General features: G+C 41.2%; 2 protein-coding genes and 1 pseudogene across 11 annotated transcripts; 1 reads left to right on the forward strand and 2 right to left on the reverse strand.

The window, feature by feature from the left end:
• The first annotated feature begins 9,569 nt into the window (after positions 1 to 9,569).
• On the forward strand, positions 9,570 to 71,272 carry ELMOD1 (ELMO domain containing 1). Of its 7 annotated transcripts, none has more exons than XM_082682766.1 (13): positions 9,662 to 9,706; positions 31,901 to 32,002; positions 38,010 to 38,143; positions 42,671 to 42,854; positions 42,999 to 43,027; positions 43,865 to 43,962; positions 47,575 to 47,704; positions 53,509 to 53,642; positions 57,144 to 57,212; positions 57,710 to 57,733; positions 60,589 to 60,639; positions 61,881 to 62,014; positions 69,865 to 71,272. In XM_082682766.1, exons 4-13 carry the CDS (start codon positions 42,710 to 42,712, stop codon positions 70,035 to 70,037), a joined length of 987 nt encoding a protein of 328 aa, XP_082538892.1. In that variant the 5' UTR covers positions 9,662 to 9,706; positions 31,901 to 32,002; positions 38,010 to 38,143; positions 42,671 to 42,709; the 3' UTR covers positions 70,038 to 71,272. The 7 variants fall into 7 exon arrangements, with proteins under 7 accessions (XP_082538891.1, XP_082538897.1, XP_082538896.1 ...); XM_082682767.1 differs by lacking the exon at positions 9,662 to 9,706 and adding an exon at positions 10,273 to 10,290 and having other exon boundaries at positions 42,709 to 42,854; XM_082682765.1 differs by lacking the exon at positions 38,010 to 38,143 and having other exon boundaries at positions 9,570 to 9,706; positions 42,709 to 42,854.
• Positions 71,273 to 90,065: 18,793 nt separating this feature from the next.
• Positions 90,066 to 95,458, reverse strand: LOC309841225 (phosphatidylinositol 3,4,5-trisphosphate 3-phosphatase and dual-specificity protein phosphatase PTEN pseudogene; annotated as a pseudogene). The gene is made up of 2 exons: positions 95,453 to 95,458; positions 90,066 to 91,065 (listed from the first exon to the last, which is right to left on the reverse strand). The product of its transcript is annotated as a phosphatidylinositol 3,4,5-trisphosphate 3-phosphatase and dual-specificity protein phosphatase PTEN pseudogene (transcript).
• An 820-nt stretch (positions 95,459 to 96,278) lies between these two features.
• SLN (sarcolipin) lies at positions 96,279 to 110,037 on the reverse strand. 3 transcript variants are annotated; one of them, XR_014298668.1, is made up of 2 exons: positions 109,952 to 110,009; positions 96,279 to 96,410 (listed from the first exon to the last, which is right to left on the reverse strand). XR_014298668.1 is itself a non-coding variant. In XM_082682785.1 (2 exons), exon 2 carries the CDS (start codon positions 106,266 to 106,268, stop codon positions 106,173 to 106,175), a length of 96 nt encoding a protein of 31 aa, XP_082538911.1. In that variant the 5' UTR covers positions 106,269 to 106,341; positions 109,952 to 110,037; the 3' UTR covers positions 105,738 to 106,172. The 3 variants fall into 3 exon arrangements, 2 of the variants coding, with proteins under 2 accessions (XP_082538911.1, XP_082538912.1); XM_082682785.1 differs by lacking the exon at positions 96,279 to 96,410 and adding an exon at positions 105,738 to 106,341 and having other exon boundaries at positions 109,952 to 110,037; XM_082682786.1 differs by lacking the exon at positions 96,279 to 96,410 and adding an exon at positions 105,738 to 106,341 and having other exon boundaries at positions 109,930 to 110,011.
• Between the last annotated feature and the right edge of the window lie 34,142 nt (positions 110,038 to 144,179).

Consider the following 144,179-nt stretch of genomic DNA (forward strand, 5'->3'; position numbering starts at 1 on the left):
TCTGGCATGTTTATTGGGGAAATATTTACGTAACCGACTCTGATGCAAAACTCATGTTCCAAGTATTCCTGGCCCCTTTCCTCCCATTCTCCAAAAGCCAATTTCAACGAGAATGAAAACATCACCCACAGTTTTGATGGCACTCTCCATACAACTAGGGGTTCTGGGATTTTCTTAGCAAATTCTCTGATTACAGAAGGAAATGTCTATAGTTCAATTTCATCACAGAAGCATGGAATCATGTTCCATGAGGACTGAGCTACTAGGAACTCTGCTAGCGTGTTCTTCTGCCAATTTAATGAGAACAACAACAAAACAGAGCCTTTGTTGATGATTTTGTGGCTCTCTTCCTTCACTGAAAGCTGATGTTTTGAGCATGATGGCTTTGCTATCGCCACTTTGATTTTTCCCCTGGGAGCTTCTCCCCCTACTTTCTTATTTTAGGATGCTTGTTCACATTGATATCTGAGGCACCCAGTCATGCAGAACTTTGACCCAGAAACAACAGTGGAACAGGGAACAGGATTAAAATATAATGAATTTTATTCTATTTAACTTTGATCTAGACATGAGAGTGGAACAGGGAACAGGAAAAATGTAATGAATTCTCCTCTACTTAACTAATGCATGTGTTTTACTTTCCTAAAAGGATAGATGTTATAAATAAAAAAGACATATTGGTTCACCTACTTGTAACTCCTCAGCATTGAAAGTTCTCCATTTACCATTGGCTGCTTCTGTGCCTTTAAAAAGTGTTGATAATCTGGCCATCTGTAGCGGCTCCTTCCATACTAGCTCTAAGGAAACACTGGCTAGAGTGATCTAGCAAACAAAACAGGGATTTTAAAAGAGGGCTGTATTTCTTTGTGTATTCAAACACAAGTATCTCATCTCCTTTATTCCCAAATGCACAGAAATCAATTAAATCGGAGACGTGAGAGCTCCCATTGTCATGTTAGTTGAGAGGTACTTGCAAATTTATTAGTAATGTTTTGGTATCTCAGAGAAGCTTCACAGAGGACATGCCCTTTCTACAATAACAAAAGAATAGGTACTCTAAGCCTGGCTGTCATCTGGAATTTCAAGAGCTGAAAAGTCAAACTTACAGAGGCACATCACTGTACAGTGCTCTATGTTGTGACTAATATACTTAAATACGAAATGTCGAGCTACAGCCTTTTCCGTGAGCTGCGTACCCACACTGCATGAGTCACAGGGCACTGTCGTGACATGCCACTGAGCTACGAGGAGACATGCTCTTGGATGGAAAAGTTTCCTTATGTGTAGGAAACTGCTGGACATAACTAAAGAGGGATATACTCAGACACTCCTTCCGGTGGGCTCCCTTCCGGAATCTGTCCATCTCTCCAATCCACCACTTACTCTTTTGCACTAAAAGTATCTGTCTCCATGACTCTTTTTGATACTAGACTGCTACTATTTGGGGGACTGGTCTCCACAGTATTTATCTTCACGTTCCCATCGCCCACCAGAACCTAACACATAGCAGTCAATAAATCCAGCATAAAGACAAGATGTCATGGTAATATTAGTTTTCAGTTTGTGTATTAAGTAAGTAGGAGAAATATCTCCACATATATAGTAACACAGCTTCTGAACCAAGAATTGAGATTCATCATCTGAAACACAATCTAACAGAAAATACTAGAAATCTGGAGAGTCTCAACATTCTGGACAGATGAATGCCTTGTCCACGGTATACATTTATCATCCTTCCCTCCTCTCCATCTATCCACCATCCAACCACTTACCTATCCACTCACCCATCCGTCCATCCCTTAGTTACTCAAAGTACATTAAACCAACTCATATTTCCAAAATGAGGTGGAGAGTGATATATGTTGCTTTTAAATAAATATATAGTCAGGAAGATTACTTTTTAGCTTCTTAGTACAGAATTTTTTGCTAATGGGTCACCTAACATAGGATTTAAATTAATGAACACATTTTATTTTTTTAAAGATTTTATGTAGAGAGAGAGAGAGGAAGAAGCAGACTCCTTGCTGAGCAGGGAGCCCGAAGCAGAACTCAATCCCAGGACCCCGAGATCATGACCAGAGCAGAAGGCAGAGGCTTACCCTACTGAGCCACCCAGGCGCCTCTCATGAACATATTTCAAAACCCTCACCAAAACTTTAAAAATTTAAATTTAAACTTCTTCTCCACCATATAGATAAATATCATGGGGAAAGCCACACTTTATTAGATTATTCCTTCTTAAAACAACAAGCTGGTAGATTCTGAAGAAAAAATATATTTAAAATAGCAACGTCTATAAAAAACTTGATCTTCAGTGTTGCCTCACTTGAAGATGAATGAATTATATCGATTTTCAGAAGAATCAGAATTATTCAGTTATGAAATAATAATGAAGATTTCTGTTCCACAGACACACACAAAAAAAGCCTTTAGGTTTGATGCTAATTATGAGGTAAACAATATATTCACGGTTAAGGCAAATGTTACAATACATATGTGGGGTAATCATGTGGGTATTTTATTGGAAAATAGTTTGGAATAAAACAACCCCATAAATTCCCAATATGTGTTGGAATGGAAAACTGGCAATAATGTTATATTGTGTAATAGCTAATTGGTACAATTTTTAGTTGTACCCTTTCAATAGTTTAACATGATCAAGCCATCTGTTTTAAATATAATTTTGCATATATGTTTATAAAAAATAAAAAATTTAAATAAATAAATAAATAAATAAATATAATTTTGCCAGAGATTTTTAAATCCTTATTATTTAATTATAAATGTAATAATACATAATAAAATAAATAATTTAATATTTAATTATTTAATTAATCTTTAATTATTATTCTAAGCTATGCATCCGGCAGATTCTTTTTTTTTTTTTTAAGAGAGAGAGAAAGAGAGAGTGCAGAGCACGGAGGGGAAGAGGGAGAGAAACCCAAGCAGACTCCTCACTGAGCACAGAGCCGCACACCAGACTCAATCTCGTGACCTTGAGATCACAACTCAAGCCAAAACCAAGAGTCTGCTCACTTAACCCAGTGAGCCACTCAGGTGTCGCCAGAATTCTTTTAAATAAACTAGGTCCTAATTCAAAAATGTTCACTGTATCCACAAAGAGTGTTCCCAAAAGTTAGCAAAATGCTCTCCACTGGTAGCTTTACCATGTAAAGAACATAACATGAGAAAATTATTTTAATGAAAACTATATGTGAAATTAATTGTTGAGAGAAGTGCAAATCTAAGAATTTCCATATGCCTCCTGGCCCTCACTCACTTCTTTTTTTCCCCCAATGAATGAGAAAAAAGGAGCCACTCTTCCACCATGCTGGCCACAGCCTTCTTACATGTGCCCTCCTAGCCAAGGCCAAGAGCAGCAGGGAGGTGGACACAGCTGCATTATTTGCTGAGACCACTGCACACTGATTCCTTTAAGTCTGACCACCAGAGCCATGAGTTCTAGCCCTCAGCAGTCTTTGAAGCTGCCATAAGCAGTATAGGCAATTTCACTATTCCATTAAAACCATGTTGAGCGTGGTTCCAACCCTGGGATCAGCAACGAGCAATTTAAAAATTTAATAGGTCTAAGCCTCCCTTACACCACTACTGAGATCTAGAAGTTGGCTGGATTTTGAACAATAAGGGAAATAATGTCGTCCAGAGCAATGTCTAGCCCACCACCATCCACAAAGTGACTGGAATTCTCATTTACTTCCTTCTACGTATTCTGGGTTGTGTCATTTTCAATAGGTGCATTTTTTTATTTGCTGTCCATGGAAAATATTTGTTTTTTTAGGTGTCTTGAATTGCCCTGGAAGTTTACCGTGGCATCCAAACAGATGACTTGTCTTTCCAGAGTTTCACCAAATGGTTTCCGTGCAACCTAAGTAGTATAAGTTCTCAAGAAGAAATTACATAGGTTCTTAATTTGTATTAGAGCCTAGTTATCATAGATCCATAGAAGCCTAAATTTTCTCCTACCCACTATATGTGACCATCCTCAAAAAGAAAAACAAACAAACAAAAAAACCTTCAAAAATGTTAATTTGCACCTTAAATATATTCTAGTGTAGAAGTTGCTACCTACTGAACATTAAGGCCCCAACTCAAGGCTGACCATTATTAAAGGTCACTGCAGGCTGGGCTCATTAAAATTTCCAAGTAGGAGCATCAACCACAACGTCAGCCACAAAACAGTCCAACTTCTACCCTGCTGTTTTCTCTTGGATTCCCGCAGGACGGCCATCTTTCAGAGATTAACTAAGCTCCCTTGGACTTGGCTGACAAGATTGGGGGCCTGAGCACCAGAACTCACAGATGTTTTTGGCCTACATTGTCAGGGGGCAACAACACCTGAAACAAAAACCAGCCCCGGAGGAGTCTGACAGGGTGACTGAAAGGGAAGGAGGAGGTTTAGCAGAGAGTTAATCCTATATTAGCAAAAACCTGGAGAAAAGCCCCAAACTAGTGTGTGTGTGTGTGTGTGTGTGCACGCATGGGTGTGTACAAATATCCTCTATTTGGATATGAGTTCCTCAAGATCACAGTGTTTTATCCATCTTTGTCTCCCCAGTATCTAGCGTAACACATTGTCTACACTAGGTGTTCAATTAACGATTATTAAGTAGACTGCATTTTTTTCCAGGGTTGAGGCCCGGAAAGCCTTCTCTGTGCCATATCCTGGGAACTCCTGCGAGGCAGGGTGTCTCAGAGCCTCAGTGTATTTGGTTTCAAGCATTCTCTAGCATGATGACTAACCCTCCTACAATCCCAGGTACAGTTTTATCAGTATAGATCTTAGAAAGCATATTGGGTCCAACTGCCATGTCAGTGCTGTACCCAGAACTCCATTCTATTGGAAAACAGAATGACCTTATATTAATTTCTAAACTTTACACAACAATTAAGCAAAATGAGACAAGGCCCAATACTTTTTAAGCCCAGAGGTTGCCTTTCCGGTCTCATGATGAAGCCAATATACACAATACATGCATCTCCTACTACCAATTCTTCAAGTCACAGCATGAGGACCAGAGCCAGATTCAAAAGAAATAAATGGGCCATGACTTCCACCCCACCCCACCAAATGACCCAGGCAGGAAATTCGTACTTGCCCATTGCTCCATCAAACCTAGCTGAAGATAGAACCTCTGGGTGGGGAGGTTTTTATTCAAATAAAGAGTGATGTTCCACGAGAAATCTCCTGGCAAGGCAGCCTACCCACCTGCCTGCAAAAGACCCAGACTCTGTGCCATGAGCTAAAGTGGAATCACAGAGACGCAAGAGTCCTCTCCCTCCTCAGCTCTACTGCTGTCACTGGGACAGGCTTTAGTGGCACAAGTTCCTCCTCTGTGGACCCTCCCTAAACGCTCCATCAGATGATCTCAGTTCCTTCAGCTGCCACCTCTACGGATCCCGTAGTAATCTGTTAAATACAATTTTTATCCAGAGATAAGGGAGCTAGAGTCATGACTAACGTCTATTGAGCACTATGGGCTAGCCGCGATGCTAAGCACTTTACAAATCACCCGTGTAATTCCTCCAGCAACACTATGAGGTAGGCATGCTCACTGTCATCCTCACTTTAGACAGAAGACTGAAAAACAGTGAAGCCTAGATCCTTGAGTCTCTAGTCTGGTCCTTTATCATTATGTGACATCGCTGTAACAAGTGTTACCAAACACTTTACTTCCTTCATTGTAACAATTAATTGCTGCCAAACTACCTGGGCAAGGATCCTTGTGGTTTGGAAACCCGTAAGGACTTCCTGGATCCATCCAAACAAGGTGGTTAACCTGAAATTCTATATGCCTCTCTGTATGCCATCCTACTGCACTTTTAGTCAGAGAGCTCCAGTGTTGATTAACTGATGAGAAATGCCTTATTTGCCTGTGACAATGGTGTGTATCAGAGCAGTTTCCCTTGAGCAGTGCCTAGTTGGTACTCTACTAACAGATAACAGATGTCCGATGATGGAGATATTTAGAAAAGCTTTTTCAGTTAGCAGAGCATGAGGTCACACATCTTGGTGTACTTACAAGCTTGGCAGTTGTAACCGTAACCATGATGAAGCACAAAGGAAATGCCTGGAGATGGGAAAGAGCTGATGAGGCTTCTTTAAAGAACTCCTGAGAGCATCACACTAGACAGTCATTTCTAGACATCTTAAAGGGGCATGGGTGTCAAATCAGGCTTCCCAAAAAACTCCGGGTAGGTTTATTAGAAGATGGAAGGTGATTGAGAGAGAGAAGAGAAAGAGAGAAAAGCTGGTGATAGCCAGGAGAGAGTGAATAAAGATGGAAGAAAATAGTCTACTGATAGAGACTGGGGTGGGTGGGGGAGGACATATTCACTATTATAATGAGCTAATTCCTAGGGTGATGGCCGTTGGTGGTCACTTCTCCAGAGCAGTGGCAAGAGCCAGAGGTACATTGTTCAAAAATGGCAGGTGGGGGAGATGGAAAAGAGAAAGAAGTTTTAAAGATAGTTGCTGTGGACCAGCAAGAATGCTGAAGCAAGAATGATACGGATTTACAGATAATAGGTTGTGGCTTTCATTATAACACACAAATTATTTAATGAATTAAGGTTTTCTCTACTCTGAGGTGTAGACATCTGTGGCTTTGTGGCAGGAGGGAAATTAGGAGAATAGAAAAGGGTGATATTGAGCCAAATCATAGGGTCAATAGATGGAGTAATTAGAAAAGAACTATAATTTGAGGAAGCAAGAAGAGTTGAGAACCTGCATACATTCCTTCATTCATTTCACAACCTTTTACTGGGGATCTATTGAATAATGGTCATCTGCTAAGTGTTGTCTACATCAGAATGAATGAGATCCTGCCCTGGAATTAAACATAAACTGCAGCAAGGCTGTCACTAATTGCTATGGAATACACGTACACACGCATGCTTTGGAAAAGTTGGTTCTAAGAGGTGACAAGTCTGTCTCATGCTCAGACAATAAGAGAATCAGAGAAAAAAGCTTGAGTTATTCAGATAGCAGATAGATCCAGTCAAATGACATACAACAGAAAATAACTATTGACATAAATAGAGGCCAAAGATCATGAAAGGGGAGGGATCAGGAGTGGTGCGTGATCCTGGAAGAGAGGCCTGGGATTCAGAAGAGCTGGGAATCCAGGTTGCATCCAACCAATGGAAACACTGTTCCTTGACTTTAGAGAAAGGATATAATTTGGTGAAAGGACTAAACTCTCTGGCTTTCCCCCACCCCCTCCCATTCTTCATATGGGATTGTCCAACCTAGAATGGTCTGGGATTAGGACTGTTGTAGCTGAGGGAGTCAAATGAAAGGAGTAAAAATCATTGCTTCAGCAACAACCAGGCAAGGATCCATGTCCATGTAGTCTGGTTGGCTTCAGGCCAATATTAATATCTTTATTGTTTTTGGAAGGATGAATCTGGACTATGTACATTAATCTGATGAATAACACAAAGATAAAAATATACACGACCTGTGTCATCGCTCAGGTGTTTATTGCCTATCTTCTTCAAACTAGACTATAAGTTACATGAGGGTAGGGACCCCTTCTGTCTTGTGCATTGCTATTTTCCTGGTGTCTGGAATGGTGCCTGGACATACCAATCGCTGGGGGGGGGGGGCAATGTTTTAGATGGCTTCGACACTGCCAGCAGACAGCGACACGTGCAGACAGCAGGAGGGCAGCGGAGTATTAACTCTGCCATGGGGTTTTGGGCAGTCTTCGGAAAAAAGGTGGCATTTGAGCTTGAAGAGTGGGCAGGACTTTGTGAAATGGAATGGAAAAGGAAGAGTATTCCAGAAAGGGTGGAATAACATAAATAAAGGCAAAGTGTCATGAAGAAAATGGTACGTTTAGGAGTTAATGAGGTTTACTCTTTTTTTCAGAGAGAGGGAATGAGCAGGGGAGGGGTGCAGGGAGAGAAGGAGAGGGAGAGAGAATCTTAAGCAGACTCCACGCCCAGCACAGAGCCCAACTTGGGGCTCGATCCCATCACCCTGAGATCATGACCTGAGCTGAAATTAGGAGTCAGATGCTTAACTGACTGAGCCACCCAGGCGCCTCTGAGAAGTTTACTTTTTGAATGTTGATATTTTTTTAAAGTGGGATAGTATTAGTGCAGAGAAAACTTCCTTCCATACCATACTTTGTTCAATAGTTGTGAAACAAGGACCATTGGGGAATGCAAGTCAATTAAACTACTTTTAGAAGACTATGGAGTGAAATCCTTCCCGTGGTGATAATCCTGCCCATAGCAAATTGCCCGGATATATGGCCTTGATGTAGCTCCTTCCTAGAGGTTTATTCAAAGAAGCAGGAAGAAACTGGAGTGCTGAAAGACAAGGTAACCGTGGCTAATGTTTTCTAACCATAAAGTTAGAAAAATCCAAGTTCAAGGTTATTTAATGTGAAGAGGCAACAGCACAAATGGTCACCATTTCAAGATCAGCACTAACCCAACCTGTCATGAAAACAGACCACAGACGTGGAACTTTCAGAGGCTTTCTTGGTGAACGTCAGCTGCACAGCAAGAGCTCGGGCTCTGGCCTCACAACAATCAGAGAGGTCGGAATCCCCACGGTCCAGGCTACAGAGGCAGAGCATGGCTAGGGAACGCGAGTGGTAGATAAAACTGAGATCAGGCCAACCTCGAGGCTCACCCTCTTTCCCTGACCCCGTGCTGCCTCAACGTAAGCAGCGTTTTGCTTGAATATAGAGAAAACGTTCTCCATTCGGCATGAAGTACCACACCACTGAAAGGCACAGGTTTCGGAGGGTGTTAAGTGAGTCATTCCGGGCCACTCCTGTTGCACGTGGAAGCAGGGCGCCCTAAAATAGCCCCCGAGCACGGTGTGGTCCATCCATTACAATTAACCCCGGGGTGAAGATACTGTTTCGAAGTCCTGGTTGAAATGCAGACATGTGACCTGGGAGGACTGACAGCATCTCTCAATTACACCTAATTAAAGAGCTGGCTCCTGGAGAACTTGACCCGACAGGTCCAGGAGTCGGGAAAGGCGGGCGCTGCCCACGCACCCAGGAGGCTGGTACCCGACTCAGGAAAGCAGGTGGGGCGTCGTACCTGGATTGCGGGAATCAGGCTGTGAGGCCGCAAGGGCCGAAACTGAGCTAAAGCAAACTTTGCCTTCTGGACAATTCTCTGGGAAGCAAGCGAGAAGCACACCTTGCCCCTCACTGCAAGGCTCTCTGCAGGACACACTGACAGGTGTCCGGGTCCCCGGGCCTCCCGCGGATCCGCCGGGCGCGACCCAACCGGGCCAACCCGGGCCGCGGCCCCGTTCTGGGCCCCAGCAGCGGTCCCTCCCCCGGCCCCGCGCCCGCGCCCCCCGGCTGGGGACTGGGCATGCTCAGTCGCCGCCCGCGTCGCGCTCCCAGGGAAGCCTTCGCACGCCCTCCGCGGGCTGCTCTCGGTCGCCTCCCCGCCGCCGGCCGCCCGGGTGCCTCCCGGCTCGCTCCGCTCCCCGCGACCCAGATTCCTGGCCCGCCCCCGCCCCGCCCGCGCCCGCAGCCAGTGCGACAGTCGCGGCCACCCTGTGCAGCCGCGGTGCGGGGGACGGAGGGACCGTGTCCAGCGCCGCCGCCGAACGCGCAGCCCGAGCGCCTGCGGAGGGCGGGCATGGAGACCCGGCCGCCGCGCGCCGGGACCTGCTGAGCTTCCCGCCGCCGCCAGGGTCCGGGTGAGTCGCCGCGCCTGGGGGCGACCCCGGAGGGGCAGAGGCGCGAGGGGCGAATGCCCTTGGAGAGCGGGGAGGTGGTGACGAGGACGCGGCACCGTGCGAGCTGCGTTGCGTCTGGGGCGCAGCGGAGAGGTCAGGGTTGTGGCCAGAGAGGGGCTGGAATGAGAGTGCGCCCTGCCTCGGTGCAGGGGCTTCGGGGGCAACCAGGACCGTCATCCTTTCCTCCTGCGCCCACGCCCCCGCAACTAACACCCACGGGGCTACGGGGCCGCGCGGGAGGCCGTTTGCGTCTCGGCCCGGACGCAGGTCACCTAGCGACCGAACCGAACGGGGGCTCTGGAGGAGGCATCCTCGTCGGAGGCCAACATGGGAGGTGGGGACACCACGGGCGGCCTGGCTCTGGCGAGTGGCCCTCCCGGGTCCTGGACCCCCGCCACCCCCCGCGCCGTGGCCTTGGGCCCCAGGGACGCTGCAGGGCTGCGGGGCAAGGGGTCCTCCGCGCTGCGGTCCCCGAGGGGCCGTCTGAGGAGCTCCTGCAACTGCTGGGAAACTCCTCACTCCGAAACCATCTCTTTCCCGGGCAGGTAGACTCGAACAGGCGTGTGGGGAGCGACGGGCGGCCGAGTGTGGTGGTGGGGTGTGTTGTTGTGAGTGCCTTTTTCCCCGGGTGTGGGTGCGTGCTCCTGCTCTGCCTCTCAGTGGGAGTCTGGTAACACGCCTTATGAATATTTCAGAAACGACCTCACTGGCTTGCTTGCTTCAGATCAAGTTTAATGAGTGTGTTTGTCAGCCCTGCTGCTCTGCACAGCCAGGTAGCAGCCCCGCGCCTTCAGCTTTCCAAATTTCCTCCCTTTCTCGCACCAACTAGGAAAATGCCGCTACTAACCCTCAGTGAGTTTTGGCATGGTCCCATACGTTGAGTGTGTCCTTTGGAGAGACCAGTTTTGGGCAGGCTTCCAGGCATTGTTCTGCATCTCTGCAGTGTGTGCCTGTTGTGCCGGTAGCTTGACAACCGTCCTTAACTGGAGCTGCCAATATGGTGGAAAGCAGGTACCCTGCTTGTGTTGGGCTAAACGTCTTAATTCATTATCCTCTTGTGACACCCAGTAGTTAGGGCGGACTTCGTCCTTCTCTGCTTAGAAGTTGAAACTGAGATTAGTCCAGCTGAAATTCTGAGGAAGGTACATTCCAGTATTCCTCTCCTTAGGGAGGTATTTCTCTCTCCTTAATGATTTCATGGGAATAAGTAATGAGAAATCACTGTCAAGAACACGGAAAGAAGAATGCATTAATGTGAGAAACTTTCAGGATCGGAACAAACTGTCCCTTTCACTCCCACTGCACCATCACCTTCGGTACACCAGCCCGCAGCGCACACAGCAGTTGCACTCTCCCGCACGTAGTCATTTGCAGAAACCTGCTTTTCCTTTCCTTACTGAGACAGGTGTCTTTTAAGGATCTGTGAGGAATTTTGTTGACCACGGTTTCAAGCCTCCACGATTTATTGGAAACTCTAAGAGGCAGCTCTTTTCTGCTTTCCAGCCCATTCACACTGAAGCTGAAGCACTTGGGTTTACAGACGTTTCCCCTTTAGGGATGGCTTCACCAACAAAGACCGGCTGCGGTTACATCACAGGCCCCACCTCCGCCTGCCAGGCTGCCTCCCCCTAGCCTGTGAGTGAGGATAGCACGTCTCATGGTGCCTGATTAATGAAGAAAAGAAATCCCCAAATGAAAGACTTACTTATTTTCAATATTGTGTTTTGTGTTTTGCTGGTTTAATTGAAAATATGAAATTTTCAAAAATTATTATTAACACTTGTAGATAGGACTTGACTCAGGCATAGTAATAACGATGAATATCAGCTTTGTAAGAGATTTTGAGCAATGCTACAGTGTTCTTTCTGCTAAAATTATTAACAGATATTAGAAAGGAGTTCTATAAATTAGCAAAATAAATGGAAATTATGTACAGTAAACAGCATTTCCTAAAGCATGCTACTGAGATGTTCAGAAAGAAATGGAGCAGCAGTAAAAGACATAAAACCTGCCCAAGTGAGAAGTTTGTAGAACTGGGACACAAACCTCCAAGGGCTCTAAAGAAACATCTTTAGAATTTTTAAGGAGTCACTTGTAGAACTGTCAGACTTAGCAAGTAAAAATACAGGCTGTCCAGTTAAATTTGAATTTCATATAAACAATGAATAATTGTTTTTAGTATAAGTATGCCCCATGTACTACTTGTGACATATTTATACTTAAAAAAATATTTGTTTATTTGAAAATCAGTTTTGATGGAGCAGCTTGTATTTTATCTAGCAACTCTAGTCATTGGAACTTTCTCACTCCTCGTTTTTGGGTCACTTACAGGTTGAAAATAAAGTGGAGCAGGAGTCAGATGTTGTTCTGCAGACAATCTGGGACAAGCTCATTTCTGGTTCAAGCTATTGAAAATAACTCATGCTTAAAAGTTAGTAGTTTCAGTTCAACACGTAATTGTTGAGTACCTCTGCTTGCTAGGCGAGAGGTGCCAAAGCTGCGAAGATGAGTAGGGATGGCGTGGGTGTATGAGGGGGAATCCACATCTTGAGACCTGAAACCTGCTATGCCAAGTGTGTAGGGGGAGCCTGGTATCGACACTGAATTCTGCTGGGCAGCTCCAGTCGAGGAGTAAGACGACCAGCACTTTTGACAGATCTGGCCTTGAATAAGAGTGAGATCCTATCCTTATTCTGGGAGGAAAACCACCCCAGGTTTATACCTAGTGAATGGGAGCGGGACGTTGAAGGGTTTTACTTGATGGCCTCAGAGGACAGAGAGGCCTGCCGGGCAAGGAAGTGAGGCGGAGATGCAAAAAGAGACTTTACATAGCTACTGATGGGAGCGAGCCGAGATGAGACAAGTGCAGGGCTTGCTAAATGGTACCTGGGTGAACGCATCTTCCTGCATTTAAAAAAGCATTGGCCTGCCCTCTGACTAATACCTCAAGTCCTGTTTCACTATTCCACTTCCATCCTGCTTTCCTCAGATAAAGTCATCAAGTAACACTGGAGAATAGCATTTTACAGTATTTTGTCCAAAAGTAGATATTTAAATGTAATATTGGAGCTGCTGATCAATATTCAGTTGCTTCTTGCACAAACTTCTGACATAGGATTAGCAGATGTTTCGGTTTTAGCAAATCTACTGCCTCAAGCAGGAAAAGATACTAACTTGCCATCATTTTCTGATGTTGTCCAGCTATCTTTAAGGAAACAGATTCTGATGGTGTTAAGAATGGAGATTTTACATCGGGCTCCTTGCTCAGCAGGGAGCCTGCTTCTCCCTCTGCCTCTGCCTGCCATTCTGTCTGCCTGTGCTCGCTCTCCCCCCCCCTCTGATAAATAAATAAAATCTTAAAAAAAAAAAAAGAATGGAGATTTTACAGAAATAGCACTATGTGAAAATGACCATATGCTTGTAGTACCAGAGAGTACCTACTCAGAATATTCCAAATGCAATTAATTCCAAAAAATAGCACACCACTTATATTTGCGTCTTTGAAAACCCAGTGGGTGCCTTCACTATTAATCAGCACAGGACGTTTCCAGAGAAGCTGAAGATCAAACCAGTACAGTCCATGCAGAGAACTCGAAGATTCCAATCTGTCGGTCTCAAGCAAAGGACACAGAGTACCATTCTAGATAGCACTTATGTCAACAAATCTAGTTACCTGAGGGACCATCTTCAGAAAAGGCTCATATGTTTGAGTATCCAGATGGCTAAATTTCCATTTCATATTTTATAATAAGTCTTAAAAATCATAAAAAATTACTCTGTGCTAAAATGCATCATGAAGTAGTTAATTCGGGTCTTTCTGATCAAAGGATTATCCTTTAAAAATAGAGCAAAAAATAAAAAGTTCTATTTCAGGTATTTGTACTGTTCCTCTTTGTAGTGTCTGCCAAACATGTCTTGCCTTATAATTCTGATAGTAGATGAGGAAAAAAGAGTGATCGAGGACATACTGAACTTACTAAAATTCCTAGGTAATTAGACCATGGGTTTTATTTTGAGCAAGATTCCCCATGGATATGGCTTATTAAAGGAAGGCTTACTGCAGTGGTCTCCAAAGACGGCTTACATGCACTACCACCCAAGAGAGATTTAACGGAAATCGTGTGCTCTGCTGGCATTCTAAGTCCTCAGTAAATACTGTGAATTGAAAGAATCTGAAGACAGTGTGTTCTTACACAGAAGCAAGCGCAATCACGCTGACCACAAGCAAGTCTTATTTTACATCAGTTTCTATGGTGTAAAAATGAAAGATAGGCACATTTAAAAAGAAAACGATGCCAGCTCCAACCCTCTATGTCTATAAAATAAATGTTAGCTGTTACAACTGTTTTAAGGGACAAATAACTTCATTTTCAGGATAATTAGACAATTTGTATATTGTCTGTGTACCCTCTGGTGTTTTAGACACCACTGAAATAATTCACAATTTGCTCTGTTTCATTTTTTCCTTTTTTGGTACAAAGCGAGATGATTGTGGTAAATGCTTAAGAAGAGCTCATTAAACCCCTTTAAAAAATCAGTCTCAAACAAGCTAATAACTACAGAATTCAAAGGTCTTTACATAGTTTTTAAATGTAGTTTCCATTTTAATTATTGGTATTAGGACTTGGTTAATTAGAATGCTTAGTAGAAGAGCTTATTTCAGCTGCTGTAGCTCTCCCTCTATTTCTCTTGTACAACTAGATGGCAAAAAGCTGCCATGTGTTTAGAAGGTCTCATTCATGGTGAAACTAATAATTTATTTATCCCACAGCTGCTTTTTGGCTTAGCAAATATCAATGACATCATAAACTCGGCTTCCCACCTCCCCTTTTTTTTTACATCACCAGTAGGCATTATAAATATTTTAAGTGTAAATCGATCCCTGCAATGTATTTACTATATTTTTCTTCCTTTTTAGAAGAAGAATAAGAATGTTCCAGGCTTCAGAATTTAGAAGCCAAATTTTCTGAAGATTCTACATTCCAGTAGAACACTTTAATTTTAATTAGATTTTCTTTAGTTTCTTTGGTTTCTTAAGTTAGCAAAAAACTTAAAACAATTGTTTTTATTCAAGAATAAATGAATATATGATTATATATGAATATATTATTTATATTATGATTATCATATATATGATTCTATATGAATATATGATTCAAAATCATATATTCTCTTAAAATGGTAATAAGCATTTATCAAAGTTATAATTAAAATGCACATTATGGACATCATTATTTTTAAGGCCTATATTAAAATGCCTTATGTAGAATTTTGACTTTCATATTGACTCATGTACAATGCGTACGTAGCCGAACAGTAAACCCAGCATACGAAAATCAAGACTTACAAAAAGGATTGGGTGTCATAATTTTGCTTCACTGAAGAGTTCTGTGTTGTGTCAGGAATGTCTCCTACTGCTCCTTTGAATTGTAGATAACCTAGAGTATTTAAAATAGAGCCAGACCATCAGATTTTTACATCCTCACAATCATTCTGGAGCACATCTGTAAACGAGGCTCTTGAGTAATGTTTGTGGGTGAGACACAGAAATGAGGTCTAGGATGTGGTCTAATAGCTGGGTTGATCAGCTGTACCCACAGAATGTTCACAGGTGTGGAAGCCAACATAGAAGGTGGCTTGTGTTGGCCTGCCTTGACCCTGACATTTCACAGTTTTATCAACAACTCAGGCATACTTAGACTATAAGTATGTTAGGTTTGCTAATGATACAAAGCTCAAAGCACTAATGAATTTGAACGACAATCACTATTAAACTTAATATCCCTGAGCCCAGAGCAAGGGCTGAAACTAAGACTATGTTTCAAAAGAATAGATGTTGGTTTCATTTAGGTTCTAAAATCAGCTGCTCAAGGACATGGAATGGAACTCCTAGTTTAACAGTTTGGGTTGTAAAAAAGTTTTAGGTCACTTGAGTATTAAGCAACAAGACAAAAGAAATTAATGGTATCTTTGGTGAGATTCCTAGACGAATAGAGTCCATATCAGAAACAAACACCACAATACACTATACTCAAAACGATGCACTGCGGACCACCTGTCAGGGATATAACAAGGGGGACTGCCTTTGTTGGGTTGGACGCTGGCTCACATGACCTTAAAAGCACCTCCTAAATCTGATTATGCAGTTTAAATTGAGCTTCCACACACCTATATGTCGTGAGTCTGCCAATGTCTCATTTAGCCTAATTCGGTAATATTTATGTAATGTGTAACCATTACATATCCTTTTGTGGACTTATAGTGAGTATCTATCCTTATCCTTTTTTCTTAATGATTATTCCCTAGATAATTAATCAGTCATCACTTTAAGGAAGTGCATGTATTCTGTGACCACACTGGGTTAAATTTAAAAGGCCATTTCCAAGTATTCTTTCATTATCTAAGATCATAAGTAAAATTCCTAATGCAAAATGATATGTATTTTGAATAGCCATAAAATAGGCATGGGTCCAGGTTTTAATATAAAATTGCACAGTGCACCTAATCAACTTAGACAAAGATGGAAGGCAAACATGCTCACTCCGTGTACTTGGTGTGTACTCCTCTGCATTGTGTTTTGGCTTTTGAAAGTATTTCTTTAGAGTTTAGTGGACACTTGTTTCTTTTGAACACTGTCATCTGAACCCCTTTCCCATGTTGCAGGCTCTCCCATATTCTGAGGCAGAGCCCACTCCCCACCATAGGAGCTACAATGCTAGCTACATAATGTTTGCATCCAGGGCCCATGACCCAGACTCTGCCCCAGTGGCAGGTGCTCCAGACAACAACATCCCTTGCCCCATGCTAGGAGATCAGCAGGGCCTGCTCTGGAGTCTGGACCTGGTGGCAGCAGAAGAGGTGTCTTTACTGGACCAGCTCCATGCCATCATTTTAAGGGTTATTTTTGGCTACATAACCTCTAAACCTAGTTCTCTGGCCCTCGCAGAGAGTCTGTGGATTACCTTCAGAACAAATTCCTTTTTGGCTAAAATAGGCAGAGCTAGTTTCTGGTCCTTGTGATAAGAAATCCTTACTGTTAGAGGGTACACGTCTGTGCTCATGCTGGCATATTAGTCACTAGGGCCTACTGAACATGATGCACTCTGAAAAGCACAAAAGGAAATGTTTATTCATTTTCTGGGTATTTCTGGAATAAGGCACCTTGAAGAGGCACACGAAGCTGGTGTTTTCAAATTAGTGCTATGGGGACAAGTAGGAGGAGGTTGTCAAACAAGATGGAGACAGATATCATTTTGTGGGTTTACTGATTCTGAAGATTGATTTAGCATGGGGATAAAGAGTCGGAATAAGAAAGAATGCTCTTTGGGAAAATACTATATTTCATCAATTCCAAGACACCTTTTTTTTTTCCATTGTAACGTTCATAAAATTAGGAAACATTGCTAGAGTGTGTCATATTTTAATTGCCACTTTTTTTCTCCTAAACCCATCTACCATATTTCACCAAATATAAGACATCACTGATATAAACCATTAAATATTTTAACCACTAAGAAACAAACTCCATAAATATTTTAAATTTTTTTTTTTTGAGAGAGAGAGAGAGAATGTGGAGGGAGAAGGGGCAGAGCGAGAGGGAGAGAATCTCAAGCAGGCACCATGCTTAGGGCAGAGCCCAATGTGGGGCTCCATCTCATGACCCCGAGATCATGACCTGAGCCGAAATCAAGAGTCAGATGCTTAAGCAACTGAGCCACCCAGTATCAGTAAATATTTTAATGGCAACACCTAACACCATATGGAGGCTCTAGAAGATTTAAAGTTCCTAAGAGAACCAAGTCAGTCATGGAAGTAGTGTGGGTTAGATACCAAATTCCTGTTCATTTTTGCTGTAGTCTCCCAAAGCTGTTAAAGAGCAATAAATTTACCTCTAACTTCTGTTCTGAACAAAGTCAGGTGCTAAACATCATTGCTTGGCTATAAAACATGCCTCTATGGTTACAGTGATTCTCAATTTTGTTAAAGTCTTCTTTTTTTTGTAAGTTTTTTTTTAATTTAAAGGATTTTATTTTATTTTATTTTATTTATTTGACAGAGAGAGAGAGAGATCACAAGTAGGCAGAGAGGCAGGCAGAGAGATCGGGGAAAGCAGGCTCCCCACCGAGCAGAGAGCCTGATGTGGGGCTCAATCCCAGGACCCCTGAGATCCTGACCTGAGCCGAAGGCAGAGGCTTCACCCACTGAGCCACCCAGGTGCCCTATCTTTGGAGTTTTTTAAAAAGAAAACCAAATTAGGTTCACTTCCATGTCCACGGATTTCTTTTGAAGAAATTAATATGATGCTGGTAGTATATTACAGCTTTGGAGTAGTACTGATCTTTATTTTCCATTCTATAGGTTTCTCATGAATGTGTTTTCCAGATGAGAATTATTACAAATATACTGCTATTCTTGCCATTTCCAAAGCAGTCTTCAGAAAATTCATATCTATCCTCTTACTATTTTCATTCCCAAAAGGAGGATTCATAGTTACTATATCAAATGACTTGGGCATTCTATTAGATAATGGGCACAGCCCCACTGAACCATGTCAGCATGTGTTGACCCAAACTCTATGACCGTCCTGTTGATGATTTCCAGTGGCTCTTCATCTATGTCCCCTCTAGCCCTCAACCTGCAGCTTATGGCCTAGTCGGATACTGTTCTAGAAGTAAGGTGAGCTTCTTGAATCCACCCACTTGTTGCAGGCAGTGCTCTGGTTCCTTAAGCCTTAGTTTATCTTTCACTTTTTCTCTCTTTTCTGTCTTTCTGTAAGGGTTCACAGAGTTTAGGACACTGGACCTCCAGAGGCTGGAAGCACCATCCTCTGTGTGTCATCTTTAAAGTGTTTGTTGTTATCAGAGTAATACCTGTCACTTAAAATGGTACATAATTATCTGTCAAGTAAAGTATCAGTTCATTTTTTTCATGAAGATATCCTTTGTTAAGCTCCTGCTCACTAACATCCTGATAATTTAACCTTTCTCAAATATGGGATCTTCTGATTCCTGGGTCCAAGGTCTTCTCATTCTCTACCTTCATTTTGGTGGAATGCTTCTTTGGGAAACTCCTAAAAAGACATGCTTGGAAGGTACATGAAAGGCTTGTCTGTCCAAAATGGTCTTCATGCTCACCTCATACTTAATATTAATATTTTGGCTGGGTATAAAACTCTAAATGGGAAAGAATTCTTTTTTTAGGATTTTATTTATTTATTTGACAGACAGAGATCACAAGTAGGCAGAGAGGCAGGCAGAGAGACAGGAAGAAGCAGGCTCCCCGCTGAGCAGAGAGCCCAACGCAGGGCTCCATCCCAGGACCCCGGGATCATGACCTGAGTTGAAGGCAGAGGCCCTAACCCACTGAGCCATCCAGGCGCACCTAAATGGGAAAGAATTTTTTCTCATAATTTTTATTCTTCTGTGTTCCTACTGAAAAACTGGGTGCTCTGATTCTTAGTCCTTTGTATATGAACTGTTTTTATTCCCCCACCAGAAACATTTATGTTGTGAAATTTCATCAGGATGTGCTTTGGTGAGGGTTTTTGTTGTTTAAGGAGCTGGGTATCCTGTGGGCCCTTTTGATCTTGGAGGCTTGGGTTCCTCAGTTCTTGGAATTTCTTGTTTTATTTCTTCAATAATTTTTTCACATACTTTTTCACTTTTCTTTTTCTCGGGAATATCTGTTGTTTGAATGCTGAATCTTTTCCTCCCATTTCTCATCTTTTTCTCAATTTCTTCTTAGCAGGTTTCCTCAAATCTGGGTCATTTTTTCCACTTCCATTTCTATCATTAAAAAAATTTTTCTAAGAATATTTTCTTATACTGTGGATTTTTATTGTTTCTTACAAATCTCTTTCATGAGCATAATATTTTTTATAATATCTATGAAAACTAATTATGATGTATTATTTTCTTCTCTTTGCATTGCTTCTGATTCTTCCACATTCCCCCTTTCCTCAACTTTGAGTGTCTGTAATTCAGTCAAGTTAGAAACTTTTCTCAATTCTCTGATAATCCCTGCTGTCTATTCATATTTAAGACTGAGGCACTAAAACTCTGACTGGAAGCTTTGTGTGCATCAGTGGAGCTCATGACCGGTAAGGGGCTGGTGCTTCACTGGGGGAAATCCACATTCATGTCAGGTAATTTCCTAAGGGATAAATCCCCCACTGGCCTGAGGAGCACATTATGGCTGCCTCTGTTCTGGGAGCTGAGTAGAAGCAGCAGCCTGGACAAATCTCACATTTACCATGTAGACTTCCACTTAAGCTTCTTATATGCAGTATAAACAAAAGTTTGCAAAAGTTCAGAGCCTCTCTAGATTAACTTCTGCAAGAGTAATCTCACCTCTTCTGAAAGGACAGAGAGCGGTTATATTTGCTTCCAAAGAATGGGGAAAGAGATCTAACTATTCCTTATGGGAAATGTCAACCAAACCTCCTGTGTTGACTTTATCCTACACTACCCTTTTGGAGGAATGGGGCATTGCTAAGTCCTGAATATAACCAAGATTCTGTATTCTAAATTGTATTGCCTTTGGGTCACTTCCCTCACTGCAGGCTTCATCAGTTAGGCTAAGTAAATTACCACATGTCTATCCTTTTTAAACTCTAGAAATCTGCTGATATCTCATGTATTCCCCTGCTGCCCTCAGCCTTATGGATTTATGCCTTTTTTTATTTCTTTACACTGTCAGTGGGATTTCATGCATTTTATTTGCCATGTTTAAATGGAAGTGACATGACACAAGTTTTAAAGGCACATTCAAAAGGAATTAAAAGTGTAAAATACTATTAAATACACCAGCAATAACTATAGTGAGAGAATCACTACATAGTAAGGATCTCATATTGCTTATGTAGACCCACACAATTGCCATGCTTGTTTTGCTTACTTATCTCCTAACCCACAGTAACAATTAATACTCTTAACCTACTTATACAATCTTCTTAGCAAAATAGTCTACATAATACATACTATTGTAAGTAATATGTACTCCCCCCTAAAAAGAGAGAGAGAGAATTTCACATAATCACTGATCAGAATCTTGTCACACATCCTTGAAGAGTCCCTAATACTGACAGACTAGTTAGGAAGCCTTGCCTAAGAGGATAGTCTGGTTTAGTCTGACATGGCTGAAATATATTTTCATTTGAAGCAGCTCAGAACTTCTGTACTGACTTCAGAAAGGCCCTAGACTCCATGTGTGAGATCTACTAGATTTCCCACTCCTGGAGGGCAAAGTCTGTATCCTGTTTGTTTTGTGTCTCTACTGCCTTGAAAGAACTGAGCATAATAAGTGAGCATGTTTACTGACTAGAAATAAGAGCTGAGGTCTTTTCCTACCAGCTGGTTGTCTGGCCTTGGACAAGTCATTTGTTGGATCTGATTAAGACCCCAAAAGAGAAGGTCACTTAGAAGAGGTGAAGGGGAAGAAAAGGGTCAAGAGTGGAACATTTGGGAATACTTAGGTTTAAAAGGAAGGAAGAAGAAGAATGTGAAAGAGATGGAACCAGGAGAACAGGGATCACAGACTCCAAAAACAGGCCCTTCAAGAAGCAGCACCACATAAAATCATATCAGCTACAGTAAGGAAAGGAAAATGGAGCTTGGACTAGAAAATGCTCTATCTTCAAACCAAGCATTTCCATACTCATTCATTCTTTGTGTAGAGAAGGCATGTTCATCACTCCTGAGATGTTTATGATGAGAGCATAAGATGATAGCATAAGAAAGTTGTGCTGAACCTGATGTATGTGTGAGAACATTTATGTGTGATTTGTGTATGCTGTGCGTATACTGGAGGGACTATGTTCGGGAAGGGAACCAGAACCCAGAGACTATGCAGTAAGGGGTTGGGAGGATCGCCAGTGAGTTAAGGACATGTGTTGCTCATATGTAATCAACCTATAACATATCATGGAAGTACTCAGCCTGGTGTAACCTGAATAGAAATGTAAGAATCCCCTAGTATGATTTTCTGCAGGCCCTTAGTCCACTTTATCATTAACCAATGGATTCTTCTGCACAAACACCATAGCCTGGAATTTGGAAATAAGTGGTAGGCTTCAATGTCTTACTCTATTTTACTGATAATAAGATTTGTTCCCCCACCACTGAAATTAGGTTGTATCACAGTTTAAGTAGCAGCATTTTATTCTCCCTTAAAGACACATGACACATGATGCATTCTACCCTTGATGGCCTTAAGGAAATACCACTGGAGAGAATAAAATAATATTCACTCAGCAAACACTTATCAAGTCATGTGTATCAAGTCATAGCTCTAAAGTGAGTTTAAAACTTTTTTAAATTTGTTTCACAGTATGAATTTTTGCAGAAGCCTAACCTAAAAGATCTACTTGTCCTCTCATCTGTGTGATGCAGGTCAGCAACTGACATATAGAGGCAGGGTACCATTTGCCACCAGGCCCCTGGAAATGCTCCAATTCACTTCCCTGTCCAACGTTTATAGCAGATGCCTTCACTATATTTTCATTATATGCAAGAGAAAATTTTACAAAAAGCATCAATTTGGATTGGCAAAATCATATCCATTTAATTTTTATGTAGACATAAGTGTATCATTCTTTTATTATGGTTTTATTTAGGAATTTAACTTTTAAAACTCAAATATATAATTGAGAATGAATAAAATCTACATTGAGTATTTTTGTGTTAAAATGGATTAATACCTCGATTTTTGAAATTTCCTTACTCTTTTAAAGATGAAAGACAAATCTGATCAATTCTGCTTTTCTCACCTTTTACTCCCTCCACGAGAACAGTACAGACATGTAGGCAACTACAGTGAAAGCCAGAAAATCACTGTACCTTTAAAGCAGATCATAAATACATTTGCAGGCAGCCCTGAATTTTGTGGCTGGCATGGGCCTCTCTTGCTATAAATCACAAAAATAAACCCTGGAAGAGTGTTTGATTCCCGAAGAAAGAGGGAAAAAAAACCTTCCTAGTTGTCATTTTAGTGAGTGTCAGCAGAGCATTTTTCAAGCTAATCGCCAGAGGAGGAAAGTTCTGGAATGTGGCCTCAGGGAGAATGTTATACATGAACATTGTATCTCCAACGCTGCGTGCTGGCCAGCATGTGTGAAATGTAAATGCATAATCTGAAAGAGTTTTCATTTCTCCAGGATGGTGAATTTTCACGTTGCCTGCTCTCTCCCTCATCTGCATACCTGTAATAAAGTCAAAAGTGGCATCGTATACAGATTTCAAATGCTCAAAAATAGCCTTAGAAATGTTTCTTTCCCTTCTCTTTCCTTCCCTAGCCTGCCCTCCCCTCCTTTCTTATCTCACATGGTGAGTGACTGTGCTACATCCTTTGAAGACTGAGTCCCTCATCCATCTGGGGTTCCCTGACACAGTGCTTCTCAGGACATGAGAAACTAGGAAGCATGATGCAAGCTTAGCCATTCCCTAAACTTGCTAATTGGGACCTATTTGTTCACCTGTTTTGAGTCTGATTTAAAAAGAGTCGGATTTAAAAAGAATGACCTCTGCCTTCTTGTGTTGTTTGTGGGTGGGCTCAGCCAGAGCCCAGCCCCTCACATGGCAGGTGGCTTACCGGCCACTCCTCAGCCACCGCCATCTGTCCTCTTGCTGGTGTTCCCACAGACACATGCTCATTTAGGAGCAATTCTCAAGTAATGACGTCCTAAAATGACCTTAGTGTCAAACATCTGTAAGGTTTGGCCTTTATCAGAATAGCTACCTTCTCTCTGTTTTACCTACCCCCTTCCCCCAGACATACAGCTGTCACTGAAGAAAGGGTAGAAAAACACGAGCAAGAATCCCAAGTCTCAGGGCCCCTGGGTGGCTCAATGGTTTAAGCCTCTGCCTCCAGCTCAGGTCATGATCTCAGTCCTGGGATCGAGGCCCACATCGGGCTCTCTGCTCAGCGGGGAGCCTGCTTCCCCCCCCGCCCCTCTCTGCCTGCCTCTGTGCCTACTTGTGATCTCTAGCAAAAAAATTTTAAAAATCTAAAAAAAAAAAAAAAAAAAGAATCCCAAATCTCTCCTTGACTGATCGAGGGAGGGATGTCATCACTGTGACTTCACTGGATGCTCACGTCCTCACTAGGAACACAGACAGACTCTTCCAGAGGGAAAATGCCTCATTTGCCCCATAGGTGAAGGTAATTTACTTGGGTTTATTATTGTCTCAAATACTTTTAGGAAATGTTTAAAGTGACATTGTAAATAAAGACAGAGTATAAATGCAATTGAACCAAATCAGCCATAGGCTTTCTTTTGATACCAAAACCAGCTTTTGACTGAATGTGTTTTTAAGGGAGAAAGCTATATAAGTTATTATTTCTGGACCTTATGGTTCAACTTGTCATTGTTTTCTTCTTTCTTTTTTTTTTTTTTTTTTCAAGATTTTATTTACTTTATTTACTGGGGCACCTGGGTGGCTCAGTGGGTTAAAGATTTTATTTATTTATTTGACAGAGAGAGAGAGAGAGATCACAAGTGGGCAGAGAGGCAGCCAGAGAGAGTGGGGGAAAGAGCCTGCTTCCCCCCCGGGCTCGATCCCAGGACCCTGAGATCATGACCTGAGCCAAAGGCAGAAGCTTAACCCACTGAGCCACCCAGGCACCTGTTTTTTTCTTTCAAGTGAAATGAGAAGGAAGGCTCAAACTGAGGAAATTAAGTCAGGGGCAAATAATTTCACTACTGCTGACCTCAACTTTATTGTATGCAGAGTGAAGTTGTTGGTGTGCACTCCCCAACTGCTAAGTGGACTTTTTCTCACTACTGCTAATAACTGTTGTCCAAACTTTGTCTTTTGAATTCAGGAGGGGGAATGGAATGTGTTTTTATCTCCAGACTATAATTACACATTTTGACAGTAACCTGTTTGATTTTTTTCTCCTTACTTGTGCTATAGCGTGAAAAGAAAACAACAGAAGCAGTTAGGGAAATCTAAAGGAGAATGGAACTTATTTTGCTTTTCAGTGTTTTCAAGAAAACTCATTCAAGTTAATATATATCTTCTAGGTAGATGTGGAATATCTTACCAGCCATTAGGTATATTTTATGTATAGTAAAAAAAAAAAAAAAAAAAGTAAGTATTTTCATTTGCAAAAAAAAGAAGGTGTAAATTATTATGAAAACTAGAACACACAGAGGTGGACTAAAGAGAAGACCCTACTACACTGATCAATGACTCAAAAAATAATTTGGGGAGAATGAAATCACCACACAAACAGCACTGTGTACCTGGAGCTTGGATTTCATTGGATTTTCCCCCAAGGGAAAATTTACACTGAGGGGAAGGGAACTTTTACTATTAGTTATTTCAGAATTATACTACCAAGGACTCATATGTCCTTGGAACTGTGGCCTCAAGAGAGGATATAAAACCTACCCGCTGGGGCTCTGTTGTGTAACTTCCCATAAAACGTTCTCTTTGGGAAACTCAGATCTGCAGTGTGTTTGCTTCGGGAAAGGAAAAAGGTTAATTTTTAGTGGAATGGTAACCCTTATTATGTAAGAGTCCCCTAGTTAGCTCCCAGAGGAACCCTTAGTTTTCAAGTGCAGATGTACATCCAGGCTTTGATTATCCCCAGCTCTGCAGTTTGGGTTTGATCGGAGTACACTATTCATTTCTTTTACTCTTACGTCACTCCAGAATTTTACTTCAGTGGCTTCCAGAGGCAGCACAGGGAAGTAATTAATAGCAATGCCTCAGGAGCCAGGCTGCAAGGCTTTGAATCCCAGCTCTGCCAGTAGCAGCTGTGTGACTGTGGAAGGTTGCTTAACCTCTCTGTGTCTCAATTTCCCCAACTGTAAAATGGAGATAATAATTATAATTCACTTCATAGGATGACTGTTAAGTTACTATAAACAAAGCTCATAGAATATTGCCTGGCATATGAGAAAGCACTTCAGAAATATTAGGTATTATTCACAAAACTTTAGGCTGAGGCTAAATATGTAAATTAAATTTTACTTTTTAAAATGTGTTCCATAGAACTTAAAAAAAAAAAAACTAGGATAATCCCAAATTAGGCAAGCTATGAGAGCAGAACACTGTTTGCTTTGTAGATTGTCTTTTAATTGCATATAAACATTTTGCGTCCACAAGCATTTTGGTTGTTATAGAGGATTTAGTCAGAATTTGAAAAGCTACATACAACATCGATTTTTTAGTCTCACTGGGGATTATGATTTTATGGAAAGGACTTTCTTTCCCTCTAGTTGAGTGTCTAATTCATTCCCTGGGATGCTCAATAGATAGATTGGTTTCTAAGAGGTAGGGTTACCCTGGGAGACTCTACAAAGAGCCTTAGGGGGCTTCTCACTCAAAGGAGGCAGGGCAGGTTCCCTGATACCAGGTGAGAGGATGAGTTCTCAAACGAAGACACACGCCTGCTTCCCCTTTCCTCCCAGCTGGAAAAAAAAAGTACAAAGGGGACATAACCCCACACACAGCACTGAAGTGTCAACTGATCTCAGAGGTGTCTGATGCATCAAACACAGTCATTTGATCCTTCCCTTTGGAACAGGTCTGGGTAGCAGACTCATACACGTGGAGAGGAATCACTGCAGATAAACTAGCAGGATCAGGAAACCCACGTTATGATCATATTTTTTATTTTAGTTTAAAAAAATCTGCAGGGTTTTCTTTTTCTTCCAGTGGGGAGATTTTTCATTTGTTTTATTGGTGCTACTATGGAAGAGTGCTATTAAAGAATGGCATTGCTCTAAAAGAGTGCAGAGTTCGTTCCAACAAATCCCTTCTGAGCCCCCAATGTGCCTGGCATTGTATCGGGCCCTGGGACTTCCCCAGTGCCCTAAAGGAGCATGGAGTCCAGAGGGGAAAGAAACAGGAAGCACATCACTTCAGAACAAAAGGAGAGATTTAAAATGGGGAATTTGATGTCCACCTGGTTAAAAGCCCCTCTAGAGAGGAAGTTTGAGGGAAGAGAAGACCCAAGAGCAGTTCCCACATTGTCCCTGCATGCAGCGAAGCAGGTGGCATTAGAGTTCATGTCTGACCAGAAAAGGGTGAACTTTATATAAATAATACCTGAATAAATCTGAATTAAACAAATAGTTAATAATTAAACAAATCTGAATTAAACAAATAGTTGAACTCTCACTTCAAGTAGTGAGACAGATACAAACAAGGCCAAGTGACTTAGCTGAGTTAAGGTCAACAGGCTGGTGTGTAAAATACTTGAAAATCTATCCGGCCTACCATTTTGTTAAAATGCTGTGCAGACCAGAAGCAGCTGCAAATTCTCCCTGAACTCTGGCCCTGCCCAGCACTTGAAAAAATGTTGCTTTGGCCACAAAGGGATAGATTAACTCAGCGCCACTTAGGGGGAAGGCGACTTTTTTTTTTTTTTTTTTTTTAAATCACAGTTGCTCGGAGTGTCATATTTTGCACACTATTTGTTCATGTTCCTACCTTAACTAGATTGTCTAGTTAACAGCAACTAGGACATTGACAAATTTGTGCCTCCTTTAAAACAAAGCCAGATTTTAAAAACTTAGTAAGCAGTAATTTTTTTTTAAGGAAACATTTAAAGAAGCTACTGAATGAATATCCACTAAGCACTGAGTTAAACAGCATTCATACAGGCTTTCCACCCAAAGCCATTTTTGGTGTCTCCTCTTTGGGGGACAGATAATTAGAACTAATTGCTGTCTTTGTTTCCTGTTTGGGGGACAGATAATTGGAACTAATTGTTATTTTCCATTCCTTCACTTTTCCCATCCAACCAGTAAGTCCAGGTGATGCTACCTTCTGAACATGTTCCACTTCTGTTCACTTCTCTCCACCACCACTGTCAGTGTCCCGGTTTAGGTCACAACATATCAGCATTTATCTAAATAGTCTCTTCAGTGATTCTTCCCTTGACAAAATGACCTTTTATTTTAGAAGAGTCTTTAGTAAGAAGGATAAAATACTGATACTAACAACTAGTACCAACTCATTTAGTCCATATTGTACACCTGTCACTATGCTAAGCACCTTATAAGCTTTGGTTCATTCAATCCTTAGTACAACCCTACAAGGTAGTTATAATTTCTCTCTCCATCCACCAGGGAGAAAACTAAATCCTAGAGAGGTTAAACAACTTGTCTAAAGCCAGTTGGCAAGTGGTAGATCCCAGATATGAACTCTTTGTCTCTAACACTTATGCTCTTAACTACCATGCACACTCTGCCATATTTGCTGAAATTCCCCTTAAATAGTAAAACTCCCTTGCAGTATTAAACTATGTTATACCACCCAGCACAATGCTAGCATATAAGAATTCAAAAAGGTTCTGTTATGTTTTGTTTTGTTTGAATGGATAGATTCAGGAATACTCATGTAGATAGCAGGAAGCTGAAGTATTCCTTCACTTATCCCACATCATTATGAAATTTATTTTTTAGATAAACCAGTTTTCTAGATAACAAATTAAACCATTTAAGAATATAATTATTTTTATCTTGATAAAACATTTCTGAAATGTATTTCATTCTTTATTGCCTTAGTAGTAAAGTTCTACTTTATTAACCTAATGACAAAGAAAAATTGTTTTGAGCAAGAAATATTGTATACACTATTTATTTAGAATTTCCTTCTGGATTGCGGTTTTAATTACCATCTATATGCTGAGGAAGTCCAGATCTTCCAGAATTTCTCTCCTGACTTTCAGATCCATGGATATCCACACCACCACTTGACCCTGCAAGTTCAGAATACCTCGAACACCTCCAAATACACCTAGACGCTTAGATCTGCATCTCCAGAATTCCATATCTTTTTTTTTTAATTTATAATTTTTTATTTTTTATAAACATATATTTTTATCCCCAGGGGTACAGGTCTGTGAATCACCAGGTTTACACACTTCACAGCACTCACTAAAGCACATACCCTCCCCAATGTCCATAATCCCACCCCCTTCTCCCAAACCCCCTCCCCCCAGAATTCCATATCTTAATGGAAGATTCTGCTATCTAGCCATAGGGACAGGCATAATGTCTGATGACTCCTTTTCCTTCAATGTTCCCTAACCAGCAAATTAACAAAAATTTTACATTCTAAATGTCTCTCAAATACACCACACTTCTGTGTGCGTTGCCTTCTTTGGCCACTAAGTATCTCCACCTGGATTGTTGTAACAACACTCTAAATGGTGCCCTTACCTACAATTCTAACACAATCGCACTCATTCTCCACACTACAATCAGAATAGATTTTTTAAAACTAGAAGTCTGGTCATGTCACATCTCAGTCTGAAAACTTTCAGTAGTTTCCCAGGCTCATGGGATCGAGGTTCAAAAGTTTTTAATATTGCTTACGAAGCCTTCTGAGGCTTTCTTGCCTTTCCATATGTTGCCATCCCTTTTTACCGGTCCCGCTCACCGAACACAGCTACGTCATAGAGAACATTTCCCCTCTGCTTCTAGGTCCTTGCATGTGCTGTCTGCCCCGACCCTACATGGGAGGCATGCAGCTCCCATGCTCGTGAGCACAGCAGCTCTTCCCACTTGTAATACTGTGGTTAAGCACCAATTTGTTTCTCTCATCTTCTCTTTTCTCTCCCTCAAGGAGATGGATGGAACCCATGCCCACTGTATCCTGTTCACCCTGTATCCCTAGTACCTAACTCTTGTGTCTAGAGCAGAGTAGGTACTAACATTTCTTTTAAATTTTAGTATAGTTTTAGATTTAGAGAAAAGTTGCAACACAAAGAGTTCCCTTGCACTGGCACCCAGTTTTCCCTACTGTCAACATCTTAATTAATGTGATACATTTGTCACAATAGAGCAACGTTAATACCTAATTATTAACTAAAGCCATGCTATTCAGATTTCCATAGTTTTTTTTTTTTTTTTTACATTTACTTATTTTTTTAGTAATCTCTACACCCAGTGTGGGCTTTGAACTCATCATCTCCAAGATCAAGTGTCACATGCTTCTCCAAATTAGCCAGCCAGGTGCTCCCAGATTTCCTTAGTTTTTAACCAAAATGTCCTTTTTCTGTTTCAGTATCCCATCCAGGAACCACATTCCATTTAGTACCCATTCCTCCCTAGGTACCTCTTGGCCTTGAACAGTTTCTGAGACTTCCCTTCTTTTCGGTGATCTCGAGAATTATGAGGGATACTGACTGGGTATTTTGTGGAATATCCCTCAGTAAGAACTTATCTGATGTTTTCCTCATGATTAGACCAGATTATGAGTTTGGAGGAGGAAGACCACAGAGGTAAAGTGCCATTTCTATCACCTCATATCAAGGGTACAGAGCGTCAGTATGACTTACCGCTGTGATGTTAACCTTGATCTCCTCCTAGCTGAGGTAGTATCTGCCAGGTTTCTTTAGTACAGGGTTACTCATTTCCCCCCTTTCCATTTTGTAGTCAGGAGGTCACTATGTCCAGCCTACATTCAAGGGGTTAGGAGTTAGGCTCCACCTCCTTGAAGCCAGAGTGTCCACATAAATTATTTGGAATTCATTTGTATTAGAGACATATATATTCCTTATTTATTTCAGTATGCAATCATAGATATTTATTTTCTACTTTGGGCAATAATCCAATACTACTTTATTTTTTTGTACTTAAATAGTTACAGCTTTGTCCATCAAGAACTTTTTCAGTTGGCTCCTGGGTTTATTTGACACATCGCTGATTGTCTTTCAAGCACTCCCTCTTTCTGGCACAAGACACTTCAGGCCCACCTTGTGTATTCCCAGGCCGAGACCTAGAATCAGCCATTTCTTCAAGGGGTCCGATTCCCTTCATTGTAAACTATTTCAAAACCACAGTCTGGGCTCTGGGTAGGTACCAACACTTTTTTAATACAAAACATGATTCATTTTTAAAAGCCACAAAAGCACAAAGACTAATATATCTTCCCACCACCCAAAATAAGCAGATGTTTTTTTTCCCTTTGTTTTGCTTCAGATATATGTAAAAAGTAAAACATGAAGTCGAAGGCCAATTTTCCCCAAAGGCCTTTTCCCCAGTCCTGACCCCTTCCTTGCCTCCCAGAAGCAACCACAATCTTGAGGTATAGATACTCTTTTTCAAGCTTTGGTGGAACAGTTACAGAAGCATATTTATTAAAGGAAAAACCTGGCCTTTATGTGGGCTGAGCTGCCCCCCTCGTGGGCTGTGCTGGTTGGTAGTGGTGTCTGTACCCCGAGCCATGTGTCTGCACCCTCAGCTCCTCACATCACTCCTACATACTGGGGTTCCATCTCTCAGTCACCTCCAGTCACTCTCTTTTCTCTAGTTTGTAGCTTTCCATCTTGTCCCAACCTGCTGCTTTGTAGGCAGCTTCTGGCAACCTCCGTGTCAGGAGGAAGAAGACCAATAGCCCATAGACTTTGCAAAAGCCAACTATAAACTGGAAAGTGCTAGGCAAATAGAAAATGTTACTGTTTTGTTCAAAGTGACAAAAGGGGAGGGGGGTGGGGACATAACATTCATACATTTGGAGTACTTGGCTCTTTCACATCTAATTTTTTTTTTAAGATTTTATTTATTTATTTGTCAGAGAGAGAGAGAGAGCAAGCGAGCACAGGCAGACAGAATGGCAGAGGGAGAAACAGGGTCCCTACAGAACAAGGAGCCCGATGTGGGACTCCATCCCAGGACGCTGGGATCATGACCTGAGCCGAAGGCAGCCGCTCAATGAACTGAGCCACCCAGGCGTCCCTCACATCTAATTTTTAGCTTAAAGACATTACCAGTTGCTTTTAGTTATTTTTGAGTTGTACTTCTGGAAAGTTGAGGCTGCCAGATTTAAGACCACCAGATATCTAGAAATTAGGATAGTTAATTTCATGATTCTTCATTACTATTTTTCTTAAAAATACTATTCTTCAAAATATAGGAATAATAAGCAAAACAGAGAAAACCCTTACTACTAAAGAGATTGCTTATGAAATGAATTCTTTCTCCAGCAAGGGACTGACAATGAGAGACTAATTATGCAATGATAAAGTGAAAGCCTTTGGCTGTAATCTCCATCCACTGGACTGCAGTGCTATGTGAGCAGTCCAGCTGATCATGTTCTGGGTGCAGAGCATGTTATCTGCTTACTAAGGTAAGCAGTTATCTTAGGTTTGGGATGCCTAGTATTAATAGTAAATATATTAAATTTCTTTCCACAGCTTACACTTACTCTGACAAAGGCAAATTTGGAAGCAATTACTTGAGGATAGTTTGGACAACACCTAGATAATCAAAACAGGCACAATGAAGCACTTCCTGAGGTAAGTACTTATGGTTCCCTGGTTGAGCCCTCTAAAATGGAGAAACTTCCTTCTGAGTTAGAAAAACAGTTCTGTTCACTATTTGTAATCCTATAACCAGATCTCTTAGAATTGCATAAAATAGCACTGTATTTTGGCTAGGAATAATTTGGTCACAAGTTTCCTCTGCTGCCCTATCTGAATACTGATGTTAAGAGAGCACTTACAGTAGGAGATTACCAGAGATCATAAAGAGCACAGGCACGAAAGCATGGGGTAGGTGTACTTTGGACAACCTGGATGCCATGTGTCTTCTAAAGCCTTAAGGTCAAGGTTTAAGGAATCAGCGAAGTAGTCAAGGAATCAGTGTAATTTGTGTGGAATCATTTTCCTGGAAAAAGTAATTTTAAATATTCTTTAATTTAGATTTTGGTTGGTTGGCCATTCATATGGGCATTTTCAAACATTCCTTTTTGGTAAAAAAAAATGTATATATTTTATGCATTTATGGTAAAAATGTATATATTTCACACACACACACACACACACACACACACACATTCATATTCTAAGCTTTTGCTCTTCCTGCCTCCTTGATGCCTCTGAAGTCTGCATAAATTGTTGGTTCCCTCAAGATTGTGCTGTGTAGGGCGCCTGGGTGGCTCAGTGGGTTAAAGCCTCTGCCTTCGGCTCAGGTCATGATTCCAGGGTCCTGGGATAGAGGCACGCATTGGGCTCTCTGCTCAGCAGGGAGCCTGCTTCCTCCTCTTTCTCTGCCTGCCTCTCTGCCTACTTGTGATCTCTGTCTGTCAAATAAATAAATAAATAAATAAATAAATAAATAATTGTGCTGTGTAGAGTAACATATATGCTGGTGTATTCTATGGTGATATTGTATTGTTCTGAAAGCCATCTGACTGGAATTATAATTATAATTATTTTTAAGGGTATTTGATGGCCATTCACAATCTATTAATGAAATTCCCAGAGAAATTTTACATATTAAAATATTATAAAAGAGAGTTATTCTGGTCCCCAAAGTTAGAAAACAATAACATACTTTCCAGAATATTGAGTTTCTTTTTCTCAGGATAGCCTACCTTTATTACATATTCTTGCCCCTTGCTGTGGCTGTTTTCTCTAAGCAAATAATTAGTCAGCTCACTTCTTTTAGGAAGTGATTTCATTCTTTTAGTGGCGGCCATTTAAGATTTTCTTTTTCTCACTGATGTTGGTTGCATCACTGTGTGTGGAACACCTAGATCAGTTTGTGGGGGAATCACTGTGTTTTGGTGGGGCTACTGGTTTTAGAATTACAGAAAGTTCTCAGGAGGTCACTGTTAAACCATTTACAGGAATTAGCTTTTTTTATTGTACAGAATATTTCTTAGCCTGTTTGTCTTAGCTGTGTAAAAGGACAATATTTGAAAAATCACTAGGACATCTGCCAGCAAAATACTGATCTGACACGATTGTGGTTGCCATGGTAATTAACCCATCAATTTACTCACACGTTCATGAAAAATTGGTATTTTTTAATCCCTCCGGAATGTAAACATGGTGTCTTTTAGTTGCAGAAGGTTTTAGTGTTAGGTGAAACTTAGAGGTCAGGGTCTCCTTTCGAAAAGGGGGAGATGCTAGTGGTAAAGTCTGGGGCAAGATTCTTATTACTGGGTTTCCTCTTCAAAGACTTCATTTAGAAAAACTTGAGCAGCCTCACAACCAGCCATTTTAGGAGAAATAGTAGCATTTGTTTCTGTTAGTCTTCTACTAAGCCGAATAGCTACAACACTATATCTAGTAGGGATGAGAAGATTTTTGTAATTAATTTGTACTTGAGATTAAGAGCCAATCTGGTAAAAACCTGCTGTGACTTCCCAAATGCCAGCACCAAGAACAGAACTAGCACATCCCAGTCAGTTCCATGTTCTGATACAAATCCTTCTCTTCCAACTCAAGACATATATTTTATAAATATTATTTGACATCAATCATTTAAATATGAAACAGAAGATAGGGTAACAGATTACATATCAAGAAAGAAAATGAGGATTTTCATTGACCACTGGTTTTGAAATAATAAAAGGAAACTCAATCACTGTCCCAAGTTGACTATTGCTTTGGCCCTAGTTTGTGTTTTTAATGCTTTTTTATTAAATTATAATGTATGTATAGTCATTATATGTTGGTGTTTTTAATGCTTTTTATTATATATACATTATGTGCTTTTTATATATACATTATGAGTATATACTCAGTATACGTTGGTGTTTATGGAATCGGAAGGATAAGAGGGCAAGGAGAATTACCCTGAATTACAAGCTCTATCGGGTCATTTAAATTGCCTTTTTCCCCCCTGTAGTCCCTTTGAACAGATGTGGGACAATTTCAGCAATCTTTTCATTTGAACCAAAGAGGAGGTTATGTAAACACAGCCTGAAAAAATTAGGTGTTTATTCCTGAGCTCAGCAAATACATTATGCAGAATAAGGAGTTGATTCTGAGAAGAATTCAGTATTATTTAAAAGCCCACAGAGTCATTAATCTGTCAGCCTCTGAGTTGCTCTAGAATGAAATGCTTCATTTACAGCTCCAGAAGAAATGAGGTTAATCTTAAACCAGGTTGGGGGAAAGAATGGATTTTAATCCCTAGTTAAGTGACAGGACTACACACTCTGCTCTTTCTAGCTCACTTCTGCCATCAGTGTAACTGACATGAGTGTATTAATGGCATAGCTGTTCAGAGCATAGCAGAGTGGAGAAAATATTTGATTAAAAAATTACATGAAATATTAGAAATAAATGTCACAGGATTAATACACCAAGCTGAAGGGTATATTTGCAATTAAGAGTAGATACAGGATACTGTATAAGTAGCCTGTAGTCATCTAGTGACTTTAGCCATGGTCTGCATGAAGGGAATACAAAGATAAAATGCAGAAGAAATTGTATTTATATACATGACCAGAAAAGGAGAGAGCACGTCTTGAGCCCCACATAGAACTAAAGCTTAGGGTTTAGTTTATATATCTCATTAGTTTTAATTAAGTTGATGTATATAATAGGGATGGCTTAAAACTTGTACCAAGATCTTTTCCCATGCTAGGATTTTTTTTATTGAAATTATATTTTTTACAGTTATCAGAACATTATGAAATTTTCTAACAAAAGGAATCTTCTAAGTCACTTCCATGTAAACAATTGCTTCCAACTATGCCAGCCTCAGGATCTCACTTTCTTGGCCATAGACTTCACTGCGTACCTTCCTCCTCTGGCAGAAGAAAGTGAAGGAAAGCATCTGTCACACTCACACCTCCATGGGAGAAATTTTGAGAAATAGAACAAAGTTATAACCAGTTCCTGGCTATAAGGCAATGAAAGGGGGGAGAGTATTTTACTGTTATCATTAGGTAAATAAAGGCTTCCAATTAGCAAAAATATCTGTAAAGTGTTTTTTTAAGTCATTCAACTCAATATCTCAGTCCACCGTTTTCATTTAGTAGGCACTTATCGCTACTAATTCCAGAAGTATCCACATTTTAAATTTTTATTTTCTCTTTATAACAATTGTAACAAAGTAGGGGTTACTATCCCTTTGTGCAGAGCAAGGCAAGAGGACTTAGCAAAGTTACATAACTCATCAGGGGCGCAGATATTTGAAGGCAGGCCTGTCTGACCTCCAGAGCTTTCTCTCATCGTTTTTGCACCAGGTTACATCCTCACTCTGTGCCTGCTGTGAGGTGCTGGGTGACACAAAAGCGAATATGAGGGGACCTCTGCTGCAAACCTACTACTTGCTCCAGAGGTGAGGCCCACACATAGAAAACTCTGGCGTAAGCGGCAATGTGCTCACGACATGCCATTGGTATTTTGTGGCAGGAGTTTTCAGGGAAGGCTTCGCTGAGGTGGGACTGAGGCGAGGGAGGACTCACGTCAGAGGCTGGGGGAGTGGAGAAGCCGCTGGGAAGGAACACAGCCTGGGAAAGCATGACCAGCTGCCATAAGCAGCAGCTGGTCCAGGTTTATTGGCTGTAGACCTTTGTTAGGGTGAGGGAAAGAGAAGTGGCAAAGATAAACTCGGGGCAGTTCTCAGAGATCTTTGCAGGACCAGCGTAACACAGCCCAGGAGCATGGCGACCTTTTCAGCCAGACCTACAGTGGGACCTGAAGAGAAGGGAGAGTCTGATGAAAACTCATTTTGCCTTCCTTGTGTCTAGTTTTCTCTTAGAGCCAGAAAGCTAGTCCATTCCCTTCACCTGACGGATGAGAGGGCAAAGACCCAGAGAAGCAAAGTAGCTTGTCCAAAGTCACACAGCTCATGGTGGCAAATGGCCAGAATGGAAGTCAGGCTTCCAGACACTTCCCTATTTAATCAGGCAGTATTTCTACTCAGCACCAACCAACGTCCTCAGCTTTTCAAGGCCGACTTTCCAGCCACTTCACTGTTCAGGAAGCTCTTCCTCCAGAGCATCAGCAGGATAAATGAAAGCCAGGGACCCTCAATAAGTATTGGTTTGAATTTCATTCACTGAACTATTGTATGAAGGGAGGAAGGCATGCTGATTTTCCATGTTGTTTCTGTCTCCTTGTTAAGAGAATCAGGTGGCAGAGGCTGGCTTCCCTGTCCAATCTCAGAGGAAGGTACTTTCTCTCCTCTGTCTCTCTAACACTCTGGGCCATTTCTTTTATAGAATTACCACACTGTTTTTGTTTTTACCGTCATTTTTTTTTTTACTAGACTGTAAGTTCTTTGTGGACAAGGGTGGCATGGGATTTGCAGTGACACTAAGTTTTTGGCTCTGATCTACCTCTTCCCTCTGTCATAACCCCCCACCCCATTCTGTACTACACAACTTCTCATTTTGTACTCATTCAGTTTAGTGAAGGAATAAGTAAATTACATGTCAATGATCACTTTTCATTTTTCTCCCCAATTCATTTCAAATCTCCTTCCTTCAGCTACTCCAAGTCTTTTACTCAACAGAAATTAAAATATTCATAATACTGAGAACATTCTCCATGAAATGAATCTCTAACAGTAACAGGCCCACTCCTTATATGCCTTCTAGAAGATTTTGAGGCCCACTCTGGATTATGACTTTATTTATAGATTTGGTTAATTTGGGTTCTTTTAAAAATATTTTTATTTACAATAAAACTTTATATTTGAGATTATGTTTAAATACTTCTTTTTTTGTTTCTTTTTAAAAAATACTTTTCAAATGTCAAAATGTGTTTGCTGATTCCCTTATAAATAAGTCAATGAAAGTATTCTCCAACTAGTAAAACAAAAAATCTGAATTTTAAAAATAAATCTTATAAAATGTATGTATTTAAGCATCATTTTTTAGTAGAGTAGGGAATCATCAATAAATCAAAATAAGCCTGTGCCTCCTTTCTTTGAAATGAAAAGGATAAACCATAAATTTATTTATTGTTTTAGTTATCCCTCTGTCAGCTACTGCTCTCTAAGTCCTCAGATAAAATTTCCCTAGAATGTAAAAATAGTGCCCTTTGTTCCAGCAATAGAATGTGGAATGGTGTCAATCCATGATAAATTTATATCACTACTTTTCAAAGGCAGTGCGATCTTCATGCCCAGGGCACAGGACAGGGCCTCACCGTGGCTCGGTGGGGGAAACACTCTTGTCCTTCCAGAGGCCCACAAACGGTTCTTTGTGATATCATAGTATCAGTTCATGCATCAGGTCCTGTCCAGCCTATCTTAGTAGTAGCTAGCTCATTCTACACAGGGGCCCATTTACAAGGCCAAACCCCTAATGAAGTTAATTCCCAACCGATTTCCAGTGCCCCTAATTAGGAACTCCCAATAGAACAACTAAATTTTTTTTAAATATCATTTCAGAAAATGCATGAAATGCTGGAAACCACAAATATTAAAATATTTGTTCTTTATGGCCACTTAGATGGAAAATGTTTCATTTAGGAAACTGTAGTTTGAACCAAGAACTGTGATTATTTTGTATGTATCCTTCCTCACCAGTAGTGTACTTCTTATTTATTACAGGCTTTCTTCAAGCAAGAATTAAGTTTCATTAGCAAACTCACTGAAACTGTTCAAAATAAGCCACTTTTCTCTTATTATTCCAAACGAAGACGTCAGTAACAAATTTAAGATGCTGGAGTAGTGTTGCACTACAGGTACCCCACCCCCACCCCGCAGGCAGGGGGCTGCATGGTTCTGGGTGATTCTCCCATTTCAGAGGCCCCATCCCTGCTGTGTGGATTCTTCTAACAAAGCACCACAAGACAGGAGCTCGCTTTTATTTGGTGTTAGAGATATGATCCATTTTGAATAATTAACACTGGATGGCTATTCTGGTTCAAGCCAGAGAATGAATGTTAAATAATAGAAGTGATCATAACTGCCTTGTGGAAAAACACTGCTATGAACTCTCCATAAACCTTACTCAGCAGCATATTAATAAACAGTTGTAACAGAAAATGTTGGAAATAAAACATGTATAAGTAGTTCTAATTATTAAATCAGTTTCTCTCAGTGTTTGTGCAAGGCATTGTGTTAGGAAGCCACAATAAGTCCTTCTGGAACACTATCAAAATACTGTGATTAAAAAAAAGAGAGAAACAAACAGAAATTGCTGTCTATGCATGGGATTATTAAACATGGGATAGTGATCAGTATTTTCTCCTAGTACTCTTGAGAATGTTACTGTTGTTCCTACCAAATGTAGATCTTTTCAGTAATGAGTTGAGAATCTTCCATCAGAACTAAGAAAATAAGTCTAATGTTATAAAGGAAAAAAGCAAAAGATTCCCCTAATTAAAAGTAAGCCTCTCATTTTGGTGATTTATACCAGGAAGACAGACCAAGCAGAATTATAAAACCCCTTAATAGAATTCAGGTGGTAAAGAGGGTGTGGCTATAATTCTTTCTCTAAGAAGAGGACCTTCCTTCCTTCCTTCCTTCCTTCCTCCCAAACCAACCACTAATCAACTTAAGAACATTTCATGGTCCATTTTCTTCATTTCTTCCTTTTCAGGGTAAACATGACAAAATATTCTCCTAAATTTCTCCCAAGACATTTAATCATGTTTATTCTCCTCTGGACCTTCAACTTTTTTTCATAAACTTTACAACTTAGGGACTTAAACACATTCAAAAACTTAAAAAGTTAGCCCCTGGCAACACTTTATGGTAAAGAACAGCCATCCTGAGCCGCTCATAAGGAGGCTTTGCTGATCTGGCTCTTTCATGAGAAAGCAAGTTGGATATTGTCACTGTCATCAAAACAAGGTTTCCAAAGTAAAGGGCAACACTGGTGTTTCCACCTCTGACCATGCCTTAGTTTTATGATCTAAATGCAAAAATAAATTATATCTGTCAAAACATTGTTTGATCTGATGCTCTGGCTTGAAAAAAACACACAAAGTACCCAGCAAAGCAAGAAAACATAGTGCCTAGCATAGCGAGCTGGCATTTTAGTGAAATATTTGTGGGTATTTGGGCCCATTAGGAAAAATAATAAAATAATATTCTTAATAATTAATATTATCAGGACAACTGACCCAGAAATTACAGAATAAAGAAGCAGTATATAAATGTCACTCTGCAAGTGAATGGGCATTTCCTGGGCACAGTCTGTGGCAGTGTTTCTGTGACAGTGTGAGAGGGATGCCGTACACTTCCGAGATGAGCCCAGAGGGATGGTGCAGCATCTCGAACCCCTCACTGGACATTTCCACTAGGTCTCTCTGTCTTTGACAACAGGAACATCCTCAGGGAAGTGGACAAAAAGAAAAGAGAAAAGCAAACAGAACTTGATGTCTTTTCTCTCCTTTTATGTAAGGCTGTCTTAATGTAAAACAGTTCCCCAGGCATTTTCTTCTCATGTGCAAAGAGGCCAGTGGGAGAAATTATAGATGGGCTAGAAGCCCCGGTACACCTGGACATCTCCTGGCCCTAGGAGGACACTTCTAGGCCTCAAGCCACATCTTTGTTGTATGGATCTATCTGATGGAGAAGCTGCATGAGGGGAAAGTTTCTAGTTTAATTTAAGCTGTAAAATGGTCTGATGGTTTGTACTTAAGTAGAGTAAATACAAAGATACTCCTTAAACAATAATCAGAACCCTTCAGTCTAGGAAGATTTGGTACTACAAGAACCTGATTGTCCTGAGAGTCCTGAAACATGAACTGAAGAGGCTTCATCTGCAGAGGTGGCCCCTGTGCTAAGCAAACGACACAGGCACCATAAGGACAGATCATGGAAAGCTTTTACCCTCAACTTAGTAACAGGCATAAAGCTAACCTGTAATATCATTCCCACTTGGCGGGTGACCAGTTAACAAAGATATTGCTCAATCTTTTCTTCTGGCACAGCTATCTACTAGATGGAAAAACAAAATTTTTTCCAAGAGAGAAAGTTGAAGTTTACTAAATTTCTCACTCATCTAATTAAAATGTTCTTCTGGGGCCCCTGGGTGGCTCAGCTGCTTAAGAGTCTGCCCTCAACTGAGGTCATGAACCCAGGGTTCTGGGATCAAGTCCTCCTGGGATCAAGTCCCACATTGGGCTCCTTGCTCAGCGGGTGACTGCTTCTCCCTCTGCCCCTCTCCCTACTTGTGCACACATTCTCTCTCTCAAATAAATAAATAAAATCTTTTCTAAAAAAGTGTTCCTCCAAATTTATTTTTAAGTTACCTTTTTCGGGGTGGGAAGGAACCTGATAACCTCCTAATACATTTTAGGATGTATTTGACTAAAATAGTTGAATATCAGACTTTATGAGATAGTAAATCCATTTTTTGTCTTTCAGCAGAATCTGACTTCACATAGATATTTTATATGCACTTTTGTAATGGCTTTTGGTGATCATTTTATACATTTTAATTGTTATAGCCTTTTTTCTTAAATAAAATAAAATGTACTTATACAAAAAGGAAAATACACTTAGTCAAAAATGAAAATTAAAATTTCTCATAATTCTTCTACCTAGAAATACCACTATTAACATTTTTGTTGTATATCCTGCATCTTTTTCTCCTTGTTCATACCTCACAATTTTTTTTTCTTTCGAGAGAGAGGTGGGGAGGGACAGAGGGAGAGGGAGAGAGAATCTTAAGCAGACCCCATGTCCAGCACGGAGCCTGGCACAGGGCTCATTCTCAAGACCCTGAGATTATGACCGGAGCTGAATTCAAGAGTCAGATATTAAACCAACTGAGTCACCCAGGTGCCCTGCCATTAGATTTTTTTTTTTTTTTAAGAAAAAAGAGATCATTTCATATGTGTTTCTTTCTAATTTTTTTATATTTGTTAAGCATATTATGACATTTTCTCATATTATTAGATCTTCTAGAACATAATTTTGTTGCCTACAAAGGATTCCATTCTGTTATCTTAGTGTAGCAGTTTGGTTACTTACTGTTTCCTCCATTCCCTTTGCATTTATATGATATAGATCCCATGCCCTTGTACAAATAAGCCTATTAGAATTTTTATTTTTAACACAGGCTGTCCAAGATATTAGGGCCAGAGCAATTAAGCAAAGGAACACAATCCAAGTGTTGGTTCATATTCATAGATGGATCACATGATTAAGGCTATTAGTTAACTACTCTCATTAATCTGAGTGACCCTGGATCACCTTATGTTAGAGTTGGAGGGAATTAGTGAATATTGGTGAAAAAGAAACCTCTTTTAGAAATGACACCAATAAGAAGTTATATAAAGAAATCTGCCTCTTAGGAATCCATAGTAGGAATAGAAGATGGGTTGAATATAAGTTCCTAGATGAGAAGTCCTCTTTACTGGTGTAGCCTGAGTCATTCTGAGACTCTAAGCAGTACTGTGAAGTAGAAGACACTCACATATTAAAAATAAAAGTCAGTGCCAAAGATGTTGTAAGTACATGACTGGCGACTATGCATTTCATAGTTTGTTGAATTACTGGAGTGAGATAGAGGGTGCTACAAAAAAAAACTTTGTTAGCAGGAGCCAAGAACAAACTTGTCAAGAGGTGCAGTTTGGGGAAGGTTGAATCAGGGAATGTTGGAAAACTAAAGGTCAATCCATTTGTTCAATGAACTGATGAGGAGGTCTTCTGGCAAGCCCAAGAAGTGGAGGGACTGGGCATCAGAGAAGACTGCTACACAAGCAAGTCCTCTAGGGGGACAACAGTGCCTAAAGGAAGGCAGAGAGAAGGAGGGAAAGAATGAGAGCAAGGGAAGAATAAAAATAGTGCCCCCACTCCCCTGCAAAGCACTAAGGAGGGCCTGGAAATGGACCAAGGCTAGCTGAGAGGCTGTCTACAGAGGCAGAAGACGAGAGTGGCCACAGCATGTTCTTCCCCAAGACTAAGGGACAGGCAACTTCTAATATACAAGGATACTGTCTTCAAGGTACTAATTTATTTTTAAAATGTTTTTAGGCAAAAGTACGAAAAGAAAGGATTCTTGGCTGAGCCTCACATGACCTCAGTTTTTGGAATATCAAATATACTAGAACAGAGCATTCCGGAGTTGCTGGCAGCGGTGGTGCACCTTCACAGACCTTGGGCTTCCCTCCCAATAATGGGTTTTATAGATTCACCAAATAAAATAACATGGGATTAGAAAAATGAAATATGCTTGTAAATCCAGAAGTCTAATGGTTGATTTTCTTTTGGGCTTTTCCTGCTGGTGGTGGCTGCTTTCTGTTCTCTTCCAGACTTCTAGTGGAAGGGTGCTGTCTTTTGTCTTTGACAGAATGTTGTTCCAGGTGTGCCTGTATTTTTACTGTAAATTTTTGTGGCGCTGCCTAAAATTTGTCATGAGGAAGCTGACTGGAAGATGTGAATTGCAACGGATCTGTTACAATACCAAGCCTGGGGCTTCCAGAACCATGAAAATCGGTAAGCATGAAAACAAAGAAGTAAGCAAAATTTAAGTTTGGTGCGATTGTTGGCATAGTGTGTTCTATCTGTATATAATAATTTTAAACCACTTGTAGAGGAAAATTTTTGAATGACTTTTTTAAATTGTTCTTAATTTTACAGAAACATCACTGAGGGATTCAAAAAGTAAAGTAAGTAAAATTATTTCTGTATTTTACAGCAACTTTTCACTTGGAGGCTTATCTCCAATGTCAAAAAATGAACATTTTAAGGAAGAAAAATATACCAATGGCTGTGCAAGCTGAGAAGAAAGAGTGGTTTGCCCATCGCAATTCACTCTACTTTTGACATGAGAGCAGCTACTGTATGTGATTTCTAGGCAGATTTATGATGCACTTATGACTTTGTTGTTGAATTAATCCTTTTTAATATACTTTCCAAATCACAGAATGAATAGTCCTTGAAACTAAGAGCAATGTTAACTCTCTGGCATTTCTTTAATATCCAAATCATTGAACTTTATACTCAAGATCTCCCAAGAAAATCAGAGAAGCTACTGCACTAGCTCATTTAACAGTTAAGCATCCATATGAGAGAGAAAATCTGGGGTCTTTTTTCAAGATTCTTGAATATTATAATTTTGGCAACCTTAAGACTATATCCTCCATGTACTTCACTTAGTCATAGGCATACTGCCCATTAACAAAGAAACCATGTATATCGGATAAGAAAAATAAAATAATATTTCAATATAAATAGCTTGAAAAAGATGAAAACAGTTAAAAAAAAACAAACTCATGTATTTCTGTTTTACGTTAATTACCTTAATCAGGAAAACTGCACTACCTCCCCTATTGTGAAAATGTCTAATTTACTAGAATTCAAATATGAAACCAATTTTTGTTTTTAGTTTAGTTCTAATTTAGTCTCATTTAGAAGCTCTAAGCGAATACTCGAAGCCCCATCTAAGACCCTACTCAAGCCACTGATGCTCTTGACAAGGGAACTGACTGAAACGTGTCTTCCAGCTGCTGCAGACATCAGTGAGTGTTCACCCTGACGCCATTGAGAAAACTATAGAGGACATCATGGAGCTGAAAAAAATTAACCCCGACATAAATCCACAGTAAGAATGCATTTATGCTGTTGTAAACATAGAACACACGGCATGTACTTAGTGTGTCTATAATGCCGAGCTCACTAGCGTGCTCTCCCTCTCTCCCTGTCACAGTCATCTGCAATGTATTTGGTTTTCAGGTGAAGATTAAAAAAGAAAAGGTGCCTTTTTCATATTTGTAAAGAGCAGCAACTCTCTAGTTGTTATCATTTATGTTTATGCTTCTGAGCTGCAGTAAGAAATCTGATGGATGCCCTGATATCAGAAGATGAAGTCGAGGGAGCCCATTTATCCACAGTTGCTCCGTGTGATGTCTGTTTTACACGAACAGTAAATGTTCACGTTGTAAATGTGCCTAAGCTGATTCTGCTCCTTCCAAAATATCCCTTCAGTTTATGACAGGCAGATAATCTTGGAGACTGTTCCTACTTGCTTGTCAAGAAGACTGGCATGTGTGGGAGGGAGAGATGGTTTTTATTTGAAGACTTCAGAACTTTGTAATTTAGTCATCTCATCTTGGAAATATTAAAATTCATTTGGCAATGTACATGACGTTTAAAATTAGCTTTATATTTTCCATTGGGTGCAGGAGTTTTTCAGTAAAATTTTGGGCTAAGGATTTTGGGTAGAATAAATCCCGTAGGCAGATATATTTAGAGACAGTTTAGGTAGGTAACAATCAAACTGTCTTTTAAATGTGCATAGGCGAGAACTTCAAGTTATCTCTGAAAAAGGCTTTTAATTGCCAAAGACAGGGAGCTGTAGTTGAAGGGCCCTTCAGAGTGCACTTTGTATAGGTCTGTCTCTTGGAGGAATTCTGGGTACTAGCTAATTGGGGCTCATCACAAAATTCCATTTCTGCATGGTCTCTATAGCATTCTTCTGCAGACACTTCAGCTAATTAGCTGTCTTTTCCTTATTCAGTCATTAAGGGTGATTTAATTATACAGTAAATGTCTTTTTGAAACCTCTGACATATACTTTATTTCTTTGGGAAGATATAAGGCAATTCATTTTAAATTAAGTTGAGCCAAAAATTTAAGACTGCAGTTGGGCATGAGGGATATATTAGACTCACAATTGTATTTGGAGATTGGATTAGATTTAATAGTAAATCTTTTTTGTCTCTTCTATGAAAGTTTTATGTTTCATTCAGAAGCATTTCCTTGCCATCTATTCTTTTGATTTCCTTCAGGGCAGAAAAAACCCTTATAGGGAGTAGACTGTGTTTTTACATCTCAATATGGATGTCAGTGTTTTCTAGACTGACATGACAAAATGTAATTTTTTTAAATTAAATAATTTTCTGGAAAAAAATCAGGAAAATAATATTCTGGAAAAAAAATCAGGAAAAAGAGAAGGCTATGGGGAAATATTTTATAATTGATCAACCCATTACTACCGTTAACCAGCATAGTTACCATACAATGTTATACTAGTTTCGGATGCACCATATACTGACTCAACACTTCCTCACATTCCATGGTGCCCATCACAGCACGGGCCCTCCTTCATCCCCATAACCTGTGTCCCCCATTCCCCTACTCACTTCCCTTCTGGTGACCAGTAGTGTTTTCTCTGTAGTTGAAAGTCTGTGTCTTGGTTTGTTTCTTTTTTTCCCCCTTTGTTTTTGTTTGTTTTGTTTCTTAGAGTTCACAAGTGAGTGAAATCATATGGTATCTGTCTTTCTCTGACTGACTTACTTCACTTAGCATCATACTCTCTAGATTCGTCCACATTGTTATAAAAAACAAGATTTCATTCTTTTTTTATGACTAAAATTCCATTGTATGTGTGTGTATATATGTGTATATATCTATATACATCTATACAGACATACATAGATATCACATCTTTATCCATTCACCAATAGGTGACACTTGGGCTGCTGCCATAATTTTTAACCACATTTTGTTTTAATTACATTTTTTAAGTGCTGCGTATGCACTTGAAAAATTACTACAGTAAAAATGGGGGGGAAATGGAATTGGTCCCTCTTGTTGCGTCTTGTTTTATTTCCCTTGCTCTCTTCCTCAATATCAACTCTCTTCTCAGTCATACAGTGATTCCCTGGGTAACCAGAGCCACTCTATTCTTTTCCTAAATTTAAGTATCTCATTTGGTTTTTTGGTGCTATGGTAACAGATAATTATCACTGCCATTTAATTGAATATTCAGTTTAAGTTTAAGTTTAGCATTTGGGCTATCTGACCCTGTGCTCAATATGTGTAATTCTCTATTACTCCCAGCATTAGACTTAACCTCTAAACATCTTATTTTCTCCTCAAAAAAAAAAAAAAAAAAAAAAAAAAAGATGGTCATGATTATAATAACCACCACAACAAAAATCTTCAAATTTAGTGTGAATTGGGAGTAGGACCATATTGGACAGTAACTCTGGGTGGAATCATATGAAATTGCCAACATTTAAGTATCTTTAAGCCACAAAAGTGAATGGCTATAGAGAAACAACAGGAACACATAAATGTGAAATAGTACCTTCAGATTTTAAAATGCCATCATACAAGTACAGGAGAATATTTACATGACAGAAGCTTGTATGAAAAAAGGATTTTGGTGATTATTTAGTCACCTGCTTGATAAAGTTGTTATGTGAGTGATTGAAAAGACCCTATTTTATCTGCTATGTTGTAGGGGAGAAAAACAAACTGAGATCACAGGAAGTAGTGATCCTCTGTGTATCACACTTGCCAGACTGTTTCTGTTCTGATGACCCGTTTTAAGGGGACTGTTATCCAAACAGAACACATTCAGAGAAGACTGAGCGAGAGAGTAAAACATGAGAAACCCATGTCCTATGAGAGGGAACTGAAAGAATCCAGGATTTTTTTTTTAAGCCTGAAGATCAGACTAGAAGAAAGAATCACTATCTTAAAATAAGTAGTCATGGCAGAGGAAGTTGGAAATAAATTTGCTCAGAGAACAAAATTTGAACTATTTGGTAATAGGGAAAGCAAATTTTGTTTCAACATAGGAAAAAGTATTCAGACAAATAGAGCATTCAGAATGTGATGAGAAATTTTATGAAGTAGTGAGTTCTTTCTCTTGGCATTGCCTCATGTGTCAGGGATGCTCCCAAGCATAGGTTTTCTTGTATTTGTTTCGATATTGTTGTTCTGAAATTTTCCTTCCACTGTGCCCCTGAGAGCGGTCTCTCTTTCACACACACATTATCACCTATATTTTCTACATCTTACTTAAGTTACTGGCATTAAAGAGAGCCCTTGTTTTTTAAGCCATATTGTTACAACTTGGTTTAAGAAAAGGCCAGAACAAAAGGCAAATTTCAGCCAAGTTCTACAACTGCCCATTTGAAGCTTCAGTAAGAAACTATGCCTCCTCCACTCAAGTAAGAAGTAGTTGTGAGACCAATGCAGGAAAAGTAGCATTCTTTATTTTTCTGAGTAAACTAAATATGGATCTATGTCCACAAAAAGAAAAGAGAAACTGGGCTTTGATTAAATACATCACGTATGAGCAATTTCCTCAATATTATATAAATATGGAAAAGTCCTATTGTGCACCCATCAAGTGAACTAATGCCAAAATGTATGTTTTGTTTTTCCTCATGTGTGTTTCTTCTGTTTTTAAACACCTTAGGTTGGGAATCTCTCTTCAGGCTTGCCTTCTGCAAATAGTTGGCTACAGAAACCTTATCGCAGACGTGGAAAAACTGCGCAGAGAACCCTATGATTCTGATAACCCCCAACACGAAGAAATGCTTTTGAAGGTTAGACCTTGAACACCTTTCTGTGCTTTTCTTAGGTCAGCTAAGCATTGCCAAGCACCAGCTAAGTGCTAGACACTGTTATAAGAGGGAGAGTACAAAGATGAATAAGATATGGGTGTGGAACTGGTTGGCAAAGCCTACTTTGCTTGCTGGTTCAGATGTAGGAGGTAAATTCTTCATTAGAAAATTCATGTGGGAAGCTAAATGTAAAGCCTTTTTTTTTTTTAATCTGAGAGAATATCAGAGGTGATTTCTGTGAATGCTCATTCTGGCTTAGGTTTAGGCTATTTAACTGTATTGAAAGCCAGTAGGAGGAAGAGCATTTGTCAAAGAGTGACCTGGGATTTCCATTTATGACTTTTAATAGACATCAAAGAAGATGAAGTTGGTTTCTGCTTCAGCAATAGCCCTCTAGGGAAATTACCTAAGATCTTATTGCTGATTATTTATTCATGTAACTTGGAGAGTATCAGAAGAGGAGGTTAAGGTTTATATCTGGTTTATTAAAACTGTTAGAAGAACAATATGCACTTGTAAATACTTATGGCTGTCAAAGCAAAAACTTAAATATCTTATATGATCTGATGTGCATCATTAAACACCAATAAAACTTGACCCCAAAACACTGAATTTGGAGTTTAAGAAATTAGGACCCAACCTTTAGAACTATTCATCTGAAATATTTTCTAAATTTACTCCTGAAAATAGATGCTTTTTTAGGATGGAATGCTTCCTTGTCCTTTGCTAGAATACAAAAAGTCACTAACAAAATTGCAAGAAAACATTTGTTTAGCTGCCTTAACTTTATTTCATTGAAAAAATGTCAATAGGAGCTGTAATTTTGTGTGAAAGAGTGCTGTATTTTTGTGTGAAGGAGTCCGTGCTTTTGTGTATGTAAATACTTACACAAATGACTTGTCTCTGCTAATTAGTGCTATATCTGATATGAATCCCTGAAATTTAAAGAAGGCTCATTCTTAGAAGTAGTTTTTCTTCTTCCCTTTCTGCTCTGCTTAAATTTAGCTAACCTACTGGCTGAGCTTCATTTCCCGTTATTGCCTTTTTTATCGTGTTTTCTGATAGAAGTAGTCAAGTTCAATTAAAATGACCTCAAGGTGAGAAATAAGAGGTGAATGAAAGAGAAAAGTGGTAGAAAACTTAACAGAGTGGCCACAGGCAACTGAAGAATGCCTCAGAATGGCCGTGATGCCTTCAGAATCAGTGACATCCTGGTGCCTGCTGTGCACCGTCTGAGTTGATCTGTTGTACTAATGCCGCACATTGTGGGTTTTCAACAAATATGAGTGAATGCATGAATTACTGTGGTTCATTAGATACTAAAAGTCAAGAACTTTTATGACATAACTTTTATCTGTGGTCATGATTTGAGTTTGTATGTGTTATTTTTTACTGGCACAACCATAAGAGTTAAGCAAAGTGATGGTTGGTATCTACAGCTGAGCAAACTACAAGCATTTCAGTCCAGGTTCTGATCCACACAGCTAGTAAGTTATAAAGCCAGGGCTCTCCATTGCTGCCTTAAGCACTCTGAGGAAAGGTATCTTTTCTACCCTCAAGAATCTTGCAATCTAATTGGGGAGATACTATGTGTCTACAAAATCACTAAACCTTAACCACAGAGCTCCCTCAAAATAGCTTTTGAATGTTTCCTATGTCCACCAACTTATTCTAACATTATCTCCAACTTGGGCTATTATAATAGCCTTATAATTCTGCCACTAAGTATTAGCTTCCTACATTCCATCTTCTAAAACACTGCTGGAGGGATTATCTAGTCACGTTAACCCTTAGGTTAAAAACTTAAGAGGCACCTGGGTGACTTAGTGGGGTAAGCCTCTGCCTTCAGCTCAGGTCATGATCTCAGGGTCCTGGGATCGAGCCCCACATCAGTCTCTCTGCCCAGCAGGGAGCCTATTTCCCCCTCTCTCTCTTCCTGCTGCTCTGCCTAATTATGATCTCTCTCTCTCTCTCTCTCTCTCTGACAAATAAATAAATAAATAAATCTTTAAAAAAAAAAAAAAAACAACTTCAGATTCCCTCTATCTGACAGAAGAAATCCCATGCATCTTAACATGGCATTTAGGACCCCTTCTATCACTGCAAGCTGTATCCCTGTATCCACCATGCTCTGTCATTCACCTTGACCACAACAGGCTGTGTATCCCATATGCCCAGATATTTGCCTATGTTATTCCCTCTATTACCTATTATTCTCACAGCAAAAGTCAGCTCTTTTTAAAATCCTTACTCATTCGATTTTGAAATCTTCTCTAGTCTCCCCAAGAATGCTTAGGAATGGGATCTTTATTCTCTTCTTTAGTCAATTCAAATCCCAATTCTGATAATAAAATCAATAATAATAAAACATTGAGAATTTAGCACACATTAATCATCACAGTAAATGTTTTGCAGCATTATTTCACTTAATGGTCACAATAACCTTGTGGTGAGATACTGATATTATCCCCATTTTCAGGTGAGGAAAATGAGGCCGGGCAGTGAAGTGTTAGAAAGGGCTCCTCGCTACTGTACTACACTACCTCCCAGAGGAGAAACCATGTCTTGTTCCCGTTTGTATTTCAAAAGGCTAGCCTGTGGCTTGTGTTTATATTTATTTATTTGACAGACAGAGATCACAAGTAGGCAGAGAGGCAGGCAGAGAAAAAGGAAGGGAAGCAGGCTCCCTGCTGAGCAGAGAGCCCAATGCGGGACTTGATCCCAGGACCCTGGGATCATGACGTGAGCTGAAAACCCTGGGTGGCTCACCCACTGAGCCACCCAGGTGCCCCCATGGTTTGTGTTTAAGGCCTGATCTTAGGCTGCTTCATTTTTAGAATGGGTAATAATACCCTTGTTACCTAGTTCATAAACTGTTTAGAGTAAGTCAGCAAACTAAAGCCTGTGGGCCAAATCTTGCCTCCCACCCATTTTTGTAAACGAAGTTTTATTGGAATATGTCCATTCATTGATGTGTGTACTACCTGTGGCTGCTTTTGTACTACAATGTCAAAATTAAGTAACTGCAACAGTGACCATTTGGCAACCAAAGCCTAAAATATTTACTATCTGGCCCTTTACAGACAAAATTTGCCAACCCTTGATTTAGAGACTTTGGTAATATATTGCCATATTGTTTAAGTGCTTTGATTTATAAACACAGGAGACCATTATCAGTGCTTTTAGTCTTAAAGTATAAAAAGATTTTATGGATTTTATAATCATTCAAATATAGGGTGAGATGAAACTGAATAACATTACTTTATGTTCATATAGCACTGTTCATGTAAGTTATTCACATGGACATTTTTATTAAACATTTTCTAACCACATTAATAATAAAGTGAAAATTTAAGATGGAGTCACATACTTAATAGAAAATAATAGGAGTTCCTGGCTGTCAGTCACTTGAGCATCTAACTCTTGATTTCAGCTCAGGTCATGATCTCAGGGTCATGGGATTGAGCCCCACATTAGACTCTGCACCGAGCGTGGAACCTGCTTAAGATTCTCTCTCTCGAGTGTCTGGAGTGCTCGGGGGGTTAAGCCTCTGCCTTCAGCTCAAGTCATGACCTCAGGGTCCTGGGATCGAGCCCCGCATGGGGCTCTCTGCTCAGCGGGAAGCCTGCTTCATCCTCTCTCTCTGCCTGCCTCTCTGCCTACTTGTGATCTCTCGGTCAAATAAATAAATAAAATCTTAAAAAAAAAAAAAAAGAACAATTTTTAGCTATTGGTCTAGTCTGTCATGATACATGAAATTATTAAAATGGAATTTCTTTTTTAAGCATTATTCAAACTTTTTATTCCCCTAAAGTATTCATCTAATGAATGAGATTGATAACCTACCAATAGAAATCAAATGTTTGCTTTTGCCATTTCACTCCACTATGTTGGGCCCTGAGGTTACTTCAAATTATTGGCTAAATGTGTGTGATGAGCTTTACCAACTGTTTCCTTTGATTCTGTTTTTTTTCATTGTGGCAATAATCAAATCAGTTTCTAAATAATTTTTAAAAAGAGGACTTTTCGCTCATATTTTTAGTGCTCCTCTGTTGAACCCCAAAATTTTCTGTCCTGATGAATGTAGAACACTGGCAAATTCTCATATGCATAATATAAAAAGAAATTTCTTATATGCACGTTTGCTATTTTGCTTTTAAGCATGATAGATTTACTTTCTTCCCTGATCTTTTTCTCTCACCGTTTAGACTGCATTTACTTGTTAAGCCATTAGTATATTATATCCTTTGAATTGTATTTTTTTGGTTAGTGTTTCCTATCACTGAATATTATGTTCTATATTGTGTCAGATGTGAGAATTCACTATAAAGCATGCTGTTTCTATATTACTAATATCTGTAAGATTTAAAATTCATACATCATAGAATAAATAATATAGAAGTTGAATTATGTCCAAATAGTAATAAGAAAATTTTTACATTTGCATTTGTCTCTGTTTATAATAAAGACAAATAATTAATAGTCTAGTCTAAAAGGTAAATCTGCTTATGTGCCCATCTCTATTTATTAGAAAGAAGAGTTTGAACATTATATTTATGCAGCTGTGGGTCTCACTCTTTCTCAAGTAATAGTATATGTTGAATCTATCTTTCCATAGAAAACTCAGGAAAACAGAACCAGCTCCTTAGACAGTAAATAGCATAGTGTTTGCAATTTGTATTTGCCATTTAATATATGCTAATTGGAATTAAAATTCTTTTGGGTAACTCTTAAAAATGATAACATACTTTGAGGTCTATTTATTCATTAACACTAGTGACTCTCCTTTATCGAGTTATATGATGGTTATTTATTCTCACCTCTGCTACAGGTGAGAAATGAAACTCAAGTCAGTCCACTTTTCTTTTTGTTAATAATGCTGTAAAAATAATACATGGCCTCAAATTTTTCCCTATTTGCCCCTTACCTTCACTCTCTTACATATTTTTGAGGACCTTTTGTGGGAGATTATGCAGTTTTATATATATATATTTTTTTAAAGATTTTATTTATTTATTTAACAGAGATCACAAGTAGGCAGAGAGGCAGGCAGAGAGAGAGAGGGAAGCAGGTTCCCTGCTGAGCAGAGAGCCCGATGAGGGGCTCCATCCTAGGACCCTGATATCGTGACCCGAGCCAAAGGCAGAGGCTTAACCCACTGAGCCACCCAGGCGCCCCAATGCAGATATATTTTTTATCAGAAATTAAAACAAGGGTGCCTGAGTGGCTCAGTGGGTTGAGCCTCTGCCTTTGGCTCGGGTCATGATCTCAGGGTCCTGGGATTGGGCCCCTCGTCGGACTTTCTGCTCAGTGGAGAGCCTGCTTCCCCCTGTCTCTCTGCCTAATTATGATCTCTCTCTGTCAAATAAATAAATAAAATCTTTTAGAATAAAAATAAAAAAGAAATTAAAACAGAAAGAGGTAAAACACTAAAATATACAAGTACACATTTCATAGCCTCCAGAGTAATGACACTGTCACATGTAATGCAGCCTCTGGAAAATTCCACTATATACTCATGAGAAGATGAGACAGAAACGGCAAATAACTTCCTAGTTTCATTATGAAATAGTCTTTACCTCCCAGACCCTCTGAAAAGGTCTTGGAGTCCCTTCAGGGAGTCTTCAGAACATGATGAGAGAACTGCTGTCAAAGATCGTTGAAATATGATCAAATCTATATTCAGCTTTGTACAGCTCCTCCTAATAACACAGTTTACAAAATCTGCCATAGGAACGAGTGATTGTGTTTACATCAACAGGCTAACTTTCTGTCTTATCTGCCAGTTATGGAAATTCCTGAAGCCCAATACTCCATTGGAATCTCGGATTTCTAAGCAGTGGTGTGAAATTGGTTTCCAAGGTGATGATCCTAAAACAGATTTTCGAGGAATGGGACTTCTGGGCCTATACAATTTGCAGTAAGTAAAATGGAGAAGGTTCGACTATTAAAAAGTGATGTCCTGGTCATGTGGAAATGACAAAGCTGAGTGAGTTATCAGTTCCAAAAGCCACTTTATAGACAACTCCAAGAAAATACTGAAGTCTTCTGATAACTCAGGTTCCTAAAACTTAAAAAGGTACACCTCTTCCTTTTCTTTGGCAAACTTCATTGTGTTTTAGAAGTGGATCTCAAATATTTTTATTTTTAATTTTGTATTATGAAAAAATTTAAGTAGATACAAAAACAAATGGACAACTGTAAAGAACCCCCTTATACTGCCCAGGTTCAGTGATTATCAAAATTTTTAAACACCTGCAATGCTTATTTTTTTTTTTTGGCAGAAGTGTTAATGAAATCCTGTACTGTCATTTTGCCTTCACATTTCAATTTGGAGCACTAATAAAATCAGTATTACCTTATACGAACCACAGTGCCATTATCACATCTAACAAAATTAACAGTGATTCCTTGATGTCATCTGTATCCAGTTCATACAAAAATTTCCCAGCTCTCTCAAAAATGTCTTCTTAGGCTGATTTCTTCCAATCCAGTTCTATATGACTATCTACACATTGCATTTAGTTATTATGTCTCTCCCTGTCTACCTTCTCCTTTTGACCCCTCCCCAATGTCATAAACTTGTGCAAGACCCCAGATCAGCTGTCCTCAAAATGTCCCACGGTCTGGATTTTTCTGAAAATTGGAGGTATTCGGAAAGGCCTGAGGAAATTCAGACTGACATACGAGGGCAGCCCCCATTGTCCCCTGCTCAGTCCTACACTGAGAGGGATGAGAGGCATCAGGCTTGATGGCTGCTTTGTAAAGTTCCCCACCAGCCCTTTATCTAACCATTTCATCCTTCAGTGATCTTCGCTGGATCAGTTAATTAATTGCACAAAAAGTGCTTTTCTAATTCCGTGATGCCTCCCACAATTGTTGGCTGGAATTCTGTAAAAACTTGGTTTCCCTTATCAACTATGTTATTTACTTTCTCTATAGGCAGGACAGATGCTCAATTTTTCTGTTTAGTTGCCAGTTATCAGAGAGAGGAGTTGGTGCCCTCGTTCTCTCATAGGGACCAAAAAATTTTTTTCTTATTCTTTAAATACCATTCTTTTGTTTTTAATCTTTTTTTATTTGTTATTTGACACAGAGAGAGTGATCACAAGTAGGCAGAAAGGCAGGCGGGGTTGGGGGGGGGAGCAGGCACCCTGCTGAGCAGAGAGCCCCATGTGGAGCTCAATTCCAGGACCCTGAGACCATGACCCAAGCCAAAGGCAGAGGCTTAACCCACTGAGCCACCCAGGTGCCCCTTTAAATACCATTCTTAAATCATGGTTCTTATATGTTCATCATGATTCAAATAACTGTGCTCATCCTTTTTTTTTCATGTTTGAATTAATTCATATGGAGCCACTATTTTTCAAGCCAAAGGGAGTCTTTTCAGTGGTTCTTTGTGTTTATTAGTTAGGATTCTATTAGTTAGGATATCTATGTATTTTTGTATTATTAATTATTTTTATTAACATATAATGTATTATTTGCCCCAGACACATGGGGTTTGTGATATGGTGAGTGCTGCGAAGTGGAAACCTATGTATTTTTAAAAGAAACAAAGCCTGGGACACCTGGGTGCCTCAGTCAGTTAAACTGTCTGCTTTCAGCTCAGGTCATGATCCCGGGGTCCTGGCATCAAGCCCTGCACTGGGCTCCCTGCTCAGTGGGGAGCCTGCTTCTTCCTCTGGCTGCAGCTCTCCTTGCATGTGCTCTCTGACAAATAAATAAAATCTTAAAAAAAACAAAAACAAAAACAGAAGAAACTAAGCCTTAGTCATTTTTTATGCTCCCTATTTTTTCTCTAGATCTTTGCTTTTATTTAAAAATTGAGATGTTTGATAATCACCTATTCTTTTATGAAATGTTGTAAATACCACATTATTATATAAAATGAAATACTTTGGTTAAATTCTGAGAGAAAATTCTAAAGCTTGTTTTATGCTTCAGATTGATGTGGGAAATATATACAAGTCAAATTAAATAACAGATGCTAATATTTTATTTTGCTACTGTCTTTATGAAATACTTTTTATGATGTATTTTATAAGGTATGTAACTGTATTTTTAAGAAATTTCATTGCCCTTTTTCCCCGGGGCAGAATTTTGCTTTTAGCACCATATTTTCCATCCATCCAGAATTCTTTTTTTTTTTTAATTTTTTATAAACACATATTTTTTTGTCTTTTTTTTTTAATTTTAAATTTTTTATTTTTTTATAAACATATATTTTTATCCCCAGGGGTACAGGTCTGTGAATCACCAGGTTTACACACTTCACAGCACTCACCAAAGCACATACCCTCCCCAATGTCCATAATCCCACCCCCTTCTCCCAAACCCCCTCCCCCCAACAACCCTCAGTTTGTTTTGTGAGATTAAGAGTCACTTATGGTTTGTCTCCCTCCCAATCCCATTTTGTTTCATTGATTCTTCTCCTACCTACTTAAGCCCCCATGTTGCATCACCACTTCCTCATATCAGGGAGATCATATGATAGTTGTCTTTCTCTGCTTGACATCCAGAATTTTTTTTTTTTAAAGATTTTATTTATTTACTTGACAGAGAGAAATCACAAGTAGATGGAGAGGCAGGCAGAGAGAGAGAGAGGGAAGCAGGCTCCCTGCTGAGCAGAGAGCCCAATGCGGGCCTCGATCCCAGGACCCTGAGATCATGACCTGAGCCGAAGGCAGCGGCTTAACCCACTGAGCCACCCAGGCGCCCGACATCCAGAATTCTTATACCCGTGAATATTCTCTAAGACAAATGTACTTGAAGTGCATCGTCTCTCACCTCCTCTACTCTCTTCCTCTCTCTCCCTTGGCTGCTGCCACAGCCCCTCAGCATGTCCCTTTGTCCACGCTGCTTCTGCCTTCTGACGGACCTCATCCTGCCCCTTCATCTATAACCCCTGTAACTACAAATATCTTAGCCCCCTGGGGAATGGCAAAGTTCATAATTAAAATTTCAAACCTGTGGTGCCTGGGTGGCTCAGTTAAGAATCTGCCTTTGGCTCAAGTCATGATCCTGGGGCCCTGGGATTGAGTCCTAGATTAGGCTCGTTGCTCTGCGGGGAGTCTGCCTCTCCCTCTCCCTCTGCTCCTCCTCCTGTTTGTGCTCTCTTGCTCACGCGCTCTCTCTCTCTGTCAAATAAATAAATAAATATCTTTAAAAATAAAAAGATAAAATAAAATTTCAGATGCAGTCAATACATTCCTAAATCTGTGTGGGTTTTACAACTACCCTATTATATATACTGTCATTACATCTGGAAAATTCTATTATGAAAAGCCGTCTGTTCCTTGGAAGAGCTGAAACAAGTAGAAATCTTCTGCTGGTGTCTACCTCTGAAAGCAAAATGGCCTGAAACTGGATTAAAATGAATGCATCCAACAGGTATGGTTTTCTTTCCCCCCAACCACAGGTATTTTGCAGAAAGAGATGCTGCAGCAGCTCAGCAGGTCCTCTCTGACTCTCTTCATCCAAAATGCAGGTAATTGCTGAAAATAAAAGATGGATTAGGCTTATGGCTTCAGTAGGAAGAACTTCTCCTCTACAGATATGTCAGTGAGATTCTCAGGAGCACCAAGCCACCAGAAGTGGGGCTTAAAGCTCTTTCAAATGAGCCCTTTGGACAAATACTGAATAGGAGGGTTGAAACTTCAGGTACTTATTACAAGATTCAGGATGTTAAGTGGTACCGTTCAAGTGAGATGAGTATTTAAAGGGACTGATAACATCGCTGGTGTCCAGAGGATTAAGGAGGTAGGCATGGAAGGAGAAAGCAGAGTCTAAAAGAAAGATTTCAGAGACAAAGGAGCACAATGGGGGAACAGAGGGGAGAATGGTGGCCATGAAGTCAAGGGCCAATTGAGAAAATCCAGAATGCTGAGGCTTTTTTATTTTCCTTGGTAAAAAATCTAGATTCTAAATACTCTGCATTTTCATTCACTTTTCTATATTCTTTTTTCCTTAACTGATTACATGAAGGGATATCACTAAAGAGGAAATAAGGTATTTTTTGTTTGCTTTTGTGTTTTGTTGCTTTTATTTAATTTTAGAATGAGTATGGGTAAGAATTTACAGAAATATAAATTCATGAAAATTTTTCAAAAAATAAACATTTTGCAACTTTTTAACTATTATACTTCATTATATTTAGGTTGTGTTTTAGTGAAGGAAAACCAGCTTAGACCAACCTAACAGAAAATATCAAAGGGCCTTTCTACATTCATGGCTGTACCTGATCGAAGACCCATGTTCAGCAGTTCACCTAATAGCCAAACATTTCACCACACATGCTCTGACCTCATCTACTGCCCAGAGAGGGACATTTTATTTGGAAGTTTTGTTGCATAGAGCAATTTTGTTCTTCTACTGATATTTCCGATTTCATTATTCAAAATAGTAGTTATTGCATATGAGGAGTTCTACCATTTTGCAGTCACACTTTTGTATCACTTTTGTCTCCTCAGCATACCAAGATCCTTGTTAGTGTTCATATTCAATAAATTAACACAAAATTTTACCATATAATTCTCAAAATCCAGAAACAGGCTAACTTTGCTCCCACCACCTTATTAGTATACTTATTCAAGCTTCATTTGGCTAGGTTCATTAAATTACACTAGGCTTTGTAAATTTGTATTTATAATCTTTTATTTATAAGATTACATTTTCATTTTCTTTACCTTTATTTGATTAAAACAGTAAAATCACTTAGCTCTTTCTTGATATAGATATTACCTGGTTAAAATCAAGCTATTTTAATTTTTTTAACTGCATTTTCTGAATTGTATATTTCTGTAATATAGAGATTCTGAACGTCCTCCAGTTAAAACTCTCTGGGGAGTCTGTGTCTAGACTCAGGTATTCCTGGAAGAGCATCAGAAAAACACATGAACCCTCAATGGCCATTGGGAAATGACAATAAGCTTAAAATATTTTTTTTGATTAATCATTATAGGATGATAAATTTTAGCTGCGAGCCATTCTCAAAGCTACGCTTTGTAGTTTTATTTCTTGTGTCAACCATCAGAGAGGATATATTTGAGAGTTTATGTGTGAATACTCTTACTTAAGAAGAGACTACCCTGTGTGTGTGTGTGTGTGTGCAGGCATATAGGTAAAGCCACCATGCTTTTCTCCTCAACCCACCATAAAATTGAGTAGATGAACTTCAAATATTAATCACTTCATATTGATGGCAACTGTCAGTAAACAAAAAATCCAAATGTTTTTAAATGCTACTATCCTTCGTCAAGGTCTAAAATAAGTATATATTGACCACTTGTGATAGCAACATAGGTTCTGTCAGGCTCTGAATACTTCAGATGTTGAGCAGCAACATATACACTAAGGAAACTCCTGCCTACCAAACAGCAAGCATTATACACATCACTGTTATTGCCCTTGTAAACCTCCATCTGTTAAGTCCTGAAGTACATTCAATTTTAAGAGGAGAATTCTGCCTGCTGGATTGTTTGTTGTTGTTGCTGTTGTGTGTTTCTTAAAGAAAGGGATTCATTCCATTTAGTCCAGAATATCCTATAAGTGCTTGTGTGGAGGTCATTTGGCCTTTTATTTCCAATGCAGAAAGAGACTTTGTTTAACAATTACAGAGACACTATGTATTTATAAAGCTTTGTTAAGAGAAAATAGGTGCTTATAAATTTGTTTATTTAAAGTTTCTTAAATTTCGCCCCTAACTCAGTTTAGTTCAGATATGAATCTTTTAAGTAAAAATCTAATTCCTTTTTGGCTGGTTGGTTGTCTGGTTTGTAGGCAGTTACACTTTCAAAAGACACGGCATATTTTAACATGAATGAAAGGCAGTTACTTTGAATTACCACCAGTCATTTACAGAGTAGAAAGTATATATAGTTAAATATCAATTTTGCATCATGCTTTTGTGGTCTTGTGCTGTGTGTATCACATGGGTGTGTAGTGGTTGCAGCTTACTATAGAGAAACCTACTTAGATGGAAGCTTAATGTTCATAACTCTAGTTCTGAAATGTTATTTAGTTCAAATGCTAACCACATTTTTTTTCTGTAAAATGAGGATTACATTACCCATAAAGAGGAGTGGAACATTGTTGCTCTTTACAAAGCATTGATGGTATGGAGTGGGGGAGAATGGGAAGGACTTGTGAGTCCACAAAGTAAAGAATGCAAAGCAGTATTTTCAGAATACTTCTGTGATAGACCCCTTTCTACAATGACTATCCAGAAGCTCAAATTACAAAATGGACTAAAATGGAACTGCTATGGTTTAGCTAGCTGTCTTACCTTAGACAGAGGAAATGCCATAACACTTGTCAAAACAGAGTTTTTAAAACCTATATATCCTTCCTTCCTCTCTCCCTGCCTTCCTTCCTTTCACTAGTTCACTACTTTATTCATCAATGAACATTTCTTTGGCATCTAAAGTGAGCCAGACATCACAAATAAGAATGAATAGGATAAATGTCATGAAATAAAACCAGAAGAAATGCAAGCGGGAATTATGAAAGAGCAAGGGAGCAGCATCTGGTTAGGAGAGACATACCAGGCAAAGGTTCATAGAGAAAGTATTGTTTGATAATCAATGACCTCATAAAAAAGTACTTTAGTGTTTCACCTTAAGGACTGTCTCCCACCGCTGCACTAAAGGAAATAGGGGATAAGTAGCAGGGTTTTAAATAATCCCATTTCTGAGCGCCACATAAATTTTACTGTAGATTTTTAATTGATAAAATTTAAATTGGTTAGTGTTTGAGAACTGAGTTATAGACATCTCTGCATCTAGTCAACAGTTTTAATATAAACCTTAAAAGAGAAATTACCAATTAGAGATTAAATCCTTTTTTTTTTTAATTCATTCATTTAGCAAATTCAGCAAAGCAGAGTGGGAGAAGAAAAGGATGGATAAAGCAATTGGGTGAGTGTGGGATTCCATACATAAAGATTGTCAGTCAGAACCCGAACCAGAAAAAAAAAAATGCCCTAAGAATACTGTAAAATATGACAAAATGTCCTGATAAAAATCCAGTTGGACTTTTAAAAGTCACTGTTCATATGTTTTTGGATTTATTTGTGGGATTCTATGGTACTACTTTCCCTTTGACCAGCTAACAATCTTTACAGAGCTCTAACTACATGGAAATGATTTTCAGAAATCCTCATTTAGAATTACAATTGGTAGGGGGGGGCTGCTCAGTTGGTTAAGCATCCGACTTTGTTCTCAGCTCTGGTCTTGATCTCAGGGTTATGAGTTCAGGCCCGGCATTGTGCTCCATGCTGGGTGTGGAGCCAACTTAAAAAAAAAAAGTGTATCTGATTGGTTTTTTTTTAAGGATTTTTATTAAGTATCAAGTTATTAGATTATAAACTTACTTTATTAGTTTTTTTAATGCCCCATTTTATTAAAAAATATTTCTAAATAGAGAACTCCTTTTTTTTTTTTTTAAATGTGCTGGACTTACATTACCCAGAGACTGAAGACATCAATTCCATTTAACTTTTGGTAGCCATGCAGAAGAGGTACTAGGAAATATACTCTGAATGTCAAGATACTTACTTAAATTCGGTCTCATTTTGAAAGTAAAATATGATTATGGAAAATGTAGAAAATATAGGAAAGCAAACCCAAAAAATCACCCCTATATTATTCCTCTAACTTAGCATAGTAACATTTGGTGGCACTTCATTTTCACCCTCTTTTTGTGCACATTTGTAAGCATATAATAAAACATAGCTTGTTTCATACATAATGTTTCCAATTTAAATAGTCTTTAGGAATACAGTACTTATTGGCTGTAATATACGAGATTACCGTAATTTATTTAACCAGTCATCTTTTTTTTTAAAGAATATCTGATTAGTTTATATGTCTTTGCCATTATAAATACTGCTATAATGACTATCCTTGAGTATAAAGCTCTTCGTTTTAGATTTTGTTCTCTTATATATTTGGAAATGGAATTACCAAATCAAAGCATATGGACTCTTAATTCCCTTGGTTACATTACTGGCATTCTCAAGTTACAAGATTCAGGGTAAAGATTGGGTAGAAAGGGAATGGCACCCTACCACTCTGATAATTCTGCAGTAATTTAAAAATTAGGTGATTTTTAAATGCTTATATGACACACAGTTGGTTTTGTGGTTTGTGCTTTGCAGGTATTCGTTTGCAATTGTGGGGATCAATATAACTGATCTGGCATATAATCTACTGGTGAGCGGAGCTCTAAAAACTCACTTCTACAACATTGCCCCAGAAGCTCCAACACTGTCTCATTTCCAGCAAACATTTTGTAAGTGTCCTATTGCTGAATTATCAATATAGTTTCTATGGAACGTTCTCTGCATGGGGCAAAGCTGAGAGATCTTTGTGATTTGGCTGCGTGGGGATCTTTAAACTTCCCCTTTGGTTTTGATTTTGTTGTTTTCTCATTCTAATACCTAAAGTAATATTTTCAGGCACTGTGGATTTTTCTCTTTCCCAGCTCTTGCATGATATCCACTGTATCAGCTTCTGGCTTAGGTAGCTCTCTCCCTCTAATGCCGCATAGCATCGCACTTAAAAGAGTTCAGGTTCGGAAGACAGCCCGAGGTGACTCCCAGATCTATGTTTACCAGCCTCTCTAAGCCTCGCTTAAGTCAGGTATAAAGTGAGTCCTCTTCTCATAGAGTTGCTATGAAGATAAAGTGAGATAATGGATAAAAAGTTCTTATTAGCTCACTCCATAGTTAGTGTTCAGTGAACATTAGAAAGAGGAGATGCTGGTTTAGTGGGTGATACTGATGGCAGTGGGGCTGTCAATGGGATTACTTACCCTGCCACCGTGAGTACTGCTACAGAAGGAAGTATTAAGGAGGGGCATCCTTCAGGGTTACAGTTATACTGAGCTTTCAGAAGATAAAAACCGAGACTATATGACAGAGCCCTGGGATGGTATTTTCTATTCTTAGAATCCTAAAACCTGAATGTCACACCCTTATGGGCCACATACAGACTAGTTTGGAGGAACATCTAAAGATGTTCCAAGTCACCAGGCAACCCAGGCAATTTAAAGGAGAAATGTCATTTAAACCATGCTTATTGCTCTGAGGGCCTTGTACCCAGGCTTTCTTAGAAATTTTCTAAGAAAATTTTAGTTTTTCTTCTCTTTTAAATTTTTCCAGCTCTTCTCTTCTGTTAATTTGCTGAGCAGGTCTGCAGTCTATGGTTAAGACACAGCTGTTCATCCCAAATCCACTGCAGGGGAATACTGGTCCCCACTTCATTTTTACAATGTGACAGAGTAAACGGCAATTTCTTTTCTCTAAACTCCTAACTAATAGTGATTATGTTACCTAGGATTTTGTCTTTTTTAGTGTCTGCTTCATCAGGACTTCTAGCTAGAAAGGGCACAGGCAATGCGTGCGTTATGCTCCTTTAGAAACTTCACTGAAGTTAACATAAAGGCTTTTTCCAAGAAATGATAAACCCACAAGGACAGGAAAAATCAGTAATGAGGCAGGAAAAACCTCATTTTGAAAGGTGGAAAACAGATGAAGTGATAACTGATTTAGCAGTCCAGAGAAAGCAAATCCCAAATAGGTAGTGTGGAAAGGTGACCTGATTTATTCCACGGGAGCTCCCAAAAGTTTCAGGAATTGGCAGCATTGGGTGTCTCTGGAAATAGGGATGAAGGCAGGATCAAAAACAGCAAGACTGCTTGAAAGTGTCTTAAGAAACTCTTAGAGGCCCAAATCCCCTTCCCTAGGACACAGCTTTTGTCCTTCCCTGCCCCACAGGAGAGGCTGGTGGATTATTCTTTAGAGCGAAAGGGTCTCCTCTGATCTAAGGACAATCAGGTACAGGTACTGGTGAACCACACTGGAAGTGATGAAGGGGACTGAGTTGTGCAAGCGGCTTCTCCTTCCCCATTCCTCTAACTTCAGCAGCCAGTCATGAGAATGACAGGGCCTTCTCTGGGTTGCCGGAGCAGCCCAACAGAAAAGAGCTTAAGATGCTGACCTCTGGGTCTCCCCAGTGGAACAGCCCAGCCATATCACTCTACAGTCATGCTCACACCCAAAAAGTCCTCCTACATGCACAGAACTTTTAGTCCCTGACTTTTTATTTAGTAAAAAATATTAAGACAGCCAAGGATTATCAGATGTCTCAGTGTTAAAAACATGTCCTCAAATTCTTTGACAATCCTCCCATTAAGAGGTCGGGTTTGTTCCTCTTATCCCTTGTATCTGGGCTGACCTGTCGGTTGGCCAGTAGAATATAGCAGAAATGACACTATGTGACTTACAAAACTACATTAGAAAAGGGTTTTGCCTTGTTCTCAGAGACTGAGCTGCTTTTGAAGGCATGAGCCACCATGTAACGAACGAACTAATCTCTACATGTTATAAGGAAGTCTAGGATATATGGAGAAACCATACATAAGTGATCTCACTGACAGCTCCAGATGAGGCCATAGCCAACAGCTAGTGTCCCCACAGACATGTGAGTGAAGATACCTTCAAGTGATTTGTGCCACCAGATATCACCACCACACCCTTCAGGCCTTCCCAGTTAGACTTCAGACATTGTGGAACCATCCCTCCTGTTCCCTTTCTGAATTCCCAGTCCACTGAATTCATGAGTGTATTAAATGGTTGTTTTAAGCCACTGGATTTTGGAATAATTTAATAAGCAATACTAGATAACAAGAACAGTAATGAAAGCCTCAAGCATGAAAGAGAGTCCAAAACAGCAGAAATAAAGCCACTAGAAGAAAACAGAAACTATGCAGGGAGAGGAAAACTTCAAAACTATGTATCATTAGTACCCGCAAGGAATTAAGAAAAGAAATTGTAATTAGGAAACAAGAACAAGGTGCCACAGAAAGAACATTCAGAAGATAAAAGAGTGTTCTTAGAAATTAAAAATCAGAGAGCAAAAATGAAAGTGCCAACAGGGATTAGAAGATAAAGCTGAAAACACTCCCAGAAGGTGGAACAAAAAGTATAGATGAAAAATAGAAAATAAAAGTCAAGATATTAAAGGACCATTTTAGAAGTCTTATATATGAATAATGGAATTTCCAGAGAAAGGAACAATGACACTAAAGGGAATCAAAGAAATAAATCAAGAAAAATTTCCAGAACTAAAGGATGAGTTTTCATAATAAAAAACCCCAGCATAATAGAGATTAAAATATATTCATACTAAGGTCCCTGTCACTGTGAAATTTTATGACACCAGAGAGAGATGATTCTAAAAATTTCCAAAGCTGCCACATGATGGATTGGGAATCAAGGTGACACTGGAATTCTCAACAGCAACCTCTTCTGGAATACTCTAGAAGAGAGTGGAATAATGTCTTCAAAAATTTAAGAGAATTTTTTTTAAATCTAAGGGCATATGATTTCAATTTAGATTTCTATACCCAGGGCTAACTTCCCAATTAAGTGTGAGAAAACAAGAAAGACATATTTTAAATGCAAGGTTTTAAACATTTTATCTCCTTGTACCATTATTAGGAAGATCCTGAAGGATATGTTTTCACAAAGAGAGTAATCCTGAAAGAATAAATGGGGTCCAGAGAGCAGGAAATCTGTTACAGGAACCAAGTGTAGAGAATCGTCAAGGATGAAGGTGAAGGGAAAGCCCAAGGTGCTCTCTGTGCAGCAGGATAAGAATAATAAATCTAGATTGTAACAGGTCAGAAGGCTCTGGTAGAGACTCTTTGAAGAATATGAAACTGATGGAACATCTACTGTGTGGGAATACACTGCAAAGATGCTAGCATAGGTTAGAGTTCAGTGGGTGGAAACTAAGCAAATATAAACAGAGAGGGCAGCTGATAATACTACACAAAGAAAATTGTTAGAAAACATGTGATAATGTGGTTGGAATGGGTGAAAGGGAGCTACGTCTTCATCTTACAAAGCTAGTCCAGAATATCAAGCAATGGCAATCGTGTTATATAAAGCTATATATAATCAAATCTAATCAAAAGAATCAGTACAAGAATTGATATGTTCCTTCAGGGAAGCAGTAATTAAGGTAGGAGGTGCTGCTGGTTTTGTGGGTTTTTTTGTAAGAAGCCTTGTTAAACTATGAGACTAAACTATGTGCACGAATAACGTAGATAAAAACAAAGCAAATTTAACAATACATATACTTTATAACTTGTTAATAATGGAAAATTAAAGTCCTTGAATTGATAGGCCTTCAAGACAACCGTAGCCCAAATGAGTAGCATGCAATAGGGTTACTATTTCCCACGGCCCTCACCAGGTTTTAGAAAGAGCAGCAATCCCCCTGTGAACTGGGGTATAAGCAGAGGGACTCGTGCCTCTTCAGAGGAAGCAAACTGTGCCCTGAATTTACTGTTCCTCTATCAGACATGATCAGTTCTGCACATTTCCTCTGTAATATTCTTGCAATTACCTGTGTCCTTGCTTATGTCTCTGCTGTCTACTAACTGAATGCAGTGAAGCAAAACCAAGATACATTCAAGCAACAAATACACTGCAGGCTTGGGCTGGAAAGCCAAATTAGTATTCTAAACAGGTATTTCATCTAGGTGAAGAAATAGAAGAAAATAATAGCTCTATCATTCTGACTTTATAGTATTATTCAGTGAAAACTGCACTGCCAAGGCGGTATGCTACAAAAACTGCATTCAATATAAAGCCCCACTGAACATACAGTTCCACTGAAATGAAGTAAGGCTGGGTGTAGTGAGCACAAGGAAAATATAATGATCAGAGGAAGAAGAAAAAGAATCATCTTTCCTTTGACCTTCAGAAGAAGGGGCTATTCAGTAAGAATAAGATCCAGAGAAAGAGAATACACTAGGAAAGGCGGTAGGTAAAGTGGTGAGAAGGAGCTGATTTCTAGTTCTCCCTTCCAGCTTCCGGCTATATTGTGTACCTGTATACACTATTCAGATATTTTTTTCTAAGCCCAATGTTCTCGTCTGCTAAATGAAGATATATGTGCACTACCCACTCTACAAAGCTGTTGTAAGAATTAAGCGACTGTAAGCAACAGCCTGGCCTCACTTTTCTCTCTCTACTTTCCATGCCATTTTGTTAGCTTCCTTAGCTACTACATCATTAGCTGAAATTGTCTCCCTGGGTGTCCCTCCTCAGAGACAGAGAACTGGGGAGCACAGGAACTGTACCTTTTTTCTTGTATCTGCTGCACTTTTGTTAACTGGCAGGTAAGCCAGCTGATCAATCAACCAAGTGGATAAGTGAACACTCTGTAATGTTATAAAAATGAGTGGAGATTTATAATTATAATATGTACCCTGGAAGCCAAGCCACCATTTCTGCATTTTGATTAAAATCACATTATACAATCTCTATTTTCCCAGTGTGATAGCGAGAATCAGCAAGCTTGTACTTCACTTTTGTACCCTGAGATCCTGAGAAAGGATCCTGAGAATAGTGTCAAATTTTTAACCACCCCATTTCTAGTCTTATCCTTGCCTGCCTTTTGTTTTTTTCTTGCTTTTTAAACCTTTCTAAATGTTTTTCTGTAATTGCATGTAAGGTAGAAAAATGGAGACACCAAATGGATCTGCATTCTTCTAACACTCTGTACCACAGTAGATCACCTTTAGAATGAGTTGCCAATGCACAAGCATACTGTGGAAGAGTGACCATTTATATATAAGATGCAAAAGTAAATTCTTCATTAAAAGATAATTTTCACAGTGCCTGTTCATTATTGTCAATATGGGTAAAGACCTTAATCACTCATGAGATAATAATGGGATTCTAATTCACCATGTGTGATTTTAATTCATAGTATTAGAAGCCCGACTCTATATACAAAACATTTCAAGTGTGTTTATTTGAGCTTAGAGGCCAAGTCAGGAAAATTATGTATTTTATGTAGCTCTGGAAGGAGAAATTGTAAGTGGTCATAGATTTTACTTAAAACCATAAAAAATGTAATATTTAGGGAAAAGCCAAGGGAACTTAAAAAGAGGGCATCTTTTAGAACAATGGATCTTAAATTTTAGTGGCCCGAGATTCATTTTACTGCACTGCAGCTGAATCTGGGTTGGGAGGTCTGGACACTCGGAAAGTACGCCACAGCATTTGTGGGATACTTTAGAAGTTTGCACAGTCACTGAAATGGACAGATGACTGAATTCTTTTGGTTGAATAAGGTGCTGAGATTAGAGGAAACTACTTCCTCTTGGTGTGCACTAAACCCCAAATAACAGTAAGTAGACTCCCAGTCACGGCACATGAGAAATGGTGAGGAGACACAGGGATGCTTAAACTGGAAAAGGTAGAAGCTCAGGGCATAAGAGATATTTCAGTTACCTGAGTTGGAAAAGGACTGAATTTGTTCCAAGAAATACAGGATAAAAGGGGAAAACCCTTGAAGAATCAGGTTCTTCACATCCATGGCACAGGCTAATGTCAGTATTATCACCAGAAGAGCTCAAGGCTGGATGCTGCCTCCGGGACTCCCAACACCAGACAGAGCAGAGATGGACTGGACAGCCCCTGGGATTGCTGATACCTGTGATCTGGGGCTTCCTTGAAGTTCCCTGACGTTTCCCTGATGGTACCCATAACAGTAGCAATGGGCCCTGGGGTGTGGCCCAGAGGCATGTGAGTGAGGGTTGCTGTAAGTCCCCATCAAGAGATATTAAAAACAGACACATCAGTTAATATGCTTAGAGGGCCCAAAGATAATCCAATCCTTAAAAAAATGCAATGGTCACATACTGCATGGAGCACTGGGTATGGTGCATAAACAATGAATTCTGTTATGCTGAAAAGAAATTAATTTAAAAAAATGCAATGGTCAAACCCCCATAAAAGTAAAATAAGTTTTCTCTCTCCTTACTACCTTTCTTTCTATAGTTATAGAGACCATATACTTAAAAATGTAAAGCATATTTAACAGTGTATTTAACCAGGTATGTTTGTGGAAGTAGATCAGTATCTGGAAGTGTGTTGGGGGTGGGAAGGAATTTCACTTCTAATTCTGTATTACAGTGAGACATGGTAAGGATTTTTTAAAACATGTTTATGGACCTATGTTAAAAGCTTTCTCATGAGTAGCTAATTAATAGAAAAACAAATGGGGTTTTTCTGTTTTTTGGTGTTTTTACTATTAGCATTGAGAATGTTTGCTCCCAAATTCTCTCCCCATGCCCCTTATCATTTCTGCTGCTCACTCCTTCCTGTGGAGGTGGAAGAGCTAGGATTCAAACCAGGTTTCCAGCTTCAGAATCCATCTCCTATATTCTGCTCCTTCTAATGCTAAAACCAAGAAAAGCTTCTGTAATGTTTGGTTTTTTAAACTAAGATTATTTCCTTAAATGTTTTGTTCTAACATATAATGAGACACCTGAACTTGTAATAGGTTTAGTACATACAAATATATATTACTGTATTTTTTAAAACCTAGTCACATTTTAATTCTGAATGTGTGGGGGGGGAGGGTATAGAGTGGGGAAACAGAACACAGTGAATAAATTCAAATACTTAACATTTATTCCAAAAATGTTTCCAATCCAGATCATTCATTGATAACACTTTTGAGACACAGAAGTATTTGAATATGACATTATGCTTCAGAGCAAGAAGGTCTTATTAACAATTTCATGTAGTTTATTGACCAGTCTGTGTTGTTCAGAGTTGATTTACAATTTGTATTGTCTCATAATAAACTGTCAGAATGCATTTGTTTGATTTGTCAGAGTAACTTAAAACTTTACTTAAATCAAGTATCAAGAAGGAAAAAAAGCTGAGTGGAGTAATTTTGAAAAATCAGACCATTATGTTAATTTAATCAGGAGGGGAAGGATGAAGTAGTCACTGTTGGCCTTTCAGATTATGTTCCAGATGTGATCCATATTCAAAAGATGGCGGGACTGATTTGTCTTCCTGGGAAGAGTGACAATAATTCCAAGACCAGTTGCAAAAATCTGCACATTGGTAGTGTCTACTGCACTAGTTTTAAAGAATAAACTTTAACAGTAGTATTTGATGCATTTTGACCTCTTCTTTGAGCTCCGTGGTTGCTGTCATTTGGTCTGACATCTCTTTCAGCATTCAGTGATTTTGAATGTGATTAAGGACTTCTTTTTCCTCCTGCATTCTTCCTGCATTCTTACCACTGTCTTATCTCTACCAGGCTATTTGATGCATGAGTTTCATAAGTTTTGGATTGAAGAGGACCCCATGGACATAATGGAATTCAATCGTGTGCGGGAGAAATTCCGCAAGAGGATCATAAGACAGCTGCAGAACCCAGACATGGCACTGTGCCCACACTTTGCTGCCTCAGAAGGTTTAATCAACATGTAGTCACCCACGCTGGTTTTAACAGATACCCCGGAACACTGCCTCATTGTCGTGTTAGATCCCTGCTTAGGTCCCAGCTCACACACTGAATGCACAGTGATTGTATGCATGCCTTTTGGTACAGTATTTTCATCTCTTGGTCATAATTACCAGATCCACAGATACCACTATTTGGAGGATCTGTCATCCAGTGACTGTTCATATTGTGGCATTATGCAGTGTTACATTTGCCTTGACACCCAGGTATGGAGAGAGTTTTCTATTTTTTTAGATCGTTTTCCTCCCCCTCATAATTCAGCATTGAAGAACTGTATTTCTCTAGCTGTATTTTGTATGTAAGAGATTTAGATGAATCTTGTTCTGTGAAAGCCTTTTAATTTATTGTTCTGTTACATGACTACTGCTGCTAGCTCTTCAGGCCAGGTTTCCGCTTGGATCTCATTCCACTAAAGTATATGACTTTAAAATAATGAAGACAGACAGACACACGATAAGCCAAACCATTCCTGCAAACACAGCCCCGCTTCATGAAAATGTAACGAGGCTTACAAGAAGCAGATTTAGGTAGGTGCTGTTTTTGTTTGAAGAACCACAGAATTACATTGTATCCTTCCCCAGCTGCAACTGTGTCATAGTCATATGGACACCAAATTATTGTATTCCCATATTTTTACTGGCTTGGATGCCTAAATAAGTTTATGATGCTTGGAGCCTCAGAAAATAAGTATGCATACTTCAAGCTGCAAAAGGTTTTTCACTGCCTGCCTCTTGCTGAACTCAGAGTTATACCCTGGCACTGTTCTGATCCAAGCATCTTTGCTTGGGGAACCCAGTGCTGACTGGCTTGTTTTCAATGTCAAGAGGTTACATCAAAAAACAATTTGCAAGAAAATGTGTTGCAAGAGAGGGACCTAAACTGTGTCCTTCTGTAATATTTCTTGAAAATAATGACCTTGTCTTGTATCAGTGAAAAAAGTAAATTGCTTGGAAGGGGAAAAACATCAAATCATTCCAGAACTGCTAAAAATCATTTTAAAAACCATGATTTAGTTTGGAATTATGACTGTAGTCTGTTGAATAGTATTTACCATGGCATTTCATACCCATGGTATTTTATACCTTCTGACTATCAATTTTAGTATTATTAGACATTTGTGTAATCACTTGCTTACTAAAATGAAGTCTGAGTACTGCCTAACTGTCATTATATGAATAAATTACATGTCATCCTACTGTAACATATAGTGGATTTCATTTTAATATTTTTGTGCTTGTACAGCTTCTGAAAATGCAAATATGTGAGTGGGTAGAATGTCAAAGACAGACAACCTAGAGCTGAATATAAATCACGCCATCATTCAGAGTAACCAGGTGTAAATTAGAGTGTGTCATGTCTGAGAGACTTCTTCTATTTAATCTTGAGGCCTGATGGTGCTTTAATGAAAGAATAAGATTCAGCTTCCTCTTTGTAACTTCCTATAAAGCCTGGTTTGTCTGAGAGACAACTGATAAAGGCAACGTTAAGACGCCTTTTGTTTCCTTATCCCTTCTAGCTCCTCCGGGACTGTGCTATACTTTCTCTTTCAGCTGCATACCAGGTAGCAGCGTTTTGCACTGTGTCTAGTACAGCCAGCCCTGTGCCCTTCGACAGAATGGAGAAGGGAAGGAGTTGATGAACACGTCATGTGTATCGTGAGGAGTGACAAGAATATAGATTCCTCTCCAGGGTGAGAACGTGTGAACCTGCCAAACGGCCAGTCCTGGGAGCTGTGAGTGTGCCCTGCGCAGTCAGTACAGCCTCTGTCAGCTGTATGCGCACCCTGTCTCCTTCTATCCGCCACGGCCCCGTGTCACTGACGTGGCTTGATAGTATGTGACGTTTACACCAGCTCACGTCTCTTCTGCTCAGGTAGAGACAGTTGATGGTAACAAAGCTGAGAGTTTTCCCTCCCAGCTCCTTGCATCTCTCCCTGTTGTATCCTAACATGGCTGCACAATTTTAGGACGAACAAACTGCCAGCTCCATCTAGTTCTGAGTATTATTAGACTTCGTGTTCACACCTCTTTGTGAAAGATGTGTTCTACCCAGTAACATGAAGTGAGGTGAGAAAAAGAAGAGGAGAAGGTTTCAAAAGCAAAAAAAATGTGTAATGTGTATGCGTTTTCCCCTTGAGCATTCTTAGCTTGCTTATCTTTATTCCACGGAACAAGTGTTGACCACTTAAAATGTAAATTATGTGGTAGGGCTCTTACAAGTTTTCCAGAACACTGCTTGCTATGATAAAAACACAATCCTATATATGCTACAGAAAGAAAACTCTTTGAAGCATCATTTTTGAAAATTATGACTTCCATTTGACTTTCCTTATCACAGTTCTTATTATTGTAACAGAAAAAAGTTTTTGTCTGATAACTGACCATCTTTTCGATTTAAAACTTAAATATATACCTATTTCAAAAGGTAGGATGACCTTACAATATATCTTCCGAGGCTCAAGACTTTTAAGAGAAAAAGAGGATACTGTTAATAATTTCTTTAGAACAACAGTGTGAACTGGGACAGTATAAGGAAACTGAAATGTTAGGTGCCTGAGAGAGACCAAGGAACAGACATAAGTAGGCACCGTCTGCTCGGACTCATGCGACCTGATTTATTCAAATTGAAGCCTCTGGCAAAAGTACATCACAGGGATACAGACACTTTGATATCTAAGATACTACCCAACATCTTAAAGACCCATAAGAGGCACAAGCTTTATCTGAGAAGCTCACATGAATAAACTAGGCTTATTTATAGAAAGTCAGCATAGGGAAACAAAACCCAGCAATCAAACTCCATGGCCCTAAATTATCTTCATCTGTGAACAGATGGGGCCAGAACCAAACTGAAGAAATATCAGGGGCAGACCAGAGTTGGGGAAATGTGGGGATCAGGCATGAGAAACAGAAGGAAAAGGGGACAGGAAAAAAAAGTGTCGGGTAGGCCCATAACCATACCTAGGAAACTTTGAGCCTCAGTGACATACTGTATCAAAGTAATGCCTCTGACTCTTCAGGGAGCTTAAAGTAACTGCTATAATCTGGAAACAAAATGGCAGAAAAGCAGAATCAAGTACAACATCAAGTCCTAGAATGACGCAGGTCCTAGTATGGAGTCCATTTCAAGACTGAACTGTAGTGAGTGCTGATGCTATGTGCCAGGACCATGCTAGCCTTTATTTGCATTAGTTCATCTCCCCAAAAGCATACAAAGTGAAATTGCTTCCTTTGTTTTTCAGACAAACAGGCTTATAGAGTCAAATATATTTTCACAGGTCTCAAGAGAGCGAGATATCACCTCACACAGCAAAATCTTGGTGAGGACGTGAAGAAAAGGGAACCTGGGTACACAGTGGGTGGGAATGCAAACTCGTGTAGCTACTCTGGAAAACAGTGTGGAGGATCCTCAAAAAATTAAAAATAGAGCTATTCTATGATCCAGCAATTCCATCTCTGGGTATTTATTCAAAGGAAATGAAAGCACTAACTCAAAAAGGTATCTGCAACCACAACTTTACTACAGCATTACTTAAAATACTTAAAATAGCCAAGACATGAAAACAACTCAACTGTTCATCAAATGATGAAATATATATATATATATGCCATGTTTTCTTTATTCATATATTTTACATACACAAACATGCATGCATGTGTGTGCGCGTGTGCACGCACACTCACACACACACAGGAATATTATTCAGCCATAAAAAAGAAGGAAATTCTGATATTTGTGACAACATGGATGGAACCTGAGGACATTATGCTAAGTGAAATAAGTCAAAGAAAGGCAAATACCTTATGATCTCACTTACATGCAGAATCTAAAAAACAAAACAAAACAAAACAAAACAACCCTGAACTCATAGATACAGATACCCATACATATTGAAATGGGTAAAGGTGGTCAAGAGGTACAAAAAAGAAGTAGTAAATGGCACAGCTAGATCTTGAATCCCTTAAGCCCTGACTTTTAATCATCATGTTGCTCCCTAACTGGAATTGTTCTCTACTGCCCAGGGTGGATTATAAACTTAAGTACATAACCTATCCTGCAAGTGATGATATATATACAAATAACAGTTCTTGCTCAGGTGTCTTTAGGATGAATTCATACATTGCAGATGTCATACTGTCCCTCAGGAATTTCCCCATTTTTGGTTAGAATTTCTTCCTTGATACACAAAGAACAATTTTGATAGGATTGTGAGCTCTCTCTCCTAATCTGTCTCTCCCCCGAGAGTCCTAGAAGCCAGGACACCACCTCCAGTCTCCGCTGTGGGAAGCTTCAGTGAGGTTCCTCCGTGGTCCTGTTGAGCCTGGGCTGCAATATGCTCACATAGATGCTTAGGACAGAGGGCAGGGCAAGGTTACAAAAAATAAAATCCTGACTCAGTGCCTTCCTATTATTTTATGTTACATACCTGGCACTGTGGTTGGATTTGCAAAGGGGCTATAGATGAAAAGTTTATGGTGGGGTGCCTGGCTGGTTCAGCTGGGTAAGCGTCCAGCTTTTGGTTTTGGCTCAGGTCATGATCTCAGGATCATGAGATAAAAACCCACGTCTGGCTCTGCACTCAGCAAGGAGTCTGCCTGAGATTCTCTCTCTTCCTCTGCCACTCCCCCTACTCGTGTAGGCGTGCTCTCTCTATCTCTATCTCAAATAAATGTTTATAGCAATGAGAAAAGTGTGGCACAGAGAAGAGAAAGCTGAGATATAGCTTGTAAAGCAACAGCTGAACCCTCTCCATCATGCAAGGTGGGTTAAGGGAGGTCCCTTAAGACTGCCACCTACCATAACAATAGTTCAGATGCATTACACAGCATCACAAGACTTTATTAGGGACATTTCTAAATCAAGGATTAGCAAGAGGAAAGAATATATGAGTATGTTCCATGTCCCAAGGCATACCAAGGCCTGTGTGCTATGCCAGACACACTGTAGGTCTGAGTTCGGGTGAAGAACCCCAGGTTCCTGTTGCCCTTGCTTGCTTTAGGGTAAGCCTGAAAGCAACCATGGGGAGGTGGTGGTCTGACAGGATCACTTGGTACCCAGGCAGTCTGGATCTGGCTGCCAGCCGTCCACCCCTGCAGACCATGGGGTGTGTGGGATGTTGCCCCTGGGAAGGAAATCTCTGGTCCTAATGGAAGGAGAGCATAGATACAACCCCTTCCGAAGGGAGAGAAAAGAGCCTTCAGGCACAGAGAGTTGCGTCAAGGAGCCCAAAGAGAGCTTTTGAGTTCTTTTTTGACAAATCTCATCCCATCACACCCATCCACTTACATGTTAAATATATTAGCTCTTCTGCGCAAGTGTGTAGCAATTAACATGGAAGAGGGACATCAGCAGCCTCTAGATGTATGATACTAACAGTTACATAATCTGCTTTTGGTTGAGTTTTTACTATTTCTGCAAAGTACAGCAGGAAAAAACTGGCAGTCAGAAGACCCACATTGCAGCATACCTGCTGCTAGCCTTCATTAGGTCAATGACTTGTCCTCTGTGACTTTGCTTTTATCATCCATAACAGAAAAATAATAATGACAGCTCCACTTCAGAGGATTATTGTCGAGTAAAAATCAAATAAGCTCTTATTAATTAAAGTGCTAGGGAAACTCCAAAGTACTGGTTAAAGACATGTTTAATTATGGTTAGTATTTATCCATTAGGTTTTTGGCTGTGAGATTACTCTAAAAGAAAATTAAGCTATAAAATATGTCCTTGTAGCCAGTGTCCCCCATTAATTCAATTCAGTAAATATTTATTGAGAACTCACTTTGTGCCAGGCATCTCGCCAAGACTGGGGATAAAATGGGACACAAGACAGTATCCTTGGTCTCACAGACCTCATTGTCTAAATAGCGCCTTGCTTGTCAAATGTGGTCTTTGGGCCAGCAGCATGTGCACTGATAGAAATGAATCATTGCAGCCCCTCTCCAGACCTACTGAACAGGAATCATGTAACACTCTCCTCAGCTGGTTCATGTACACGTTTAAGTTTGACAAGCACTGCTCTAGAGGGTATCGATCCAGTCTCCACTGAAACCTGACAAAGCCTAAGCCTCAGCTGTTAATGGTTTAGAAATAAATAAAACATTCCCTTTGCTTTCCCACAACTTACTCTGGAAAACAAAGAAGGACTACATGTTCTGTTGTCATCTGCACACAAGTGCAGACAGGAGTCAACATGGAAAAGGAGGAGGACCGTGATGGACAGGATGTCTGTGTCCCCTCAGCACACTGTGTTCCCTTCATACAATGAAAACCTAATCTCCACTGTGATGGTCTTAGGAGGTGAGGCCTTTGGGGGTGATCAGGTCATAAGGATCCCTGGATAGGAGTAATATCCAGGGATATTTTCTTATAAGATTCTCTTATAACAAGAGACATGAGAATCTCTTTTCTCTTTCTCTCTCTCTCATCCTCTCTCTCCCTGAGCACACGAGAGGATGGCCATCAGCAGACCAAGATGAGTGCCCTCACCAGACAATGGATCTGCTGACAGGTCATGATCTCAGGGTCCTGGGATCGAGCCCCCCATCGGGCTCTCTACTTAGCGGGGAGCCTGCTTCCTCCTCTCTCTCTCTGCCTGCCTCTCTGCCTGCTTGTCATCTCTCTGTGTCAAATAAATAAATAAAATCTTAAAAAAGAAAAAAATGGTTACCTTTGGATGGGAGAAGCTGTTTTTATTTTATACACATCTATATTTTCCAGATTTTCTTCCAGTATTTGTATGGTATTTATAATCCAAAGGAAGCAATAAATGTTTCCATGTAAATAACAATATAACACTGACAAAGAATAGCTCTGGAAATCTAAACATATGCACATATTCCTTGGCAGGAAAGAGGGGACAGTCTTAAATCACAGGCCCAGGTTGCCGAAGTAGTGAGAGCCAAGCCTAATAAATACTCCCAATAAAAGCCTTGTCAGATGGCAGACCCCTGGGCTGGTCCTAGCCAGGAAGGACCCCTCCTTTCACAAAGCCATTACCTTGAGAGATTCTTATTATCTCACCGGCTCTGAGACCATTAGTATGTTGGGTTTTCCTCTTTAAAAAAAAATTTTGTCAGTAATAATTTCAGGCACTGAAGCAAAAATTCCAGACAGCACACCCTTTGCCAACACTTCATAAGTCTCTGAATAATGGCACCATGAATATTTATGTCTTGTTATTAGCACAGCTACAAGGAATGACAGTTTCAGCACCAAGTGACCATATTCGTTTTCATCTCACTGTTTGACCCTGAATATTCTTTATTTCTCCCACTCAGCAGCATCATACACCTTGCTACAGACTTGCATATGGCCCTGTTACGTAGGTGGAATGCTCCTGGAAGAAAGACTCCGCTTTCTTTTCCTGTGCAACCAAAGAGCTAGTGAACCACGCACTCATCCCTGTATCCATCAGCAGATACTCACTGAGGACCCTGTGCTGGGCTCCGGGACACAAAGCTGACATGCTCCATGCTTGCAGGTCAGGTCAGGAGACAGACAGGTCAACAGCCCATTACACCACAGTGAGGTGAGTGCAATGAATGGTTGGCACTGGATCGTAGGTACAGTGGCAGATAACACTACCGGGGACAACATGAACAAAGGCACCAAACTCAAAAGACCACAGTCTGGGCAGAGCATGACAAGCAGTTCAATGTTGTCAGAGAGCAGGGAGACGGGATAAGAATGGCCTCAAAGGCTGCGAGAAAAAGCTGGAACTTGAGGGTGAATTTAAGGATCAAAAGTAAAGGGGCTTAAGTGGGTACGAGAAGAATAAATGAAACAAGATGGGATTGGGAGGGAAACAAACCATAAGTGACTCTTAATCTCACAAAACAAACTGAGGGTTGCTGGGGGGAGGGGGTTTGGGAGAAGGGGGTGGGATTATGGACATTGGGGAGGGTATGTGCTTTGGTGAGTGCTGTGAAGTGTGTAAACCTGGCGATTCACAGACACAGACCTGTACCCCTGGGGATAAAAATATATGTTTATAAAAAATAAAAAAGTAAAAAAAAAAAAAAAAGTAAAGGGGCAAGACTGATGGGACATTGGGAGTAGTCTAGGAAACAAAATTATGGAACCCCAAACTGGAACTGAGGGGGTGGGTATATGGAAGAGGAAACAGATTCAGAAACTACTAGAAAGATTAAATCAGAAAATATTGGTCCCTGATTAAAGGAGGAATACAGTACGCATTTGGATGAGTTGGAAGAGGAATATCAGGGTACAGGAGAAGGAGAAGGAGCCAAAACATAGAAAAATTTGCAGATTATTTTATGGAAATTTCATCTGTTTAAAACATGGTATCTTCCAATCCAGGTTCTTATTGTCTCTTTTCTTTTTTTTTTTTTTTTAAGATTTTATTTATTTATTTGACAGAGAGAAATCACAAGTAGATGGAGAGGGAGGCAGAGAGAGAGAGAGGGAAGCAGGCTCCCCACTGAGCAGAGAGCCCAATGCGGGACCTGATCCCAGGACCCTGAGATAACAACCCAAGCCGAAGGCAGCGGCCCAAACCACTGAGCCACCCAGGTGCCCCTTATTGTCTCTTTTCAATATTCAAATCTTCTTCTAGTCCCTCAATAATATTTCATCATTTTCTTCACTTAGGTCACTTATTTCTTCCTAGATGAATACATATCGATTTTTTATTTCCTTGTTGTTATTGTAAATGGGCTCTCTTTTTCATCATATTTTCTCATTAGTTGCATCAGTTAAGATTCACTTGGTTACAAATGACAGAAAATCCAACTCAAATTGATATAAACAACTAACAGTAAACACATTGAGCACTTTTTATTGCTAGATACTGATCCAAGCACTTTGTATGTATTAACCTTCTAACTCAGTTAAATAAAGGGAGAAAATTTAAACGAAAAAAATGAGTCCTGTCTTCAAATACATTTGGACCTAGCAGCTCAAAAACTCTCACGAGGACTCAGTATGTCTCCATCTCTTGGCTCCACAGAGGCAATGAATGAAACAGCTTCCACACTGTCTAATTTGAGGGACAGGCGTGGCAAGGATTTAGGTGGAGGAGCCTGCTCCAGATAAAGACCTCACATTGAGTCTCGTCACTAGCCCAACTTGAGATGTGTGTGCATCACAGCTACTAGAGGGAAGTGGTGCTTTGACTGACTAGATGTGGTCATGTGCCACTCTTCCAAAACTGTATACACTAAGAGTAGGGGAGGAGCCACTCAGTCTTAAACAAATCCTTTGCAAAAAGTAGGGACATGGAAGAAGATGGCAAAAAAATAATAATAATAATAACCAATGGCATTTGTACTCCATTGGTCACTACTCCGATTACTATTATTCCTTTGGATTAAAACTATACACACACATATACATGCGCCTAAATAGTACATGTGTAATATACACATAACAAGCAACCAGCCTGGATAATTTCAAGGTTACTTTAACTGGGTGTTGTATTAGAATGAATGTCCTAGTAGCCCCAATCTTTATGCTTCCCTGACTCTGATTTCTCTGCTCTCTCCACTGACTCTGGACTCAGCCTGATGCCTCTTGCTTTTATCAATGGGACAATCTCAAACCTGATACAAACAGTCGTGAAAAAGAAACTTTAGGTTTCTTCCTTCACTCTTTGAACTTGGCCACCACCAGGAAGACAAGCTTGGGCTACCCTGCTAGAAGATCAAAACCCATGTGGAAGAAAGTCAAGATATCCTAGCTAAAGCTATCCTAGACCCAACCAAACCCAGCCGACCTGCCCTCTAAGTGCAGATGCATGAGCAAACCCAGCCAAGATTAGCCAAGTTCAGCCCAGATCAGCAGAACCACCCCACCACAGACTCATGAGAAATAAAAAATGCTTTTTGTTTTAAGCCATAAAGTTGTATAGTGATTTATAATGCAGCAATAGGTATCTGAAACAGACCTTCTCCATTTATGCCTAATAATATGAAAACCCCGACATATTAATGGGCTAGCTCTGCTCAGGAAGATAGCAGGAAAGAGACGGATACATGGCTGCTGCCTAGGTTGCTACACTAAGCACACTAGCAGCCTGAAATCCCAGACAGCAGGGCCAAGAGTACTGAAAGGCAGAAGTAAGTTGTTAACAAAGGTGGTTTGCAAATCAGACCAAGTAAGTTTCAATTCACGCATTTTGTGATATACTATTAAATGATGTAGATAGAGGTCTAGGCCTTGAGGCAAAGGTAAAGGAGCTGGAACAAGGAGACACCGCTCATGAAATGAGAGCATAATGACCCTTGTGATATGACCAAATGCACGCAGGCGAGGTGTAGCCGACTGATATATAAATTGGAGAAGGAAAACAGCTGGCCCTAAGGTATAGGAAACTTGAAGGAAAGAAACTGCACCAGATTTTCCCATGAAATGGGAAGAATATAATCCCTGGAAGTTTGGAAGCTTGCATAGTTTACTGATCTAAATCATGCTGCAAACCACAAAAAAAATCTGGAAGAATTTATTTCATTGTTTTTGTGCTAGAATAGAAAAAGCAGAGTTGACATCAGGAGTGAGTTTTGTTTCTGCTTGACCTTGAGCAAGTCACATAATGTCTTTGGGGTTTTTTGGTTTGGGGTTTTTTTTAGGTTTGTTTATTTATTTTTAAGTACCTCTACACCCAACCCGGAGCTCAAGCACAGCCCAAGATCAAGAGTTGCACCCTCCACCAACTGAGCCAGCCAGGCACCCCAGAACATCTTTGGATCTTAGTTTTCTCATATATAAAATAAAGAAATTTAATGATCTCTAACCTTTCCTCTGTGTCTAAAAATTCTCCCCTCCTCACGCTCTCTCTCTTTCTCCTTCCACAGTTACTCCCTCTCTTCTCTTCTTTCTCTCTACCCCCCGATATATAGCAAAAAATATAATTTCTGTCGTATTTCATCCACCTTACCTTTGGTCCAAGAAGCAGCTCTTCTCCAGAGAGCTGGAAGAGGAGCAAAAAACCAAGCCAACTGTCAGGTCAGAGCTAAGGATGAGGGAGATATACACATCTGTTTCCAAACATATGATGAAAAGAATAATTTCTTGGCTACCACCATTTTCCAGAAATTTCTCATATCTTCCAACAGTAATAAGGACTCTTTTTTGACACTAGGAAAATAATCAAATGTCTTTTTCTCCTTGGAGCACTAACCTGTTTGATGACACAGGAAGTGGCAGCCAAGTATCAACTTTAATTGCTCTCTTAATACACGTAGTAGATAAGGTCATTGTTTAGCTTCCAATATGCATCTCCCTTCTAATAATACCCCAATTTTCTTGTGGAACTAATTTTCCTCCAGTGTGTGTTTTCTTAGAAGAAAATTTTTGAAAACCACTTTCCGTAACAGAAGATGAAGGGCTCAGATCCTCCTCCTGGCCCTGGGAGTAGGGGCCAGGAGTGATGCAAGTAACTAAGACTGACCAATAAGACACATCCTGAGGACTTAGAATTTGAGCCAGCTTCAGCTGAGTTAGGGTTGGGGATTATTCTTTTCAAATGTTGCTCACCACACAGTTCCTTCCCCAAAATGCCTACTGAGATTTCCATGGGTTTTTATGGGTTCTACATTTCCAAGCTGTTTGTTCAGCCTCCTGTTGTGTGAGTCCCCTAACAACCTGCCAAAATTTCCCTTTAGCTGAAGTTACTCTGGGTCAGTTTCTAGTATAGGAGACAGAGAAGCTTGATTGATGATGCAATAACATCCCGCCAAAACCAGTCTTAGGCATAAGTCAATGTTAGGCTCTCTTACTTCCTGTCCTTTTACACACTGTTTCCTGTGCTTCAGGCATTTTTCTTCCTTCAATAATAATAATAATAATAATATTTATTTATTTATTTGAAATTCCAGATTAGGTCCTTAATATGAGACCTGAAACCATAAAAATCCTAAAAGAGAGCACAAGCAGGAATTTTTCTGTCACTGCCCATAGCAGTATTTTTCTAGATATGTCTCAGGGAAGGGAAACAAAAAAAAAAAAAAAAAAAAGAAAGAAAAACACCTATTAGGACTACATCAAAATAAAAAGCTTTTTCACAGTGAAGGAACCAACAAGAAAACAAAAAGCAACCTACTGCATAGGAGAATATATACCCAATAAGGGGTTAATATCCAAACTATATAAAGAACCTATACAACTCAACACCAAAAAAACAATTTTAAAATGGACGGAGGACCTGAATAGACATTTTTCCAAAGAGGACATATAGATAGCCAACAAACACATAAAAAGATGTTCACTCATCATCAGGGAAATGCAAATCAAAACCACAATGAGTTATCACCTCACACTTGTCAGAATGGCCAAAATAAAAAAGATAAGAAATAACTAGTGTTGGCAAAGAGGTAGAGAAAAAAGAACCCTTGTATACTGCTGATGGGAGTATCAATTTGTACAGCCACCATGGCAAACATTATGGAGGTTCCCCCAAAAATTAAAAATATAAATACTGTCTGATACAACAATTCCTCTCCTGAGTATTTATTCAAAGAAAACAAAAATGCTAACTCAAAAAGATTATGCAACTACACCCAAATAAAAAAAAATTTCAAGATTTAATTTAAAAAAAAAATTCTTTTTTTTTCTTTCTTTTCTCATTTATCCACTTATATACTATATAACAAGCTAGCTGTTTAACATCTATGGTCTAGATTTCTTCATATGCAAAATGAGTATAATAGAAACATCTACATCACAAAATTGTTATGAGGATTCAATGAGTTATATTACCTGAGAAATTAAGTAATAATGTAAATGAGAATAATGTCCAGCACCTGGTAAATGCTATATAATTATTTGCTATTGTCATTATGTACTGACTACTATACAAACAATTCTCTATGCCCTTCACAATGTATCAAGTAGGCACAATCATCTTTTTATATATAAGGAAACTGAGACTCAGAGAAGGTAAAAACTTGCCCTGGGTCCCACACTTAGTACCAACGGCAGAGTCAGTTTCATGTCTATATCTAACTTCTACTGTCGGCCTCAACTCAAGTTTACCTCCTCCAGAAAGCCTTGAAAATCCCATGCATTTTCCATGATGACTAGCTATTACTCTCTAAGCAATAAAATTTAATTTTTATAAAATGGTGACCTTGGAGATAGAGTGGGAACTGAAGACTGACATGAATCAATGAACTTACCTCCATCTTTTCCTCTCCCTGGTCAAATTCCTATAACAAGGCAGTCTCCAAGTTCCCGCTAATCTTTTTGTGACTGTATAAAAAATGAACTTAATCATTTTCTAAGCTTAACAGTACAATTGTCTAACACAAGAGTAACCTTTGTTTAGGCCATTTAGTATTTAGTAATTCCACTGTGGAAAATTTGCCATAATATTTCCAAAACAAGGTGGTGCTTTTGTCATTATGCATCTGGCCTCTGGGATGATTTACACTTTTTTCTGGTATAAGTTTTAATTGAAGTATAATATAGTAATGTATAAAACATGGATTTTTACATATGTATAGCCAATGAAATCATTCATATCAAGAAAGGAAGTATCACCAGCTCTCCAGAGAGCTCCTTCATGTTCTGTCCAGTCAATAACCCCCATAAACAGAACTACTATTCTGCAGACTTCTATCAACCCAGATTATTAGTTTGCCTGTTTTCAAACTTAATATAAATGGAAATATAGGAAATGGACTCCACTGTATTTGGCCTCTTTAATTAAAGGTTATGTTTGTCAGATTTATACCTGTTGTTTCATACTCCAATACTTTGTTCTGCTTCAGTGCCGCATAATAATCCATTGTTTGAATTTTATAATTTACCTATGCTACAATTCATGAACATTTTGATTGTTTTCTATCTTGGTCTATTAGGAAGAGTACTGTAATAAACATTCTTGTGCAAGTCTTTTATTGTACATATACATTCACTGATATAGTGTATTTATCTAGGAGTGAAACTGCTGGCACATAAAACCAACATATAGCTTTCTGAATTTTCCAAAGTGATCCTATTAATTTCAAAGTAATTACATTAATTTTAAATCATAACAGCAGTATATGAGAATTGTTGTTTCTCTATATCTCACTAACACTAGATATTATTACATTCATTTATTTTCAACTATTTTGGCAGATGCACATATTATTTTTGCTTTAATTTAGATTTCTCTAATAACAAATGATATTAACTATTTTTATATTTGTTTATTGGCCATCTGAATATTTTTGTGAAATTCCTGTTCCATACTTCAACTCACTTAAAAAAAAAATTACCCTGCCCAATTTCTCCTATTGATTGGCATATCTTTATATATTCTGTGAATCTTATATCAGATGTACATATTGAAAACACCTTTCACTCAGTGGTTTATCTTTTCACTCTCCTAATGGTAGCTTTGGAGAAAAGATGTTTTACATTGTAATGAGGTCTAATTTATCAACCATTTTTATTTTCACTTGATATTATTTTTTAATTGAGGCATAGTTTATCAAATAATGCTGCATTAGTTTCAGGTGTATAACAGTGATTCAGCATCTCTATACCTTATGCTATGCTCACTACAGTGTAGCTACCGTCTGTCACTGTACAATGCTATTACGCTACTATTGACTAGGGGCACCTGGGTGGCTCATTCAGTTAAGTGTCTGCCTTTAGCTCATGTCATGATCCCAGGGTCCTGGGATCAAGTCCTAGGTCAGGCTCCCTGCTCAGCGGGGAGCCTGCTTCTCCCTCTGCCAGCTGCTCCTCTGCTTGTGCTCACTCACTCTCTGTCAAATAAATAAATAAAAATCTTTGAAAAAGAAACAGTACTACTGACTATATCCCCTATGCTGTGCCTTTCATCCCCATGACTTACTATTCATTCCATAACTGGAAGCCTGTATCTCCCACTGCCCTTCACCCATTTTGTCCATCCCCCCACCCCCCCAACCCCCCGCTCCTTTCCCACTGAAACCATCAGTTTGTTCTCTATTTGCAGACATTCTCCCCAGCTGAGTAGAAGTACCCTCCAGATCATCCCTCCCTTCCCACTCCCAATTCCCATCCCCCACCTCCATCCCCTGTCTAAACTGGGCCTTATGAATTCCTACATGAACTATCTCCACGGGTTCCAAATTGGTTACCTTACTACAATATTCCTCCATCAATCTATTCTACTATTCCTTGTGAAACTCACCTTCCAAGTGGTATCTATGATCACATTACTTCTGGCTTAAAAATCTTCCTTGATCCCTCACAACCTGTATTTCTGTTTTTGTTTCTTTTTTTAAAGATTTATTTATTTATTTATTTGACAGAGAGAGAGATCACAAGCAGGCAGAGAGGCAGGCAGAGAGAGAGGGAAGCAGGCTCCCCGCTGAGCAGAGACTGATGTGGGGCTCGATCCCAGGACCCTGAGATCATGACCTGGGCCGAAGGCAGAGGCTTAACCCACTGAGCCACCCAGGTGCCCAATCTGTATTTCTTTTATGTAAGAAAATAACTTTTAGACAGTATTTCATCTTCAAGGCATTTGGAACAACCACTGAGAAGGAAATGATGGAAATTTCACATAGACAAGAAAGTCAGAGGTGCCCGAAATTAATTCATAGGCATACAAATTTAAATTTAAATTCAAACCCTAAAATCTCTATGAAAAATGAATTGGTGAGTACAGAAAGAGAAGAGGTGGTCTTGATCACTAGATGGAGTGAACTAAGGTTGTGGGTTCTGTTTAAACCAAAGCCTACCTCAAAGGCATCTTGCCTTCAATCTCTCCCCCTCCAAACTTTGTATCATACCACTACCAGAGATATCTTTCTAAAACCCAAATCTATGTCATGCCTTTGAGAGCTTCCCATTTTTATAAAATAATGTCCACACTTAGTATTCAGATGGAGATAACCTCTGGTATCTGATCTTACCGCAAGAGATTGAGTGCAAACACATCCACAATTCTTCACCCCTCTCTGTATCCCCATCCCTTGCAATTTGACTTTGTAGCTGCTCCCAACAAGAGGTGGAGTCAACTTCTCCACCCTGTGAATATAGGCTGGCCTGTGACTAACCTTGGCCAATAGAAAGTGGCAGAAATGCCAGAGGACCAATTACAAGCTGAGGTCTCAAGAGGCTTTGCCCACTTCTACTCACCTCAGAACTCTCCCACTGCCAAGTGAATAAACCCAGGCTAGCCTACTAAATGATGACAGGCCCAATCACCTTGATTCACCATCCAACATCCAGCCAACCACCACATGTGTGGTTGCCATGATAGGCAAAGCAGCCCCTGGTCTACCCATTTGGTCACCACAGACTTTTAACCAAGCCCACCTGAATTCAGCCAAGCCCACATGAAATCAGCCAAGTCTGACCAGAACAGCAAAACCCCCCAACTGCCCTGTACCCTCATAAACAATAATTAATACTGATTGCTTAAAATACTACATTTATGGTAATCTGTCACAAAACAAAGCTTACGGTGACTTACTACACAGCACAGTTGAGACACCAACCTACTTTCCAGCTTCTCCTCCCACTCCCTACCTTGTACTCTGATACTCCTTCATCCCAAAGTACTTGAAATGCCCTATTTTACAGTCATATCTCACTGCCTTTGTTATGTTGTACCTGCTGCCTAGAGGCCCTTTCCTCTCTCCTATATTGTGAAAAATCTCATCATTCAAGATCAAGCTCAAACATCATTCTTTCGATCATGAGGTATTTATCGAAGGCTAGGCACTAAAGTTTTAAAACTGAATAAAACATAGTCCGCCCACTAAAGCAGCTCACAGTTCAGGAAAGGCTAATGTCACTGTCTTATTTCTTTCACCTCCGACTCCCTTCAGTAGACTTAAGTCTTTCTTATTTCTTCCCAAGCACTCTTATTTCTTAGTTACAGCACAGCTCACAGTGTGGTGCCAGCCATAACAACAGTACCTGACTTCTAGAAATCTCATGAATAATAGATGAGACTATGAAGGCAAAACCCTTAGCATGGTGTGTGAAGCATAGTAAGTGGAAAATAAATGTTAGCTGTTGTGATTTTTAGTTAACACATACTCTCATCTTCCCTACTCAGCTGCATGTAAGTTTCTTGAGAGCAGGAACTGAGCCAAATTCATCTTCGTGTCTGAAATGCCTAAAGTGTATATGTGCCTGGCACATAATAAACACTCACCAGATGTTTGTTGAACAGCTATCACCAGATCTATAAGAACTGAGCACAAACCCAGTTAACTGCAGAGCTGTTCAGTGGCCCTGGGGCTTTAGTGTTATACTGGGGCGCCCTCTGCTGTGTATGGATTTGTTCACACATCTGGGTATGAACCAAAACTCTTGAGGGAATTCAGGAGTAAAGCTAGAAATTTCCAGAAAGACTTGTTCCAGGCAAAGGATTCATCTCCTTAACAAGGGGGTACTGATTTCCCTCCCCAGTGCTACCCCTGGGGTCATTCATTTTATAGCTGCAATCACCCACATCATCTGATTTTTGAAAAAACAAAATGTTTTGGCTTAGGTTTAACTTTCTTTTTAAGATTTATTTATTGTGGAGAGAGTGAAAGAGAGAAAGAGAGCACGAGTAGAATGGGCAGAGAGAGAGAGAGAGATTCCCAGACTCTGCACTGAGCATGTAGCTGGATGCGGGCCTCAGTCTCACAACCCCGAGTCACCACCTGAGCTGAAACCAAGAGTCAGATACTGAAATGACTGCACCACCCAGGCATCTCTGACTCAGGTTTTATATCTTGTCTAGATCACAAATTAGCCCTTCATAAGTAATAATGGAATAATAAAAGAAAGAGGGGTGGTGGGATAGATGGAAGGACAGCTCACAGTACTCCACACCTTACCATGTTTGAAAATCCTCTAAAAAGAAAGCGAGAAAGCAACCATGTAGATGGGACGTGTCCATCTCTTGGGATTTTAACTAAAGACACTTGGATGTAGAAGTACGTCAACCGAGAGAACAGACAAATTCTGAGCAATGCCCATGCAAAGCACATAAATCATATCATGTGCCATGATTAACCATGTAACTGTAAAGAAAATGTTCAAACAGAAGGAATAAAAAAAATTAAAATTAATCACGCAGCAAATTACTTAAAATACTGCATTTGTCTGAAAAGAGTATATAATTTATAGATCAGCAGATACTGTTTGGCCACTGTGGTAAGAAAGGCAATGGGCGTGGGGAGATGCATTTCCAGTTATGTACCTGTTTTTACTTAAGAGAAACCATATTCAAAGAAAGTTGCTCTGAAATTACTCCATGTGCAGTGCTCCACAGACACTGGCCTCTTCTCATTCGCCTCCATTACGAACAAAGCCCCATGACGCGGCAGTGCTATGCTCTTACAGCCACGCTTCATGCCCTGGAGACCCAAAGCCAGAACAAGATGAGCCAAGCATAGTACCGTGCCTTTTACAAATACAAAACTCCTTTATTCCTGAATTCTGCTACTGCTGGAGTATCAGTTCCTTTGAACTAATTTTGACTAAAATTGACAATTGACACCGGGATATATGATGGTTCTGTAACTGCAGCAACAAATTTGAGTAAATTTTGAAACCTTTTCCCTTTTCAGTGTTACCTGAGGCAAGTAAGAGGGCCACCTCTAGGGGAATCCTAAGCCTTTCCAAGGGATAGGAGAAGAAAATTCACAAAATTAAGATGAGGCAGGACAGAAGGGAAGATTAAGACAAAACAAATCACCAAAGGTAACATTCTCTGAAGAAAATGTTACCTCTCAAAAAAAGAGGGCACTCAAATAACCTGGGGACTATAGTCCAAATGGGTAAGATGAATTTTTTTTTAAGATTTTATTTATTTATTTGACATAGAGAGGTCACAAGTAGACAGAGAGGCAGACAGAGAGAGAGGGGGAAGCAGGCTCCCTGCTGAGCAGAGAGCCCCATGCGGGACTCGATCTCAGGACCCTGAGATCATGACCTGAACCGAAGGCAGCGGCTTAACCCACTGAGCCACCCAGGCGCCCCGAATTTTTTTTTTTTTTTTTTTTTTTATAAAGTCTGGATTTAGCTCCAGGGGCGCCTGACTGGCTCATCCTGTAGAGCACGCTACTGTAGTAGATCCGCGGGTTTCGAGTCTGAGCCCCTCCTCGGGTGTAGAGATTATTTAAAAATAAAATCTCAAAATATAGAAGTAAATAAAATTTTAGAAATAAAAATATGGGCCAAGTACCAGTGACTCTAACTAGTCTACTAGTTAGATTGACTCTAATTCGTCTACTCTACTCCAGACAGGCCGTAGTACTGTTTATTCTGGAAAGGTCGCTGACTTTGTAACACTTTTTCTTCCTTTTTTTTTTTTTTTTTTTTTCCTTACAGATGTTGTCAGAGAAGGAATAAACACACGCAGGGAGAGCGGTGCGCAGAGGGAGGAGCAGGCTCCCCGCTGAGCAAGGAGCGAGTTGTGGGGCTGGATCCCAGGACCCGAGCCCAAAGCAGACGCTTCACTGACTGAGCCTCCCACGCATCCCACATTCTTTCCTTCTAAAGGGATTCCCCCGCACTCCTATACAGCGAACTCAACCCATTTAGTAGAAGGGCGGGCGGTGCGCCCGAAAGGGAGGCCCGGCTGCCCCCCGCTTTCTCAGGGTGTGGACGGCACAGACCCCCAGACGCCCCTTGGTCTGGCCTCTGACCACCCTCCACCCTCCTTCCCAGTCGCGACCTCGAGAAGCCGGTCCGCAGCACCGGCCCACACGCTCGCTCGTGCCCCCCACGTTCGCACACCCGGATACCTCAGGACTAGTCTGGCCAGGCGGAGCCCGAGTGCACCCCACTGGCGACGCTCGCCGGCCGGGTGCCAGCCCACCTGTCTCGGGGCTCCGGTGTCTGCCGCCTCCACGTGGCTCTGCACCACGCGGCCACTTCAGTCAGAATCGCCTGAGGAGAAGCGCCAGGACGCCGGCGTCTCTGGAAGGTTCCAATGCAGCACGGGGCTGCGCCCTCTTCCAGGACCTGCACAAGGCCTCCACCGTCGAGTGGGGTGGCCCCCAGGCCGCCCTGGAAGCCACCAGGGTGGCTTTTTTTTTTTTTTTTTTATAAAACTGGAATAAAATGGGAAAGTGCCATCTTTATTTATCCTAATTGAATTTTAAATGTCCTTTTGACACAAAAAGGTATATACAGGACACAGCTACACAACCTTTTTTCAACTGGACAAGTGTCAAAACCCTGTGGATGTATAGGGTAAAACAAGATTGGTCAGGAAAAGAGAATTGTTCCTATCACTGGTAATCTGACACAATGTCCTATTGCCATTAAAAAAAAAAAAAAAGGTCCAATTTCAGTTTATTCAAGTTTGTTTTCATGGTGTTTTATCCCTCTTGATTAAAAAAAAAAAATTCAGACTTTTGTAATTTGTGTATGCTGATCTTCATCAAAAGGTTCATTCTCTGGATCAGAGTCAGTGGTGTCAGAATATCTATAATGATCAGGTTCATTGTCACTAACATCTGGTGTTAAAGAAGTTGAACTGCTAGCCTCGGGATTTGACGGCTCCTCTACTGTTTTCGTGAAGTACAGCTTCACCTTAAAATTTGGAGAAAAGTATTGGTTGGCCTTGTCTTTGTTTGCTTTGTCGAGATCATTTTTTGTTAGAGTGAGTACTAGACATTCCTTGTCATTATCTGCACGTTCTATACTGCAAATACTATCAATTTCTTGATCACAGAGACTTCCATTTTCTACTTCTTCTGAGGTTTCCTCTGGTCCTGGTATGAAGAATGTGTTTACCCAAAAGTGAAACATTTTGTCCTTTTTTAGCATCTTGTTCTGCTTGTGGAAGAACTCTACTTTGATCTCACCACACACAGGCAAAGGCTGAGGGAACTCAAAGTACATGAACTTGTCTTCCCGTCGTGTGGGTCCTGAATTGGAGGAGAAGAACGTGAGGGGAGAAGAACGTGAGGGGCGCCCGCCCAGAGCCAGGGCCCTCGGGCGTGCCCTGCCGGCACAGGCCCCCGTGTCTGTGAGCTCCCGGAGAACCACTTCCGGGGTGGGAGGTGACCCCGTCAGGAAGATGGCGGCCCCCTGACTCAGCTCTCAAGCACAACCAGAGCCTCTGGAGCCCAGCAGGCTTTGAGGGGCCCCTGTAGTGTCCTCTTCATGTCCCCCTGGTGTCGGAGCTTCTGCCTGAGCCTCCCAGTGCAGCCACTAGACAGCTTTCCGGCCCTGCACAAGACCTTTCCCACACCTAGACCAAATGGAAAAATAAATGTTTTCGCAGGGAAAAACAAAGCAAAAAGGCAGCCGCAGCTTGCCAGTCTTCTAAAGGACGACCAAGTTGTAGATACAGAGAATATTAAAAGCTATTAGAAAATATAAGGGACAACTTTATAACTATATTTTTTTTCCTTGACCATGTTAGTAGTTATTTCAAAGTCCGTGTCTGTTCTCTGTGGGTCTTCTTTATTGTCTGTTGTTTCTCATTTTTTATTATCTTCCTGTGTATCTTCATGGGCCTTTTTTAATTGAGTGTAGATATTCCATATCAGAAATTATAAAAATAAATGGAGCTCTAGGATTATGAGAAAGTCTCTCCCAAGAGGATTTTCATTTGCTGCACCAGACCACTGCCCCACTTAAGAATCTGTATCATCTTAATCTGGTCAGGGGGTTAGATGGTTCAAATCTAGACTTCAGGCACTTCTACTTTTGCCTAAAATGAATAAACCTCACTCTATATCTTTCTCTAAAATCATCTAACAACTATTAAAATAGTGAGTTTTCTGGTTATTTTTCTGCTCCAGTCTTAATTCAGTTTCTAGGACAAGCCCAAATCCTGGAACTATACAGCATGTGTCAACAGACTAGCTCCCAGAGAAACCTCTCTTTTCTAGTCAGAGGACCAGGTAGGGGATTGTGAATTTGAAGAAAATCTCCCACTTTTTTCTTTTATTAATCTCCTGACCCTGCCCTGTGTAGTCATAAAGCCACAATTCTTGCAACAAAGCAGCTGTGATGAGTTGCAGGCACCTAAAATCTGGAGAAAATCCTTCCTTATTACATGAGAACTGAGAAAAGGAGTCCCTGAGATCAGAAGAGTGTTGAAGGAAACTCTATTGTTTTCTCCCTCTTGTTTCTACTCTTTGTAGAGGCAGACCCAGCTATGGAAAGTATGCAACTGCATGGAAAAACAACAACAACAACAAAACCAGTACTCCTGCTTTCTAACTCCAGCTTTCTAAGGACCATGAAAAGGTGCTCTTGAGAGCTAGGGAATATTGGAAAAATCACAGAAGAGTGAGAACCAAAGAAATGAAGGCCCTAATTCTGTGTATGAAGCCACTTCTTGAGCTCTTCATGAACTGCTCTGACTCTGACTCTGGTAGCGAAAGGGTTCTATTCAAAGACCCCTCCCCAGCGAAGCTTACTGACAAAACTCGAGGGTGTCTGTACTTGGCCCTGACTCTTTGTTTTTCCAGGTCATGGAGCCCCTCATCCTCAGAAAACAGACAACTACAAAACATATTCCTCTCCAACCAAACCACAACACACATTCCGGAAGGGCCCTGGGCAGAGGCTTCCCCACCCCCACCCCACCCCCACCCTGGCCCCTGACTCTGAAACTTGTTACTCCTGCTCTACCTGGCCAAGAGTTGACCTTTCTTACAAACCCTCCCCTGTGGGCGCAACCGCAACCCACACTGTAAAATCCCTTAAAAGGCCCAGCCTAACAAACATAGGTCCAATATCTCCCTCCATGCCTGGCCTCTCTCCACCCTTGGAGAGTAAATAAACTCTGCCTTGCTTATTGCTCTACTTTTTTGTGCAAATCTTTGCCGCCAGCATTACTGGCCACCCTAACTGGTAGTACGGTGAAAGAGTGATACATTCTGATCAGGTAGGATATATCCCAGGAATGTAAGTAGATTAATTAATTACCAGATCAAATGAGAAAAAAAAGGAATAACATTTGGTAAAGCTAAACCCATACCCTGGTTCTTTTAATTAGCTAATTCAAAATAGAAAAGAAATTTTAAAAAGAAAAGAAATTATCCTTATGAGGTAAAAGTTATCTACCAGAAATTTACATCAAATATCATATCTAATGGGGAAACTACAGAGGTATTCTCAGTAAAGTAAGTAACAAGAAAGGTAAGGAGAAAAGAGAATACTAACACCTTAGTTTAAAAAAAAAAAGGTGAAAATTAGATCTTTCTTGTTTTTTTAAAAAAGGTTTATTTATTTGGGGTGCTTGGGTGGCTCAGTGGGTTAAAGCCTCTGCCTTCGGCTCAGGTCATGATCCCAGGGTCCTGGGATCGAGCCCCGCATCGGGCTCTCTGCTCAGCAGGGAGCTGCTTCCTCCTCTCTCTCTGCCTGCCTCTCTGCCTACTTGTGATCTCTGTCTGTCAAATAAATAAATAAGATTTTTTTTTAAGATTTATTTATTTATTTGGGGGGGTTGGCTGAGAGAGAGGGAGTAAAGCAGACCCTCCCCTCCCACTCAGCACAGAGCCCATGTGCTCAGTCACACCACCCTGAGATCATAACTTGCACCAAATCAAGAGATGGACCCTTAACTGAATGAGCCACCCAGGCACCGCAGATCTTATTTCTTATTCTTGCCTTCTCTCATATAAACTCCCACCCCCAACACACACATGCTCTGATTCATGTGTAGGATTTGGTGGGGTAGTAAATCTCACAAGCTTACCTTATAGAGAGATGGTGCTCCGTTCTAGTAATCACACTCAACCTATGTGTCATAGTTATAAGTTATAATATCTAGAATCTACTGTATTAGAGTATTTTATATGTACTATTTCTACTTTTTCACTACCTTTGGAGGTACATAACATTATCTCCATTTTTAGATTGGACATTGCAGCTCTGGGAAATTATTTTGCTTATCATAGGTCACACAGCCCGTAAATGGCTGAGTCAGGATGAATACTCCAGCAGTAGCCAAAGCCAGAGCTTCTTCCACTACGCCCTATTGCCTCTCTTCTGAGGAAGAAGCTGTGGAAAGAATTCCTCTGGCATCACTCAGGGAATAGGATACTATGTCACTAGGAAGATTTTCTAGCCAAGGTCTTGGTGCCTGTGATGATTCATATTTAGATCATGTTCCTTGAGAGTAGCAAATATATCTGAAAGCAGCTGGTTTCAGCATCTGAGTTGTAAGAAAGTTCTCAGGGAAAGCATCCAGTGATATTGTAGGAAATCTCAGAGGTCACAGGAGCTGTTTGTTCCTCCCTGTGGCTAAAATTTTCCTCCTTCCAGCCATAATAATAACGGCTAAATACTCTAAAGAAAAATTCCAGGAGAGTCTGCAGTTTTCTGATCCAAACCCCTGAGCCCACACTTTTTGGGTAACTGCACTATTAGCTGAATTCTGCGCAGAGGGGCCCGGACATCTAGCCAAGATGAAGTCCCAATGTATTTTCTGGCCTATGGCAAGGCAAACTTGGCCTTGGGGAGCCACATAATCACATATTTCCAGTTGTATACAAACAGACTGAGACCTACTCATTGGGCCACAGCCTAAAAGAACTGGATTTTGCCCTTTTCCCTCCTATCTGAGAGCTATGAAGAGAGATTCCATCACAGAAATCCAATTATTTGGTGGTGTCAGTTGGAAAATGGTGGCCTAATCATCAGGATATGTGGCTTCTTGCCACCAAATTGCAACTAACAGATCAAGAGTAGTTGCTTAACTTTTTTAAGCTTAGCTGCCCACCCTAAAATTTCACTGTTGAAACAAGTATCTTTGAAATTCTCTCTAGCTGAAACATTCCAGAAATTTTATCAGTCTGGTAATGAAGAGAAAGTGACTCCCTATGTTTGAGATTAGCCCCAAATTATTGTGGGGGAACTTCTCCTGCCTCTCCATTGAAGTCGTGCCTACATCACTTGGTCTGGTTTAAGTATCATCATTGGATGCTGCCCAACGTGAAGACTTCATTTGAAAGGTTTCTGGTTTTTTCTTTCTTCCTTCCTTTTAAAGAAACTTTGTATTTTTTGTCAACACTATTTCCATGTTGTTTGCCATAGTGCAAGAGTAGCTTAAGAACACTCACTTTACCAACGAGTTCCAAAAGCCTCAGGGAAACTCCAGCTAAACAAAATTTGAGTAAGTTTCTCTTTCCAGAAAATATAAGACATTATAATGAAGCGTTATAACCGGTTTTAATTAAATAGTATACTAAGATATATAACTCATATTTCAGGTCTGAATTCTTCACTTGTTATAATGAGCATTGGGTGTTGTATATAAGTGACAAATCACTGAATTGTACTCCTGAAGCCAATATTGCACTGACTGTTAACTAACTATAATTTAAATTTAAAAATTATTTTTGAAAAGGACTGAGTTCCTTCCCCTCTCTTTCTCGGCACTGCCTGCGGAGTTGACAGCCATCTCTTACTGGTTTTCTGGCCTTGGGGTTGCTGCTGCAGCCCGACCACCTAACAACAGACTGACCACCATGAGCTTCGAGTCAATGGCATCATGGCTGCCCTCAGACTTCTAGTGAAGTACAAAATCGTTAAAAAGAGAAGGTTTGGGAGAAGGGGGTGGGATTATGGACATTGGGGAGGGTATGTGCTTTGGTGAGTGCTGTGAAGTGTGTAAACCTGGTGATTCACAGACCTGTACCCCTGGGGATAAAAATATATGTTTATAAAAAATAAAAAATTATATAAAAAAAAAAAAAAGAGAGAGAACCAAGAGGTTCATCCGGAACCCGTCAGACCAATATGTCCAAATTAAGCACAACTGGTGGAAACCCAGAAGCATTGACAATAGGGTGTACAGAAGATTCAGGAGCCAGATCTTGATGCCCAACATTGGTTACAGAAGCAACAAGACAACAAAGCGCATGTTGCCCAGTGGCTTCCGGAAGTTCCTACTCCACAATGTCAAGGAGCTTGAAGTGCTGTTGATGTACAATAAAGCTGACTGTGCAGAGACTGCTCACAATATCTCCTCCAAGAACCACAAAGATGTGGACAAAATAGCCCAGCTGGCAACCAGAGTCACCAGTCCCCAAGCCGGGCTATGCAGTGAAGAAAATGAATAGACAGTTTGTGTGCATATCACATTTGTGTTAATAAAACCATAAAACTACCACCCAGCATTTATTTCACTCCTGAAAAAAAAAAAAAAAAAAAAAAAGGCTGAGTTCTTTTTTTGATTGGCACCCAGGTAGAAAAAGACTTCTGTTACCTTTTTTTTTTTTAAGTCATCATATCTAATATTCAGAAGCACATCTTTGAATTGCAAATAAAGAATAGTACTTACCAAAATACATGCCTTATTATTGGGTACTACTGCATCCTTTTCTCCCATAGGAGATATTCCTTCATTCTCATCTCCATAGAAGAGGGGTCATGTGGTTTATGTAGCTAGGACTAAAGATGAGGCTTGCTTTGACTTTTCGCTGTAAATAGAAAAAAATGTGCTTTTATTTGGGGGATTGATTTACAGATTAAGTATAGCCTCAGTCAATAGTCACATTAATCATTATGGTATAAATATAAGCTTCTGAAAATATCAGGAGAAGATAGAAAAGATGGGAACAAGTACAGACATTTTCAAGGAAAATATATTTCATGATACCTATCATGAAATATGCATTCTCAGGAAGAGAACACATTATGGCTTAGAGGCTAATCATCAAGAATAATCAATGTCAATGATATGATCTTTCATAAGTGGTATTCAAAATGAACTGGTCCAGAACCATTGTTAAAGTTAGTGGATTTAAGACAGGTTGCATTGTGAAGACAAATCATCTTAGGACTTGGCAGGACTTGGGAGGGAGGGCTGGGTATCACTTTACATGTCACTATAGCATGTGTTGAAAATAGACTTTTTTTTTTCCTCCGTGGCCTTTTTGAGGCTGTGTCAGAGGACTCTAAAGTGACTAAGTGGTTGGAAGAGAAGCAATTCGCAGGTGGATCTAGGTCAGACAGTATTGTCTGGAGCCTGTGAACATTGCTACCAGACCAGTATCACATCAGGCAGACCCTGGATGAAACAGCTGCTGCTGAGAAAAGTCATTTTCACTTTACCCACACAGGGAGAACATAACAAAGTTCTGCATTTTTTAAATCTGAGGTCTAATGAGAAGACTGCTTTCTGCTGATGTTCTAGCCTTGGGTGCAGTCTCATTGCCAGGAAGAAGGTGAGGTCAAATGGGAACATAATTTGGAAGATCTCTTGAAGTTTATGTTTCTAACGCTTCAAAATTTGAGTGACAGTTCCAATATTTTCTTTGAAAATGTATCCAAATAGAACTCTTGTATACAAGCTAATACATTACACAACCTCAGGTTTAGAAATAGAATTAGTATAGTATTAGTATTAGTATTAGTATTAGTATTAGTGGAGGTGTAGAGAGCATCTGAATCTGCAGGTACAAAGAAGCAAATGCTTTTGAGAGAGAATCTATAGATCCAGCGTGGGAACGACTAAGAATAGGGTATAGAGGGTGCAAGGAGAGCTTTCCCTGTAAAGACAGGGAGGAACAAGAACATAAATTAGCAGTTCAAGGGGATTGAGTGAGAATTCTGTGATCCCTCTGAGAAAGTGAAAGTGGGAGAATTTGTGAGTCCAGCCAGCACCCAAATCCTTAATAGTATTAGAGATGCAAATCTTGTGGGTTGGCATGTGTGGATGTTGCAGATACGTGGTTCTCAAGCTTTAGGGAAATAAGAATCATCTAGGCAGCAAGCTTAAAAGATAGCAAGCCAGACCCTACTCCTAGAGATTCCATCAGTAGATTTGGGGTTGGCACAGGAATCCAGGTATCATTCAAATGGTCCTCACATTTTGAGAAAATACTGTACTCTTTTGGAGTAAAGGAATCAGCAATTCTCCTATCCCTTTCCTCTGCTTTAAAAAAAAAAAAAAAAATCAAACTTTACAAAGTGTTTCATTTTCCCTCTTAAAAGAAATAGCATTGAAATCTTAGCGGAATCCCTTACCACCAAGGGTTACAATGTTCCAAACATTGTATATGCTTTATTTATGTTACAATACTAACTATTGTTTAATGAGTATTTGCTCATTTCCAGACACTCTACTTAAACGCAGGATATCTAAATAATGTCTAAACTTCCTACAAAGAAAATATTATTCTCTATTGTTCTGGCTAAGAAAACTGTGGCTCACAAAAGTTGGGTAATTTGTCTGGGGTCACAGGTTAATACACAAAATATAGTCTGTGAATCCAAAAACCGTACTTTTTCCAGTGCTTTATTTTAAAATGATCTAATGAATGGGAGATGAAAACATCTCCATGTGACAAACTCCTACAAGTGTGTATAAGAGGCTAGTGCTGTAGACAGAGCTGTCATTTCTACTTAATCCTAACACTGACTCATTGAAAACAGCTTAAATCACCCATCAGTATTCTTGTCCTTTCTTGTCTACTGCTCAGTTGACTAACAAAGAAAAGATGATTCCAGGACTTTGTATCAAACTCTTAGGAAATAGAGTTATGTATATTACACACCCTGTATGTTTGACCTATAGAGCAATTAAATTATTTGCCTGGAGACCTCTGATATATACTATCCTTTGGCACTTACAGCCCAGATTAAGGGATTGTGCCTTCTGATAATGCAAAGGGGAAGCCATGTGATTCAAAAGAGCTCTCTGTGGTCAGAGCTGGAAAGAACTGGATTTGCTTCTCAGCTCCACCTCTCCTTAGCTCTGTCTTAGGACTAATCAACTGTCCTTTCTGAGCCTTTCTGTCCAGGCTTCTCACTCTTAAGGTATGAATGAAAATGGATACTTAACAAGATAAAAGAAATAAGTTTCTCTTATTTACACACAGTAGGTAGACTGTAGGTTTTATTTAACTATGGTGTTTATAAATGAAGTTTAACCCTAACTTTATACAACTTAAAAAATGGAAATTTCTTCAGTATCACCCTGTTTGTGTAGATGAACTCAAATATGAGCTCAACACATTGGGCTTTGCTGAGTCATTCCTAAATACTGTCAAACTGTTTATGGTGGTGACAGAGATAGATCAAAAGAAGCAAGCCCCATGAATACTTCATAAAGATGCAAACTGCCTTTGGAAAAGCTGTTTCAACTGTCTAAAGTTTAAAGGAAGTTTGCTTTGTTCATTACTGTGAGAGAGTTTTCAGAGCACAGATTTCATGCTCCCTCTTCTTACACTGTGGTGAGCAGAGATCATGTATCTAATCAAAGAAATAGGTACATGTCTATTCCCAGGATTATTACATCCAGCCAAGCATTTCCTGATGGATTCAATGGATACTTACCTAGTGATGATGGTCCACCAGCTAGGAACTAAAATTTAGCTTTGAAATGAGACCCCCCACCCCCACTCACCCATGGGCTAAAAAGAAATGAGAGAGACAACAAACTATGCAATGGGATAAGGGCTAAGAACACGTGAGGCATGAAACTCATAAAGAGAATCATCTGGGGATAACCTCCAAGAAGTAATAACACTTAATGTCAATCTTAACAAATGCATTAGCCAGGAAAAGAAAGAGAAGAAAATTCAGGCAAAGGGAAGAGATGTACAAGGTCACACCACTGTAAGAGAGCGTGGCATACTTGAAAACTACAAATAGTAAGAGATAGTGGGAAATGAGGGATGGAGTGGGGCACGTGGGACAGGTAAACAGAAGAGAAGTTACAGGTAGACATAAGTCAGCTCAAAAAGGCCTTCCATGCCAAAAATTTTTAAAAGACATTCTAAAAGCAAGAAAATGATAAAACACATCTAGGAGAATGCTAGGTAATGTGTGTGGAGGAAAGAGGCACAGAACCAGTTTAGTTTATTTGATCCCTACCTAATGGGGGTACTCTAGGTATTCAGAACAGTATTCTGGGTAGTGAGGTCTCAAGGAGGTAACACACATACCTTCCTGCTAAGGAAGGCTCTGGGATCCCATACAGGAATGACAGATCTCACGCACCCAAATGGCTGGTGGGCATGTGGAATGGCACAAGAATTGTGTCCTAGGGACGCACACCTGGGGTGCTCAGTCAGTTCGGTGGCTGCCTTCAGCTCAGGTCATGATGGCAGCGTCCTGGGAGGGAGCCCTGCATCAGGATCCCTGTTCAGCAGGGAGTCTGCTTCTCCCTCCCTCTCCACCGCTTGTTCTCTCTTTTTCTTTCTCTCTCCATGGAACAAGAAACACCTTTTTTTCTGCGAATCTTGCTCTTTTGACTCTAAACAAATAAGAATAGGAAGAAGGTGGAAGAAAATAAAACTGCACATCCAACCTTTACCTTTTCATGTGAGACTGCCTTCTAAAGAAGGATTCTGCAGCAGTAAACCATTTACCATGCTAATGGACATCAAAAGAAAGCTAGGTTGGCAATACTTCTATCAGATAAATTAGATTTCAAACCAAAGACTATAATAAGAGATCAAGAAGGACATTATATCATACTTAAAGGGTCTCTACAACAAGAAAATCTAACATTTGTAAATATTTACGCCCCTAACATGGGAACAGCCAATTATATAAGCCAATGAATTACAAAATCAAAGAAACACATTGACAATAATACAGTAAAAGTAGGAGACTTTAATACCCCCTCACTGAAATGGACAGATCATCTAAGCAAAAGATCAACAAGGAAATAAAAGCTCTAAATGACACACTGGGCCAGACGAACATCACAGACATATTCAGAACATTCCATCCCAAAGCAACAGAATACACATTCTTCTTGAGAGCACATGGAACATTCTCCAAAACAGATCACATCCTGGATCACAAATCAGGTCTCAACCAGTACCAAAAGATTGGGATCATTCCTACACATTTTCAGACCACAGTGCTTTGAAACTCAAACTTAATCATAAGAGGAAAGTTGGAAAGAACTCAAATACATGGAAGCTAAAGAGCACCCTACTAAAGAAGGAATGGGTCAACCAGGAATAAAGAAGAATTTTTAAAAATTCATGGAAACAAATGAAAATGAAAATATAACTGTTTAGAATCTTTTGCATGCAGCAAAGGTGGTCCTGAGAGGAAAGCATATAGCGATACAAGCGTTTCTCAAGAAACAAGAAAGGTCTCAAGTACACAGCCTAACCCTACACCTAAAGGAGTTGGAGAAAGAATAGGAAAGAAAGCCTAAACCCAGCAGGAGAAAAGAAATAATAAAGACCAGAGCAGAAATCACTGAAACAGAAACCAAAAGAACAGTAGACGAGATCAATGAAACTGGGAGCTGGTTCTTTGAAAGAATTAATAAGATTGATAAACTCCTGGCCAGACTTATCAAAAAGAAAAAAGAAAGGACCTAAATAAATAAAATCATGAGCGAAAGAGGAGAGATCACAACCAACACCAAAGAAATACAAACAATAATAAGAATATATTAGGAGCATCTATACACCAGCAAATTTGACAATCTGGAAGAAATGGATGAATTCCTAGAATGTATAAACTACCAAACATGAACGAGGAAGAAATAGAAAACCTGAACAGACCAAAACCAGCAAGGAAATTGAAGTAGTAATCAAAAGTCTCCCAAAAAACAAGAGCCCAGGCCCATACGGCTTCCCAGGGGAATTCTACCAAACATTTAAAGAAGAACTAATACCTATTCTCCTGAAACTATTCCAAAAAATGGAAATGGGGGGCGCCTGGGTGGCTCAGTGGGTTAAGCCGCTGCCTTTGGCTCGGGTCATGATCTCAGGGTCCTGGGATCGAGCCCCGCATAGGGCTTTCTGCTCAGCAGGGAGTCTGCTTCCTCCTCTCTCTCTCTGCCTGTCTCTCTGCCTACTTGTGATCTCTTTCTGTCAAATATATAAATAAAATCTTTTTTAAAAAATGGAAATGGAAGGAAAACTTCCAAACTCATTTTAAAATTTATATGGTTGGTTGCCACTGTACTATGAGCAGCTCAGCTTTACAAGGTGCTTGAATGGGCAGTCTGGAGTTCGTGAGGAAAAGAGATCATTACCCAACAGAGAGCTATCCCAAGGGTGAGTTGGTAGTGGGGAGAACTCTCCTCACTGCTGGGGGTACATGTGGCCAGGTGTTCCCAGGCCCAGTGTCAGGTTCCTATGTAAGCCCAGGCATGATTCAGATGATTGCTGGGGGCCAGAGATCCCTTCCAGTGAGTGAGGAGGCATGACAGTGAGGAAAACCAGAGACCGTCCAACTTTGAATATCAGAGGCAGTCAGAACCTTGAGACCCGCCCTCATGGGGTATGACTTCTGTCTGGTTGGAGAGGTTCTTGTGCTTTAGCTGTGGTGATACTTTCAATTTCCTGGAATTGCCAAGCTGTCTGACCTTTGAAGTTCTATTCTTGCTGTTCCCTCTGCCTGGAAATTCTTCCAACAACACCCACCCTATCCTCCCATTGAAGAACTTACGCTATTATAACCACACAGTCATATATCTGTCTCCCTCAGTAAATGAAATGCTCCTTGAGCAGGGGGCTTGCCCGTCTTATTAGCTATTTTATCATCCCCAGTGGTGGTATAATGCCCAACACATTCTAGTTCCATATAGGTGCTTGTCAAATTGAACGAACTAAAGATCGAACTAAACTAAAGCTAGCGATCGTTCAAGCTCCTGAGCTGGAATAACAAGTAGGATCCAGCCTTCTGGTTGCCGAGAACTAGCATCTTGTTTCAGTGTGTGAGGCCAACACTGAGGGAACTGTGATCATTCAGGTACCTGAGGACTCAGGGAAGGTTGTACATAAAAGGAGACTTAGAGGACTCCTGGATGTCTCCATCAATGAAGTGTCTGCCTTCGGCTCAGGTCATGATCCTGGGGTTCTAGGATTGAACCCACATTGGGCTCCCTGCTCCATGGGGAGTCTCCTGCTCCCTCTCCCTTTGCCCCCCCCCCACTCATGTTCTCTTGCTCATTCTTCTCAAATAAATACAGTCTTAAAAAAGGTGGGGGGGACTTATAAGTCAAACAGGAATTTAGGAATAATGACTAGGACTCCTGAACCCGGAGGAAATCAGATACATTTGCTAATGGCTGTTCTATGCCCGCAGAGGCGATTCATATTGTGGTCTGCAAATGGGTCCCATCAGGAGATCCAATCACAGCAAGTGAGGAAGAGAAAGGCAAGAGAGCAGAGAAATTACATAGAGAATTACAGCTGTTACCTTTATCTCATTAGCGTGACGTTCTAGAATGCTAAAGAACGTGAAGGTGAAAACTTATAATCAGGGACGCCTGGGTGGCTCAGTGGGTTAAGCCTCTGCCTTCGGCTCAGGTCATGATCTCAGAGTTGATGGGATCGAGCCCCACAGTGGGCTCAGCAGGGAGCCTGCTTCCCCCTCTCTCTCTCTGCCTGCCTCTCTGCCTACTTGTGATCTCTGTCTGTCAAATAAATAAATAAAATCTTTAAAAAAAAAAAAACCTTATAATCAAATGGTTTGGAGATCTATAATAAAGCATGATTTGTTTGCAGTCCTGACAGAGACAAGCATGGTGCTTTTGTCACCCTGGCGAGTGAGGTCTGTGGTCCTCAGCTCCCACATCTACTAAATGGGGTAAGACGCGGAAAGTGCCCAGTACAGAACTTTGTATACAGCAGACTCGGTACTTGGCGGGTCTGGTAAGTGTCGGCACCAGCACTGACTGAGGTGATGAGACTTGTCACTCATTTTGTCCACTCCTTGCTCCACCTGCATACACACACCTTCTCAAACGCAGACACAAACAGCCGTAGATTGCCTGAGGTCTTCTTAGCGTGAGGGAGAGACTAATAACCCTCTGCCAAGGGCCCCTGATCCCCTTGTCTAGGAGGAGGCGCACTGCGCACTAAATTAACGACTGCACATCCCTGTGTGTAGTCTGACTCTAACATAGGAAGGGGAGGGCCACCTGGCTCAGGACCGACTCTTGATTTTGGCTCAGGTCACGATCTCAGGGTCCTGAGATGGAGCCCTGCATCGGTCTCACCAGACTCGGAGCTCAAGGCTGGGTGGGGCGAGGGAGGTGTCCACTGCTTTCCCTCCCCCTTTCCCTCTGCCCCTCCCCTCCAAAATAAATAAATCAATCTTGAAAGAAATGAAATAAAATGAGGAACAGGACATTGAGGACCATACACTGCTATTTCCTAACTTTTGCTGGGAACCCTTCAAAAAAACAATTTTTCCCTTAATTATATCCGGGTTCGTAATTGGTTGCACAGAAGAATCACCTGGAATCCTTCTGAAAAAGAATGATGTTTGGGTTCACCCCAGACCAATTAGATTGCAAACCCCTGGGAAGGGGGCTCAAGTTTGGATGGTTTTCTGAAGATCCCAGGTGATTCTAACGCGTTGATTCATGTGCAGACCCTGGACCACAGCACCAGCCTCACCAAGAAGATTGTTTAAAGTGGGATCTCCTTTTGGGGTGCCTGGGTGGTTCAGTCGGTGAGGCGTGTGCCTTTGGCTCAGGTCATGATCCAAGTTCTTGGATCAAGTCCTGCATTGGGCTCCTTGCTCAGAGGGGATCCTGCTTCTCCTTCTTCTGCTCCCTCTGCTTGTGCTCGCTCTGTCAAATAAATAAATAAAATAGTTTTAAAAATAATAATTAAAAAAATAAAATGTAGGGGGTGCCTGGGTGGCTCAGTGGGTTAAAGCCTCTGCCTTCGGCTCAGGTCATGATCCTACGGTCTTGGGATCAAGCCCCACATCAGGCTCTCTGCTCAGCGGTGAGCCTGCTTCCCCCTCTCTCTCTCTGCCTGCCTCTCTGCCTACTTGTGATCTCTCTCTGTCAAATAAATAAATAAAATATTTTTTTAAAAAATAAAAATAAAATGTAGGCTCTCAGGCCCCAGTCCAGACTGAATTAGAATTGAAACAAATCAGAATGCTCGCTTCCAATGATCCATAATCACATCAAGGTTTGAGAAGTGCTAGTGCGACTCTGGCTGCACAACAGAATCATCTAGAGGAATCTGGGAAAATGCAGATGCTTGGGCTCTACCCCCTAAGGCTTCTACCTAATTGGTCCAAAAAGGATCACGAATAAATACTTTAAAAAGTCACCCCTAAGCACATAAGCTGGGCGGCCAGGGCTGAGAACCATGATGTTAGGCAGGCACTGCCCCAGAGATGGACTGAATTCTCAGCTGGGAGCACCTTCCTGAGGGGGCTCGGAAAGAAGAGGTGAATCAACGTTTCTTTTCCCAGAAGTGGCAGAAAGAACAAGTATGGTCTCTTTGTATGGGGCCCCCTAGCAACATGTTTAAGAAATGTCTACTTCATACACACATATGTAAATGTGTATTTTCTGTTTTTCTCCTTGTTATAACTGTAGTTTATTAGTGACTAGTTCTAGTGCATAATCATGTGTAATAAGCTGAAATATTCGTGTCTTACTTTACTCTTTGGCAATGATTTTAAATATTTACATTAAAACAAACAAGCGGATGTTATAGGGTACAATATCCATTTCTTGTGAATTTTAAAGATAAAATGCAAGACTTCAAGGGAATTTTTTTTGCTTCAAGGGGACACTTCAGGCTATGCCCCAGACCTCCCACTGAAATTTCGTCTCCCTCCATCCTCAGGACTACTCCAGAGGGAAAGTCTGAGGAACCCTGAGTCAACAGAATTATTTGAAATGTGACAAATCTTAATTGATGTAGTTTCAAATCCCCAGCAGTTGAAGCATCTCAGCTTATCTCAAATGCCAGAAATACTGTAACATTTGTCACTTCAATCCCAGCCAAGGGTCAAATGCAGCACCACAAGTAGAAGCCGAAATAAATCCCAGAAGTCATTTTGCAGTTGACTTCACTTTATTCACATGATAGCTACAGGGGTTGACAATGACTTCCTCTAACATTTCTTTCTTCTGATGGGTTGATGGAGAGTTTGGCGGCAGACAGTGTGGGGAGAAGGGACATATGGGAAGACAGATCAGGGGTTTGTTACAATTCTACGTCATCACGAATCATTTAATTTTAACCTTGTGGTTTGTCTAACCCATTTGCAGGAAGAGTTGAGGAATAGATCTAATGCTCACTGCAGATACTTGACAGCTCTTGTGGGCGGCATCTTTAGAGGACACACAATCGATCCTAACAGGAGAGGACCTCAGACGGTGTGCTTGTGGGTCAGAGGTGAGTTGGGGTTCTGAGAAAGGCATCCCATGACAGCAGTGGGTGCTCAGGACGTCCAGCAGCTCGAGAGTTGCAGTCAATCCCAGGGCGTGACATGGCTTCTCAGTACTGATAGGACCTCACAAGGAGCCACATAAGAATTACGGTGATCAGGACAATAGTGAAGTTGAGAAACAGCTCTCGGGTGGATATCCCCATTCTCCAAGTTGGCTCGATGAGAACGGACGGTGGACTTTGGAGGGCACGCCAAAGACCTCCTGCTGGTCCTCACCTAGTGGGAAGTAATGAAGAAAAATGGGGAGACTTGTGAGGGTGCTGTCCTAGCTGTGGAAGAGCAGAGTGTAATGGGCTGAACGGTGGCCCCAACAAAATTTACATGTTGAAGCCCTAACACCCTGTATCTCAATATATGACTGTATTTGAAGAAAGGGTCTTTCAAGAGGTAATTAAGTTTGCCTGAGGCCATTAAGTTGTGCCCTGTTCCACAATAGCTGGTGTTCTTATAAGAAAAGTAGGCGAGGACACAGACATGTAAGAAGGAAGTCTGTGTGAAGGCAGGGAAGGCAGTCATCTACCAGACAAGGAGGGAAGCCACAGAAGGAATCAACCCTGCCAACATCTGTTTAAATGTCTAGCCTCCGAACTATCTTTGGACTAGGGCAGCAACTCTTCCTGGGTCTCCAGTCTGCTGACCTCCCCTCTAGATTCCGGACTTGTCAGCGTCCACAATCACCTAAGCCAATTTTATCTATATATCTGCCTACATCTGACTTGATATTCACATATACATGTGGCTCTCTCTCTCTCTCTCTTTCACACACACACACACACACACCCTACTAGCTCTGTTTGCCTGAAGAACCTAACTAATAAGAACCTGGGTTTTCTGCCCAATGTCACAAAGACCAACAAAGTCCTAATATTTTTCCTGGGATGAATATATAGATCCTCTGGATAAAACACAAAATATTGTATTTTCTCTCTCCCAGGATGTATGTGCTTGCCTTGCTAATGTCGGGTACCAGCAAGCAAAGTCGCAGCAACAAAATAAAGCCTAAAAGTGGTATGATTTAGTATTTGTTCTTGCTTGGATTTGCATGCAGGAGCAGGGCCCTGTCATCTCTTAAGGGCTGGGCTGCCACAGGTCTCCATCCAAGCCCGCGAGTGCATGAAGGTCTTGCAGCAGCTGCTTGGCCTCTTCTAAGCCCTGCGCCGGCCACGGGCCCACCAGGGTCAACTGAAAGTCCCTCGCGTAACAGGCACTCAGTCGACAGAGCAAGTGTTAACCTCATGGGTACTTCTATTTCAAAAAGGGTTTCTGCCAGCTATTTTTAGTCAAGTGCAGGATGTGCCTATATTGTAAACACTTCACAGAGCAGGGATGGTATCCTTAGAGTGCGTGCAGATCGTACATGCAGGAAATCGTACTTCGAGAACATATGCAATGCAATCCACGATATTGTTGCCTTCAGTGATGTGGCATAATGAGTAGTCTGTGTTTGCAAACCGAATGAAAGATTAAAGATAAAATTTTAGATTCTATGCAGTAAAAAAGTTTAGGGGGAAGGTGTGTTTTGTTTATCTGTTAAGGGTAGGAGTTCAGGGGGTAGGAAGTGTTGTTAGTGTGCTTTCGGCCTGAATGGCGTCTTTTAACCATCTAACGGAACTGAATGATTAATTGTAATTACCATGGTTATTATACTAGTAATGGGTGGAATTATTAGTTGTACACACCAACTAAATGATCGTTCTTCATATTATGGGATGGTTGGTGTAATTAACTCATAGGTTCTAAGGACATGGTGTCAACTAGGAGCTTGTCAGAATCTGGCTTTAAAAAATGGCCGATAATGATGATCTCTGTATCATTTTCCTTTGAATGGTTACCCATCCTTCGACCCTCCACATCCAGGATGCAGCAAATTCCAATGAAACTCTTCACAAAGGTTTGCTTGAAGGAGAAAGTAAACAGAAGAAAATAAATGGATAAAAGAAGTAGAGAGAATGTGTTAGAAGAGCGGAATAGGGAGAGAAGAGGGGAGGTGACGAATCCAGGCCAGGAGCCTGGACACAAAGGAATGGGAATCAGACTCTTCCCTCTTAATAAAATCTAGTGCTGGTCCAAACACTAATTTATTTGGGTGCATTTTGGAGAAATACAGAGATATGCAAAGAGAGAGAGGCTCTATTGATAATGATCAAAACAACCCAGTTCAGGGAGGGCAAAATCACTATTGCACCCAAACTGCTTTTTAGATTAATCTCTTAAATAAAGGGATCCGTGGGGAGGGACCCAACAGGAACATACTCAGAAAATGTTATTGAAAGCCGTCCACAGCTCTGTTTGTGTGACAGTCACAGCTCTGTGACTTTCACAACTCTGGCAAATATTACCACGATTATTCTCTCTTCCACGACTATAGCTAAGAAGCTGCGAGATGAGGTACCTTGTTTGCATGATGGCACGTAGCAATTTAGAGCAGAACCAGAACTGGCAGACTGGAACTAGGTGTTAGAATTGTGGTTATGATACTGGAGTGATTACAAGAATGAGTTATTACTTCAACTAACTGTCCTGACTACACAAAGCATGTGTAAAATTTCAACACTTTGGGAAAACAATTTCACATTTTTTATTAAGGTTGTTAATGCTAACTCTCTATTACCTAGCTATTTCACTTCTGCTCTTAGAAACTCAAGCGTGTGTGCACCAGGATCCATATATAAGAATGTTCACAGCCACATTTCATAATATCCACAAACTGGAAACCACTCAGGTCTTCATCAACATCCATGGGATGGATGATGAATTTTGGTACATTCATATACTTGAATGCTATAGAGCAAAGCAAATATATGAACTACAGCAACACACAACAAGATGGCTGTCACAGGTGCAACTGTCTGGCCAAAGAAGAATTTACAAAAGACAAACAGACTGTGATTCCATTTATACAAAACCCAGAATGGGGAACTTAATCATGTTGTTTAGGAATCTTGACCTCGGTGGTAAAATTATAAAGAAGAGAATAAACAAATTTATCTCAGCAATCAAGATGGTGGGGCAGAGGGGAGAGATCATCAAGAATGGACTTCTGGGGTGCCATCAACGATCTCTTTCTTGATGTGGGTGATGGTAGACAGGTGCTGCTTTATAATTATTGTCCAAAATATGTTTTATGATTCTTTGCATTTTTATCCAGTAGTCTCTGAATTGGCAGGCTACCTCATATACATCTTTTTTCCTACAGTTTACTTCTTACTATTACTCGCACTTTGATGGTGAACTTGAATATTTGCTGTGTAATGTATGATTTAAATAAATAGAACACAAATAGTGAAGGTGAGAATTTAAAATGAATGCAATTGAATCAACGCTCAGGTTAACAGTAGGAAATGGACTTCACTATCACATACATTTATACCAAGGTTAGGCAGATGTTCAGATCAGCAACCTTCCACTTGTCTGTTGTTACCCCACAAAGACGATTGTGGCCTCGTTGTAAATATTCCCCAGAGTCAAGGTCCCACCATGTGATCCAAAGTGACTGCCAGAGCCAGGAAAGCCCTGAATACATAGACATTGACCTTCTTTGAATGGAGGCTGTGAGAATTAGGAGGGTAGAAATGCATGCCACAAGATGGAAGGAAAAAAACAAATAAGAATAAATAATACTCTTTACATCGTAAAAAATACTGGACACAATAGGTATTGCCTATTTCATAAAGGAATGTAAATACACCTCGTGTTTCTCATTTATAACTTGTACACACACACACACACACACACACACACACATACACACACACTCCCTCTCTCTCTTTCTCTCTCTGCTAAGTGTAAAAATCCTGCTGTCACCTGAAGAGGATCAAGGACACACCTGGCTGCAGTAGGCTTCTTCTCTCTCTCTCCACCTCAGGCTCCCACTCCTGCTCGTCTCCCAGGCTCTCTGGGCTCCTGGACTCTGGGCAGGGCCTAAAGTAGTCTGAGGGCGGTGGCAGTCACTGTGATGTCACTGATGAAACATCTCAAAGGAACCACCTCCAACGGTTTGAGGCTATTTGTGTTTCGGGGGAATATAGACGTCTGTTGACTAAGACTCTAGTCCTTTGGCTGCTTATTTGTACTAACACCACACAGAACCTAACATTTTCCTTTCCCATGGACTGTAGGCATGATTAATGTGGATTTTACATTTATCTTACACATCTTCATGAATAGCTCTAACATGTGTTTCAAACAACACAAACCCAAAGCGATAGACTAATACTAACAGATAACACTGAAATGGGCTGTTCACCCGACTCATCACACGAGGGTATTAAAAAAATACAACTTCGTTTTCCCACCCGTGTCCTTAACTATCCGAAATGTGCAGCATTCTCTGCCTTGCCCACGCACACCCCAAAGTGTGGGGGCACCTATATTCAACAGACATCTCCAGCTCCTCCAGACTGACCTTCATCCAAGCAGTGAAAGCTATCTCCTCGGTCACCTGCTCTGCATAACATTCCAGCTAAGCCATATTTTGGAAGTTTACACATTAATATACAGTTTCATCCAAGACAGCTGTGGAAGGCATGGTTTATGTCTCTCTGTCAGTAAGCTAATCCTGCAGCAAATTCATACAGCAAAAGTCAGTCCTTCGGAGAGACGTCGGGGGGTAAAAGGAGACATGGTGGACACTAGCACAATCGTGAGTTATGGAGCCTCTCTGCAAGAGACAGAAGCGTGTAACCTTCGGTTATAAACGCGAACTAAAACTAGGCTGCTACAATGAGTTTACAAGCAACATTCCTGAGGTCTGGAGGTAAATGGAGCCCTGAACGACTTAACGGAACTTGAAAGCACATCAGCAAAACACTTTCCCTGGGACCCCAGCAACTGCTTGCTCAGCAAATCCCTTCCTTACAGATAACAGAGAAAATTCCCCTCTGAATTCCCAAATTCAGGGTCAATCAAAATAATGCATTTCAGAAGGCATAAGCAAGCAAAATTCTCCCTCTCGTTGTGTTCATTGTCAGTCCTCTCCCCACCGGGCCTCATACTGCAGAGACGTTACTAAAAGACTTTCCATCCTTTTCTTCATTTTCAACATAAACCCACTGACAGATAATGTTAAGACAACATTCTGTCACCACACGCCTTGTAAAAAGATAGCTTGGTGAAGTGACAGATAGTATATAATAATTATAGCTCAATCGAACATTGGCACTGATGTGTTGCCATCTGGCAAACCCTCTCGAATGTAGTCAGATTTCTGTCTTTTGCCTCCGAGCCCTTGCCAGATCATTTCAAAAGCTAGGAGTGTTTTCCTAGTCGCCAAGCCACGCCCGTACTTCTTTTAACCACTCAAAATTATGTTGGGGGCAATCAAAAGGTTATATATTTATTAAAGAGCATTTGAAAATAATAAATCATAAAGAAAATTTCTATTAGCTCTTAATCTCACCTCTCAACGCGGGGCGGGGGGGGGTAGGGAATCCTTTCTACTACTTTTTATTCATGCTTGGGCTGTACAGACACAATCTCAAATTCCCAAGATATTTTTGGTAAAGGGATCTGATCCCTGGAAAACCGTTATCTTTTTGGAGTCAAGAAGAATCAAATTCATACTATGCCCTGGGACTGGTATTGTGTGTAGGAGACAAGCATTTATTTTGTACATGTTCAAAACAGGATGCGCTGTACAATCTCTAAAACATTATATATAATGGGGGGAATGTTAACATATTCTAAAACAGCTGGCCAACATGGTCAGTTTGGTGAAAAGGGGTCAGTATCAACGCAACTGAGAGGGATAACCCTACTGCCTATTCATGAGTCATTTCCGTTGGCCTGCTTGGTTGTCCCACTGAAGTCTATCCACTTTGTACCAGGGACTACTCTGCCCAGGACATTGTCAAATTCCCGGATAGAGGCTCAGAAGCTTCTGCATAGTAGGGGATTACCCTGTGATGTCATGAGAGAGTGAGATTACATTGAGAATTTAGCTTGTTATCAGTTTGACCTGACCCGCTCCAGAAAAATATGCCACCCGAAGTCACTGGACAACTATTCAAGGCCTATGGGGATAGTTTAGCCCTGAGGATTTGCAGGTCTTTTCCCAATAAATAAATAAATAAATAGATCAACATTACTGTCTCTCCTTTAAGAACCTGAGAATAACAAGATTTCAAACCTCAGTGCCAAAGCAAAAGCATCCCTTTCAATTAACCTTCCTTGAAGTCTGCTGCTACTTTCCTTTCTGTGAACAGTTCCCAAGACTTAACAGCACGCATTCCCTCTCAACTTTCTTTCAAGATGCTGTTCTGCCCGTCAACAAGAAGACTTAATAGAAAATCCTTTGAGGTTATTTCTATGCCTATTAAAGTAGAATTCAGCCACAGGCCAAAAATGTCAAGTAAAGGGACACCTGGGTACCTCAGTCAGTTAAACGTCTGCCTTCTGGTCAGGTTGTGATCCCAGGGTCCTGGAATTGAGCTCCGCATTAGGCTCCCGGCTCAGTGGGGAGCCTAATTCTCCCCCTCCCTCTGCTGCTCCCACTGCTTATTCTCTCTTTCTCTGCCAAATTAGTAAATAAATACAATATTTTAAAAAATGTTGGGGCACCTGGGTGGCTCAGTAGGTTAAAGCCTCTGCTTTCGGGGCGCCTGGGTGGCTCAGTGGGTTAAGCTGCTGCCTTCGGCTCAGGTCATGATCTCAGGGTCCTGGGATCGAGTCCCACATCGGGCTCTCTGCTCAGCGGGAAGCCTGCTTCCCCCTCTCTCTCTCTGCCTGCTTCTCTGCCTACTTGTGATCTCTGTGTGTCAAATAAATAAATAAAATCTTTTTTAAAAGACTTTTTTAAAAGGTCATGTAAATAATGTTCACACTGACGTGGGTACTGATGATCTGCTTGGCCCTTAGGCACCCGTTCTTCGGTATAGTACACGCTTTGAGACTCAATGCTGAGCTCTTGTGCCTGGTTATTCCCCCATTTTCATCCACCGTTTTACTTTGCAAAAACTGAACACCTCAAGTCAGTCCATGACTCCGGGGTCAAGTCTATGACATGATGGAAGAAATCAGCAAGGCCTGATGAAAGGTGATAAGCTCTTAGCCCATCGAGGGGGCGAATACGATGATTCATCTCACCTTTCCCACCTTCGCATCTTGACATCCCGCTGCCCATGGAGCTGCTCAGAAGGAAAGAAACTGCTTTCTGCTATGCTTTCTCATTAACCCAAACACCAGTGCAAGCCCAAAGGAAGAGGAAACCCTATGTCTTGAAGCTCTTTCCGTGTCCTTGAAAGAGCCATGGTCATTAACTGTATTCTCAATCGCTTTTGGTGCACGTGTGATTTTATTTGTCTCACTCACCGGATTGCGTTTCAAAGGCAGGGATGGTTTTTTGTATTTCTTTTGTCCTCGAGCCGTGCATAGAACCAATAGAATATCATAATAGATGCTCTAGAACGTACAACAAGGGGCTCAGTTTGCTCCTCTTCCCCTGAGAGCCAGACGTGTCTGAGTGTGCCCAGCAAACCTGAGTGGGGGAAGCTGAGGTCGACATCTCTTCTACTCATCCAAGGATCTAGACACCACCTAGGACAGAAAACTCCTTTGAAGGGAAATGATCAAAAAGATACATGTGGTTCCGCAGCAGGTTAACTACAGATGTCATTCCACTACACATAACATACCTGACTAGCCAGGTCCCATGAGATGTGGGTGTCAAGGTGGGACTAAACGTGCAAAGGGAAAATAAATTAGGGGAAATGCCTGAGAGAGAAAACATGGAGAGAGAGAGAGCGAGAGACTGAGAGAGCCATCAAATGGAAAGAGAAAGAGACGGGGGGGGAAAGGAAGAGAGGTGGGTAGAATTATCGCAGACCACAATTCAGTTCTAAGGGAAGTTTGACAAGGCTGCGAGGAAGTCTCAAGTCATAGTACATGTCAGTGACATCCCGTGTGTCCCAGGGAGGGGCTGGCCTTGGTCTTCCTTCCACGTTCAGCTATTGACCCGTTGAGCCCCCAGGGCACACGGCTTCTGTGTGGCCACGATCATGACTTCAGCTGGGATCCACCTCGACGTCGCTGCTGTCAGTGAGAGGCACCATCTCACTACCATACGCTACCCATCCTGCTTCACTACAGCCTGGGGTCTGGGGCCTAGATAAGGATAAAAACTGTCCGTAGCTCATAGCACTGAGCGGGAGAGAGAGAGAGACGCTCCCTCGACCTGCGCCATCTCGCGGAACACAGCATCGAGGGAATCAGCAATGTTCCTTCCTTCCTTCCGTGAAGGGTCACGGAGGCTGAGAAGCCGCCATACGGATCAAGACCAACTTGCACTTCGCATCCAGCTGTGCAGGCCTCAGTAGCAAACACTCGCGGAGAGGAGCTGAAGCGGAAGGTAAAGAAAATGGCAAGCACCGTGTGTTCGCCCGCGGCTCTTGTGCCCGGGGCCGTGTGAACCACCTCTTCAAGCTGCTGGAAATGGTCAGGAGGAACATGAAAGGGGCAGCCGTCTTGCATAACAGGTGGGAGCAAGAGCCAGAAAAAAAAATATGTATTAGTTCTTTTTATAATAACCCATTTCACGTCCTGGTTTGGGGACATGACACCTGTTACCATCATTTGACTTGGAACCAATTAAATCCCTCTTCTCTGGAACAAGCATATTTCTGCTCTATAATAAGATTCTGCAAGCAAACAGCTTTCTTTCAGCGCATTAAACAAAGCAGCCAGGGAGAAAAAAGAAGCAGCCAAAAATGTGTTTACTACTAGGCTAATACCATCTGCCCTCAAAACACTCCCAGATTTCAGCCTGGCTTTGTTATTTTTCCTGATGGGAAATAAGAATTCAGCCGTCTTTCGATGTGCTGTTACTGAGTCGTTCAGGGAGACGGGCCAGGCACGCCTACTGGAAACCTGCTGTTTGATCGAGGAGTTCACTGAGTCTCTTTGGAGAATCTGTCAGTCAGAATAACACAATTGCAATTTCGACACGAATTGTAAGGCAAAATGGCTTGTTCTCTGTGAACGAGAACATCGGGCTTTAGCTACGGCTTACAGAAGCCGAGAGAAGAGCGTCGTGACGAATCCTGAAAAATCTAACTCTGCTCTCCGTGAAGGCAACGGTACGACGCAAGCGCCTCGTTGCAGTAATGTGCGAGGTTAGCTGGGTGCACGCTGCAGGCTAGGTTTCCTTTTGGATGAGGGATGTACTCTCTCCGAGAGCAATTGGGCACTTGCTCTAGACCCTGGGGAGTAACCTAACCTTTTACACTTTTACAGTAAGTAACGTGGAATTGCCAGGGGCTCGTGTTCTGGGAATTGGGGCAGCTTATCTGGGAGAGGTGGTTCAGGCCTCCTCTTAGTTTACATTTCGCTGGCTCCTCCCGCAGGTGCCAGTGTCCAGGAGGAAAGGAGGCACACCTGAGGCCAGTTGTATCTGTGTCCTCATGAGGGTATCCCGTTGGCATTAACACAAACCCAGACAGGAAACTTTTTCATTCTCTCCTCCCATTCGGTCTCCCCTCTTTTTGCTAGATGCTCGCCAAGCCCTTACCAGCCAGCCAGGCCCACCGGGCACTGACATAAGCAGAGACATTCCTGCCACTTCCACTCTGGCATCTCCCTAGCACCCCTCCCCACCCCGTGGCTTGGCTTGGCTTCTGCCTACAAGACCCCTCTCTTCTGCAGCCTCCTCTCCTGGGTACCACGGATTTTGACCAACATGGTCCTGGAGTTACGCTCACTTCTGGAGCAAGATAAGGGGGCGGTGAGGCAGGGTGCTGAGGAATACCGAAGGAAGACCTTGCTCTTGCTCCAGACGTGAGTGCAGGGGGAAGTCCAGCCAGGCCCTACGTAGAAGTCAGGTGCATCTTCTCATCGCAGACTCACTTCTCCCCTCCCGCTAATAGCATCTGGTACTAAACTTTCCTTTTCTTAGGATGAATCGTCTCTCGGCAGGCGGCTAAGTTTCCAGAGCAAACCAACCTCTCCTGGGCTGATGTTGAAATGCAGCCCTACACGCCGCTCCCGCTCCTGCTCCCACTCAGGACCCCCCACTCCAGCATCCTTGCACAGACCGTGTAGCGCACTGCGCTTGCCACCAAACATCCCTCCATGGAGGACAGAGCACGAATTGGCTTCTCCGCGCTGCAGACAGAAAGCATACTATTTTGTGTGTCAGCGGTTTCCTGTAACTCCCGGGTGAAGTTCCCATTCTTGATGATGAACAATGGGACCAGAATCAAATCCAACATCACATGCCCAGGTCTTTAACGGTGGGATCTATGGAGCCTTACACACTACTAACTCCAGCCTACTCTCAACATGGACCTTCTTGTCCATCTCCCTGACTTAAGAACGAGGATCAGATATCTCCCCCTGTGGACGCAGCACCGAGTCAGGTACTGTAAAAAATGTAGTGGATGGCCCCATAGAAGTTTGTGGAATAAAAACATGTCTGAATGCAAAAATGATGGGTTGTTCAACTCTGGAGAGTCACGGGCCAATGAATGTTGTAAAAATAAGCCTCTCGTGTGCCTGGGTGGTGCAGTTGGTTAAGCGTGGGACTCTTGGTGCAGTTGGTTAAGCGTGGGTCCTGACATCAAGTCCCAGCTGGGGCTTCCACTCAGTGTGGCTTCTCCTTAAGTAAGACTCTCTCCCTCTCCCTCTGCCCTTCCTCCCGCTCACACACACTCCCTCTCTTCAAAATAAATAAATAAATCTCTTCAAAAAATAATATAATAAATAAATAAATAAATAAAACTCTCTAGCCTTTCAACAATTTATGTGATAAAAGATGATGATGTTCACAAGACCTGGAGTAATTTGAACCACTTAGGGTTTCCTGATCTAAAAATAGTACATTCTAGGCTTCTTACCACTGATCAGATCTGACAGCTATTTTTTAGGTTGGTACATAATATGCTGAGCAGCAACGTAATTTGTTATAGATTTTTTAGAAGAAAACTTTTTAATTGAGCAATGTAAAATATAATTCAAATGTGCCTACCACACAAAATTAACAATTCTTAATATCTTTGTCAGATTGTTTCATGTCTTTTTTAAATAAAGGAATTAAAATATGATTGATAAAGCTGAGGTGCCATTGAACCGTCAATGCTATGCTCCTTCCCATCTCCCTCGATAAAACAGCTGCTATGAGTTTGGGGTACAGTCCAAGTTCTATAATTAAACCTTTTAGATTTAGCATCTAGATTATGCTAGTCTGGTAGATAGGTTTCCCTCTTTCTTTCTACTCTGAAACAGTTTGTGTAAAATGGGCCTTGCCTTTTTTTTTTTTTTTCTTTTTTAAGATTTGAAACTACCAGTTCCTAAACTGTATGGCCCTGGTAACCTTTTTGGAGTATAAGAGAGAATTTTTGACTACTGATTTCATGATTTTTCATGGTTATAGGTTTTCTGTTTATTCTTAAGTCAATTCTGGAAATTTACTCTATTACTAGAAAATTATCCATTTAATGTTTTTGTGATTTTTTTTCCAAGTATCAAATTTTGTTTTCATTTCTTTTCTCTCAGTACTTTGAAGCAATAACTGCACTCTTTCCTGGCTTCTGTTGCCAGACAATTTTCTTCTATTTCTCTTCTCTATAATTAACCTCATTTATAATATTCTTACCATCCTAAATTTGTACAGAATCGTAGAAGCTGTGAGTTGAGAGATTATTCTGTCTAATCTCTGTTTTATAGATGAGGAAATCAAGGCCAAGGGAAGCTAAATGATTTGACAAAAAGATCACTCTAATCCCTTTCACCTATGTTACAGGTTAATATTAATTTACTCTGAATAGCTAAAAGGTATGTTCATTCTATTGATCCATTTTGACATTCATCTGGATTCAACATAAGCATTATTCTCAGACATTAAAAGCTTTTCCCAACAGACTGACCCCAAGTAATTCTCCCTGGTTATTCTCCTTCGAAGCATTCTGTTCTTTCCCTTTATAACACTTACCACAAAAAAATTTTTTAAGATTTTATTTATTTATTTTTCAGAGAGAGAGAGCACGCACAAGCAGGGAGAGTGGCAGGCAGAGGCAGAGAGAGAAGCAGGCTCCCTGCTGAGCAAGGAGCCCGATGTGGGTCTCGATCCAAGAACCCTAGGATCATGACTTGAGCTGAAAGCAGAGGCTTAACCCACTGAGCTACCCAGGCGCCCCAAGGGGCTGCATTATTATCTCTACTATAAAGATTTTAAAAATACTGAGGCTAGGAGAGATTAGGCAAATGTCAAAAGGTCAGAAACCCAGCAAGTGGCAGACATAGGGCTCAATCCCAGGTTTAATCCCAGGGTCTAAGCTTTGAATCCTTGTGCTATCTGGTTGTTAATTTCCTGGCTTCAATAGATGTTCAAGATTCAGTAATAAGAATAGCATTCCTTTACCCTCACTTTAAAAGATTTCTGGGCTTCTGGGTGAAGAAAGCAGATTGAACATATGCATCTGATTTTGCTCCCGCTCCAAACCCCACTAAAATAACAGTAGGAGGATTTTTTTTTAAAGACATAAAGCCATAAGGACAGGAGAATCAAGGAAAACGCGGCAAATAAATTTTAAAAGCTGTAAAGCAAAAGGACGGGTGTAACCAATTTAGCTAAGCTAAGAAAGCTGAATCCTAAACTGGTAGTAGAGAAAGCCAAGAGCCAATCTGATTTAGACTCTACAGATTGGCAGCAGTGGGGATAAAAAATGGGGTGTCTAAAATAAGGAGAATGAGAACCGGTTGAGAGTTTTTCAAGAAATTGTTAGGTGCCAAGATCTCTCCCTTCCCCCAGCTTTGGTACAGCCAACAGTTGCCCTTCCCCCACCCAGACAGAAGGCTGGAGTTTTATTCCCTGGAGAGAGTCTCTGGACTAAGAAACCACAAGCACACTTAAAGAAAGAAGTATCCTATTGACGAGGGGATTTAAATTAATGTACATCTGAATGACGAACCTATCTCCCAACCAACCCCTCTTCTCCTGCTCACGTTCCAAAAGAGTAGAAGCTAAGCCTTCACATGAAGCCCCAGGCAAAAGATGAGAAGAAACTTCTCTGAGGAATCTGGGCAACCCAAAAAGAAGGGAAACTGACATTGGAATTCCCCAGTGAAAAGGCCTCAATATCAGTGCAACAGAATAGAAACCCCAGAAATAAACCCATGACTATATGGTCAATTAATTCTTGGCAAAACAAGAAAGAATATCCAATGGCAAAGAGAGAGTATCTTCAACAAATGATGTTGGGAAAGCTGGACAACAACACGCAGAAGAATGAAACTGGACCACTTTCTTACATCATACACAAAAATAAACTCAAAATTATTTAAGTACTTAAATGTGAGATAAAAAAAACCACAAAATTCCTAGAATAGGTAGTAACTCCTCTGACTGGTCATAGCAACTTCATACTAGATGTCTTCTGAGGCAAGGGAAACAAAAGCAACAACAAACTATTGGGACTACATCAAGACAAAAAGCTTCTGCACAGCAGAAGAAACAACCAACAAAACTAAAAGGCAACCTACAGAATGGCAGAAGACATTTGCAAGTGATTTATCTGATAAAGAGTTTGTGTCCAAATGTATAAAGAACTTCCAAAACTCAACAACCCAAAACAAATAATCCAGTTAAAAAATGGGCAGAAGACATGGACAGACATTTTTTCAAAGAAGACATACAAACAGCCAACAGACAGATGAGAAGATGTGGGAGGGAAATGCAAATCAAAACTACAGTGGGATATCACCTCACACCTGTCAGAATGGCTAAACTCAAAAACACAAGAAACAACAAGTGTTAGTGAGGATGTGCACTCTTGGAGGGAATGCAAACTGGCGCAGCCACTGTGGAAAAAAGCATGGAAATTCTTCCAAAATTTAAAAATAGAACTACCCTATGAACTAACAATTTCACTGCTGGGTACTTTGAATACAAAAAAGACTAATTAAAAGGGATTCACACATCCATATATTTGCAGCATTATTCACAAAAGCCAAGAAATGGAAGCAGCCCAAGTGTCCATCAGTTGACAAATGGATAAGGAAAATGTGGTCTACCTATATAATGGAATATTACTCAATCATGAAAAGGAATTAAATCTTGCCATTTGCAACAACATGGATGGAGCTAGAGAGTATTATGTTAAGTTAAATAAGTCCGCCAGAGAAAGACTGATTTCAGTCATATGATTTCAATCATATGTGGGGTTTAGGAAACAAAACAAATGAGCAAAGAGAAAAGAAAGAGAGAGAGAGAAACCAAGAAACAGACTCTTAACTATAAACAACACACTGACAGTGAGCAGAGGAAGGTGGACAGGGGGATGGGGGAAATAGGTGATGGGATGAAAGAGAGCTCTTGTCAAGATGAGCACCAGATGTTGTATGTGAGTGTTGAATCACTATATCATACAACAGAAACTAATATAATACTGCATGTTAAAAAAAGGGAATTAAAATAAAAACTTAGAAAAAGAAAAGATGAAGAAGAAAAGAAAAGTCCCCAACAGCTCATCTTATAGAGAATTGTACCATTGGAAACCTGACTCATGTCCTCAAAGAGTCTTCACAGTTTTTAGTTCACATGCTTAAATATTAGCAGAAAAAGTGGAAGTTAGAGCCCCAAATAAACAGAAGAAAAGCAACTTGCAGGAGACAGAAATCATACAGGGGAGAAGAAAACATGCAAAGAAGAAATCAGATTGGTGTCCAAATTCTCACCAGCAACATTGGGAGATAGAAGGCAATGGAGAAATTACCTGAAAATTCTGAAGAAAAACTATCTCCAACTGAGAATTTTATCCCCAGTCAACTATCCATCAAGGGAAAGGGTAAATAAAGATATTTTCAGACATGCTTGGCTTCAAATGCCTCACCTCCCATTAGTTCAGCCCCAGATGATGTACTCCACAAAAAAAAGGGGGTTACCCATGAAGAAGGACATGAGATCCAAGAAACCACACTTCTAAGGGGATGCCAAGATAGTTGTGAATGGATGTGGCAAAGTGATGTCTGGGTACCTTGGAATAAAGAGCCATTGGTCTACACTGGAGTAGGTCAGCAGCCATGAGAGACACCTTCTGGAAAGCACAAACCGCTGGCTTGATATGCCTGAATATCTTGAAAAGAGCTTTAGAGAATGAGAAAAATTTGGAGTTGATGTGGGGCTCGATCCCAGGACCCTGGAATCATGACCCGAGCTGAAGGCAGCTGCTTAACCAACTGAGCCACCCAGGTGCCCCCCCTTTTTTTTTTATTTTTTAATAAACATATATTTTTATCCCCAGGGGTACAGGTCTGTGAATCACCAGGTTTACACACTTCACAGCACTCACCAAAGCACATACCCTCCCCAATGTCCATAACCCCACCCCCTTCTCCCAACCCCCCCCTCCCCCCAGCAACCCTCAGTAACTGCTTATTTTTAATATTAGAAAAGCAAGCAAGCAAACAAAAGATGTCAATTCTTACCAACAGGGAAAAAAATTAAATTTTGTACAGAAAATAAAAAGTAGTCACAGTTTATTACACGACTCAACTATGAATAGCATTTCCACTTCACTAATGTAAAAAATGAATATTGAGCTAGATGATATTAAGGCATAACTCTATTGGGACATGGAGGAGAGAGAGTAAAAGGAAATAAGATTTCCTACCATAGTAAGAAGTCAATATCATGCTTAACGTTGAAAAATCAAGGAGTAATGCAAACACATTATTAAAAAATATGTAAGTAAACGTGAAATGAATCAGCAAAAAGGTGGAGTTGTTGGCTTCTGAGGGAGGAGACATGGGGGTAAGCAGAGAACTACTCCGGGGCGTTGTAAAGTCCTCAGTCACCTTACACTAGGACGTGTATAACTTAAAAGATTAAAATGCAGATGTGGTCCCTGGGTAGCTCAGTCAGTTAAGTATCAGACTCTTGATCTCAGCTCAGGTCTCAGTCTCAGGGTTGTGAAATCGAGCCCCGCACGCCGTGCTGTGTGGAATCTGCTTGAGATTCTCTCTCTCTCTCATTCTCTCTCTCTCTCCCGCCCCCCACTCTGTCCCAATCCCCTGCTTGTGCACGCATGCTCTCTCTCCCTCTGTAAAAAAAAAAAAATTAAATTAAAAAATAAGATACAACATAGATCCACGTTTCTGCGTAGCGTCCCATGTTTATCCTCCATCTCTCCTCTCTTCTCCCCTTCCTTCCCTCTCTTCTCTCGGGCTTCCTCTGTCATTACAAGCCTTATGCCACCTCCTCTGGTCCATCAGCTGGAAGGAGGGTTTTAAAGAACAAGTTGACTTACTCTGGTAAATGAGCAGAACTCAATTAGACAATAAAGAAAACCATTTCCTTTCCAGCACTCTGTATACATGGGCCCCAAACTTGCGGGAAATGGAAATTCTAGTCTTAAGACAACCTCGTAATGATTGATCTTTCACCTGTTTATAGCTGTCCTTAGTTCTTTCTGATTTTCTCTATGAAAGCCCTGCATCATCACATAGGTTGAGTTTTGAAACTCCTTCCACACTTCGTTCCATTTGTATTTTTTCTTACTTTGTTCTTTCCCTCTAGCAAATGCCTGTGTTAATATCTGACCCATGCCAGGGGCGTTGGGCCAAAGATAGTCCTCAGTCAAACTGTGGCCTGAAACAGATGGTGAGCTGCCCTCGGGGACTCGGGTTACATTTCCAAGGCGTTCTCACGTAACAGCTGTGTACCTTTGATCAAAACACTGAGACACACAAACCCTCACGTCCACATACTTAAAAACCAGCCAGGACCCTGTTCTCTTGGATGAAAGAAAGGCATGCCGACTGCTCCATATGATTCCATATGCAGTAAACACCCACCCTGCAGAAGATCGCGCAGAGAAGCGGACAATATGGGTCAGACAGAGGATGAGGAGGGGAGGGTCTCCCAGATGGGGCGGGGAGGGGGGCAGTTTCCCTGTGTTTACTCCCCACCTCCATACCTGCAGCAGTGCTCGGCACATAGTAGGACTTCAACAAATATTGGTTGAGTAAACTCGGGAATAAATATGTTGCAGCTCTGTCTGGCACACACTTGACTTTTCTCAGATTAACACATTCCTGCTCATCCTTCAAGATTCAGTTCGCCTCCTCTCGTCGTACAGCTTCCTTTGACCCGCTCGACTCCTTCCTCTCTATTTATCTGCATTTTTAACACATTTCTGGAGCTTGTTGTTGCATCACAACCCTGCAGTTACTTGCACCTCTGTCCTCCCTACACTTTTAGTTCTGGGGCGCCTGGGTGGCTCAGTGGGTTAAGCATCTGCCTTTGGCTCAGGTCATGATTCCAGGGTCCTGGGATCAAGCCCCGCATCGGGCTCCCAGCTCGGTGAGGGGTCTACTTCTCCTCCTCTCTCCCCACTATCTGCCCTGCCTTGTGCTCTCTCACTCTCTCTGTCAAATAAATAAATAAAATCTTTTAAAAAAAGAAGAAGAAGAAGAAGACTTTTAGTTCCTTGAGAGAGCTAAGGCTTTGCCTTATTTATTTCTGTATCCGTGCTGCTGGCATAGTACCTGTATATACATTCATTAATTCATTCATTCATCCAATTCAACCGGATTTCAGTATTTGTTATGTTCCAGGCACTAGAACGGGCTCTGGAGATCCAGCAGTGAACAAGGCATGGCCTCCCACGCCGCCAGGCTTATATTCTCTTTGGGGTTGCAGACAATTAAAGGAAGTGTGGCCCATGCAATGATAGGGTTGTGAGCACACTAGGGGATCCCATGGGCAGAGCATCGCACGCAGAATCTGAGGAATAAGGAAAAGCCTCCAAACGGGACGCTGCCCAGAAGGACAAAGAACATCTGAAGAAGGAAGAGAAGTGAGCCAGGAAGCGTGGGACTGAGTGTTCCAGGAAGTACAGCCAGTGCAGGGAATGGAAGAAAGGAGAGAGGAAGACGACGAGCGGGTGGACGGACAGGAGGAGGACGGGAAGAATGGAAGAAGCGATGGAGGGAGGAAGAGATGCTAGATGATCTCACTGGCCTCATAAGATTTCTTGTGCCAGAAGGTGGCCTTACCAAGAGTCCTAAATCTCCAGAGGCCGCCTGCTACCCCTCTGATCCCGGGTGGTCTGTTTACATCCCCGTCACAGAATCATCGCAGGCTACTGTGAGCCACAGAGGGAAAACCTACTTCAGTAACTCTGGTTCTGCAGAGATAAAACCGAAGCCCCCAGAAGTAAGAAATGACAGCATGTGGCTTTTATCTCTCATCTCACAAAGCATTTTCACCCCTATCCAGCCCTGTGAGGCAGCACCGTTTTCCTTCACGTATCAGGACCCTGAGGCTGGAGTGGAATTAGCATGGCGGTAGCGCTGGAAGCCGGGTCTTCCAGAGTCCCATTCGCTGCTCATTCTGCCACACCTCAGCTCCTCTACCAAAGTCACAGCGTTAGGAACAGAGCCAGCAGGGGACTGGACTCCTCATCCAAAGCTCCTTCCAGAAGGCAAGAGCGTCCTTACACCTAATACGGACTGACCGCTGCTAATTATCACAAGATGTCCCATTACGAGAATACTTGTGTCGAACGACTTGTTCACCAGCAGCCTGAAGGACACTGAAATGATTGGGGTTTCCTTGGTCTTGCCTTGATTTGGTGTAAGGTTGTAGGTCAGCCTCCTTACAAATGAAAAGACTGTTAATTTTCACTACATAAAAAAGCAAAATTTCTGTAAAAGCAAGACTCTATAAACAAACTTAAAACACAAGCCAGAGACTGAGGAAAAAATATAAACTGCACCTTCAAGCAAAGAAATAATATCCAGAGTTCAGGAAATTTCTGCAATTCAAGAAGAAAAAGACATAACCCAACAGAAACATGGGCAAAGGATATCAGTAGACACTCCACAACAAACAGGAAAATTTAACGGCCAATTAATGCATGAAAAATGACCACGGTCAATAAAAAATGCACAGTAAAACATGAAGATAACAAGTCTTCTACCTCAGTCAGATTTATAAAAATTTTAAAGTCTAACCATAAGAATTGTGGATGAAGATAGAACCAAGAATCCCATTCTGGGAAGGCATAAGACAATGTAGAGTAAAGCTGAAAAATGCTCAATGACCCAGCAATTAATTCCATATCTAGATACATAATCAGAGATAGGTGATAGACAGATGAATAGATAGATAATTCAAGAAATTCACACACACACACCCCAAGGTGGTTCACTGAAGTATTGTTTGCCATCAAAGTTTTTAGAAAGCAAATTTCAGAATGCTATATACTGTGTTACCATTTCTATAAATTCTATCATTACATATGAGTGGTGAAAATACAATTATATAATACATACAGGAGCAAAAGTATAAATGCAGGACTGAACATTTACCAAAGTTGTGATAATGGTTTCCTCTGGAAAAGGACAGGAATGGGATTAAGAAGGGAACCCAGGGACTTCAATTTTGTTGGGTTTTCTTTTCTTTTTTTTTTTTATTTGAGTAGAGTTGGCACACCATGTTACTTTGTCTCACGTACCACACAGTGATTTAACTTCTCTGTACATGTTATGCTTATGGGCTTATTTTTCCTTAAAAATAATTTTTTAATCCAAACCTAAGACTTAAAAATATTTTCTAATTCTTTGTTCGTTTCTGCACCAAAATTATTTTTCAAAACATTTTAAGCAAGCCTGACATTTCACACACAAGTTTCAAATATTCTCTTCCCATTTCAGTCTTGACACCACCAGTCTGTCCATCTGCTAAAGAAAGAAAAGGTAGATTAGATCACTTCTAAGATTGCTTCCAGTCCTGACACTCGAACCTCCTACAAAATCTCAAAGGCTTTAAAGAGATTGCAAATGAGTGACCTTTTGTTGGAGTCAGTGCTGGAAAGGGGTTAGGAATCTACTGTCAGCTGTTACAAGGGAAGGAAACTGTGGAACATTTTTTTAATTATGAAAGCCTCTTCTTTTCTCAGTAGCCTCACCCCAGAGGCATTCCCCACTCAGTGTCTTATCTATTTATATTCTAGGAACCCTGTCTAAAGGAAGCTTCCACACCAGGTTTAAATGGTGATGGGGTCTGGAAGTTCTGGATTGTTTCTCTCCAGCCCCCACCCCCACCCCTAGCCAAATGCCTTGACATGAAACTCCATTATTACTAATTCTTATATAGAACACTAAGCTTAAAGTTTTGGTGACCATATATTGAACCCAGAAGTAGAACTTGTGATCTGACACAGCTTTGATGATGGGACAGAATATTTGCCATCAGGAGGATCCCAGCAAGTCTCCAGTCCTGTGGGAGACGAAAGGAACCAGGGAGCAGATTTGATAGGAAGACTGGCAGAACCAAGGATTTTATATCCATTTATACCCAATCAAGATATCCTCCCGGTACGCAGAAACACTTCTAGAGAAACGTACTGGGGATAAATTTCATCCAACCAAGAGAGAACTAAGAAAACTTCAGCAAGAGGTCTGCTGTGAGCGTTTGGTGTATTTTACTGCAGAACTAAGAATAAAACAAGGCTTGGAAGACTGGCGTGTGAACAAAACAAAAACAATGCTGTTAACATACCAAGAGGAGAAGAGATAAAAGAGAAAGGAGAAAAAAGATGACTGACACTGGGGGTTAAAAAAAAAAAAAAGAAAAAGGTGCCCCTTTAAACTAAAAGGGTATAAAACAGGAACAAGGGGTACCAGAAAAGATTTTAGAACAAAGATAGCTATTAGACGCACCCACGTTCTTTGCAGCACTATTACAGTAGCCAAGACATGGAAACCAGCAAAGTGCCCATCAGTGGGTGAACACGTATAGAAACTGTGGTGTGTATGTACATATATCCCACGGATTGTTACCCAGCGCACTCATATGTGGAACCTAAAACAAACGCACAAACAAATAATTCGAACTCCTAGGTCCCGAGAACAGACTGGCGGTGGCCAGAGACAGGGGGTAGGGGGCGGGCAAATGGATGAAGGGGATGGGATCAAAAGGGATAAACCCCCAACCGTAAAATAAATAAGTTATGGCGCTGTAATATACAACATGGTGACCGTGAATAAATTCTCATCCCAAAGAAAAAAAATTGTAACCGTATGTGGGGATGCATGTTAACAAGACCTACTGTGATCACTTCTCAATATGTGGAAATATTGAATCATTATTTGTACACCTGAAACTAACATCATGTTATATGTCAATTACTTCTCCATTTAAAAAACAAAGATAACTGTTACAACGAATAATACAAACTTTACAACTGCCAAAAGAAATGTTTTTAGGGGCACCTGGGTGGCTCAGCGGGTTAAGCCGCTGCCTTCGGCTCAGGTCATGATCTCAGGGTCCTGGGATCGAGCCCCGCATCGGGCTCTCTACTCAGCAGGGAGCCTGCTTCCCTCTCTCTCTCTCTCTGCCTGCCTCTCCATCTACTTGTGATTTCTCTCTGTCAAATAAATAAATAAAATCTTTAAAAAAAAAAGAAATGTTTTTAAATAGTAAAGAAGCATAGTAAATATAATTTATACGATAGTTTAATAGTTGTAGCATTAAATAAACGGCAGGGTTGAGGAGTTATTTCCAGGATACCTTCTTAAGTGAAACAAGCACTAAAGAGTATGGAGTAGTGTGGTGTGCTAGCCTTTGTGTTAAAAGAGGGAGACAAGAGCTGTGCCTGTGGCTCAGTCGGTTGAGCATCTGACTCTTGATCTCAGCTCAGGGTTCTGAGTTCGAGTCTCAAGTCACTCTCAGAGCTCAGCCCAGAGTCTGCCTGTCCCTCTCCCTCTGCTCCTCCTCCCGCTCTCCCTCAAATAAATAAAATCTTAAAAAAAAAAAGAGGAGACATACATATACCTATTTATTTTTGCAAAAAGAAACACAAGAAGGATAACAAAAAGAATAATAAAATCGATTCCATGCAGGGAGTGGGGAGAAATGAGGAAATGAGGAGGGATGGGTTGGAAGGGAGCAGTAGTCCTCTGAGTATACTGTTGACTTTGGGAAGCCTGTTAATACGCTACATAGTCAAACAATGAAATTAAATCAGCAAGAATGGGGATACCTAAAGCTGAGTATAAATGGAAACAAATGAATTCAATTGTACTTCCAATGAATGAATGAGAGAGGGAGGGAACAGGGCAAATAAATCCTGAACTCCTCTTTCGGTAGATTTGTTTTTCATAATGGTATGGATGGAACTATTCTGAATCCATCCTCTATTGTAGGAGTAAAGGTGATTATGTTCAAGGAAGCCAGCATTCTCAGTATGAAGAAAGGAGGTACAACTATGCAACAGGCAGAAGAAAGGAAGATCCTTGCAGTCTTGAATTGGCATTAGGAGTATAAACAGGAACTCACCATTTCTGAAACACACCAGCAGCAATGAGCAACCCCAGGGCCCAGATCTTGGTTTATAGTAGAAGTGACCTCACTAAAGATGAGGCAAAGATGATGTTGAAAAGAGGGGCTCATGACATGGGAAAAAAAAATGAATGTGGGTCCACACTTCACACCATTAATCAAGGTAAATCCCTGATGTGTTAAATAGTTACATGTGAAAGGTAAATCCACAAGGCAAATAAGAAAGGGAAAAAAAGTCAGAAAAAATCTTATCAACTTAGAGAAGGATTTCTTAAACAAGGACCCAGTGTTGGTTCACCAGAAGGAGAGAAGTTGATGAGATCTGACTGCATTAAAATTAAGGATTTCTGTTCAACAAAGCACACCATACCAAGGGGTAACATGACAGGTTAGAAGATGTTTGCCATATATAAAACCAACAAGGAATTAACATCAAGGTTGTCCCCGGAACACCTGAAGACATCTAAGAAAAAGAAAGGACATTCAATTTTCTAAAAGGTAAAAAATATGAATACATAAATAGGATTCCCAAAATAGAAAAAAAAAAAGTGAGTAGGAAACACCTGCCCTCTTCATCAAGATCTTCCTCTTCTTCCAACACTGGGTATTATTTCTCTGGTCAGCAAATCTCTACACCAGTTCCCATCTCAGTCTGGAGCGCATTTCCCTGAAATTTCCTTCGAATGACTCTGTTTGTCAGATCTCCGTTTATGTGCTATGTCATCAGGGAGGTCCTTCCATCCTAGTTCACCTGACAGAGCCGTCCCTCATCATTACGTCTTTATTACATCATGCACACTGATTACTTAGTGACATTCTCCTTTATCTGTGCACTGACTCCCCTCTCTAACCTCTCTAACCAGATGTCAAGACCCACGGAGGAGGGAGTGTGTCTCCTTCAACTTTGCATGCCTGGTGCTTGGCACAGAGTTGGTATTCAATACATTTTTGTGAATAAATATATTACTGTATGAAAAAAGTCATACCATCGATATTGCTGGCTTAATGAGCTTTCCAGACAAGGATGTTCAATCCTAATTAAATGACTAATTAATGAAATTTTGTTAAGCGGTGTTAAGCATCACATGAAGAACTGGACGGGACAACCATTTAATAGGCTCCTTCTAAAAATATTCTATGAGTCAAAGGAACACGGTTTCCTTGGATACTTTTGTTTTGACCACACTGCCTCGAGCTCATTCTTTTAGCCAACTGGATTAAGCCAATTGAAACTCAACCCTCTTTGAGACCATGCACTTTCTAAACACCACCACCCAGAGGGGCCCTGATGTGAATTCCAACAACAGGAGGTGATATTTATGCAGAATATTCCATGAGGCAGAAATATTCTAACCATGAATCTTTGTGACCCAGGGTCACTGACAGTGGCTTCCCACTTTAAATTCTGTGGTGCAACAATCGCCACCTAACAGCGGAAACCCCTACACTCTGCTAAGCAGGTTTTGTGGGAGAAAAGTCAGTGAGTTTTTTTTTTTTTTCAAAAAATAGGTCTCAGAAGGATGGAAAAAGGCACCGTGCCACACCTGCCATTTTAGTTAAGACACGGAGACCTTGATTTAACAAGTTGTTGAGTTTATTTCAACAAAATACTTACATGCTTGGAAAATCTGTCATACAGCTTCTCAACATGCCATGCGATTTCTAATGATCCATTTCTGTAACCTTCGCTTGCCCAGTGTAACCTGAGCCTCGTCCCTGAGGATTTGCTGGGATGTCTATTTATGAGGTCTGGTTTTGTTTGTTTTGCTTTACCTCAGAAGAAAAGGTATGCAGAATCCTAATTCTTAACACAGTGTCATCATCAGTCCAGGCCCAATACCACTCTTCTTATCTCTTGATTCTTTTATTTCTTTTTATATTTTACTTAATCCCTTTATTCTTTTCCTACATTCCCAATCCCCAGAGTCACTACCTACGATGCATTTTATAGAATATTCTCGATCAGGCATATATTCTCATGAAACTAATTCTTTTCAAATAACTTCAATTTTTTTAAAGATTTTATTTATTTATTTGACAGAGAGAAATCACAAGGAGGCAGAGAGGCAGGCAGAGAGAGAGAGGAGGAAGCAGGCTCCCTGCTGAGCAGAGAGCTCAAGGCGGGGCTCGATCCCAGGACCCTGGGATCATGATCTGAACCAAAGGCAGAGGCTTTAACCCACTGAGCCACCCAGGCGCCCCTCAAATAACTTTAATTTTTTTCTTACTGTCGCATCAACACCATTTTTAAAGGATTTTGTTTATTTATTTTATTTATTTATTTATTTGTTTGTTTATTATATAAAGAGCTAGAGTTGGGGGAGGGAGAGAGGGAGAAGCAGATTCCCCACTGAGCAGGGAGCCCGACGCGGGGTTTGATCCCTGGACTACAGGATCAGGACTTGAGCCGAAGGCAGATGCTTAACTGACTGAGCCAGCCTGGCGCCCCAACGCTATTTTTTTTTTAATTTTATTTATTTATTTGACAGAGAACACAAGCAGGCAGAGAGGCAGGCAGAGAGGAGGAAGCAGGCTCCCCACCGAGCAGAGAGCCCAATATGGGGCTCAATCCCAGGACCCTGGGATCATGACCCGAGCTGAAGGCAGAGGCTATAACCCACTGAGCCATCCAGGTGCCCCTGCCAATGCTATTTTTTGTTTTAAGTTTTTATTCATTCATTTGACAGAGAGAGAGAGAGAGAGAAAACAAGCAGGGGGAGCAGCAGGCGAGGGAGAAGCAGATTCCCCTGCGGACCCTGGGATCATGACCTAAGCCAAAGGCAGATGCTCAACTGACTGAGCCACCCAGGTCCCCCACTTCAACGCCATTTTTAAGGACTATTTGTTCCTATATGAATATCTAGTTCAAAACTTCTGTTTCAGCCGTATCCACTATATTTTAACGATCTGTCCTCTTGTGCAAGTTTTATTGCTATTTTTCAAAAGATGCTTTCTCTATCACGTTCAACTTTGTTTTTCCTGGCCTAGAGGAAGAGTGTTGATTTTTTTTTATTTGACCTTGTATCCATTTTATTTGACCTTGTATCAATTTTATCAAATATTGGTATTAGTTCTAATATACTTACACATTGAATAGGTCGGTTTTAACTCTTCTGTTGAGGAGCAACAATATCTTATCACCTTCAAGGTCCTTGTACTAAGAACTAGAGTAACATGAGACAGTTTAACAGGAGAAAATCAATTTAATTCTGTACATACAAGGAATCCACACAGAGACATGGAAATTCCAGTCAGTCAGGCAAAATGAGGTATATGTGTCATTCTGAACCAAGGAAGGGGGTAGGGGTCTGGGACTTCAAAGGGAAGGACTGCAATTCACAAGAATATGAGAAAGAGTAAATGTTTGGTAAACGAATAGTTTCTGGGACATTTGGAAACAATGGGACCTGGAGGACTTGGCTCAAACAGGACTTGCTAGAGGTTCCTCTCTGTCCGCCATATCCAGGTCCCAGTACAATGTGCTTCTCAGTGGGAAGAGCTCTCTTCCCGGAGCAGGTCTTCTGTCTAAATTCTTTTTAGACAGTTGTGGGGGAAGCAAAGATCTTTTCTGAATCTGCTGGGTTTTGATTGTTTTTAATTCAAAATAACTTCTGTGTCAAAGGGACCCCGGCTGGGGTGGCCTGCCCTTGGCCTCTACATGTTCCTTTCAGTCCTTACACTTCTTGTCTCTTTGGTTTGTCTCAGCAGTACCCAGGACTTCCTTCACCATGGTAAGATGTAGTAGTGAACAGGGGCACCTGGATGGCTCAGCCGGCTAAGCACGGGACCCTTGACTTCCGCTCAGGTCATGATCTCAGGGTTGGGAGGTCGAACCCTGCAATGGGGTCCATGCTGGAAAAGGAGCCTGCTTAAGTTTCTCTCTGCCCCTCCTCCCTGCTTGTGCACACATCAAAAAAAGTAATAGTGAACCGTTGGCTCCCAAACTGGCCTTGTACTCAGAGGGCAAGGAGAGACCTCAGAAAGAGGTCCCTCCAAATTGGTAGGTGACCATTTTAATAGGCAAGCATACTTAAAAGACAGGCCAACTTGCCCACCTGCCTGCCGTATCTTACAACTTTATGTAGAAGCCTTAGCTGGCTTTGGTCTCTGATACCGTCCAGATGGTCTCCACAATACATGGCTCTCTTAAGGCTGTGTCCTTGAACATGGCCTCCACTGTGGGAACGGTGGGCAGAAGCTGCATTCCAAGGACAGCAGAGTCAGGGAGGGGCTACCAATTTCCCAGGCCCAGCTCTTGGGTCGGCCAGGGGCCACCTTCTCTGGATTACCTCCTCCAACATGAACAAGGCTAACCATTGCAGCAAAAGACTGGAAAGCGTCCAAATGTCCATCAGTAAGGAACTGTTTGGATAAACTGTACCATTCTGCAGAGCGCTCTACAACCATAGAAGTAAATAAGGGAGATCTCTTCTTTTGCTGTGGAATAATCTCTGGGATTGCATGAAAAAGCAAGATTCCAAACAGAGTATATAGTGCGTTCCCTTTACTTAAGGAAGAGACCGAGATCAGATGAGAGAGAGAAAGAGGGAGAATTTTCCCCTCCTGCTGTTAAATATGATTAAAGAAGACCATTCAGGTGATCCAAACAGACTTTAGCATTTTATGAAGTGGGCAGTTTCTATTCCCCAAAGGTCTGGCAACCTGCAAAACAGGGCAGAAGACACGATGCTTTCATAGGATAAAAAATGAGGAACAAAGAAGTAACCTGGAGCCCAGAGTTGGCTTGGCGGTTGGGGACTGGCTGAGCTCTGTTTCTGGTCAAGCAGAACATTAGCAAGGACAGGAAAATTCTCCAAGTTTTTTTTTTTTTTTTAAGATTTTTTTATTTATTTGACAGGCAGAAATCACAAGTGGGCAGAGAGGCAGGCAGAGAGAGGGGGAAGCAGGCTCCCTGCTGAGCAGAGAGCCTGATGCAGGGCTCGATCCCAGGACCCTGGGATCATGACCTGAGCTGAAGGCAGAGGCTTTAACCCACTGAGCCACCCAGGCGCCCCTCTCCAAGTTTTTTTGTTAGCTGGTATGGTACCCCCAGACAAGCTCTCCATCACAGGCCCAGAAACTTATTCCCGCAGAACTCTCCAGGGTGTGGTGCGAACATGGGCACAGTCAGGGCCTCCACTCCTCACCCTTGCAGGAGACTCTCTTGACCCAACATCGCAGCGCAGTCCTTCATTCTGTGTTCCTTCGGCTGGATGCAGTGAGCTGTTGAATCTGGCTTCCACGACAGCATTCTTATACTCAGGACATCTACACAGCTCTTCTTGGCGGCTTTCTGTCCCTACTTCTTGTGACCAATATCACCTGCTATGTCTCTGAGGGGTTCTATTAAGCTTATTTTCTTTTAAAGTCTTAGTCCACGTTTTCCACTAATTGTTTTCCTCAATAAAGGTCACTTGATCAGGGTTCTTTCTCTCAAACACACCGGACTCCTGTGAACTTTTTCATCTCTGATGTGGACCTAGAGTGAGGAGTTGAGGCCCAGACCCTTGCTGGAATCATTCCTGGAGAGTTGGGGGGGGGTTCCCATTTTTTAAACTTTCACCTGGTAACTCTGATTCGATCTCCAAGTTATAGGAGAAGCTACATAAACTTCTCAGACATCACCCCTGAAAGATCTTTTTTTCTCTCTGCACTGTAACTGTACACCCCAGCTGTGTGGGGGTGTGATACTGGGATTGATAATAAGGAATATATATTTGGTCCTTGTCCTCCTCCTAGGCACCAAGGTCTTAAGATCTTTGGAATGTCCTAAGCAATAAAGGTGATAAAGGGGAGAGAAGCATCTGTGATGCTTACAAGCCGGTCTTAACCACATGGTGTTCATGCTAATGAGATCACTCTTGATGGGGGCAGTGGTGACAAGGACCAACCTTGTGATGAGAAGGTTGGAGCTTCCAGTCCCACCCCTGACCTCCAGGGAGGGGAGAGGGGCTGGAGGTGGAGTTCAATCACCATTGGTCAATGATTTAATCACGTGTGCCTACATAATGAAGATTCCATTTGAAAAAAAAGGTGGGGGAGGGAGGAGCCGAAGGGGTTCAGAGAGCTTTCAGATGCAGGAGGGTGGTCTTCTTTGAGAGGGCAGGGAGCTCCTCACCCTTTCCCACAAACATTGCCTTATACACGTCTTCCGTCTTGGCTGGTCCTGAGTTACTGCCTTTTATGACAAACCAGTCATCTAGTAAGCGCATGGCTTTCTGGACTTCTCTGAGCCCTTATAGCAAATTACAAAGCCCGAGGAGGTTGTCCTAGGAACCACTGATTTCCATCTGGACGGTCAGAAGTACAGTGACCACCTAGGGCTTGGGGCTGGATGTCTGAAAGCGAGTGGGGCAGTCTGTGAGACAGAGCTCTTGAACCTGGGGCACGTGATGCTGGTGCAGGCAGACGGGGCCAGAAGGGAAGTGTGAGTGTGTAGTAGGAGAGAAAAACACCGCATTTTTTCATTAGGAAGAAGAGGGAGGCTCAATGCTCAGACCATATCCTTGTTATGCTGTTTCCCCACTGGTTCCCTCGCCCCGCATGGGTGCTGCCGTAGCTCTGTTCTACCCTGCAGGACGGCCCTCAGTGACCCACACGGGCAGCAGACAAGAGCATCACCAAGTTTCCCCTCGATCCAACTGGAGCCGGGACTTCCTCACCCTTCCCTGAGCTTCCCTTTCCATACCAGACCCTAATCACTTTGCACCTCCCCAAGGCTGACTCGTGGGGTTCTCACGCCTTCTGCTTCAGTACTTCAAATCCAGTGCTTTTCTCTCTCCTCCGCGGGGTGTCTGTGGTTGGGTGAGGAGGGCCGGCAGCCCTGCTAGTTCACCAGCTCATCTAGAACCAGAAGTAGCCTCTGTTCCTTAGCAGCATTAGAGCAAAGTCAGCTTGCTTGCTTGCTTGCTTTCTTCCTTTTTTTTAAGAAAAGAGCAGAGAGCCCAACACGGGGATCGGGGATCGATCCTAGGACCCTGAGATCAGGACCTGAGCTGAAGTCAGATGCTTCACTCCCTGAGCCACCCAGGCGCCCCATCATGTGCTGTTCTTAACACTAAAGTCGGGTTGGCAGGACCATTCATATATTTGAGTTTGCTTGTTCCAAGGGGGAAAAAATGATCCCAGGCACTTAATTAGACATTCATTACCCTGCCTGGGAGCTCCAGGGGCGCCTGCGTGGCTCAGGACACGGACAGACTATACATTTTATACGTTTTAATCCCGTTTTTTCCCCATCGATTAGTGATTTGATCTTGGGTAACTTAACTTCCTACAATCTCTGCTTTTTTTTTTTTTTTTTTTTTTTTTGTTAAATCCCATCTCATATAGTGACTATGAGACTACACACAAAATCATGTACGAGGGACGCCTGGGTGGCTCAGCTGGTTCGGACGACTGCCTTCGACTCAGGTCATAATCCTGGAGTCCCGGGATCGAGTCCCACATCAGGCTCCCAGCTCCACGGGGAGTCTGCTTCTCTCTCTGACCTTCTCCTCGCTCATGCTCTCTCTCACTGTCTCTCTCAAATAAATAAATAAAATCTTTAAAAAAAAAAATCACGTACGAAACATCAGAATAGAGTGCATCATGTCATCCCGGGCAAATCAGCCTTCATCACTTCACAAGGTACCCCCGGTTTAGGGGCTTTAAACAACCACAGTTTATCTGGGCCCCGATTTCATGGATCGGGAATTTGGGCCAGGATCAGCTGGGACGTTCTGGGAACAGGCTGTTGTCAGATGGAGCAAAGGCGGTCACAGGGCCGTTGTCTGTGTCCCCAACCTGCGGGTGCACCCAGGCTACATGGGACTGACCAAAGCACGTTGCAGGTTCTGTCCAGACTCCAGGGGTTAGAGAAAGTCCATGGCACTTCTTGACGGGAGGAAGGACAGAGGCAGGTTCGCAGGCCGTCCCCACAGAGAGAAAAGCACCACGTCCGCGTCTGCAATTTGCTGGAACGCGGGTAAGGTTACCGTCTCCCGAGACCGACTGGCCTGGGTTTGGATGCTGGCCCTGTCAGGTGATGGTGGGGGGACCTGAGCCGGGACTCAACCTTTCTGTGCCGCAGCCTTCTCCTCTGAGAGACCAGCTCCTCCTCGCACAGAGTTCATGGGAGCTTCGGGGATTCAGGGAGTTACTGCTCACAAGGCACTTAAAGCGGAGTGTTGGTGGGGCTTTGCACTGAAGTTCAGGGTGCCCCTGTCTCTCCTGACTTCCCTGCCCCGGTCCTCGCATTCCCTCCTGGAACAAGAGATCAGTGGCTCTCCCCGTCCCTGCTGCCTTCAAAATGCTTCCCATCCCTCCGGGCTCTGCTCAAACACCCCCTTCCCCCAGACGCCCTCGTTCCCTTTAAATGTGTTCCAACACCACCCTTCATCTCTGGGAGGGCTCCTGTCACATGGCGCCCTGTATGGATTACACAGTCGCTCACCCAGACCCAAGGACGAGCTCCTCCGAGCTCCTGGCAGAGGGTAAAGGGCTGACGCGTGGGACGCACAAAGCCCCCGGGTTTACCGGACTGCGCTGGAGAAGACAGTTGTGGGCACGCCTGTCTCTGCCAGATTACAGCTCCTGGAGGCAGGGATGACATCACACCCGCCTCATCCTTCACAGTCCCCAGCCGTAGGAGGCACACAAAAAGCTGTTAATGGGGTTGGAATATCTTTCACTGAATTCAACTGAACGTATTGTCGCCAAATTGACGATGCTTCATTTGGGTGAGCTTGCCTTTATATTTTCGGTTAATTTCCTTTCCCAAACCATCTCCTCAAGCTTTCCCTCTCCAGGCTCTGCAATGAAGACAGGTGTTTTCTCTGGCTGAAGGCAGCAGGGTTGGCTACCAGAGCAAGCGCGACTGGTAGCTTTTCGTGGGTCCGTGTGAACAAAGCCACCTCGCGTTCCCTCGTGTCACTTCCCGAAATTCATGTCAGTGACTCAGTGCTATAATAGACACATGGGGTTACTGTCAGTGAATGTGGCAGGACTGAGCTCTGACTCTGGAAATACCTTCATGTCTTGAATCACCGAGTATATTCGTGGGACTAAGCTTGTGAGAGTCTCTACTCTGGAGTGGTTTGAGGTGTCAGTGCAGTGCCAAATAAAAGGGTATTAAATGGTATGACAAATTAAAGAAATTCATAAAGTTCTGATTTTTCCCATGACCACTGTTCTTAAAAATACAAATGATCAAATTCAGAATATTTTTTCTAATTAATGGGTGTGGTTGGCAGGGTCCTAAGCGTGTGTATTGTCTACCGATTTGATGCCCCAGAATGGGGCCAGCTGTTGCTATTCATGTTAACAAACAAATCCCACTGAGTCCATTTTAAGATCTAACTGGCGTCGGGAAGCTGTTCAGGAAAGTTTCGTTAGCTGTCAGCTGGACAGTTCCTGACCTAGCAAGCAGGGCGGAACTCCCCATCCCAAGGAAGGAGGGTGGGGCAAGGACCTTATTAGCAAAAGAAAAGAAAGGATTTTTCCAGGCAAGGTCACCTTCCCTTAGAGGGAAGGGCAGGGGGTCTTATTAGGAGGGTGACCTCATCTTCTTTGCGGGGATGGAGAGGGACCATGTGAAAGTGACATCATTGGTGCTGACCAAAAAATACCTGACTGACAAGGTAAGATTACATTTCTGGAGCACCTGACTGGCTTGGTCAGTGGAGCTTGCTTGGGACTCTTTTTTTTTTTTTTTTTTTAAGATTTTATTTATTTATTTGACAGACAGAGATCACAAGTAGGCAGAGAGGCAGGCAGAGAGAGAGAGGGAGAAGCAAACTCCCCGCTGAGCAGAGAGCCCGATACAGGGCTGGATCCCAGGACCCTGAGATCATGACCAGAGCCGAAGGCAGAGGCTTAACCCACTGAGCCACCCAGGCACCCCATTGCTTGAGACTCTTAATCTGAGGGTTGTGGGTTTGAGACCCATGTTGGGTGTAGATTACTTAAAAATAAAAATCTTAAAAACCAAAAACACTATACATTTCTGGAGGAGGTTGGAATTGCCATCCTCATGATTTGGCCTGGCCTAAGTGACTCCATCTTGGACTTGTGGTTTTCTAATACTTTTTTTTTTTTTTTTTTTTGAGAGAGAGAGAGAGAGAGACCGCGCACACATGCGAGTTGGTGGGGGGGGGGGGTGGGGGGGGTGGGGGCAGACCTTAAGCTGGGCAGCTGGATGTGGAGTCCCCGGCGTGGCTTGATCTCATGATCCTGAGATCATGACCTAAGCCCAAATCAAAAGTCAGATGCTTAACTGGCTGAGCCACCCAGGCGCTCCAGTAACACTCCTATTTAACAAAACCAAGAAGGAGAAATAGGGTAAGGGATTTAACCAAGGTCATAAGGTTGGTTAGCAGCTGAGTTAAAACTCCTGACTTGCACATTGCTTTTTTCCCAATAGAGCACACTGCCCGGATACCAGAGGGTGCATGTGTGTGTGTGTGTGTGTGTGTGTGTGTGTGTGTGTGTGTTGGGATCGGAAGCAGAAATTATCTACAAAAAACAAGGTGACTCACAGAAGACTAGGATTCTAAAGATCTGGGCTGACACGCTTGATGGGGAGGGCAGGGCTCCAGGTCTCTGGGACTTGGCACCTCAGAGGGAGGCAGCACCCAGGGGGCCCCAGCCCAGGCAGGGACCCTGTTCCCAGTTTACTGCCGCCGACAGATAGATACAAGGATCAGGCCGGCTTCTCAGGATGGGAAGGTGGCGAGTGTCAGTCCATCTGCTGTGTCTGGTATGGGGGCTGGGAAGAGAGTGTGAAAAAAGACAGCAAGTCGTTTCTTCCTTCTGCAGAGGGCACATTTTCACTTTCCCAGATGGATGACAAAACAGATCTGAAGGCAGTCTTACAAAAATCTTGGAATCATAGGAGCTTCTGCTCCCAGTCCAAGCTGGGGGAATATGGAGCCTCCAAAGTAATACAATCTTAATCAGATAAATGTCTTTTTACCAGTTATTAATTATCAGAATGTCAATAACAAGATTGGGGGGGGGGGGGATGAAGTCCCAGGGGCCTCCCATGCCTGTGTGATTCTGATAGGTTTCTTCCAAATTTGTCATTGTTTCAACACTGCCACCTAGTGTCTACTTATGGACTTACCAAGCCTGCCACCACCTGCTCAAGTATTCAACTCTGAAGACAGGAAGGTCCACTTTCTCCACCTTGGAAAGGTATCTGTGATAACTTGTTGAGTGAGAGGTTGGGGGGAGGTGTCACAAAGTGGTATGCACTATTGTAGTTCAATGCAGGTAGATGTGTGTGTGTGTGTGTGTGTGTGTGTGTGTGTGTGTGTAAACTTGAATCATGGGAGAACAAGTATAAAAATCTGGAAAGACATTCTCCAAATTATTGATGCTGATTATCTCTGGTTGGTAGGATTTGGGGGGATTTTTGCTACCTTCTTATTCTTACCTGTATTTCTTTAGTTTTTCATAACAATAACCGGCCATTTGTGTAAATAGGGGAAAACAGCTTTTGAAAGGACTAAATGAGCCCCCAACATAAGAATCACCCTCAAAATACTATTTTCTGAAATTAGATCAATCCAGGAGAAATTTATGAAGCATATACTGTGTACAGGGTGTTCTTCCAATTGTAAGGTACACCAGGAAAGTAAGGTGATGTCCTTCTACCAAACTACTAGCCACCTTTTAAGGAGCATTTACTGTGTGCCAAGCACTGCGCCAAGCTCTTCCCACTGGAGATGTTGAATCAGTCCTATAGGCACTGCTCCTGGGGTGGGAATACTGAGGCTCAGAGAGGTTAAGTAACTTATCCCAAGTCACAAAGTTATAGGCTGTAACTCCCTCGACTAGATAGAAGATAAGCCAGACTTCAGCCCTGGGGATTCTCCAACACGAATTTCCCAAGCTACACCAGAGGTGATGTTAAGCAGGGAGTATGGGCTAGGACATCAGGCTGGGGCAAATCTCTGTCTTAGGCTAGGAAGGCATGGAAGATCTTGTCTCACACCACTGATCTAGCATTGGGGTTTTGCTGGGCAGGATGTGAGTGCAAGGAAATGAACAGTATAGGTGAGAAGGGAAGAAATCCAAAGCAGCCAATCACAGACTCTAGGCAGAATAGGGAGAACATTCCAGAAGGGGGTGAATGAAAGGAAGCAAAGAGCAAGAGTTCAGAAGGGCTTGAAAAACTGGTGTGCTGGGTTTAGGGATGTAAATTGTACTCAGAATCTAGAATATGGGACTATACTGAGCACTTCTGATAGCAATATTCAGATTTATCATGAGAGTAACAGAGACAAGTTAAGGCAATAGATTGGCATGAAGGACATACATATATGTTGAGGTCCAGATGTGGGCAGTTCATCCACATGGGCACCGACCAAAGAAATGATGGAGGCATTTGAATAGGAAGATGGCAGCCAGAGTCAGAGTCCCCAGTGAGAGCCGGTGAGTGACTGGGGGGCAGGAGTTGGCTGACCATACCACGAGATAGAGAGTATGAAACTAAACGTGAAACTGGAAGAAAATCAGACTAATCATTCCATTGGGCCAAAATCTGGAATAATACTGTTGGCAACAAATTTTATTGCTTCTGGCAATAATGCACAAATACTTTTTAATCCCCATCAGAGAAATGACTCCTAGTAGATGGTAAGCTTCTAAAGAAAAATCGTTAGATTTTTTTAAACTTGATAGTTTATTCTTAAATGTAAGTCATCCTAAGTTTAATATAGTGGAACAACTTTGTCCAGGTAACAACTTCGTAGAAGTTTCTTTTTTCTCTTTTTCAGCCAGGAAGGTACCAGAAAACTGCTCTATCCTCAGTGACAACAGCTTCCCTTCAAAAGGGGATAAGATAGCTCAGGTTCATTGAAAATAGTTACTTCCCCAGAATTTGGTGTAGACGCAGGTGAATCCCTTGGAAAATCTCCTCTAAAAGGGTGAGTTACCTTCATGGCTTTCAAAGGAGTTAAGATTGCCTCCTTCAGGAAGACAGATGGTTTATATGTTTTCAGGTAATTCAGGGAAGCGGGAGAGCCCCTCAAGAGAGAACTTTCTTACTAATGGGGCCCATGAGTTCTAGACTAATTCATTAGTAAAATAAACATGATGTAACTGTGCCCCATTTTATGGAGCGGTTTCTATCTGTGACATTAATAATGACGAGTCATTGGGGCGCCTGGGTGACCCAGTGGGTTAAAGCCTCTGCCTTCGGCTCAGGTCATGATCCCAGTGTCCTGGGATCGAGCCCCGTATTGGGCTCTCTGCTCAGCGGGGAGCCTGCTTCCTCCTCTCTCTCTGCCTGCCTCTCTGCCTACTTGTGATCTGTCAAGTAAATAAATAAAATCTTTAAAAAAAAATAAATAATGACGAGTCACTTTGTGCTTTCTTGACTTTTGGATCTTGGCCCTTCGCAGTCCACAACAGAAACAACTGTCTCAAGATGACAAGGGAAGTCGTGAGATTGCGAAACTCAAAAGAGTTGAAGTGTAGTGTGGGGGGCGGAGGGGTGACTGCACCTGTGGGAGGCAGAGCCAGCACCCCCGGAGGATGAAGGGCCCCAACATGGCTGGAAGGTTGGTGTTGCACAGTGCTCAGCGCTAGAGGGCAACCTAGCGGCTCTGTGATCACAAAACTGGTGGTTTCCTCCAGAAGACATCTCTGCTCAGGCCCAAAGATGCCTTGTGTCTTCCAATTCACCCAAGGGTTTTTTAGGTTGGTTGTTTCTTGTTTGATTTTTTTTTTCAACTCATAGACAAAGAACTCCATCTCTTACAAGGTTTAACTTCATAATATTAATTATTCTAGCTGGCGTTTCTAATAGTTCCCCAGGTAGCAGGCCTATGTCCGGAAAGCAACCAAAACCTGAAGCTCAGAACTTATTCTCAAATTACCAGGGCCTAAAAGGACTCTCTGACAGGCGTGAATGCTACCAAGTTCTAGATCAAATGATTGCACCTGAGTGCCACTAATCAGGACAAAACAAAGCATCCATGCTTAAAGCCCACAATTCTCCTGGTTCTAACAAGACTTCCATGCATCTAAATGACTATGATTTTATTATAAAAATTAAAACAATGTTTTGCAATTTGATTACTCTTTATTTCTGTCACACATTACTGGTGTTACTATTTCAACAGTGACAGATAATGAAGGCATTACTACTTTACCATAGCGTCACAGTGTGATGGTAGAGTCCAGACTCTGGAGTCAGACAGATGAGAGTCTAAATTTCATAAAGTTGCTTAACTTCTTTAGGTCTTCCGACAGATAGAGATGCACATAAACACCCCCAAGGCTTCTCCCCGTCCAAGCACATAGTAGAACTGTATTTCCTTTGAATTTGGACAAGGCCAGGTGACTTGCTTTGGCTGATGAAATATAAGAGAAAGTGCTACCTGCCCCTTCCAGGCAGCCTTTAAGAGTCAGGGAGGGATTTTCTGTGATTCCCTCTTTCTGGTAAAGCTGTTTCATTAGCCAGAGCCCCAGAGTGAGGACAACTTGAACCAGATCCACAGTGGAGGAGCATGGCCAAAAATGAAATCTTTGTTGTTTTAAACCAATAATATATTTGCTGTTATTTGTTACAGCAGCATAACTTAACCCATCTTGACTAATAAAGCCCAATTTCCTCACTTGTTCAATAGGGGCATGAATAGAATCTGCATTCTTAGAGGCACCCAGGTGGCACAGTCGGTTAAGCATCTGACTCTTGATTTCAGCTCAGTCTTAATCTCAGGGTCATGAGCTCAGACCCCGTGTTGGGGCCTACTTAAAAAAAAAAAAAAAAAAATAGAATCTACCTCCTTAGAATGTTGTGAAGTTTACATAAATAATGCAGGTTTTAGGAAAACCCACCACGCTGTGAGACACGTACTACATCTAGATCAGTAAGAGGTACAAGTAGAAAGGGGCAAAGGATTGCTCAAGATCATCCAGATCTTTAATCATAGAACCATCCTTTCCTCCTAAGCAGTCACCTGGAGAGTCTATCAAAGTGCTAGTTCTCTACTCAGACATGCAAATTCTGGCTTCCAAATATAGTCACTCTCCCCAGGGTTCATGTGAATACTGGGGTGATCATAATTTCCTTTATTCCCTTCTATTTAATTTGCTTGACATTTCTCAGCAACACTTGTCTAACCACAGGAAATACAACCTACTGATCTAGGTGCTTCTTTCACCCAACTAGTGCAGCATTTCCTCACCAAATATCTTCTAGAATTCTTTGGCCCTATTTGCACTGATGCCAAGAATGAGATGACCTGGGAGGAAGACTCACAAGCAGTTCACAGATACCATCCGGCCTCATCCCACACACTAAATCATCTTTGGGTTTCTTCCACCACAGAATTATTACCTACTTTCCAAAACCAAAACTAATGCTTCTCAACTCCAAGATTGACCAGAACATAGAAACGCATGGTCAGCAACAAAAATGCAGTTCTACTGAGTCCCTGTTATTTTTAAGGCTTGATGTTTGGTGCTGTGTTAAATGTTTCAAAGTGTAGTTCATGACCTTTCTCATTCCTTTGGTGTTTCAGTTTGCTACGAGTAGGGCAAGATCTGCCCATCTAGATTTTACACTTTCATGAGAAGGGTAAAATATTCACATGGGCTGGCAATTAGGTAAATTAGCAATATAAGGCAGAAAGTAGACCTCAAATTCAGTGTTTTCGTAGACTTCCCATTTTCTTGCATTAGATATTGATTCTACAAACCAACTTTTGAAAGCCCTTCAGTGCCATTCATAGTACCAGAGGCCCCCGGGCTCTGACTTTCCCTAGTTTGTTCTTGTCCCATGCAT

Source organism: Mustela nivalis (assembly GCF_964662115.1).
Source record: "Mustela nivalis genome assembly, chromosome: 9".
Classification (NCBI taxonomy): domain Eukaryota; kingdom Metazoa; phylum Chordata; class Mammalia; order Carnivora; family Mustelidae; genus Mustela; species Mustela nivalis.

Bases quoted from the DNA above. Each gene is read 5' to 3' on its own strand.
- ELMOD1 (XM_082682771.1), top strand. From the start codon at position 42,581: ATGAAATATGCTTGTAAATCCAGAAGTCTAATGGTTGATTTTCTTTTG. The intron at 42,855-42,998 runs GTAAGCATGAAA...TTAATTTTACAG, and splicing joins TTCCAGAACCATGAAAATCG to AAACATCACTGAGGGATTCA. The intron at 60,640-61,880 runs GTGAGTGTGGGA...TGTGCTTTGCAG, and splicing joins AGGATGGATAAAGCAATTGG to GTATTCGTTTGCAATTGTGG.
- SLN (XM_082682785.1), bottom strand. From the start codon at position 106,268: ATGGGGATATCCACCCGAGAGCTGTTTCTCAACTTCACTATTGTCCTG.